General features: G+C 44.8%; 1 protein-coding gene across 3 annotated transcripts; it reads right to left on the reverse strand.

Annotated features, from left to right (window-relative positions):
• Nucleotides 1-14916: 14916 nt before the first annotated feature.
• LOC147454786 (Cystathionine beta-synthase (CBS) protein) lies at nt 14917-121164 on the reverse strand. Of its 3 annotated transcripts, none has more exons than XM_086516629.1 (6): nt 120909-121164; nt 94964-95406; nt 94569-94594; nt 94328-94487; nt 26703-26875; nt 14917-15701 (listed from the first exon to the last, which is right to left on the reverse strand). In XM_086516629.1, the coding sequence occupies exons 1-6, from the start codon at nt 121012-121014 to the stop codon at nt 15407-15409; spliced, it is 1203 nt and encodes a 400-aa protein (XP_086372755.1). In that variant the 5' UTR covers nt 121015-121164; the 3' UTR covers nt 14917-15406. The 3 variants fall into 3 exon arrangements, with proteins under 3 accessions (XP_086372755.1, XP_086372754.1, XP_086372753.1); XM_086516628.1 differs by adding an exon at nt 95746-95794 and having other exon boundaries at nt 94328-94594; nt 120909-121148; XM_086516627.1 differs by having other exon boundaries at nt 94328-94594; nt 120909-121162.
• Between the last annotated feature and the right edge of the window lie 23015 nt (nt 121165-144179).

The raw sequence follows: 144179 nt of genomic DNA on the forward strand, positions 1-144179 counted from the left end.
GGAGTTGATTGGTTTGTTGGGGATGTCTCTGCATATTCTGCCAATTGTTTTGCTGAAATGTCCTTGGTGGACCTGTATTCTGAAATTTGGTATGAAAGGCTATGGCGCCACCACATTTTCTCTTGAACCCATCTTTGCCAAAACATGTGGTGGTCTCCTCCTCCTATAAATAGGTTTATAATAATAGTTATCATGATCATGTCCATTTCTTTGACAAACCTGGCATTATCATGGTTTGGGAGCATTTACAAATGGTGAAGGTTGAATCTTCTTCAACTTTTCCAATATCATTTTATTGATGTTAGATGTATCTTTAGGATCAAGTTATTGATCCTTTCTTCCCCTTGCTTTTCAAAATTTTAAATTCCTTTTCTTCCTTCTTATTCTTTGCTTTATTTTGCTTCTTTTCAAACCATGTATCCTCCTCTTCATCACATCTATCTTTGAATCTTCATTAGTTTCAATATCTAGATCTCATCTTGTTCATCATCAGAGAATCCGATTCCTCCTTAGATGTTTTCTTCTTTCCTTTATTTTGTTTAATTTTCCCATATCTTCTTTTAGTTCTCATGGATACATCAATCAAATTTGCAAAGTCTTGAGGTTGGGCTATTGCATACCATGTAATTACACTTTTCAGTTGCCTTTGAAGCATGAGAGGGAAGAAGTAGAAAGAAGAAAAATGGAAAAAATCCACTACGATGAGGAAGATGTTCTAAGGAATATTGATGAGCAAAGAAGCACCAAAGCTACAGAAAGAGTGAGGGTAGCCACCAAAGAGTTGGATTGCAAGCAAAGAAGTAAGGGGAAGAAAGAAAGAGGGTGAAAGAAGAAGGACAAGATCGATAAGTGCACATGCCACCTCAACAATCCTCTCCACCATCAACAAAATAGGTACCTATCATTCCACTAGCTCAAACACAAGAAAAAAGGAAGGAAGAGTGAGAGGCACCACCACTTAGACTTGAGAAGAGGAAGGCAACAACTCTACATTAAGATCTGTTATAGAGGGCTACATGGCTATAACGGGAAAAGACAACATTTGATATGAAACAGACTCTCCAGGGAGACTTAGATGAGCAATGGAAGCCACACAACCCTAGTGAAGAGGAAACCAAGGTAGTGGCTAAGTATGCCAAACCTCTGCAATGTGCAAGATGAGAAAATTAAAGAAGTCAATGCAAATTTACAAAGAATAGTCCAACAATCACTAAGACAGCATGTGCAATAAAATGTATACAACACTTAGTTGAGGTGTCCTAGAGAGAGATTATAGGACCAAGATCAACTATTGAAACAGGTGAGAGAGAATCCATCATTTATGGCTATCTCTAGTAGAGATACAACGCATGTTTCCATGTAGCCACAAAACAAAGAGTTGGAAATAGAGTTGAAAGTAGAATAGAGAAAAAGGAGAGATATAGTCCTACAACAAATGCATAAGGAATATGCCATGCATAAAAAAATTGATGCTTGGAAGGTAGAACTACGAAAGGTAAAAGAATATTCAAAGGCCAAGGGTTCTACAGTCGAAGAAGATGTGAATGAAGAGCCTATGAAAGAGAAACAAGCCCTTCAGTTCTTAGAATTTGACACTCCCAGGGGTAGATGATGGTCAAAAGGACCTAGAAGTCCTTTTAACACAAGTCGAGGCTGACACATCAAAGGATACAATAACCCTCACTATAGAAGCAAGAAGGGAGGTCATAGAAGCCATTTCAAAGGAAACTGATGATATATAGAAGGAAGCCATGGAATGGGAAGAAAGGATCTTTCATGTAGTGAATGTAGGCTAGATCACTCCCAATCAAACTAATGACAATTGGCACTGGAAATTACTCCCATATCCATTGATGAAGTTCAAGATTTTGATGATGAAAGAGAGGATGATCAATATCCAAGAAGAGAAAGCAAAGTCTAAAGACCCAAGCAAGGAGATAGAGCTGAAGTGGAGAGTCAACTAGGTTAAAAACATCCCAGGTACTACATACTACTTGTAAAGGCACCACAATTTTTTTGAGAGGATCCATATTTTAGCCCAGTGCCCAAAGTTAAAAGCTGGAAATCATTTCAAAGGCTCAAAGCAAAGAGGCCAACTCAGCTAAATTACTGAAGAATTCCAAATCCAAACATTTAGTTGCCACTAAAAGACTATATGGTGAAAGCTCTCATAGGCACCTTAAAACCCTTTGGAGGAATCTCATATATTCTCCTATGCAATGCTGATAAAGATATTAGAATGATCCTAACATGTCTAGAAACCTTTCTCAAAACAGAGTTGGGTAGCCTACTAACGAGGTCCTCTATGGATTCTACGCTCAATTGTTGGTCTTCACTTCTTTCTACATGCAGACATTTGAAGAAGCATTCTACATAGGTTTCTTCACTTGGAGGACATGCATCTTTGGCCCAATGCTCAAAAATCTCAGAGCTAGATTTGTGGTCTATTCAGGTGTAGAACTACATCACAACATATCCATGGACTTCATGTCAAAGAAAAACAAAGAGCTATGGATGAAGCACTAGCTAGGCTAGTAGCACTTGTAGAAAAGAAAAGAGACCATAGCCTCAACACACTACCTCACACCGACAACCTCGTGTTAAGGGATGACATAGCCTAGGAGGGGGGCATGTTAGTCACCAAGCTAACATATGTTGCCAATTTAAGATAATGGGGAATCAATTTGTAATATCCCATTGTTATATAATGTCAACCACAAAAGTTTTTCATTTTGACTTGTAAATTTTGATTATTTTGGATGTATATATTGAGCCATTGTCATTGAGTCGGGGCTATAAGCTTCCATTTTGTAATTGCTATATCTGTTGGCACTTAATTTGCCAAATGTTGAGCTATTTTGGACCAAAGACTAGGTCCTAAAATTGGAGCCAAGTATAAAGGTCATTTTTGTGACCTAAGTTTGAGAGTTATTGTTGAAATATGCAAGTTCACATGATCTCTACTATAGGCGTGAACAAGGGCTAAGGATGAATGCATGATGGAAGCGAGATGGACTCCAGTATGACGTGATGGCATGAGGATACATGCCCATTGTCATGGATTTGACCCCAGTTACATGTTAGAAGTCTTTACAACAACCATCAGTAGATTGGTGAAAAGTACGAACAGGTAGGAGGAATTTCAAGAGGTTCAATATATAGATTTGTAGGAGTGATATCATGCACCTACATTAGTGATCTCATGGAGCAATGCAAGAGACATTTCTCTACTCAATATAAACTACAATCTTATCAAATGGTTTATCCTAATTCCACTCCCACCAGTGCCAAGTTGGCTCCCTACAGAGTTGCAGACTGCACACACGAGCCAACATACAACCTTGGGAGCTACCTATTAGGAGATACAACTAAGATCTCATCATGGAGTGTGAAGCAAAGTCTCTCCCCACATCGTGGAGGATCTAAAAATCAAAGGGATCCTTAAAATTTACTTTTGAGGATTCATCTCATCCATCAGCTATAAAAGAGTGCATGAGAGGATGTTGCAGTTGTCCCTTGGTATACACTTTGTGTCTAGGTGTACCTAGATCCTAGACCTAGTACCTAGTGCCTTGTCCCAAGTTTAGCTTGGACTAGGGGAAGGATGCCACTAAACATTATGTAGTGATCTTTGCAATGTTGTGGTTGAAAGTACCTCGGAGCACCAACATTGTATCTCAAGGTAGTTGATCTATCAATAAAGCTATTTCTTTCGTTGTTTCATTGTCTCTCTCATGTTGGTTTATTTCCTCTCCTTCTCTCTCATATATCTTTGTCTCACATGGATCCTTCGCATCCACATATTTTTAGATTTATTAATGATATAACTTTCTATTGAGTGAACGACGATGAGTTGTGTGTAGTTGTGGGATCTATTTGCTTATTTTTCACTCATACAACATGGCATTTTGATTCCAAGTATTGCTATATGTTTCTAGGTGGTCTCTTCACATTGATATAAGTCTCTTGCATTGTTTCTTGAGTTAGTTCTTCACTCCCTATGAGCTATTTGGTGATCTATCTTTTGAATTAGGCATTTGTTTGACAAACGATCAATTGCGGTAGTTAGAAATCAATATTCCTAGTCGTAGGATACCTTAAATGCCAATTTGACCTACTAATTTAAGGGTAAAATTGAGTATTGTTTTTGTTCTCTCGTCAATTGCTATTTGGTGATTCTGAGACAATAGGATTGGCATTCCCAGTCATGGTTGTCCCTCTACTATAAGTTTGGATGCATTTGGGTATCATTTGGTCGATGAAATGAGTGAGAGTATCTGGCAGTCATAGTCTAGCCTTTGATGATTTTGGGATTATTTGAGAGTCAATATCTAATTTCAACTGTGTTGATATTGTTTTCCAACAATGTGATTATTGAAACACAGCTAATTACCAATCAATTGATTAGCACGGATAGTGGCTCATTGGTATCGCCAAGAACGTACCTAAGCTTAATCAATGATATTAGTGATTAGGGAGAGTGAAGAGTTCATTAGGCCTAGGTATGAACCATCGGCTTTGATACCACTTGATGGGCTAAATGCAAAAGCGTGCTCCTTAATCATCAATGGTTAGCATTAAGTTATGGAGAGTGAAGCCTTAGCTTAACCATGGTGTTAGGGTTAGAGGTTTTCTTGAATTTTTTTTGGCTCGTTCAACATACACAAATATCATCTTTTTTTTTTCTTTTTGGAATTTAACTCTTGCTAGATTTACATCTATATTTGAACTTTTGTTTTTCTTGAGTTAATCAACTATGACCACCCAAATTCTCTTGTTATGGGTCCAAAGATTGATGTTGTTTTTAAAGAGCTTGAAAGGAACGTGCTACACGTACTCTACTTCAAGAAAAGCTTGAGAAGTTACAAAAGCGGAGTTTCCACAAGCGCAATCATGAAGATGACAACAAAGACAAGCGGCTTTCAAAGTGATCAAGCATACTCAAGCTAAGACAAAACAAAACAAGATCTCTAAAAAGACATTTACTTTTGTAAAGTATGATGGAAGAAAGGATGCATGTATGCTTCTCTCTTAGTTATCATCCTTGGTGGATGACTACTTTCAAGAAGAAAAGTTTAGCGAACGAGACAAAATCAAGTGTACAGCAAACCAAATGATGGAATGTGCTTCTCTTTGGGGTGGAATGCTAATTGAAAATGACTCAAACAAAGAATCGTGATGAAGTACTTTCTCTCTTCTCAATACAAAGAGAAAGCTAAACATGCATGGGATACTCTTCAATCTAGGACATGAAAAATTGCTACATAATACAAAGACAGATTTTGGCAAATTCTACTTGCTTTTCAAAATGTAGAAAAAGTATCTCGCTCTACTTTCAAACATAAATATATTGCTAACTTCGAGTATACTTTACGTATTGAGGTCAACAAATTTCGTCCACATATATTGGAAAGAGCTATTTCTTTACCTCATGATGCTGAAGGTGCGAAAGGTAAAGATCCAACTCCAAAAGGAAAACCAATAAAAAAGACTTATTCTTCTCTTCCACCATCACAACGTACAAGCCCTACTATATCTCAAGCAAGGACCAATGTCACCAATGGACAACGGTGGATGCAAAATTATAATCAATCTTGACCACTATCAACCAATTCCAATTAAAATGGTTTTGGACAAAGGAAGGTAAATACCAATGGTTCAAGTAATGCTTTTAAACCTTCATCTTTTTCTTTCGTGAAGTCACAAAAAAAGGCTCCACATAGTCACAATAACAACACCAATGCTAACAAAAATAATGAAAAAGTCGATATGAAGACTGCCCTTTACTACAATTGTCACAAGATGGGACATAAAGCTAACAAGTGTCTTGAAAGCAAGTCAACACCTTTCTCACACGTTATTGAAAGAATTAAAGAAAATAGTATCAAGTGTACAACATGGAGATGGATGTCAACATTGCAAACACTTTTGAAGATAGCAATCAAGAATCTCAAGGTAGCTCAAACTATCAAGATCACACAAGTACTCCTACTTCTCAGCTACATAATCTTTTATGTATGCAAGTTAAGATTGGTGATGATGCTTTTAAATGATTACTGATGATGGGAGCACATGATTTCATTTTTGTACGTGTTGCACAAAAAATGAAATGCATATGACTCCCACGAATTATAAAGTAAAAGCAGCTTTCCAAGGAACCAAAATAAATTATGTATATATGGTAAAATATTTGCAATACCAATAAGGAAACTTCGTTGAATCACGAGATTTCTTAGTAGCACCATTGCAAAACACATATTTAATTTAATTCAAATACTGACTATGATAAGCATACACTCATTGTCACACATAATGAACAATATTTCACATTACAAGCAAACCAAAAGCTAGAACTAGAACCCCTTCTTAGTCACACTCAGGCTAAAAGTTTAAGTCGAAAAGATAACAAACATTTTTTGGTTCTAATCAATGAAATTGAAACACACGAAGACCAATTGTTTCCTTCTCAAAAGAAAATTTTAATGAAATATAAAGAATTTTTTGTTGAAGATGTACCTTTAGGATTACCTACTTCTAGAGTGGAAGATTACACAATAAAAAATACCTCTTGGTTTGACAAATCCATATGCTACATTTTTGCGCATGATGAATCACATCTTTGTGAAGCATCAAGATTGTGTTGTGGTTTTCTTTGATGACATTTTGGTTTTTAATAAGAATGAAAAAGACCATTATACACATTTGGATCTGATTTTTAAATTTTTGTATGAAAACCAGCTTTATTTGAATCCCGAGAAAAACTTATCCTTCAAAATTGAGATTGAATATTCAGGCCATATTGTCTTTGGTGAAGGAATCCGGTGGATCTTAAGAAGACTCAATGCATTAAGAATGGCCTAGACCTTAACTATTAATGAGATTTGTTCTTTTCTTGGTTTGTGTAGTTATTATAGAAAATTCACTCAAAATTTTCATACAACTCACAAACCTTTTGAAAAAGGACACATCTTTCACTTGGAATGACCAACATAAAAAATCTTTTGCGACACTCAATATGCACTCACACATACCACTGTCTTAAAAATTCTTGATTTTAAAAGACCCTTGTTTTTATTTATGACTAATGCTAGTGGACGTGATATTGATGCAAGATACTCATCCCATTACATATAAAAGTAGAAAGTTAAAACCCAATGAGCTCAATTAAAGCACTTATGACAAAGAATTGCTAGCTATTGTGCATGCTTTGAAATTGTGAAAACATTACTGAATGGGATCTGAATTCAGATTCCATTACTTAATAAGATCTGAATTCTTGATTAAAACTAATCAACAAATCATTTTTCACAACACGTTTCACATAAGTCTACTTTGTCCTTACAAAGGTTCTCCACAATCACTCCCTATAACTGATGATCCACCCTTTTTAGAAGAAGATTCCGAAATCCTTGTACCTCAAACCATCATAGATCATCAAGACACTTTGACACGCAGTGGTATGTTGCATCGCAAGTATTTGCTTAATAAGTATAAGAATCATGGCCTTGAAAGTGCCAAGTGGATGCCAAAGAGATTTTTTGCTCTCATACTAGTATCTTGGAAGCATATCAAACTTCTAAAAGCTGAAATTTTTTATTCTTTACCTAGGGTTCACCCTTTGCCTGATGAATATGGTATTTCATACCTGAGGTTTGCCCTTTGACAATTCATTCATTGGTAATTTGATGTTGAGATTCGCGCTTTGACTGCTAGTTTGTGGTATTTGATATATGTTGAGGTTTGCCCTTTGACAACTATTCAGTGCATCATTTAGAGCAGTACTTGACTGAGATTTTTGCCTTTAAACAGTGTAAAAGGTGATCGCTGTTCACTTTTGTCACACTCTTCTTGTTCTTGTTAGAGGGCTTGCTAACAAAGATCTCTTTCGGTTTTGTAGATATTTGGATATGTCGATTTCACTGGTTTCCATTGTTCAAGATATTATGATGAGTTTGGATATGTGATTGCACTGGTTTCCTTTGTTTAAGATATTATGATGATCAATGTGAAGTTCCCTCTAAGTACTTTACTTGATTCGACATATATTGTGTGGAGATGCCTTGTCTCACCAAAAAAATTGAAGACTCCTAGTTTTTTAATATATTTTTTGCAACTGAGGACGATTGTTGTTGGGGTCCACCCAAGTTGGGCGACCATTTATAATGTGAACACTTGTAAAGCTTTTAAAAGGATGAAGAAAACCTAATCAAATTCCTTTTTCATTTGCTCCAGTTGTGCGTTATCCCCCCCCCCCCCCCCCCCCCCCCCCCCCCCCTCTCTCTCTCTCTCTCTCTCTCTCTCTCTCTCTCTCGCTGCTCGCTCTCCTCGCCAGGTCTATGAGAGAAGGAGTTGCCTTCCACTACGAGCTCTACAATTGGTTTCAAAGGTTCGTTGCAAAATCTTGGAGGTTTGAGCCCGTGGGAGCACAATAGAGAGAGATCAACAGCTTGAGGATTTTGGAGAGCAAAGGATTGACGCAATTGCCTAGCACAACTGAAAGGAGCATGGCTTGCCGAATCTTTCCCTTAAAGCTTAGGGGATAGTGCTCTCAAATAAGAAGCTCAAAAAAAGGATGCAAGCAGAGTGTGCAGATCAACAAGGCAGCATTCTTCTCACTCTTGAAAAGCCCAAGGCTATATCTACAAGCATGAGAAAAAGAGAGAGCGACGCCAACATCCAAAGAATACTCCAGCTTGCCATCCTATATCTGTCGAATCAATGAGTTCTTCAAGCTCACAATCGCATGCTATTGTTGAGCGCCCTTCTGCTACAACCTTGCATCGAGTAACTGCTTGCAACCGCGCCATCTACTTGCCGACACAAACTCATGGACTTCATACACATAGCCGTCAATTTTGCTGTCTGAGGAGCTTTGGAAAGGGTTATGTAATGTGGCCAGTCGGCCTGTGCTGTAGGCACGCCGTGCAATAGAGAAGCTTGAATTGTTTCACCAATCTGTGGCCTCGTATTTGCCACGTGCAATAGGGAGCCTTTTCCAACGTCACCAGAAGAAATTGATTTTCAGAATTGAAGATCATTTCCTTAAGGGCCTCTTCACACACGAGGTCATCTGGCCATTGTTATTTTTTGGCATACTCTTCTTGTGTGCTTCACATAATCCATACTTAAGTATCCATTTGTGCATACAATGCACACCCTTGTATTCAAAATGAAGGCAGTCATCACGATGCACCATGTTTTCACTTTGCACACCCAAGAAAATGAGTGCCTATGCTTTTGCATTTGTGCCCAACTTTGTGAATGGAATAGATGCTGCCTTGGCGAGTACAATGTTGACGGCAGTAAACGTTCCCAACAAAAAGCGCTATCCCTTTGCAAGCCATCTCATAAGGTTATTGAGTAAACCTAAACCCAACATTAGCTAGAGTTATCCAAAAACTCTAGGGTTTTGGAGTAAACCAAAAACTCCATTTTGGTAGCTCGTTAGAAGCGCTAGGTTATGGGTACACCTAAAACTCTTGGTTGTGAGAAAACCTAAAACTCACGATTTACGAGTAAACCAAAAACTCGTGGCTAGGAGTACACCTAAAATTCTGTGTATCATGAGAGTGGTGAGCCTAGTTCAAGGGGGCGTATGATGATGATTATGCCAAGTTTGGCTGAAGGGGGTGATTGTTGGGGTCAGCCCAACATGGTCGAACACTTATGGTGTGAACACTTGTAAAGATTTTAAAAGGCTCAAGAAAACCTTATCAAATCCCTTTTTCATTTGCTCCAGTCGCGCGTTATCCCCCCCCCCCCCCCCCCCCCCCCCCCCCCCCCCTCTCTCTCTCTCTCTCTCTCTCTCTCTTTGTTTGCTTGCTCTCCTTGCCATGTCTGTGAGAGAAGGAGTTACCTTCCACTACGAGCTCTACATTTGCTTCCCTATCGAGGAGGATTGTCATCACTATTAGTACTTTTGGATATTTATCCATTTTTTTATTCTTTATTCTCAAAAACCATCGAAGAGAATCAATGTAAATAGAAATCTCCTTTAAATACTCTTCTTAGAGTTTAAGTGAAAAGCAATCACTTCTATTTTTGGGTGCATGCATGAAGAGAGAAAGAGAATCCCAAAATCGCGTCTTCGCATGCACCGTACGTTTTCAACAGGAATCAGATTCTTGGCTTTTCACAAGGAAGATGAGCATTCCGAAAGCATCTTGACCACGGGGCCTTGGGTTTTAGCCCCCTTTTGAAGCCAATGGAGCCATCAGAATCTCCATTAGAGCAAAGCTGCAGAAGATACACTTTTGCTCTCTTTTATCTTAATTTCCTCTCTTTATCATGGCATACACTCTCTTGATTGCGTAGCTCTTGCTCTCTTATCTTTCATATATTTATACTATTGTAATTCATGCTCCATGAGATGAACAAAGATACGGAATGCAAATACTCAATCATCTTGATTGAGAAGGGATGGTTGGTACCCAGTATGGTGTTTTGTGTTTTGATTCTTGTTTATGTTGCTCTCTTTATGTGATGTGATTATTCAATCAATCATTTTTCTGAATTTAATCGATTGAAGTTGTGTTGAAAGTGTTGGAAAGATTTCAGGTTTCTAACACTATTGGACCATCTCATCATTTGTCTTTTCCTAGGTGACTATATGGCTTTCCCATATGGTGCCACAAGTTTGGCTTACCGTGAGAGAGAAGAGAGATAACAATAAAAAAAATAGCTCTTCTTAAAGCTCGCTCCAATAGCTTCAATCGCTTCATGAGCGAGGGTTTTTGGTAAAATACAACATTTATGCAATATCCAAAAAAAGCTCACTTCAAAGCTCGCTCCATTCCAATCCCTTGGTCACATTTGGCTATTCAAACTACAGGTAATATGCAACAATATGAGTGTAATGCTATTCAAACTAGAGGTAATATGCAGCAATATGAGTGTAATGCTTTGGGTGATGTGACAACCGAGATCCATCTTTCCTAGATCAAGAAACTATGAGTGTAATTTGAAGTTATCCTTGATCACATCTAGGATCATGTTTGGATACTCAAGTTAGAATGTGAAACTATAAGGATACACATTTTAAGCAGAGGAATGTAGGTGCAGTTCTTGTGTATCCAGGCTTGGGCACATTGTAACATCTATCAGATTATAGAGTTAAAAAGTTTTAGAGCTTATTTAGGAACATGTTGCTCGACTATCTAGAATCATCTCAAGGATATTACCCAATTACTTCTATCTCTTAACTAGATTCTATGTTAACTTTGGTTGAATACTTAACTAGTTACTTGAAGGATTGAATGAAACTACTACTTATTGAGAGGTGTTTCTTATAGCCTTTTTGGTTTGAGTACAATAGAGTTTTAAAATTATGGTACCATCAAGAAATAAATAAAAATTCATATAATTTGACCTAAAAGGAAGCTGCACTCAACCCTTCCTTTGGCTAAAATTGGTACTATTTTGATTGGCTATATATTTACATAAACTTTTTTGTTGGGCATAAAGTGGGATAATACAAGCATGCTCAAAATTACAAGAGACAAGTTGTATTGCCTTACAAACTGTTGAGCATTTTCTTTGCGTGTGTGTGAGTAAAAAAATAGTTTAGCTACAAAATGGCTAGGAGAGGTGGTGCAAACGTGGCAACAAAAAAGGGGAAAACATAGTCCCATTCAATTTTGTTACTTAGGTAGATTACTTGAATATTTATTGTAGATTAAGAATTTAAGTAATCTTGATTTGTTATTACTTACAATCTATTTTTTCTTGAAAAACATATCTCTGATTGTTTTGTTCTAATGTTGTCTATGAGAGACCCTCATTACCAAAAAGAAACTTGTGCTGGTTACTATTATGGTCAGTAAGAGACTAGCGATATTCATCAACTGATATCTTAATTAACAAACTTAGGGTTGTCAATGGTGGTGGATCATAATTAACAAACTCACGACTCTCAATGATGGCAGATCATAAATCACACACATATTTTTGTATAAATAAATATGGCGTTGATACAGGACCATGAGCTTTCGGTTATTTTGTGTAGTTAAATAGAATTGGTTTTACCTCTTTCCATAAGTTCTGTGGCTTAGTAAGATCCAAGTTAAGACTCTATGAGTTGAACCTCTGGTTCCTTGTATGATCCTTGTATAACTTTGTTTCTCACTTGGCAAGGTGCATAAGTTATACACAACCATATGTTTATGTGTAAAAATGTTTTTTTATGGAGGTTGTACTCACTTGGTTTGTCTTAGATCTATGTTCTTTCTGAATGCATTAGTTTTGTGATATTTCTTACCTGGGAGGGTTCTGGCTCTAGGATGCTAAATAGACTCTCTTGGTTAGACAATGGATCAAGAAAAATCTAATCTCTACTTTAACTTCATATATTTGGTTAAAAAAGCAAGTTTTTAGGGTCCATTATAGGAAATCGTTTTACTACGTGACCTTTTTTTGGATAAGGATAGAATAGGTTATATCAAGACATGTTTTGATTCAAAAGAAAATCATTGTTTTGTTTTGTAATGTAGACATAAGTGGTTGCCTTGGTATACAAAGCTTGGCTTTTGCCAATATATGTGATCAAATACGTAACTTATATGTTGGGCTGGTAATTGGTATGAGTAAAGAAGCCTTTTTTGACACAAGAAAATAGATTCTACTCTAATGGTATCAATACCTTATTTAGAACATGATGCTTGGGCTATCTCGCATTAGCTCAAGGATATTACCTCAATACTTCTAGCTTTTAACTAGGATCTATGTTAACTTCGACTGAATGCTTAGCTGGTTATTTGGAGGATTTGATGAAACTATTTCTTGTTGAGAGGTGTTTTTAACAAATTTTCTGGTTTGAGTACAACAAATATTTGAAATGAAGAATAATACCATCAAATAATAATAAAAGTTCATATAATATGACCTAAAAAGAACTTGACCTCAACCCTTCCTTTGGTTGATTTGTTGGGACTTTGAGATCCTTGTCTTTGCATGTAGTGTTCAAGTCCTCCCTCCCCTATCACTCATTAGCCTAACTAATAAGCTTTCTGTTAGTCCATCTATTTGCACCTTCAATTGAGTTGTTGATTGGGTTTATTCCAAGCCCAAATGATCAAATGGAATCTATCAATTAAACATCTCATTGATCCAATCTTACATTGTGTGCTATTTTTCCTATTTCCCCCCCTTTTCACTTAATTACTCCTTCCAAAAAGATGCAAATTGAAATTATTTATTAGTATGAAATCTCCTCGTCACTAGCTCTCATTTGAGTCCTTAATTGCTTCTTTAGGCACCAATAGGCCCCTCAACCCTCATTTATGCTTTTTTAGGGGGGGGGGGGGGGGGGGGGGGGGGGGGGGGGGGGGGGGCACTAACCCCATAAAAACACATAGCCTTTTGCCCTCACTTCCCTATCAAGGCCCACTTGGATTTGCAAGTTGACTCTATTCGGAGACTGTGGAGTCATAGGATCATTATGGATTTCCTATTTCAAGAAGGGCTACTTGGCCGGACTCCACTTGGTGCTTAAATCTGGTTGACTTGACCTAGTTAAGTTCGTAAGGGACTCTGAACACGGGCAAGCACTCTTTAGAATTTTGGTGTCCTAGCAAACTTCACTTACCCTCAAACTTGTTTTGTAAGTGTTAACAAGGCTGCAAGAGTCCTTTCCCGCATGAGCATTAAAGGCATACTTAGCAAAAGGGAGATGCACACCACTTCCTTGGGTATTGTCCTCTAGACTACAAGAAATTCTCGTAGCATAAAGCAATGCTACCTCCAACTAAGTGATTGATCCTCACTACATTGTGTAAGGTTGCCTCCAACCAAGAGATTGATTCCACAAGAAAGTAGAGACATTTTCTCCTTAAGCAACCAAGCACAATATCTAATAGATTTGTATGAAAGATTTGCAATTGTACATAGGTACAAAGTCCATACACTAGCCTTGGAAAGTCTCCAAGAGCAGAGACCATTCCATAAGCACAACGAAAGAGAAGAGGGACACACCCAAAAGACATGGAAAGATTTTGAGCCTCCTTCTTTGGAATTACTTATAGCTATGTGATAGCTTGGTCCAAGCATGATCCCCTAGTTTAAGGGAACATATCTCATTGAGTCTTTGTGACATGAGTAGTTTTCATGAATTTGATTGTTCATGTGTAATCTGTCCTGGGCCAAATTGTGAGTGAGGGTCCTTTGGGGTGTGGCCTTTTGTCCCATGGTAACTACTCTTTTGTGAGAACCCTACCTTGTATATCTTGTGAGAGTTTTCATGTGTAGCATATCCCGTCTAATCAAATCCTATGTGGAAGCTAGTAGTCACGTGATAGACATGTACTTGATGTGTTGTATATGAGATGTACATCATCCCAAATGAGCCCCCACCTTCCTAGGGTCGGCCCACCTTTGCGGGGACTGATTTTCGGGCTGTATTACCACTTTGTACTAGCCCTAGGTGCTCCTTCCAATCCTATATAGTTTGTTATTTATCTACACTAGTACGGCTGGCCGCTTCGGCAGCCTCTCTCTCTCTCTCCCCCCCCCTCTCCCTCTTTCGCGTGCGAAGGGGCTTCTTTTAGTTTTGGACTTTAGCCTTCAAGTAACAGATTGAGACATGTGTAAAAGGCTCCCCCTTCCGCCATATTATGTTAGTAGATTCATTTTGGTTTTGATTCTCACGTTGATTTAGCACTCTACTAATCCCACCATTAACCCCAACATATCTCAACTCCACATTTTGGCTTTAAGCACATTTAGTGCAACTTAAGTCTTTTTTCATAGAAGACATGATATATATGAGCACTTTAGCAAACCAATTAATGTTGCCATCAGCTAATAAATGATGCTGACAAAACAAGTTTACCGTCCCTTTGAAGAAACCATCCACCTTTCAGCCACTACTTTCATTTTAATCTTCTTTCTCATAGCAGCTTACAACCTCAAAAAAAGACTCGATTCCATGCAAGTCTTACTGACCTCAAACCAGAACAGTACTTATGAAGTTGTTTAGCTACAATCTCCTAATGACCTCAAAACCACGTCTCATCCTTTAATCATGGTGATTGTATATAGTGTTGAAGGCCGAAGCCAGTAAGGAGCATCTCTGATTTTAACAAAAGCTCAAACAAACTGGTTGGCTTACAGTAACTCTTTCTTGCCTCGAGGACAAGAAAGTCTCCCACACCAGGAATGAAATGTCACATGCTTGAAGGACTAGATTCTGTAACACATCCGCTAGAGAACTCACCGTTTTGTGCGTAAAACTATCAGTACTCTGTACTCAAAAACATAAACCATAGTTCTGGAAATGGAACATCTGAGACATTGGTTTAGATGGGTAGAATTCAGCCCAGCACATTAATTGCTCCTCCTCAATCAGGTAAAGCAGAAGAAAATGCTTGGTACTGATTAGTATCTTAGTGAGTAGTGCCTCTGTAACTTGACACTAAGATGACGTGTTGTTGATAACATTTTTGAAACTACCATCAAAATATCCTTCCCTGAAATCAGAAGGCTCCACAACAAAACAAGAGATTATGTCCCTCAATGTGATCACTCCCACCACATGATCATCATCGTCCGTGACATAGATACGATGTATGTTCCTCTCACAGAGAATGTCAATGACTTGCCCTAGACTTGCTCTCAAAGAGCATGTCACTGCAGGCATCATCTTGACAGGTCCCAATGTCGAAGATTGCGAATGCAGGATCTCCATGAACTCCAAAACTGTTAATGCCCTGCAATCCAGAAACTCTCTCTCTCTCTCTCTCTCTCTCTCAGGATAGTTTCCTACGACGTTAAAACAATCTTCTTCTTCTTCTTCTTCTCTCTCGTGCGCATGCAAACATGAGCTATGATTTCTATAACTAAAAAACCCATGGGGCTAGATGCTCTAGATTGAACTTGTCCCCAGCGCAGTACAAACAAACTGATATAACAGGACCCGAAGGCCACGAGCTTTGGAGGAACTGACAAGCTCATACAACTGAAACAAATCTAGGGGAAAAAACATCCTTAAAGAATGTCAAACCTGTGTCCTAGAAGTGTTACAAATTGAAAGAGAGAGGGGATTCTGATAGCTTCTGAAAGATTGACACCCCGGACCAGTTGAGCAGGTAACCGAGCGTAACAAATGGCAATAGAAGTACCATGTCCCATACTGAAAATACCAACCAAGGAGAGCTACTCCAAGTAACCAAAGGCAAAGATGGGTGAGAACTTGGAAGCAGCCACCAGGAACAGCCTTAAAGATGATCCAAAAACAAAACAGAGCTAGAGGATGCTTGCTGAAAGAAAACCTGTAGGTGAAACCCCAGGCAGTCATACACGCCCCGAAGCTTAAGGGTGCATGGCGCTCCCAGTTAGGTTAAAAAAAAAGAGAAAAACAAGGATCCGGAAAGCCAATCCATAGACAAACACACATTGTAAAAACATACAGCCCCAAAGACAAAACAAAATACCAAGGAAGCACTCACACCCGACTCACAAACACAAACCCCCCAACTCTAAAGGAACCTGACACACTGCCACAATGTGATGGCATAGCACGGTACACACACACACACGCTTTTTCTGTAAATCCTTTTTAGTTTAATTACAAGTGGGAAAACCCCATAAAAAAGATCAGATACAAAATCTTTTGTAAATCTTTTTTGATTAATTACAAGTGGGAAACCTCAAAGTGAGAAAACCCCATCAGAAAGATCGGATACAAAAGGAAGAACACAAAAGTATTCCGTAATGTGAAGGCTCTAGAAGCATACATAGGAGAGCTGAAGGACCCAGGGATATGTCCCCAACATCAAGAGAAAAATGTAAGGATTGCCCGAGTGAAGTCTTGAACGAAGGGAAGGGATCCGCATCATGCTGATGGAACATTACACAGAGACCATAGAGACCAAAATCTGACCCATATGAAGAAGACCGCAAATCGTTGAAGGGAAGTTGGGAGAGTGCCAAAAGCCCAGAACCGTTTGTGGAAAACTGCCGACGGAAAGCGAAGGCGCATACAGGCTGATATGCAGTCAAGGAAGGCTCTGGTGAAGCAACGATCCCAAACCAGGTGTCTGACAGTCTCATCATAGGCTGAACATCTGACACAAAGAGAAGAGCTGATGTGACATGCACTAAGGAGAGTTCCAACAGGGAGAACTCCCAGCAAGCAGCACCATAGAAACAGACGTTCCTTCAGAGGCAAATGGCTCTTGCAAATTGCAGTAAGAGCCTTTCTCCACCATTGATAAGATTTTATGCAAAGACCATAGCACATTACAATGGTCAGCCAGCCAAGACTCATGCAGGAGAGAAGCATGAATGTTGCAGGAAGAAATGGCACACACACACACACACACACACACACACACACACACACACACACACACACACACACACACACACACACACGTGTTCACAGAGCATGGTCTTTGCACAAGGAGGGACGCCTGTATGGATGAGGGCTGTTCGGACCGGATTGTAAGGGCTCATTATGTGGTGGCTGTACGAACACATGTTGACGCTGCACACCGTGTGGACACAAGTAGATAGCATGGCAACAGCCCATGCAACAGCTTCTACTGTGTGTAGGCGTCACACTTTTCAGCTCTTTCCAAGGCCGCTTCCATCGGTTGCCTTGTGTTTGTCTTCTATATATTTTGCTCTTCAGTTTGTTTCCGTTCAGCTTTCCTTTAACAGTATCAGCCTCACTTTCCATAAATTCAGATGGCACCTCTTGTCACAAACTGGTGACGTGGTTGCCCAGTACACACACACACCCACACCCACACCCTCTTGGCATGGAACAGTCCTAATGATGACGTGGCTGCCCTGTATGGATCCGGGAAGGCGGACAGCAATGATGACGTGGCTGCCCTGTAAAGATGCAGGAAAGGCGGACAGCTGCTGACGTAGCCTGCTGTACGGACGCCCGCGTTTTGCGGCGCAGCTCACAGAAATCCGTACAGTTTTTGCATGGGCAGCTTTGCGGCAGTTTTTTTTGCATTGCTTTAAATTGCTTTATTTTGTCTACGCAAGGAGAAAGAGAGAGACTTTCTTTATTTTTCCCTAAGAGGGCTTGTGAGAGAAAAATTGAAAGAGCTTTATTTTGGGACAGCTTTTGATTTTGAAGCTTTTGGGCTCTGCTTTTAGCATCCCTTGTAAATCTATAAAATAGTGGCCTGGATTCTCACTTCTTAGAGCATCTGGACGCAAAGTCTCAGAGCGAGTCCCGACCACTCGCTTGTACTTTGAGTTGCAGATTAATACAAAAAGAAATACCGAAAGGGGCGCCAGTCTTTGGGGCCAATATCTCTAGGCACGGAACTCTGCCGGGCCAGTGTCGAATCAATTGTGAAATGTGAATTGTTTTGAAGTGAATTCTTGTCGTGTCGCAGTAGATTCTCGACTTGGAGTGTATAAGTCTGTTACAGTGGTATCAGAGCACGGCCGATTTCTCTTCTACGGGAAATCCGATCCTCTTTACGCGGCACTTATGGCTTCAGACAAAGGTCAATCGACTTTCTCTGAATCCGGAGATGCGGGAAGAGATCACAACGACGATTCACGCGAGGAGTACGGCCCGCCTCGGCCTACTCAGGCGGAGCTCGAAGAGATGGAGCGTCAACGATTGATCGGCGATGCAACAAAGATGATGCTAAATTTTGCGAAGGACCCGAAAGTTGCAAAATTTATGAGCCAGACCTCCTTCGACGAGGTGCATGCACAGTGGCGGCAGACCACAAAACCAGCCCTCAAACCGGCACTGAAGAAACCTCCTACTCCAAGGATGTACACAAAGCAAGAATTAAAAGAGGTGGTGGATGCACGAATTGCTCAGCTTTTTGACGTGCAGAACAAAGCAGAAAAGCACGACAAAAAGCAGAAGAAAGGCACTGACTTCCCGGGTTATTTGGGTCGTCAGTCTACATTTGCGTCGGCAAGAAAACAGAAGAAGCGTGTTCAATTTGAAGGAGTACCCAGTCCTTCTTCTTCTGACAGTTCTTCCAGCTCGACTCAAGCGAAGAAGACAGAAAGGGCAAAAAGTGAAGCAAAAAGCAAAGCTTCGGAAAGGGCAAGAAAAAGGCAAAGAAGCCTAAATCTCGCCCAGTTGTTGATAGTTCTACAGAGGACTCGTGTCAGATAGTTCGGACTCTGACGACAGCAGCTTTTATGCAAAGAAGAAGAATTCTTATAAAGCCAACCAGTATGACTTTCTGGAAGATGAAAGCAAGAAAGTCCGAGAGTTTAAGGAAGGTGGACAATCAATTAAATTTGACACGTTTTCCGGTTATGGAGATGCTTCGAAGGCTTTGTCTTTCATACAACAGTTTGACATAGCTTTCTCTGGAGGGCTTACTCAGAGCACTCCAAGATTCGGAGAGCTGCCCCTTACTTCAAGGGAAATGCTCGAACTTGGTGGTCCACGCTTCTTTTAAACAAGACGGCGCAGTTAAATGGCTGAAATTCAAAAGGCTTTTTATTTCTTCTTGGCTGACTTGAGAGTATGAACGCGACATACAAACTGCTTGGAACCATCTTCGGATGACCAAGAAGGATACAGTGGACGCTTATTGCGAGAGATTCTGGAGCTCTTTTCTACCAGCCTCTCTCAATGAACAGATTGAGCGGTTTACCTTGGGTCTTCCTACAGAGATCCAAAATCACTGCTTAGAACAAAAGTCAGCTTCCATTCAGGAACTGACGAGTCATGTGAAACGGGGTTTTGCCATTCATTCAGGCAGTTTGACCTACCCCACAGATGAAATCATGACACAAAGGACCGAACAGACTTCAAAAAATGAAAGTAGAAAGAGGAAGAGTAACCCAGAAAAGAAAGAAAAGGATGCACGACCCAAAGTCACTCCTCAAGAGAGAGCTCTTTACATCAAAGAGGGGAAGTGCTTTGGATGCGGGGAAACTGGGCACATCTCCGCGAAGTGCCCTAGCCAGGCATCGAATGAAAAGGATGAAGAAAGGCAAGAAAGTTCCAAAGCAGCTGAGGGACGTGGTAGAAAAGGCAGCTAAGAAAAAACAGAACTGGTACCACATTGCGTGGGACCCGAACCGAATCAAATGAATGAAAGTACAAACTTTGCCGTTTTTAGAGCAAAGGGAAAGATTAGGAAGCTCTTTTGAAGGAGCCAAGGCCAACTTCTTTTGACTTGAATTGGCGGCTCGATTTGGAATTATGCCTGACAGGCGGAGGCCACAGGTGGAGGTAGTTCTAGCGGCACCCGGATGGGATGTTGCCATTACACCGATCATTGGGAGGTTGTGACGTCCTACTCGAAATCCCTTGGTACCACAAGAACAACGCCGTGGTTGACTACCGGGCCGAGAAAGCGACTTTGACAAAAGAAGGGCTCAGAGATTGTACTTGATGAACTTCAGTTTCTTTACTCACTTTTTTTTTTTGGAAAGAACTAAACGATGAATGAAGGTCGAATATGTTTTGACCTGAACAAAGAACGCCAAGATTTTTTTCTCCACACTCATGCTGATTGCTTTTCAGAAGGCCTGCCAGGCGAGTTGCCACCAATTCGTCTTGAGGATCATACCATCGATCTGATACTTGGAATCACACCACCGAACCGGCCACCTTACCATGTGAGCCGAGCCCAGAGATAGACCTGTTCGGGACACATTGTCTTAGCAGCAGGAGTGCAAATGGACCCGGCCAAGATAGAGATTATCCAAGATTGGCCTGATTTGAAGAATGTCCATGAAGTTGAAAGCTTCTTGGGCTTATGTTCTTACTATCGGCGGTTCATCAAAAAGTTTGCAGAACAGAAATTGGCACAGAAAGAAAGAAGGTAAAGCGAAATGATGGTTCTTGGTTAAATTTCAAGACCTACACCGCATTGGATGCGAAGTGAATGGAGGAGGAGGACCTAGCAGATACTCCTCAGATTTTGAAACTTTACCTTGAACTTTTGGTTTAGCATAGTCTATTCCAAATGGAACCCCAAATTCAGCTTGACTGAATATCTGGTACAGTGTGGGTATGCACAAGAGGGGAGCTACTCCGCTCCTTTGTCAACAAATGCCTCGATTTTTGATATTAGTGTCACCGATGTCTCTTTGAGCTTCAATGATATTGAGAGCTGACAGTATTCTACTGTATGACTTTATGAACTGGAATTCCCGAACATGATACTGACTTGTTCTTGACTTGTTTAAGTGCAGGAACTGATAGACGAAATGACTGCAGCATTTTGGTCTAAATGATCTCGATAGACATGGTTGCAATAGGGATTAGTCAATCGGGCATCTATGAGCTCCTGAGTGGATCTAGATGCGATTGCTAATTGCATTGCTGATAAATCATGGTCTGAGATCCGAATGAATGTTGAATGTGATTTGTCATGCGATGTCCTGTGATGCCGTGTGATGTGACTGTCGATTGGTACATGTGCTAGATGTGTGTTCCTAGTGCCTCGGTACTAACAGTCAGTGTCTGCTGAGACAGTTTATGGCTTCTGTTTGTTTTGTAGGCGTAGTCGAGGGCGATTACAATGCTTTCAGGGGGGGGGGGGGGGGGGGGGGGTATGTCACAAACTGGTGACATGGTTGCCCAGTACACACACACACCCACACCCTCTTGGCATGGAACAGTCCTAGGCGGACAACAATGATGACGTGGCTGCCCTGTATGGATTCGGGAAAGGCGGACAACAATGATGACGTGGCTGCCCTGTACGGATGCGGGAAAGGCGAACAACTGCTGACGTAGTCTGCTATACGGACGCCCGCGTTTTGCGGCGCAGCTCACAAAAACCCGTTCAGTTTTTGCGTGGGCAGCTTTGCGGCAGTTTTTTTGCATTGCTTTAAATTGCTTTATTTTGTCTGCGCAAGGAGAAAGAGAGAGACTTGCTTTATTTTCCCTAAGAGGGCTTGTGAGAGAAAAAATTGAAAGAGCTTTATTTTGGGACAACTTTTGATTTTGATGCTTTTGGGCTTTGCTTTTAGTATCCCTTGTAAATCTATAAAATAGTGGCCTGGGCTCTCACTTCTCAGAGCATCTGGACGCAGAGTCTGAGAGTGAGTCCCGACCACTCGCTTGTACTTTAAGAGTTGCAGATTAATACAAAAAGAAATATCGAAAGGGGCGCCAGTTTTGGGGCCAATATCTCTAGGCACGGAACTCCGCCAGGACAGTGTCGAATCAATTGTGAATTGTGAACTGTTTAGAAGTGAATTCTTGTGGTGTGGCGGTAGATTCTCAACTTGGAGTGTCCAAGTCTATTACACCTCTTCTTGTGTGTTTGCTGTTGATCAACCGCCTTGCTAGTGGCTTGCTGGTTATTGTGATATTGGAGCTTCAACCAATTCTTCTTCTACAAAGGATCATATCGGAATTTTGTAGCACACATCATGGATTGTGATAGAGAATCCGATCGAGAACATGAGAGCCACTCGGAAACGGAGCAGAGAGATTTTGACAAAGGGTTTGATGTAGAAGCTGGAGGGGATTAAGTTGACCAATGACCAAATGACGAAAGGCAGGCCGAGGAGGTTGAGTTGCAGGTTTAGCTTGAGGAACTTGCAGAAGATGATTGGACTCTTGGGACATATGCACTTTAAGTTGCAGATGAACTGACTTCTTAGTTTCACAAAGGATCCTCTTTATGCAAAGCACATGAGTGGCAGAAGGTAGCCAATCCAAAACTCAATTCGGCAATGAATATTGAGACAAAGCCGAAAGCTGTCAAGAATTCTCAAACTCCTATCTCAACAGAGGAGTGAGCAAGTGAGCACCACGTGAGCAAGCTTATGAAGAGTTTGGGCGTTCTAAGTGTTAAGGTTTAAACCTACTTCCATCCTATGCCTATGTCAACAATCCCTTGTGGTGCTACTCTCACACACTCTAGTGGGAAACATGCCTATACCTAGCACCTCAATTGCATGCCACTTGGAGCAGCCACTTGTCTCCTCATGCACACCCATCTAGGTGGCTGCACTAGCATTTGCTACTTCCATCATTTGCATGCACCACTCCATCTATAAATGGAGAAACATTATACGAATTTTCATCCTGTTTTAATATATCATTTTTGCATATTTATCAGAGTCAATCTCCCATATCAAGAGACGATCACCTCCTATTAATTAGAAATGCGACTGACCATTTTCCACCTTGACCAAGCCTTACAAGTGGCATCAGAGCAATTGTGAGGCTCACTATAATTAATATTATTATTATTACTCATTGTAAATATTTTTATTTTTATTTTTTCCTTTTTAAAAAAAAGGTGTTTCTATCTATGTGCATGCTAGGTGTAAGCATATTCATAGTCGAGGTGTTTCATTCAGCTTGTGATAAGTGGTGTGGAAAGCATGGGAGTATGAGCCAAGTGTCAAGAGGTTCTCAGGTTTCAGAGCTTTCCAAATCGAAGGGTTGAAGGTTTTCCATTCGAGGACATTATCACATTTATAAGCCACATTATTTTTCTTTTTCTCTTTGAGAAATCCACCACACACAAGGCCGTATCTCAAGATTGACGCTCAATTGGGATTCATGACCAATTCGGGTATGTGATTCCAAGCGTGGCCTCGTTCGACACAGAGCTCACAGCTCATCTCTGAATTCAAGCGTTCGATTGCTTCTTTTGCTTCCTTAACGCTGCGGACACCAACATTTGCTGCTTTTCATCACTGACTCACCTCAAGGCTTGGCCCACTCCATATTCTCACGACGATTTCCACTACGCTGCTCACCTTCTGCAACACTACTCGGCCCAACTCCAGCCCATCCTCTACACCCTCGTGCCCACTTTATAACGGCGGCTTGTCAACGCCAATACCTGCACATGTCGCCCTCGGCTCCCATCCCTCAACCAACGCGCTGCCAGAAGGCCACAACTCTGACGTCAACCAACTGCCCCGCGCTCAGCTCATCAGGTTTTGCTCGTCATCATCACCAGTCGGCCTTCAACTACCGCTCATCCTCGCGTTGACCACCTCCCCAAGCCCACTCATGATATCGACTAGCCTCTGCCACAACTCTTAAGGTCGCCTCCTCGTCTCCGGCTTGGCATCATGAACCTGCTTTTGTCACTGACATCACCACTACACTCCTCGCCTGCAAGCGTTGCTTGTTGCCTGCGAGCTCGACACATGTCAAAATTTCCCTGTTCATAATTTGCAAGCTTAATTGGAAAGTCTTATTTTGTAGCCGTTCCCACTACAAAGAGACATTTTCAAGGACTCTTTCCCCCGAGCTGCAAACTCGGCCCTATCAGCTCCCAATGAGCCTACAACCTCAAGCCTTGCAAGTGCTCATGGCTTTTCACTGTTGTGTTTGGGGAGCATTCCCGCTACTACATCCTACAAATCCTACATAGCGAAAGAGCCTTGAATGTCGTGAAGAATGGCTTCACTATTTAGTGAAGAGGTTCTTCACAATCAGTGTGACAGAGGATCAAAGTTCAAGGGGGAGCTATACTCAATTGCAATTAGCACATATATATGCTCAATCCACCATGTATGAACCACATGTGCATCAAGCTCACATCAAAATGTATGTTTACACATGTATGTTTAAGGATAATTTTATGAATATGCCGACATATGCGAGAGGACTAGACACTGTCATGACACATGGTAGGACCTTCTCATGAGGCATCAAATTATGTGTACACGGACACTCACAACAAACAAACTCTAGTGAGGAACATGCCTACACCTAGCACCTCAATTACATGCCACTTGGAGCAGCCACTTGTCTCCTCATGCACACCCATCTAGGTGGATGCACTAGCATCTTCCACTTTCATCATTTGCATGCACCACTCCATCTATAAATGGAGAAACATTGTACAAATTCTCATCTTGTCTTAATCTATCACTTTTGGATATTTATCAGAGTCAATCTCCCCTACCAAGAGACAGTCACCTCCTATTAATTATGAATGCGACTAACTATTTTCCGCCTTAATCGAGCCTTACACTAAGAAACGCAAGGGAAAAAAGTCGAAGTCCAACTCTTTTCCTGGCTACTTCAGCAAAAAGCCGACTTTTTTCGATCTAGCAAAGTAGGGGTCAAGAAGAAAACACCGTCTTGGAGAACTAGAAGGCGCTACGATAGTTTGGAAGAAGAGGATGATTTAGACAATAGACTCTATCTTTGAAACAAAGCAGAGCCACATACTCTGACCAAGTATGATGATTTGGAGCCTTGCAGGGGCACGAAATAATTTAAGGACGGCGATCAAAGTGTCAAGTTTTATACTTTCTCCAAATTTAAGGATACAAATAAAGCACTATCTTTCATCCAACAGTTTGACACCACTTTCTTAGAGAAAGGCTTCCAAGATCCTGAAAGCACACAAATGTGGTGGTCAATTCTTTTGCTACACGGAAAAGCACCTTGCAATTAGGTGGAGTTTAAGAGATTGTTTTCATCTCGTGGTTGACACCGTAGTACAAAGCAAAGATTTTGACTGCACGGAACAGCTTTCTCCAAATTTAATGATACGAATAAAGCACTATCTTTCATTCAATAGTTTGACACCACTTTCTTAGAAGGCACTTTTACAAAGGCTTCCAAGGTCCTGAAAGCACACAAATGTGGTGGCCAATTCTTTTGCTGCACAGAAGAAGAACCTTTGAGTTAGGTGGGGTTTAAGAGATTGTTTTCATCTCTTGGTTGACAAAGTAGTACAACGCCGAAATTTTGACTGCATGGAATCATTTGAGGACAAAGGAAGAACATACTCTTTCGGCCAACAATTAGAGATTTCAGGACACTTTTCTGCCTATAGCTTCCTCCGGAAGGTCTCTCTCAAAGAACAGATGGAGTGATATTGTTGCGGTGTACCCAAGGAACTTCAAAGATAATGTCTAAAGCAGCAGCCTTCAAGTATTCAAGAACTCATAGACCATGCTTTGGGTTGTTATTCAATGTTGACAGGATCCTTGACATTTGCGTCAGATACACATGTATCCAAATCCTTAAACAAAGAGGCTTCCAAGGGAAAGAATAAGGGTAGAAATTGATTCAGAAGAAGAAGTCCACTGTCCCTCAAATGTCTGCAGAGGAAGGCAAAATATTAAAAGCAAGGAAAGTGCTATGGATGTGGTGAAGTAGGGCACATTTTGGCAAAGTGTCCTAAGGAGGAGGAGCATCCGGAAGACAAGCCAGAAACATCAAACGCGGCAAAGGAGCGAGCGGGTAAGAAGGGCACATTCCCCTCATACTTAGGCATATCATGCGTCTCACAATTCATTGTGTTTCCTTTGGCATACCTTGGAGGATGCTTCTCCATGATTGTCCGCAACAAGCCTACTGCTACTTAAGTCAGAAAGAGCAGCCACAAGGACAATCCGCCGACAAGGACTTTTACCGTCTCATGGAGTTGCAGCGACAAGGATTGCATCCACCTCTCCGCCTAGAACCCTTATCTCCATGTCATGTCTCCTTTATACTCTCCTATGGTCCCGCATAGTATAAATCACCCATTGTTCTCTTGGTATGCTACACCAAGCATCTGATAGCATCCCTCACATCAACTATCATCCGTTACCGTCTGCTATGCAAGCATCTTTCGGTTCACTTACAAGAGGACGAGGTCAAAAAGATCTTTTTTGTTATCGATAAGATGATTAGATGCAATGTCTTTTGAGGCTGTTCAATTGGTGTGAGAGGCGTCGCATTAGGCATGGCAAAGACATTTCATCAGTCCACCGCAGTAGATACACATTGGAAGGAGCCAAAGACAACAAAAACAGAAAACATACATCACCTGTGTCTTGCAAATAAATCCGCCTTCAACAGCAAATACTGTACATCTTGTAAGCTTATATTGCCAACTATCTTTCCATTTTGACTATCTAAAACAGGAAGCCCGCCAATTCTCCTCTCCCTCGTTAGAACAAATGCTTCTAAGACAAGCTTGTTTGAATCAATGCTAACCACCTGTAAAAGAAAAATGCAGCGGTCAGATCTGTTCCACAATTTTTATGTTCAAATGCCCTCTTACACTATTATATTGTGACAACAATCCATTACAGCCATCATCAAAACAAACTCTGATCTGCATGACAATTCAGCTTCTGGATTCCATTTAAAAGAACAGGTCACTAGCTTGACAAGCATCCGAGACATTCATGTCTTAAAGGATCGTTTATTTTTATTGCAATGTTTCACTAGATAAATGACTTGGTTTGCTATCAACTAATAGACACCTTGGCTTTGCATCCGCTGAAAATAGCCTAGAGCTTCTTGGCCCTACCCAAGTTGGGTATATCTTGCAATTAGTGCACTCCAAGAGATGATATCTTGGACAGGAAGCTTGTCAAGAACTTTTTTGTGCTCTATGAAGTGCACCACATTTGACATCGACCAATGTAGTTCCAAGCACGACTCCAGCTCTAAGCCGCTGAAGCAAAAACTCCTTCCAAGGCTCCTCCTGTCACAAGGACGTGGCAAATGCTAACTTGAGTTGTTGGTTTCTTTCCGATGATTTTTGTTTAATTTTTGAGACCCTCTTTCTGAAGTTGCAAATGGTCGAACATTGCGTGGCCAGTGTGAAATGGCCAACAGCCGAGAGTTTCACCCGCAGTCGGGAAGTGCAAATCACCACGAGTTGGTTGGGCTAATCGGCTCTAAAATCCGAGGAGTAAAAGGGTGTCTAGGCTCAGTTCAAAGTCATTTAGGCCCCTCGCGACACTTATAAGTTGGTGGGTACTAGGGAATTAACTCAAAAGAGGCAAACTAAACACATGGTGGCTCCAGACTGACTTGCCAGGTATGCATGAAGACGGGGCGCCCATTTCAAGAGGGGGCTGATTTCAGCCCATAAGTGTGTGCTACAGTGTGTGTGAGTAGTGGGTGCAGGTGATCACAGCTTTAATGGAAAGCTTGCCTTCTCCCTTGCTCTATGTAGCGCGATGATTTGCTCTCGCGCATCTCTCTCTCCCCTTTGCACATATGGTAATGCCCCACTAGTTGGGCTTCTCAGATGACCATGTACAGTTCTGGGGGTTTATGCGCGTTTGCCAAGGCAAGAGCCTTCTGTACAGGAACCGGATTAGCTAATTGCTAATCCCCTTCAAGTACGCACAATTCCATCGCAAAGGAATGCGAAAACGGAGAGTTTTCTGGCGTGAAAACTCGTCCGATTACTGGGGAACTGTCCCATCGCGTGCGGGAGCACCTAAGACACGCGTAGGCGTGCTCGCTCCGCTCGAAATGGTCCAAAACAGAGAATTACAGCCTGCTGTGTTTTTTTGCAGGTTTAGGGTTTCGCACCTAAACTGCAGGGAATCGTCAGGGGAGCCCCGGAAAGGCCTTGTGATGCGATGTACAGGGCAGTAGGCACCAAACAGTAAATTACAGCACGCTGAAATTGACCTACGGCTCACTAGAAAGCTTCCATACCGCAAGGGAAAGTGTCCTTGCCGTGTACTTTTGACCTACAGGGATATTTGCGCCATTATGCTCGCGGAATTGGGTCAAAAACCTGCAATTACAGCCATGGATAGGTTTGGACAGCTCGGTGAGGGCTAGGTGCAAGAGTCCGGATCGTTTATTTGTCACGGGAGTCTCGGGAAAGCATTGGGTGCTTGTACATGCCATTTTGGAGAGATTTCCCGCAAGGAATCTCGTCTAATTCAAGGGGCAAGTGACCCTACAAGTGCGAGAGCTCGAGGGCTACCCAGAAAAGTGATCGGCAAGCGGATCGGAGCGCAAAACAGAGAATTCAGCGAGCTGCAATTTCTTGCCAGGTTTTGCAAAGAGCTCTAAAGTGCGTGGAAAGTCTATGTTTGCTTGGGATTTTGTCCGTGGAGACTTCTACTGTGGTTATGTTGCCGAAATCGGGTTGGAGTAGAGGAATTTCAACCCGATAAAAGTGGGACATCTTGTGGAAGTTTACAGGTTTTTCTCAAGTATAATAAGAATAAAGAAATACCGAAAGGGACGCCAGTCTTTGGGGCCGACAGTGTGTCGTTGTCTGCTTGGTAGCGCTCTAGCTGCCAGGCCGTGGTTTGTCTTAAAGTGTTGAATTCCAATCATCACAGGCTTATTCGTGAAGTTCCTTTGTGTCGTAAAGTTAAAGTAAAGAATTTCGCGTGAAAGTCAACGCCTATTGCCCCACCACGGGCCGGTTTCAAGGTTCCATTGCCGGGATATCAATCACTTTTTCCTCAAAGAGTGAGCCTCGGTTGTTTTAGGTAAAGACACAGAGTGCAGGAACGCGGGATTACACTATGGCCGACAAAGGGAAGGGCATTATGGAAGAGGGTTCCTCTTCACAGGGTAGACAGGAAATTCTGCATGTTCGCCCTGCAAAAAAGTGATCAAATTAGGCCTGATTTTTGCTGCGTTTTAGGGTTTGCAAGTATGAACCAAGATGAGATAGGGAAAGGTCTCACGGTGGTAGATTGGCCACTAGATCTCCTGCGGGAGTGATGTGGGTCTGCCAGGTGACACGCTGCTTGCCGATTCTCTGAGGCGATTGCTTGGATCTTTGACGCATCGGTAAATCATCTTGAAATTTGAGCTTACTTGGTCGTGGGTGGTACATCACAAGTTGTGGAATTATGCTCGTTTGCAGAGGCAAGTGTCACCAGGAGGTGTATTTTTCCTGTTGCCTTCCGTAAATAAGTACTATATATTTTTATTTATTTTTATTTTTACTTGTTTTCCCCGAAAAGGTGCAAGTGGACATTGCATGGCCAGTGTGAAACGGCTGCAGCCAAATGGGTTTCTCACATCGGGGATCTAGGCCGGTCAGACAGGGACTGCCCGGGCCAGTTAGCACTGAATTTTGATGAGTATGGAAGCTCGTGTGCGCCAAACTGGAATTTGGGCCACTAATCAAGTCACTGCAACTTTATAAGTTGAAAGGGGACAGTAAATTAACCCACATTGTAGATGTTGGTCAAATGGTAGTCTTCAATGATGGTCAGGAGACCGATAGGGACGCCATGGAAGCATCTCCTAAAATTTAGGGAACTGCTATTTTTGACCGGAAAATGTGTTCGCGTCTTTAGCTCTGGAATGACAAGGGGAACATTTTATTGCTCTGCTGCCAAGTCAACTGACGCACCAGTTGAGATATTTTTAGCAGGGAAAGCCTAAACTCGGAAACTGGGCAACGTGTCAACCTGTGAGCGATTCTGCCACTTTGGGAGGCAAAAACGAGCTGCATATCAACAAAGGGGGCGCCATTTTCAGCCTCAGGTGGATTGTAGCAGGTACAGAAGCTATGGAATGCTTACCTTGCCCTCTATGCACAGTATGGTGACGGGAGTGATGCCCCGCACGCTACATACTCCTCTCTTTCTCCCCTACGTACAGTATGTTATGCCCCACTAGTGGGCTTCTCATTTGACCTATGTACAGCTGTGAGAAAATATGCTTTCATGCCGAGGCAAGAGCCTCTTTGCACAGGAACCGGTGTAGCTAGCTGCTGCACCAAAGCAGGTCCACGAGAGGGTGATAACCTCTCGATTGCGCAGTAAATTCAGCACTGTTTGCTTGCTGTTTTTACTCTGTTTTGAGACTGTTTTGTGCTCGGGATGCTTCCAGAATCAAGGGGCACCAAGCCCAAGGTGCAGGGAACAATGTAGGGACCGTCATGTGCCCAAATTAGGTCAAAAACAGGACTGAACCAGAAATTACAGCGACCTGGAATTTACTGTTTTGTGCTCTCGATTGAGGGATAACGCCAGTGGGATAGAGTCCTGAGCTTGGAAACTGATTCGGATTAATTTCGGTACCGTTATGCTGCCCAAATTTTGCCGAATCTGGAGCGTACTAGCTGGATGCAGGTGTTATCTTCCAAGGACTCTCTCTTTTTGTAATTCCCTCTCTCTAAATTAAAGAAATACCGAAAGGGGCGCCAGTCTTTGGGACCTACAGGGTGTCGGTCTCATGTGCGCAGTGACATTCTAGTCGCTGGACGCAACTGTGTTCTCTCCCCTTCTCAGTGCTCTGTGTAAAGTTAACAGGTAATTGAAATAGTACCGCCCTCTACGTTGTATAGGCCGGTTAAATGGTTCCATCGATGGGATAGTCACTTTTTCTTCAAAAAGTGCAGCGTGGATTGTTGTGGGTGAAAGCAACACAGAGCTTGTTGTTATGGCAGAGAAGAGAGGCCAAGTACCTGAAGAGGGATCTTCCTCGCATGGCACGGAGAAAGTTCCTTCAACTCTTCAAGAAGAGGACAAGTTGTTTAGAACTCAACTGCGTTGCTACATGGACATGTTTCAGCACTTGGCTAACAACCCAAGGATGTAGGAGTTCTTACAGGCTCCGACACAGGGTTTTCAACCTCCTACACAGGGCATGACTGAGCCGTAGCAGGAAAAGGAGATTTCCAAAGCGCAGAGGACTCATGATGCTCGAGGGAAAGCCCATGTGGTTGAGCAACTAGCGGTGTCCAATGATCCAAAGCAACTTGCTTTAGCTGGACAGGAACCGTTTGTGAATGGTCAAGGGAGCAATGAACAGGCTATGCGTCAGACCCTTCCATTACCTAATACTTATCCTGGTTATTTTGGAGGTGGTTCAGTGTTTCAAGCTATGGCTGGACCTTCCACAGGTTATATGCCAGGGAATGTGTTCGGGACAATGCAAACAGGAATGGGTAACCCTATGTATGCGAACATGGGTGTCCAACCACGTTTTCAGGGTGCCTATGGCCAGTTTCGAGTGCCTGGAACACAATTTGGTATGGCGGGTTTTTCGCAGCCAGACGTACAAAATGCAAATATGACAGGTAAAACAGTTGATGCGAGTGCTGGAATGAACACTCATGGAGCACCACTATTACAGGCACCTGTTTATGATAATGTGGCTCCTTTGAGTCAGCCTAAGGATTACAAGGAAGGTGGACAGGGAGTGAAGTTTGAAACTTTCACAGGAACTGAGGACCAATTAAAGGCTTTGACCTTCATACAGCAGTTCGATGCAGCTTATGCTGGAGGCAACTTCACGGAATCTTCAAAGATACGCAAGGCTGCCACTTTCTTGAAAGGGAATGCGCTTCAATGGTGGACCGCATTGTTGAACCAAGGTCAAGCCCCAACAACGTGGGTCCAATTCAAACAACCTTTTGCGCCTGCATGGTTGACAAACACTTTTGAAGTGGATGTAATGACGGAATGGCACGAGTTGAATGCTAAACAGTGTGCGGATCTGGAAGAGTACAATAAACGGTTTTGGGCCGCACTGTTGCCAGTCACCTCTTACAGGTTTGTGCCTTTGTCAGAACAAATTGAGAAGTACTGTTGCGGATTGCCCAAGAAAATCAGGGACTACTGCACAAAGACTACTGTCATGAATATGTTTCAGTTGATAGAGAATGCAAGAGTGGCCAATAATCTGTCGAAGGGAGATTCCGATGGATTTAATAGCCACAAGAAAGGGTCCTAGGGCAAACAGTTTTCAGCCAAGGGCAATGTTGCAACAAAGCCTTCTGAGCCCCCTGCAAAGAAGCCCTCCATTGAAGAAGCTGATACGTCCAAGAAGCAGTCTAAATCTTCTTCGGTACGAGGACAAGGACAAAAAAGACATTTTTCTGGCAAAAGTTTTGAAGAAAGGAAAGCTCTTAGGAAGGCCAAGAAATGCTACATTTGTGAACAGGAAGGACACTTTGCAAATGAGTGCCCACAGAAGAAGTCACAGGATAAGGATGACAAGTCAGACCATAAAGGGAAGAAGCCAAAGCCGAGTGCACGACTTGTTCCAGATTTGGTTGGAGATCAGCCAAACACAGATGCCACGGAGCTGTGCAGAGCTTGGGGCAAAGTTAGAGACCAGACAATGCTGGTTTTCTTTGATCCAGGAGCCCGTGCAAATTTCATATCACCAGAATTGGCATCAAAGTTGGGCATTCGTGCAGAGGAGATGGGTATGACAGGCGAAGCAGGTTTGGCATGCCGAGGACATTCAGAGCCTGTTACTCCCATTCTGGGAAAGCTTCGTCTGCACATTCGGAGCTATGTGGATGTGGAAGAATTTCATATTATGCCACTTGAGGGCTGTGATGTGTTACTGGGTATCCCATGGTGTTACAGGTTGCATGCTATGGTGGATACTTACAACAAAAAGATTACCCTTGTACATAGAGGAAAGACTCATGTCCTTGATGCAAAGCGTAAAGGCGAGTCTATTCCAGTTGTTTCTGCTTCTGCTATTTCATCTGTAATAAAGAATCATCTTTCTGTGTACTTGATCTTTGCAAAAGAAGTACCTCAAGTTGTATCTAATTTGTCTACCTTAGATAAAGACAGGTCAACTTTTTTGAGTGGTTTCAGTGATTGTTTTTCGGACTCTTTGCCAGGGGAGTTGCCTCCTGATCGACCTGAGAATCATACTATAGATCTTGTGCCAGGTTCTAGTCCACCAAATAGACCACCATACAGGGTTAGTGCAGCCCAGCAGAAAGAGATTATGAGTCAGGTCAACGAGCTTTTAGACAAGGGGCTGATTCAGCCCAATTCATCCCCTTTTTGTTCACCTGTCCTCTTAGTGCAGAAGAAGGATGGTTCATGGCGCATGTGCATTGACTATCGCGCCTTGAATAAGAATACCATCAAGAACAGGTTCCCCATACCGAGGATAGATGACATTCTTGATCGGCTTGAGGGAGCGTCATTGTTTACAAGAATAGACCTAAAGAGCGGGTATCATCAGATACGCATTAGACCAGAAGATGTCCATAAGACTGCGTTCAGGACAACATTTGGTCTCTATGAGTTTCTTGTCATGCCATTTGGTCTCACAAATGCTCCTGCCACATTTAATAGAATGATGGACAAAATTTTTAGACCACATAGAAACTTCGTGGGTACCTTCTTTGATGACATGATTGTCTACTCAAAGTCTGAAGAGGAGCATAGGGATCACTTGACCGCAGTTTTCAATGAGCTACGCAAGAATAGGCTACTCATTAATGCGAAGAAAAGTGAGTTCTTTTTGCAAGAGATTCACTTCCTTGGGCACATTGTTTCAAAGGATGGGGTACGCATGGATCCCGCTAAAGTGGAAGCAATTAGGTCATGGCCAGACTTGAAGTCCGTACATGACATTCGAAGCTTTCTAGGCTTATGTTCCTATTACAGGAGGTTCATCCGAAATTTTACTGAGATTGCTTCTCCACTCCATGCACTGCAAGGAAAAGGAGTTACTTTCAAGTGGACAGCCAAGGAAATTTTAGCGTTCAAACACTTGAAAGAGAAGCTAACTTCAGATCCGGTAATTATTTTGCCAGATCTTTCTAAACCTTTTGTGGTTCAATGTGATGCGTGTGGCCATAGTCTTGGTGCAGTTCTAATGCAGAATGGCCGAGTAGTCGCATATGAGAGCAGAATTCTTTTGAAGACTGAAAGGAACTTGCAAGTCTATGAGAAAGAATTGCTGGTAGTAATTCATGCTCTCACTAGTTGAAAACACTATTTGCTAGGGGCTGATTTTGTTGTCCAAACGGATCATCAAACCTTGCGATATTTTCTTACACAGACGAAGTTGTCTGAGAAGCACATGCGATGGGCAAACATCTTGTCAATGTTCCATTTTCAGATTGTGCATGTGCAAAGGAAAAAGAACGTGGTGGCTGATGCGTTGTCACGAAAGCCCCAAATTTCAGCAGTGTCAATTCCGTACCATTGTGAACTAGACGAAATGAAGACACAATATGCTGAAGATTCAGATTTTGCAAGGATCTATGACCAGCTTGTTGATGGGCAACGTCATGAGCACTATATGCTTAAGAATGACTTTCTCATGATGCATGGAACGTTATGCGTTACTAAACAGTTACGGCCAAAGATTTTGATGGAAAGTCATGCTCCACCTTATGCTGGGCATCGTGGAATTGATGCGACAGTGAAAGGGGTTGAGGCATTCTTCTATTGGCCAGCTTTGCGTCAAGATGTTGACACATTTGTAAGATCATGCTTAGTATGCCAAAAAGTCAAATTTGACAGACAAAAACAACCGGGATTGTTGCAGCCATTGCCGATCCCTGATAGGCCACGGGAAAGTATAGCAATGGACTTTATCTTTGATCTTCCAAGGACGCAAGCTTGCCTTCTCCCTTGCTTTATGTAGCGCGATGATTTGCTCTCGCGCATCTCTCTCTCCCCTTTGCACATATGGTAATGCCCCACTAGTTCGGCTTCTCAGATGACCATGTACAGTTCTGGGGGTTTATGCACGTTTGCCAAGGCAAGAGCCTTCTGTACAGGAACCGGATTAGCTAATTGCTAATCCCCTTCAAGTACGCACAATTCCATCGCAAAGGAATGCGAAAACGGAGAGTTTTCTCGCGTGAAAAGTCGTTCGATTTACTGGGGAACTGTCCCATTGTGTGCGAGAGCACCTGAGACACGCGAAGGCGTGCTCGCTCCGCTCGAAACGGTCCAAAACAGAGAATTACAGCCTGCTGTGTTTTTCTGCAGGTTTAGGGTTTCACACCTAAACTGTAGGGAATCGTCAGGGGAGCCCCGGAAAGGCCTTGTGATGCGTGTACAGGGCAGTAGGCACCAAACAGTGCCAAAACAGTAAATTACAGCACGCTGAAATTGACCTACGGCTCACTAAAAAGCTTCCATACCGCAAGGGAAAGTGTCCTTGACGTGTACTTTTGACCTACAGGGATATTTGCGCCATTATGCTCGAGAAAATTGGGTCAAAAACCTGCAATTACAGCCATGGACAGGTTTGGACAGCTCGGTGAGGGCTAGGTGCAAGAGTCCGGATCGTTTATTTGTCACGGGAGTCTCGGGAAAGCATTGGGTGCTTGTACATACCATTTTGGAGAGATTTCCCGCAAGGAATCTCGTCTAATTCAAGGGGCAAGTGACCCTACAAGTGCGAGAGCTCGAGGGCTACCCAGAAAAGTGATCGGCACGCGGATCGGAGCGCAAAACAGAGAATTCAGCGAGCTGCAATTTCTCGCCAGGTTTTGCAAAGAGCTCTAAAGTGCGTGGAAAGTCTATGTTTGCTTGGGATTTTGTCCGTGGAGACTTCTACTGTGGTTATGTTGCCAAAATCGGGTTGGAGTAGAGGAATTTCAACCCGATAAAAGTGGGACATCTTGTGGAAGTTTACAGGTTTTTCTCAAGTATAATAACAATAAAGAAATACCGAAAGGGGCGCCAGTCTTTGGGGCCGACAGTGTGTCGTTGTCTGCTTGGTAGCGCTCTAGCTGCCAGGCCGTGGTTTGTCTTGAAGTGTTGAATTCCAGTCATCACAGGCTTATTCGTGAAGTTCCTTTGTGTCGTAAAGTTAAAGTAAATAATTTCGCTTGAAAGTCAACGCCTACTGCCCCACGACGGGCCGGTTTCAAGGTTCCATTGCGGGGATATCAATCACTTTTTCCTCAAAGAGTGAGCCTCGGTTGTTTTAGGTAAAGACACAGAGTGCAGGAACGCGGGATTACACTATGGCCGACAAAGGGAAGGGCAATATGGAAGAGGGTTCCTCTTCACAGGGTAGACAGGAAATTCTGCATGTTCGCCCTGCCAAAAAGTGGTCAAATTAGGGCTGATTTTTTGCTGCGTTTTAGGGTTTGCAAGTATGAACCAAGATGAGATAGGGAGAGGTCACACGGTGGTAGATTGGCCACTAGATCTCCTGCGGAAGTGATGTGGGTCTGCCAGGTGACACGCTGCTTGCCGATTCTCTCAGGCGATTACTTGAACTCTTTGACGCATCGGTAAATCATCTTGAAATTTAAGCGTACTTGGTCGTGGGTGGTACGTCACAGGTTGTGGAATTATGCTCGTTTGCAGAGGCAAGAGCCTTTTGCACACGTAAAAGTTAAGGGACAGGTTGCAAAGATGCTACTTGGTGAAGTTCAAGAACTATCCACCTATGAATGCAAAGTGGATGGACAAGCATGAACTGTCAGAGTCACCAAATATATTGCAGCTTTACCTTGAGGCCTTTGGGTTACAACTTATGTATGCCCCAACCCAATGTCTGCAAAGGAGGGGTAATGATAGAGCTAGCACATCAAATGTACTCATGGATTCAGTGCAATAGCAATGTACAGTTTGACAAAAGTATGAAGGTCTCATTAAGTCATTTGTACACATGTTTTGACAGTCTTTCTTGCGGATACATGTGATGATAAAAGAGTGCTAACAACACAAGATCATCAGTGGCATGTATATATGGCACGCAATCGAGGACGTTTGCGATTTTAAGAGGGTGGTATGTCACGAGGACGTGGCAAATGCTAGCTTGAGTTGTGGGTTTCTTTCCGATGATTTTTGTTTAATTTTTGAGACCCTCTTTCTGAAGTTGCAAATGGTCGGACATTGCGTGGCTAGTGTGAAATAGCCAACAGCCGAGAGTTTCACCCGTAGTCGGGAAGGGCAGGTCACCACGAGTTGGTCGGGCTAATCGGCACTAGAATCCGAGGAGTAAAAGGGTGTCTAGGCTCAGTTCAAAGTCATTTAGGCCCCTTGCGACACTTATAAGTTGGTGGGTACTAGGGAATTAACTCAAAAGAGGCAAACTGGACACATGGCGGCTCCAGGCTGACGTGCCAAGTCTGCATGAAGAGGGGGCGCCCATTTCAAGAGAGGGGGCTGATTTCAGCCCATAAGTGTGTGCTACAGTGTGTGAGTAGTGGGTCCAGGTGATCACAGCTTTAATGGAAAGCTTACCTTCTCCGTTGCTCTATGTAGCGCGATGATTTGCTCTCGCGCATCTCTCTCCCCCCTTTGCACATATGGTAATGCCCCACTAGTTGGGCTTCTCAGATGACCATGTACAGTTCTGGGGGTTTATGCACGTTTGCCACGGCAAGAGCCTTTTGTACAGGAACCGGATTAGCTAATTGCTAATCCCCTTCAAGTACGCACAGTTCCATCGCGAAGGAATGCGAAAACGGAGAGTTTTCTCGCGTGAAAACTTGTCCGATTTATTGGGGAACTGTCCCATTGTGTGTGCGGGAGCACCTAAGACACGCGAAGGCGTGCTCGCTCCGCTCGAAACGGTCCAAAACAGAGATTTACAGCCTGCTGTGTTTTTCTGCAGTTTTAGGGTTTCGCCCCTAAACTGTAGGGAATCGTCAGGGGAGCCCCGGAAAGGCCTTGTGATGCGTGTACTGGGCAGTAGGCACCAAACAGTAAATCACAGCACGCTGAAATTGACCTACGGCTCACTAGAAAGCTTCCATACCGCAAGGGAAAGTGTCCTTGACGTGTACTTTTGACCTACAGGGATATTTGCGCCCTTATGCTCACGAAATTGGGTCAAAAACCTGCAATTACAGCCATGGACAGGTTTGGACAGCTCGGTGAGGGCTAGGTGCAAGAGTCCGGATTGTTTATTTGTCACGGGAGTCTCGGGAAAGCATTGGGTGCTTGTACATGCCATTTTGGAGAGATTTCCCGCAAGGAATCTCGTCTAATTCAAGGGGCAAGTGACCCTACAAGTGCGAGAGCTCGAGGGCTACCCAGAAAAGTGATCGGCACGTGGATCGGAGCGCAAAACAGAGAATTCAGCGAGCTGCAATTTCTCGCCAGGTTTTGCAAAGAGCTCTAAAGTGCGTGGAAAGTCTATGTTTGCTTGGGATTTTGTCCGTGGAGACTTCTACTGTGGTTATGTTGCCGAAATCGGGTTGGAGTAGAGGAATTTCAACCCGATAAAAGTGGGACATCTTGTGGAAGTTTACAGGTTTTTCTCAAGTATAATAACAATAAAGAAATACCGAAAGGGGCGCCAGTCTTTGGGGCCGACAGTGTGTCGTTGTCTGCTTGGTAGCGCTCTAGCTACCAGGCCGTGGTTTGTCTTGAAGTGTTGAATTCCAGTCATCACAGGCTTATTCGTGAAGTTCCTTTGTGTCGTACAGTTAAAGTAAATAATTTCGCTTGAAAGTCAACGCCTACTGCCCCACGACGGGCCGGTTTCAAGGTTCCATTGCGGGGATATCAATCACTTTTTCCTCAAAGTGTGAGCCTCGGTTGTTTTAGGTAAAGACACAGAGTGCAGGAACGCGGGATTACACTATGGCCGACAAAGGGAAGGGCAATATGGAAGAGGGTTCCTCTTCACAGGGTAGACAGGAAATTCTGCATGTTCGCCCTGCCAAAAAGTGGTCAAATTAGGGCTGATTTTTTGCTGCGTTTTAGGGTTTGCAAGTATGAACCAAGATAAGATAGGGAGAGGTCTCACGGTGGTAGATTGGCCACTAGATCTCCTGCGGAAGTGATGTGGGTCTGCCAGGTGACACGCTGCTTGCCGATTCTCTCAGGCGATTACTTGAACTCTTTGACGCATCGGTAAATCATCTTGAAATTTAAGCGTACTTGGTCGTGGGTGGTACGTCACAGGTTGTGGAATTATGCTCGTTTGCAAAGGCAAGAGCCTTTTGCACACGTAAAAGTTAAGGGACAGGTTGCAAAGAAGCTACTTGGTGAAGTTCAAGAACTATCCACCTATGAAGGCAAAGTGGATGGACAAGCATGAACTGTCAGAGTCACCAAATATATTGCAGCTTTACCTTGAGGCCTTTGGGTTACAACTTATGTATGCCCCAACCCAATGTCTGCAAAGGAGGGGTAATGATAGAGCTAGCACATCAAATGTACTCATGGATTCAGTGCAATAGCAATGTACAGTTTGACAAAAGTATGAAGGTCTCATTAAGTCATTTGTACACATGTTTTGACAGTCTTTCTTGCGGATACATGTGATGATAAAAGAGTGCTAACAACACAAGATCATCAGTGGCATGTATATATGGCACGCAATCGAGGACGTTTGCGATTTTAAGAGGGTGGTATGTCACGAGGACGTGGCAAATGCTAGCTTGAGTTGTGGGTTTCTTTCCGATGATTTTTGTTTAATTTTTGAGACCCTCTTTCTGAAGTTGCAAATGGTCGGACATTGCGTGGCTAGTGTGAAATAGCCAACAGCCGAGAGTTTCACCCGTAGTCGGGAAGGGCAGGTCACCACGAGTTGGTCGGGCTAATCGGCACTGGAATCCGAGGAGTAAAAGGGTGTCTAGGCTCAGTTCAAAGTCATTTAGGCCCCTTGCGACACTTATAAGTTGGTGGGTACTAGGGAATTAACTCAAAAGAGGCAAACTGGACACATGGCGGCTCCAGGCTGACGTGCCAAGTCTGCATGAAGAGGGGGCGCCCATTTCAAGAGAGGGGGCTGATTTCAGCCCATAAGTGTGTGCTACAGTGTGTGAGTAGTGGGTCCAGGTGATCACAGCTTTAATGGAAAGCTTACCTTCTCCGTTGCTCTATGTAGCGCGATGATTTGCTCTCGCGCATCTCTCTCTCCCCTTTGCACATATGGTAATGCCCCACTAGTTGGGCTTCTCAGATGACCATGTACAGTTCTGGGGGTTTATGCACGTTTGCCACGGCAAGAGCCTTTTGTACAAGAACCGGATTAGCTAATTGCTAATCCCCTTCAAGTACGCAGAGTTCCATCGCGAAGGAATGCGAAAACGGAGAGTTTTCTCGCGTGAAAACTTGTCCGCTTTACTGGGGAACTGTCCTATTGCGTGCGGGAGCACTTGAGACATGCGTAGGCGTGCTCACTCCGCTCGAAACGGTCCAACACAGAGAATTACAGCGTGCTGTATTTTTCTGCAGTTTTAGGGTTTCGCACCTAAACTGCAGGGAATCGCCAGGGGAGCGCCGGAAAGGCCTTGTGATGCGTGTACAAGGCAGTAGGCACCAAACAGTAAATTACAGCACGCTGAAATTGACCTACGGCTCACTAGAAAGCTTCCATACCGCAAGGGAAAGTGTCCTTGACGTGTACTTTTGACCTACAGGGATATTTGCGCCATTATGCTCGCGAAATTGGGTCAAAAACCTGCAATTACAGCCATGGATAGCTCGGTGAGGGCTAGGTGCTCCTCTTGTCACAAGGACGTGGCAAATGCTAACTTGAGTTGTGGGTTTCTTTTCGATGATTTTTGTTTAATTTTTGAGACCCTCTTTCTGAAGTTGCAAATGGTCGGACATTGCGTAGCCAGTGTGAAACAGCCAACAACCGAGAGTTTCACCCGTACTCGGGAAGGACTGGTCAGCACGAGTTGGTCGGGCTAATTGGCACTGGAATCCGAGGAGTAAAAGGGTGTCTAGGCTCAGTTCAAAGTCATTTAGGCCCCTCGCGACACTTATAAGTTGGTGGGTACTAGGGAATTAACTCAAAAGAGGCAAACTGGACACATGGCGTCTCTAGGCTGACTTGCCAAGTCTGCATGAAGAGGGGGCGCCCATTTCAAGAGAGGGGGCTGATTTCAGCCCATAAGTGTGTGCTACAGTGTGTAGTGGGTCCAGGTGATCACAGCTTTAATGGAAAGCTTGCCTTCTCCCTTGCTCTATGTAGCGCGATGATTTGCTCTCGCGCATCTCTCTCTCCCCTTTGCACATATGGTAATGCCCCACTAGTTGGGCTTCTCAGATGACCATGTACAGTTCTGGAGGTTTATTCGCGTTTGCCAAGGCAAGAGCCTTCTGTACAGGAACCGGATTAGCTAATTGCTAATCCCCTTCAAGTACGCACAGTTCCATCACGAAGGAATGCGAAAACGGAGAGTTTTCTTGTGTGAGAACTCGTCGGATTTACAGGGTTACTGTCCGATTGCGTGCGGGAGCATCTGAGACACGCGTAGGAGTGCTCGCTTAGCTCGAAACGGTCCAAAACAGAGAAGTATAGCGTGCTGTGTTTTTCTGCAGGTTTAGGGTTTCGCACCTAAATTGCAGGGAATCGCCAGGGGAGCCCCGGAAAGGCCTTGTGATGTGTGTATTGGAGGCACCAAACAGTGGCAAAACAGTAAATTACAGCACGCTGAAATTGACCTACGGCTCACTAGAAAGCTTCCATACCGCAAGGGAAAGTGTCCTTGACATGTACTTTTGACCTACAGGGATATTTGTGCCGTTATGCTGGCAAAATTGGGTCAAAAACCTGCAATTACAGCCATGGACAGGTTTGGACAGCTCGGTGAGGGCTAGGTGCAAGAGTTCGGATCGTTTATTTGTAATGGGAGTCTCGGGAAAGCATTGGGTGCTTGTACAGGCCATTTTGGAGAGATTTCCCGCAAGGAATCTCGTCTAATTCAAGGGGCAAGTGACCCTACAAGTGCGAGATCTCGAGGGCTACCCAGAAAAGTGATCGGCACGTGGATCGGAGCGCAAAACAAAGAATTCAGCGAGCTGCAATTTCTTGCCAGGTTTTGCAAAGAGCTCTAAAGTGTGTGGAAAGTCTATGTTTGCTTGAGATTTTGTCTGTGGAGACTTCTACTGTGGTTATGTTGCCGAAATCGGGTTGGAGTAGAGGAATTTCAACCCGATAAAAGTGGGACATCTTGTGGAAGTTTACAGGTTTTTCTCAAGTATAATAAGAATAAAGAAATACCGAAAGGGGCGCCAATCTTTGGGGCCGACAGGGTGTCGTTGTCTGCTTGGTAGCGCTCTAGCTGCAAGGCTGTGGTTTGTCTTGAAGTGTTGAATTCCAGCCACAGGCTTATTCGTGAAGTTCCTTTGTGTCGTAAAGTTAAAGTAAAGAATTTCGGGTGAAAGCCAACGCCTACCGCCCCACCACGGGCCGGTTTCACCTCCCCTGGTCTTGTTTGATTTAGTCTCTTTCTTTTATCCTTGTATCAGATTCACCATGTAACTCTTCGGTTTGATAGGTCATTTTGGCCTCTAGAAGACGTTAATATTTCATTTCATTTCTCTCTCTCTCTCTCTCTCTCTCTCTCTCTCTCTCTCTCTCTCTCTCTCTCTCTCTCATTTTTCCCCCAAAGAAAGAGGTTGATTTCTATTATGTGAAAATCCCTTAGGACGCCCAAAAATGGTGTTGATTCTGAGGCAAGTAACAAAGCAGGCTCGAAGGAACTGTAAAGATTGGATACAACGAGCCACATGGAAAACTGTAGAAAACTGAAAGCCATGGTAAAAATGTGCCTTGACCAGAGCTGGGGAGGAAACTCCAACAAGATAGTGAAGCACTATCTCATGACAACCTCCTTTGGAAACCTATGTAGAAACCTGGTACAGTGAGTCAAGAGTAGAGCAGCAGCACAACAACAACAAATCCAAACAATCTAGTGTGAAGGATCGCACAAGAAATCGAAGAAGACAAGGAACACAATGAAAGAAAACTGAAAAGTAAAGCAACTGTAACAGACTTGGACACTCCAAGTCAAGAATCAACCGCGACAGCACCAAATAACCACTTCAAAACAATTCACAGATCACAATAGATTTGCACTGGCCCGGCGGAGTTCCGGGCCTAGAGATATTGGCCCCAAAGACTGGCGCCCCTTTCGGTATTTCTTTTTATATTAATCAGATCAAAGTACAAGAGTGGCTAGGGTTTCACTCTCAGACTCTGCGTCCAGATGCTCTCAGAAGTGAGGCCCTCACCACTAATTTAAAGGTTACAAGGGATGCCCAAAAGCAGAGCCCCAAAAGCTTTTAAAATCAAAAGCATCAGTTCTCTCTCTCTCTTAGAGAGTCTTTTCTCTTTTTTTATAAAAAAAAAGCAAAAGCAAAATTCGCGTCGTTCATCATTTTCCACAAAAAAAAATATATTAATAATCCGCCTCCGCGATTTCCGGAATTTAGGGTTTTTGGCAAAAATTAGGGTTTGCAGGAATTTTAGGGTTTCTGGCAGAAATTAGGGTTTCTGCTGTCCGCCACGTCATCACTTTGTGACATACCCTCCTCTTGAAAGCATTGTAATCGACCGCGATTACGCCTGCAAAACCGACAAAAGCCATAAACCGTCTTAGCAGACACTGACTGTTAGTACCTACGTACTAGGAACACACATCTAGCACATGTACAAATTCGACAGTCACATCACACGACATCACAGGACATCACCAGACATCACAGGACATCACATGACATTCAATATTCATTCGGATCTTAGAGCATGATTTACCGGCAATGTAGCTAGCAATCACATCTAGGTCCAATTGGGACCTCATCGATGTCCGATTGACTAACCCCTATTGCAACCATGTCTATTAGAGATCAATCAGACCAAAATGCTGCAGTCATTTCGGCTATCAGTTCCTGCACTCACAAGAAGTCAAGAACAAATCAGTATCATAATCAGGAATTCCATTTCATAAAGTCATCCAGCAGAATACTGTCAGCTCTCAGTATCCCTGAAGCTCATAGAGACATCAATGACTTTAGTATCAAAATCGAGGCATCTGTTGACAAGGGAGCGGAGTAACTCCCCTCTTGTGCATCCCACTGCACCAGATCTTCGGCCAAGCTGAGTTCTGGGTTCCGTTTGGAGTAGACTATGCTAAACCAAAACATCGAGGTAAAGTTTCACAATCCGAGGAGTATCTGCTAGGTCCTCCTCCATCCACTTCGCATCAAATGCAGGAAAGTTCTTGAACTTAACCAAGGACCGCCTTCGGACTTTACCTTTCTTCGTATCATTATGTGCCAAAATCTGTTCAGGAACAAGGATCTCCTCGTTTTCTTCCACTTTGGGTTGCTCATCAGGCTCCCCATCATCAGGCACATCACCTTAACAGGTTTCAAGAGACTCACATGCAATGCATTGTGAATACTCCAAGTATCTGGCAGTTTCAATCGGAAGGAGACATCATTTATCTTGTCAGTAATCTGGAAAGGTCCGTAGTATCACATACTAAGCTTTGGAAAAAGCCTCTCCTTTCCCTTTTTCTTTTGTAGGCGTGCCTTCTCAAAAGGAAGAGCACCCAATCATCCTCCTTCAGTTTCAAGTCGCGACGATGGCAATCCGCTGCCTTTTTCTGTCGTTCTTGAGACTCCTGCAAAGTCTCGCGAACCTTGGCAAAAGCCGTATCCAAATCTCGCGAATATTCATCCGCTTCAAATTTCTAATCTTTCGTGCTCAAGAAGGATGGAACCTTCGCAGCACTTTCAACAATCTCACATGGCGTCTTCCCCGTCGAAGAGTGTATCGTGTTATTGTAGGCAAATTCCACCAAAGGTAAGATCTTTTCCCATTGAGTCTTCTGATGCGAGATACAAGACTTCAATAAATCTAAAATCACTGAATTGGCAATCTCAGATTGCCCATCAGTCTGCAAGTGGAACGATGACGAGAACTGCAACCGCGTGCCAATGTTCTCCCAAATTGCCTTCCAAAACAAACTCATAAATCTGGGGTCTCTGTCGGAGACAATCGTCTCAGGCGTGCCATGTAATCGGAAAATCATCGTGATCATTCTGTATTCTCGGGAGATCAAAAAAAATGAAATCCATTTCAATATTTTCCCAGGGGCGGGTGGGTATCGGTAAAGGCTGTAACAATCCCTGAGCCTTATGCCTGTCAAACTTGACCTTCTGGCATACCAAGCAACTGCGCACAAACTCTTCCACATCCTTCTTCAGTCTCTGCCAAAAGAAATCTCTCTCTACCCCTTTCATGATGGTAGCAATGCCGCGGTGACCCGTAAAAGGTGGACAGTGGTAATCAGTCATAACCTTTTCCCTCAACGGCTGTGTAACGCACAACATAGTCTTTTTCATCAAGTAGCCTTCCCGAAGGGAGTATCCAGCTACTGTCTCCCCATCCCGTATCCGTGTGAAAATATCTGCAAAATCTGTATCTGTGGCACATTGATCGACCATATCCTCGAAGCTCCTATGATGTATCGCGGAAATAGCCAGAACCAACGGTTTCCGAGACAAAGCATCTGCCACCACATTCTTCTGTCCCTGCACATGGACAATCTGGAAGTGGAACTGTGACATAATGTTCACCCACCGCATCTGCTTTTCCGAAAGCTGCTTCTGTGACAAGAAGTAGCGCAAACTCTGATGGTTTGTAAAGACAGTAAAATCCGCTCCGAGTAGGTAATGCCGCCACTGAGTAAGAGCATGGATAACTGCCAAAAGCTCTTTCCCATAGATCTGTGCTGTCATCTCCGGCCTAGAGAACAAACGGCTCTCGTAAGCTATGACATGGCCTTCTTGCAGCAAGACCGCACCCAGACTACGACCACAAGCATCACAATATACTTCAAATGACTTCTGCAATTCCGGCAAAGTTAAAATAGGTCTCGTAGTCAATTTCTCTTTCAATGTCCGAAAGGCAGTCACCTCTGTGGGTCCCCACGAAAAAGGTACTCCTTTCTGTGTCAAGGTATGCAAAGGGGAAGCAACCTCTGCAAACTTTCGTATGAACCGCCTGCAGTACAAACACAGTCCCAAGAAGCTTCTAACTTCATGGACATTCCTCAAATCGGGCCAATCACGGATAGTCTCTATCTTGGCCGGGTTCATTTGCACTCCTGCTGTTGACACAATGTGTCCCAAAAAATGTATCTCTAGTAGGAAAAATTCACTTTTCTTTGCATTAATCACTAACGTGTGATCTCGTAATGCCTGAAAGACTTGAAGCAGATGATCTCTGTGTTCTGTCTCATTCATGGAGAAAACAATGATGTCGTCAAAGAAAGTGCCAACAAATAGTCTGTACTCTCGAAAAATCCTGTCCATCATCCGGTTAAATGTCGCAGGAGCATTGGTTAAGCCAAAAGGCATCACCAAAAACTCAAATAACCCAAAAGTCGTCCGAAAAGCTGTCTTGTAGACATCTCCTGGCGCTATCCTGATCTGATGATATCCACTCTTCAAGTCAATCCTGCTAAAGCACGAGGATCCCTTTAACCTGTCGAGTATATCATCGATCCTAGGAATCGGAAATCTGTTCTTGATGGTGATTTCGTGCTATAATCGATGCACATTCTCCAAGATCTGTCTTTCTTCAAAACCAACAACACTGGAGAGAAATACGGTGAAGTACTAAGCTGGACAAGACTCTTTTCCAAGAGGTCTTTCACTGAGTTCATAATCTTTTCATTCTGTACTCGGCTCACACGATAAGGTGGCCGATTCGGTGGCGTGCTTCCAGATATCAGATCAATGGTATGATCTTCAGGCCCTCTCAAAAGCAATCGACATGAGCGTGGAGAAAAAAAATCTTGGCGTTCTTTTCTTCAGGTCAAAACATATTCAACCTTTATCCATCGTTCAGTTCTCCCAAAAGAATGAGTAAGAAAACTGAAGTTCATCAAGTACAATCTCTAAGCCCTTCATTTATCAAAGTCGCTTTCTCGGCCCGGTAGTCAACCACGGCGTAGTTCTTGTGGTACCAAGGGATCCCGAGTAGAACGTCACTCACGTGCCTTGAACACCCCTGTCATTGCAAACGAAGTTTGCCAATGCTCGGTGTAATGGCAACATCCCATCCGGGTGCCAGTCGAACTACCTCCGCCTGTGGCGTCAGTCTGTCGGGCGTAGTTCCAAATCGAGCCGCCAATTCCAAGTGAAAAGAAGTTGTCCTTGGCTCCTTCAAAAGAGCTTCCTGATCCTTCGCTTTGCCCCGAAAGCGGCAAAGTTTGTACTTTCATTCATTAGATTCGGTGCAGGTCCCACGCCATGTGGTACCAATTTTGCTTTTCTATCTGCCTTTTCTGCCACATTCCACAGCTGCTCTCGAACTCTCAGACCTGTCGTCGTCTTTATCATTCTGTTCTTTCTGTGCCTTATCAGGGCACTTTGCGGAAATATGTCCATGTTCCCCGCATCCAAAGCACTTCCCCTCTCTGATGAAGCGAGCTCTCTCCTCAGGAGTAAGCTTGGGTTGTGCATCCTTTTTCTCTGGCTTGCTCTTTTTCATTCTACTTTCATTCCCAGAAGTCTGTTCGGCTCGTTGTGTCATGGCCTCATCTGTGGGGTAGGTCAGACTGCCAGAGTGAATGGCAAAGCCCCGCTTCGCATGACTCATCAACTCCTGAATAGAAGCTGACTTTTGTTCCAAGCAGTGATCTCGGATCTCTGTAGGTAGACCCAAGGTAAACCGTCAATCTGTTCTCTGAACGTGATCTTCTTGAATAAAGAGGCGGGTAGAAAAGAGCTCCAGAATCTTTCACAATAAGCATTGATTGTATCTTTCTTGGTCATCTGAAGATGGTTCCAAGCAGCTCGTACATCTCGTTCATATTCTTGCGTCAACCAAGAAGAAATAAAAAGCTTCTTAAATTTCAGTCATTTAATTGGCGCACTCTTGTTAAAAGAAGCGTGGACCACCAAGTACGAGCATTCCCCTTAAGGTAAGAGGTAGCTCTCTGAATCTCTGATAGCGTCCTCCCGCGAAAGCGATGTCAAACTGCTGTATAAAAGACAAAGCCTTCGAAGCATCTGAGTATCCTGAAAAGTATCAAACTTGATCGAGTGGCCACCTTCCTTAAACTCTCGGACTTTCTTGCTTTTATCTTCGAGAAAGTCATACTAGCTGGCTTTGTAAAAATTCTTCTTGTTCGCATAAAACTTTCCGTCATCGGAACCTGAGCTGTCTGTAGACGAGTCCTCAGTAGAACTGTGAGTCTCTGGGCGAGATTTAGCCTTCTTTGCCTTTCTCTTGCCCTTTCCAAAGCGTTGCTTCTTGCTTCGCTTTTTACCTTTTCTGTCTTCTTCGCTCGAATCCGAGGAGCTAGAAGAACTGTCAGAAGAAGAAGAAGAAGAACTGGGTAGGTCTTCAAACTTGACGCGCTTCTTCAATTTCTTTGCCTTGTCAAATGTCGACCGACGACCTAAATATCCCGGGAAGTCAGTGCCTTTCTTCTGCTTTTTGCCGTGCTTTTTGGCTTTCTTTTGCGTGTCAAAAAGCTGAGCAATCCGTGCATCAACCACGTTCTCCAGTTCCTTCTCCGTATATTTCTTGGAGGCAGAAGGTTTCTTGAGAGCGGGTTTCGGGAGTGGTGTTGTGGTTCTCTGCCACTCCATCTGTACCTCTTCCAAAGAGGTCTGGTTCATATATTTTGCCATCTTCGGGTCCTTGGCAAAATTGAGCATCATCATTGTTGCATCGCTGATCAACTGGCGACGCTCTATCTCTCGCCGCTCCGCCTAAGTAGGCCAAGGCGGGCCATACTCTCTGCCTGAATCTTCTTTGTGATCCCACCCGCATCTCCAGATGCAGAGGGAGTCGACTGATCATTGCCTGAAGCCATAGGTGCCGCGGAAAAAAAATTCGGAGATCGGATTTCCCGTAGAAGAGAAATCGGCCGTGCTTTGATACCACTGTAACAAACTTGGACACTGCAAGTCAAGAATCAACCGCGACAACACCAAATAACCACTTCAAAACAATTCACAGATCACAATAGATTTGCACTGGCCCGGCGGAGTTCCGTGCCTAGAGATATTGGCCCCAAAGATTGGCGCCCCTTTCGGTATTTCTTTTTATATTAATCAATCATCAAAGTACAAGAGAGCGGTTAGGGTTTCACTCTCAGACTCTGCGTCCAGATGCTCTGAGAAGTGAGGCCCTCACCACTAATTTAAAGGTTACAAGGGATGCCCAAAAGCAGAGCCCCAAAAGCTTTTAAAATCAAAAGCATCAGTTCTCTCTCTCTCTTAGAGAGTCTTTTCTCTTTTTTTTATAAAAAAAAAAAGCAAAAGCAAAATTCGCGTCGCTCATCATTTTCCAAAAAAAAAAAAGATTTTTTATTTTTTTTTAATAATCCGCTCATCACTGTCAGTCTCTGGGCGAGATTTAGCCTTCTTTGCCTTTCTCTTGCCCTTTCCAAAGCGTTGCTTCTTGCTTCGCTTTTTACCTTTTCTATCTTCTTCGCTCGAATCCGAGGAGCTAGAAGAACTGTCAGAAGAAGAAGAAGAAGAACTGGGTAGGTCTTCAAACTTGACGCGCTTCTTCAATTTCTTTGCCTTGTCAAATGTCGACCGACGACCTAAATATCCCGGGAAGTCAGTGCCTTTCTTCTGCTTTTTGCCGTGCTTTTTGGCTTTCTTTTGCGTGTCAAAAAGCTGAGCAATCCGTGCATCAACCACGTTCTCCAGTTCCTTCTCCGTATATTTCTTGGAGGCAGAAGGTTTCTTGAGAGCGGGTTTCGGGAGTGGTGTTGTGGTTCTCTGCCACTCCATCTGTACCTCTTCCAAAGAGGTCTGGTTCATATATTTTGCCATCTTCGGGTCCTTGGCAAAATTGAGCATCATCATTGTTGCATCGCTGATCAACTGGCGACGCTCTATCTCTCGCCGCTCCGCCTAAGTAGGCCAAGGCGGGCCATACTCTCTGCCTGAATCTTCGTTGTGATCCCACCCGCATCTCCAGATGCAGAGGGAGTCGACTGATCATTGCCTGAAGCCATAGGTGCCGCGGAAAAAAAATTCGGAGATCGGATTTCCCGTAGAAGAGAAATCGGCCGTGCTTTGATACCACTGTAACAAACTTGGACACTGCAAGTCAAGAATCAACCGCGACAGCACCAAATAACCACTTCAAAACAATTCACAGATCACAATAGATTTGCACTGGCCCGGCGGAGTTCCGTGCCTAGAGATATTGGCCCCAAAGATTGGCGCCCCTTTCGGTACTTCTTTTTATATTAATCAATCATCAAAGTACAAGAGAGCGGTTAGGGTTTCACTCTCAGACTCTGCGTCCAGATGCTCTGAGAAGTGAGGCCCTCACCACTAATTTAAAGGTTACAAGGGATGCCCAAAAGCAGAGCCCCAAAAGCTTTTAAAATCAAAAGCATCAGTTCTCTCTCTCTCTTAGAGAGTCTTTTCTCTTTTTTTTATAAAAAAAAAAAGCAAAAGCAAAATTCGCGTCGCTCATCATTTTCCAAAAAAAAAAAAGATTTTTTATTTTTTTTAATAATCCGCCTCCGCGATTTCCGGAATTTAGGGTTTTTGGCAAAAATTAGGGTTTGCAGGAATTTTAGGGTTTCTGACAGAAATAAGGGTTTCTGCTGTCCGCCACGTCATCACTTTGTGACACCTATGCTATATGGAGTGCAGATATGGGGACCCTTAGTAGATCATCATAATAAGGGCTCAGTGTTCCTCATGCGATCATCCAAGCAGAGCTAGCTGCCCCTCCTTTGGTGGTTGAGGCTCTCACAAGATCCGTGGCATTCATAAATAGCCTATGGGAGCTCCCATGAGATCATTATGCTCGCTGGCCCTAGAGTGCTCCGGCACTTGACAGCATAGGGAGATACATCATGTTGGTATGCACAGATGGCAACATGGTTTGAGCTACATGGTTTCTCTATGGAAAGGCTCCCCCCCTTTTAGTATTCTCTAGATGCACCCTCTCTCTCTCTGACACGGAGGGAGGTGACTAGACTCATACAACATGATCTGTTTAGTTGGATACGTAGAGGACATGGATACAACCTATACAGGAGCTAGGCACAAAGATGACTACATATAGAGAACATTTTCTCCAGTTCACAGAGGATGGGCTCTTATCTAGGCCTGCCTACATGGACACTCGATTGGTCCCACGGATTACGATATGCTACTGTACAGATTTGGACATCATCACATTATTTGGAGATTGAGACTGCGTATATCAAGGCATTTTGGTTGAGGCCATGTTGTGCCAGTTGTGTTAGAGAGAGCCAGAGACACAACTTCACTATATATGCCATTGAACAACGTACTATGAGATACGTGGCGCTTTCATTGCCTCTTTAAAGAGGTTTTTGGGCCTCTATCTCGAGTTATGAGATACTAGGATCAGAGATGTCTTGGACTCTATCTATTGGAGATACAACGATATCGAGTAGGGTTACTGAGAAAGAGAGGCTCACACATCGAGAGACACACCCAGAGAAAGATCACAATGTTCTTCCATTCACAGATTGAGCAGAGATGAGACCAGCCAGAGAGAAGGGATACGGGGCACATCACTAGTAGAGGTATCTGAGTGCTTGTGCAAGGCCCAGGATGAGGGGATGCTCCCATCGACGGAGAAGGTTGTAATAGAGGATCGGATCTATATTGGCGAGACATGGGAGACGCCCTATGTACACTCTCACCATGGAGGACATCGACATGATAATGCAACGACTGATGTGAGCCATCTCTGAACTCTGATACACATATCCACCATGCTGTATCTGTTCTTTGAGATACACTCCCACTTTTTGTATATGTAACTCTCACGCTCTTGATACCCACCAGCTCTACTAGTCTTTCTATTTAGTTAGCTTCTTTCTTTCTTTTTAACCAGACCTTGTATGAGATTCACCATGATGTAACTCTTTGGTCTTATAGGTCAATATGGTCTTCATAAGACGTTAATATAAAATTTCATTTCATTTACACTCTCTCTCTCTCTCTCTCTCTCTCTCTCTCTCTCTCTCTCTCTCTCTCTCTCTCTCTCTCTCTCTCTCTCTCTCTCTCTCTCTCTCTCTCTCTCTCTCTCTCTCTCTCTTTGAAAGAGATATTCAACATCCGCACAAAGGCGATCACATACATACATTGGCGGGGAGCAAGAGGGTACCTGCTCAAGGGCAAGCCTCATTAAGGCCACTGGCTTCTCCTTGTCTTCAACTTCACTCATGTTCCTGTGATAGTGTAAACACTCTCTCTCTCTCTCTCTCTCTCTCTCTCTCTCACAGCAGCGCGCATGTATCCAGAAGCAATGTCCACAGCAGTGCGTGGCCATACACAGCAGAGCAGGGCTCCTTCCGCCTGCGGGTAGTTAGGGCAATGCCTAGCGCTGTGCAGCAGGGACCTGCTCACAGTAGAGAGAGAGAGAGAGAGAGAGAGAGAGAGAGAGAGAGAGAGAGAGAGAGAGAGAGAGAGAGAGAGAGGACTGCTGCCCTGCGCGTCGTCCACAGCTAGAGGAGCTACTTGTTGCCCTGCGCGTCGTCCACAACCAGAGAGAGAGAGAACCTCGATTGCAACCCACTTCGCACACAAGCCCTCTCCCTCTACACGTAGAAGGACTTTCTACGCGTAGCACGTCCCCGGCACCCTTCCTTCATCTACGCTGAAAGACAAAGATCTCCTACGTTAATGTTTAAAGGTTTTTAAGCTTTGAAATAAACTTTTAAAGTTTAAAGGTTTTTAATCTTTAAAATAAAGCTTTAAGTTTGCCTTACTTTCACCCTAGCACCCTACCCCACGTTTGTGGCTCGGGTCCGATGGATCCGCCTACCGAAGGGGAAGGGCCGGGTGTAGATAGCTACACCATCCCAAAAGAAACGACGGCTCTTTCCCAGTTTGAAGGATTTCTTGTGCGATCCTTCAAACTTCGATTTCTTTGGGTTGCTCTTTTTCATTCTACTTTCATTCCCAGAAGTCTGTTCGGCTCGTTGTGTCATGGCCTTATCTGTGGGGTAGGTCAGACTTCCAGAGTGAATGGCAAAGCCCCGCTTCGCATGACTCATCAACTCCTGAATAGAAGCTGACTTCTGTTCCAAGCAGTGATCTCGGATCTCTGTAGGTAGACCCAAGGTAAACCGCTCAATCTGTTCTCTGAACCAGATCTTCTTGAATGAAGAGCTCCAGAATCTTTCACAATAAGAATTCACTGTATCGCTCTTGGTCATCCGGAGATGGTTCCAAGCAGCTCGTATATCTCGCTCAAACTCTTGAGTCAACCAAGAAGAAATAAAAAGCCTCTTGAATAAAAAGCACGGCTCTTTCCCAGTTTGAAGGATCGCACAAGAAATCGAAGAAGACAAGGAACACAATGAAAGAAAACTGAAAAGTAAAGCAACTGTAACAGACTTGGACACTCCAAGTCAAGAATCAACCGCGACAGCACCAAATAACCACTTCAAAACAATTCACAGATCACAATGGATTTGCACTGGCCCGGCGGAGTTCCGGGCCTAGAGATATTGGCCCCAAAGACTGGCGCCCCTTTCGGTATTTCTTTTTATATTAATCAGATCAAAGTACAAGAGTGGCTAGGGTTTCACTCTCAGACTCTGCGTCCAGATGCTCTGAGAAGTGAGGCCCTCACCACTAATTTAAAGGTTACAAGGGATGCCCAAAAGCAGAGCCCCAAAAGCTTTTAAAATCAAAAGCATCAGTTCTCTCTCTCTCTTAGAGAGTCTTTTCTCTTTTTTTATAAAAAAAAAGCAAAAGCAAAATTCGCGTCGCTCATCATTTTCCACAAAAAAAAAAATAAAAAAATCCGCCTCCGCGATTTCCGGAATTTAGGGTTTTTGGCAAAAATTAGGGTTTGCAGGAATTTTAGGGTTTCTGGCAGAAATTAGGGTTTCTGCTGTCCGCCACGTCATCACTTTGTGACAGCAACCCATGAAATCAAACAAAAAGCATGCTCTACAAGCATGCCAGCTTCAACAAGTCAAACAGCTTGTGCATGTTGTGGTGATCAGAAGTAGGACACCACCAACGTGGGGTAGGAGGTAAGGCAACGAGGGCGGAAATGAAGGGGCTAGGGTTAGGGTTCACAATATGAGGGTACGGTTTGTAGCTAGTGGCCAGTGCTAGGGTCCCAAGGTCACATCGTGTCATCGCTTCATGCCTCTTTCTCTCTCTCTCTCTCTCTCTCTCTCTCTCTCTCTCTCTCCCCCCCATGGGTTTGGACTCTCTCACTGTTTTTAAGGTTTCGTCACTTCTTTTTTACTGTTTTTATGGTTTCGTCATTGTTTTTTTACTATTTCTTAGTGTTTTGTCATTGTTCCTCGCTGTTTTTAGCGTTTCAAAACTGTTTTTTGCCGTTTTTAAGGATTTTCCCACTGTTTTTTAGGGTTTCAAATATGTGTTTTGCTGTTTTTTAAAGTTTTGAAGCTGATTTTCTCTGTTTTTAAGGGTTTCACAAGCGTTTCTTGCTATTTCTTAGAGTTTCTTGTATTTTTTTGGTTGTTTTAGTCTCTCTCTCTCTCTCTCTCTCTCTCTCTCTCTCTCTCTCTCTCTCTCTCATGGTCTCCCTCCATTGGGCTACCCATTGACCCCCTTTCACATGGCCTCTCCAGTGGGCCTGTTTAATCCAAAAAGGGCGGTAGAACTTAGACTTAAACCTTATTTGCTTCCACCCATTTAATTTGTTGCCCACTTTACCTGTACTTCCAAGACACAACAAAAGGGGAAAGAGATACAAGTTGCTAGACTGCACCTGTATGAGAAGACCGACACCAGATTGGCCCCTAAATAGGCGCCCCTTTCGGTATTCTTTATTCTTTAAAAGAGGGAATAAAAGCTGCAGTTCCCTACAAGCTGCCCCGCACAATCTGGGCTGAATACCATCTGTTCCCTCCCGATTTCGGCAGCATAACTGTACTAGGACCCTTCACAGTCAGTATCCCCACGCATTGGATGACTTTCCCGACGCATATGGACACTTTGCAAAACCTGGCGAGAATCTGCAGCACGCTGAATTGTCTGTTTTCTGCCCCGAAAATGCGCCAGATCACCTGTACAACGGTCCCCTCACGTCCCCGAATCTCCTGGGGTATTAGGGTCTGTTTAGGGCCAAAACCCTAAACCTGCAAAAATACACAGCAGGCTGTAATTCACTGTTTCGGGCTCCGTTTCGCGTGCCGGTCGCATCCGTAGCAAGTCCTCGAGCTCCCGCACCTGTAGGGCTACTTGCCCTTTGAATCGGACAAGATTTCGCACGTGAAACCTCTCCGAATTCACCTGTACCTGCGGGGGATTAGCCGCTAGCTAATCCAGTACCTGTGCAAGAGACTCTTGCCTCGGCAATCGCGCATGAACCCACATAACTGTACATTGGTCAAATGAAAAACCCACTAGAGGGGCATAACATACTGCCATAAGGGAGAGAGAGAGCGTGCAGGGCATCACTCCTGGCACTGCACTGTACATAAGAGGGAAAGGAAGCACTCCATAGCTCTTAACCTGTGACAGAGAGCTCCAACATGAGCCTCCCAGCTATAAATTCAGCGCTACCTTCTCTTGCATGAGGAAAGTGCACAGAAATGTGCAACTTGGCACACTTACAAGCCATTTCCCGTTTCGGGGTTGCCGCCTAAAAATCTCCCGACTGGTTGCCCAGTTGGCTTCGCGGCAGAGTAATAAAATGTTCCCCTTGTCATTCCGGAGGTAATGACATGAACACATTTTCAGGTCCAAAATAGCAACTCCCTAAATTTTAGGAGATGCTGCCATTGTATCTTTCTAGGTCATCTGACCCCCTTTGTACACTGCAGCCACACCCAGAACTGAAATGTAGCCTCTGTAGCAAAGGATTCCACTTTGGCTAGTCAATGACCCCACTTTGGCTAACCATAGTCCTTGTCCAACCTTAGTGCTCTCTTGCCCTCAGGCCTGGACTCCCTCTGAACAGTTCCACACTAGCTATGCAATGGAGGGCAGTTAGATTTCCAGAGGGGTGTTTCCAAAAAGTGAAAATGAATAAATAATAAGAAAGAAATCAACAAAAAGGATAGATAGTAGTCACATGCTGGTGACAGCTATAGCCCACCTCCCTCTCAACATGAAGTTCTCGACTACCAACAAGAGGATATCAACACTTGAAGTTGAAGTGAAGGAGTGGAAGAAATGGAGGCAACCTTTCTTTAAAAGATGGAGGAATGGAAAGAGGAGAAGAAGAATCTATGTGAAAGGAATTCTCGCATCGAAGAGCAAGCGGCTTCACAAGAAGCCACAATCCGAACTCTCCAAGGTGAACTTCTTGTAGCAAAAAGTGGGCGGCTCGAAGAAGGCGAAATTCAGCCATCCATGATGGAAGAATTGAATACCATGAGAGAAGAAATACGGGTTATCAAGGAAGATGAGGAGAAGAAGTCACGGGCCGCGGTCATCTCCGCAACACAAAAGAAAGTAGAAGAGGCCGAAAAATGGATTGAGGTCACCAAGAAAGGGAAAGGTAAGGAAGCTCCTTGTACCCACCCACTCTTATTAACATGACCCTCGAAGAGGAACAAAGGAGGAGGATGCGGGCTCTACATGTGAGGGTAACCGGCCTCAAGGACATAAACAATGTGGAAAAAGAGGTCACAATCCTCACATCCATGATGGGGGTGGAAAAGCCTTCACACACAAAGGCATGGAGAGTGGGCAAGAAGAGTGGTGGCCCGGGAGAATCTTCAAAAGAGAGAGCTCTCATACTACGCTTCCCCTCCTTGGAAGAGGAGAAGAAATTCCTGAAAAAAAGGCCTACTCTCAAGAAGACAGGTATTTTCCTTGGTGATGATCTCACTCTCTCACAGCTTGCGCATATGAGAGAGGTAATGCTAGAGATTACGGCGGCAAGGGAGAAGGGAAAGACGGCCTTTAACAGAGATGGTCGGGTGGTGATTGTAGAGCGTCACTCTACATGACGGTGTGAGACCTATGGGACCACACTGAAGATGGCTACTTGGAATTGCAATGGATCTATGAGGTTGGACGTTGGTGCCTTTGAGGACAGTTTCAGAGAGAGGGACATTGTTTTCTTCTTAGACACTCATAAAGCCCCTGGACAGCTTATGCCATATGTGGTGGCATACAAATGGGAGACGGCTCACAGGACAGTCGCGAGATCTGAGCATGAGAGTAGAGGCTCAAGAGGAGTAGCAGTGCTATTTAGGGAGGAGTTACAACCACTACTACATATTGTACGGAGAGATGATCATGCTAGATACATGTGGGTGAGGCTGAGAGCTGACACAAGCCGATTTCTATACATTGCCATACATTACTCCCCCCCCCCCTAGTACGTCAGTATATGCTATACCCAGAGGACAGTCGCCTTTCTCTATACTAGATGATGATATATAAGAGTTTTCTAGGGATGGTGACATCATCCTCCTAGGGGACTTCAATGCCTGAACGGGTAACTCTCACACAGTCTTCTACGACACTTCAGATGAGATGCTTAGAGAGCTGGATGTGGGTGACTTGGGGCTTGACAGATGCTCACATGACAAAGAGCAGACAGCGTATGGGAGATACCTCACGGAGATGACAACCACACATGGGTTAGCCATACTTAATGGCTTACAACGATTTCCTGGAGAAGCCGGTTTCACATGCTTTCGACATAGACACAGGGCCAATACAGTGGACTATGTTATGGCACATCTGAGCTTTATTCCTTATAATCAGGATTTCATAGTGGGAGCCAAACCAGTGGGTGTAGTAGTGGATCATGCTCTTTTGACATTGTCCGTTTCATTTCAGTATAGTACAGCCCAGACATCAGGAGACAGCCCAGACATACATTTACACCAGAGACTGACTCGGTTTATACAGAGAAGATCTATAGCCGTCTATGCACAGCTAGTCTTGGTCTCTCAGTGGAGGAGTGCACCACTTTACTGACTGAGACATTGCATGGTGGAGCATTAGAGGCATACCCACACACTCAGCCGGGTCGGAGGCGACATTCTGGGAGCATGCCTAAGAATAGTTGATATGATGAGGAGTGAAGAGAGATGAGAGCCCAGCTCCTAAGAGATCTTCTTTTAGGAGCCATCACTTACAATCTCGGATTGCTTCCCGACGCCTTGTGCGACGGAAGAAACGAGCTTATTTGGCCCAGATGGAGCGAGACTTGTATTAGCTGTTCTTGAGTAGACTCAGGAGAGGCATGGCGATTCTTTCATGAGCACTCCCCTCCCCCAGTGATTACTTCTCTTGATATGTTGGGCCAGTATGCAACATCGTTATATACAGTTCCTGGACAAGACCCCCTTCTAGATCCTACAGAGCCATGCCCACCTACCAACACGTTCTTTACAACTAAGATGGTAAAGAGAGCCATTGACAGGGTGAGGACCAACAGGGCATATGATCATGATGGTCTAGTAGCAGAGCACTTTATAAATGCTAGAGTTATGCTGGTAGAGGTTCTTGTAGTGTTGTTCAATCGTGCCATGTGTGAGGGGTTACCTGAGACTTGGAGGTTGTCTACTATTGTGCCTATCTTCAAGGCAGGTGATCCTACAGAGCCTGGGAATTACCGCACTATTATGGTTGGGCACACATTGGCATGGTTGTATGCATCCATTCTTGAGCAGCCGTTGAGTAATTGGGCACAGGGTGAGGGTGTACGAGCAAAGGGCCAGGCCGGTTTTAGGAGGGGTTTGTCCACTCTTGATCATATTTTGACATTGAGAGCTATCATTGAGGAGGGCAGGTTACAGAGCATTTGACATGGTACCGAGCGCTCGATGGATGTGCAGACTGCAGGAGATGGGGGTGCCCATAGTGTTCAATTGGGGGATTTTGTGTCACGTGACACATCCAACCCTATGTGTCCGTGGACAAGCTACAGCATGATCAGAGTTCAGTCAGTCCAGTCAGTCTAGATTAGAAGTGATCTGGCACTTTTGTGAGTCTATTCGTAGACCGTGCATGCCCAGTCACTTAGTGTAGATGCATATCCTCTGGTTGCACACAGCATGATCATAAGCATTCCCATTAAAATCCATCAGAATCAGTCAGGGGAATTTTCCAGTGCATTTAGCCTATTTTACCTATTTTTGACATTTTTCACTTATTATTTTTAAGTGACTTTTGTTGGAAAGTAGATAGGGCAAATTGAGTAAGTTTGTATATAAGCAAACTAGAGCTAGCACTATTTGGCAGAAGAGGCAACAGGAGCCAAGCTCAACAGGCAACTTCTCAACAAGACCAAGCCTTGGTGGATTCCCTCCAAGCAAAGATCCCCATCATTGGCGTTTCCATCTCCAAGCTTCACCGCGGGAACCCAACAGCCTAGCGTTTTCCTTCAACCAAGGATCGCCAAAAGACCCTAGCAGATAGCATTTTTGCATTAGCATCCTAAGCAGCAAAAGATCTTCTCTAGCGTTTTTGGTCCCAATTTCAGCCTTGCAGATTTAGCATGCAGCGTTTTTCATCATTGAAGTACCTGCAAGATCAGCCCTAAAAAGGTAGCAGATTCAGCCAGTAAGAGCCTCAGTTTTCAGCCTTAGTGAACCTTACTTTTCAGCCCTAAACCTGCAGATTTTCAGCGACAAAGAACCACAGAAACAGCCCCCAAAATCAGCGTTTTTGGACCTGCAGCAGATTTCAGCCCATAGCGTTTTTGGACAGCAGTAGAAAGATTGCAGATTTCAGCCCTTAGGTCAACTTCGTCATCCTCGTCGTCATCGTCGACATAGCCTAGACTTGCATCAGTCTCATGCATACCATTTGTACCAGATTGTGCAATCATAAGTAGACCACTCTAGCCGACGGGAGTGGGGCTTTCGGAGGAGGGTTTTACAACTTCTCTGGTGTCGTATCTCTCTTCTCTCTCAATCTCTCAGTCTCATACACTTGCACGCACAGTGTCCATTCACTTTGTTTGTGATCATAGCATTCTCTCATTAAGAATGGAAGGCTCTCCCTTCCATAAGAACAAAAGGAACCTTGAGCACAGTTCGGAGCACTCATCTTGAGCAAAGCTCAAACAATCATTCCGCTGCACCTAACATTTTGGCTCTATATAGATCGGTGATGGGACATGTACGCACCCCGAAGGGGATATCTAATTTAGTTCACTCCACCGTTGGGGTGAAACAGGGTTGCCCATTCTCTCCTACTCTATTGGGTTTGTATGTTGATGAGTGGTGTGATTACATTGACAGAGGGTGATAGAGGTGCCCAGCTGGCAGGGACGTGGATCCCATTGTTGTTATATGCTGATGATATTGTGTTGATCTCTGACTCACCAGAGGGTATGCAGCGACAGTTAGATGCTACACAATTTTGCAGAGGATAGTGGATTGTCTGTAAACCTTGGTAAAACCAAGGCTATGGTGTTTAACACCACACCACAGTGGATCACGAGATCAACACCAACTTTCACATATGGTCAAAAGATTGTAGAGTATACAGATGCATACAATTACCTTGGGGTTGTCTTCATTGGGTTTCTTTGGGGAGAGCAGCAGAGACTAGACTGACTAGAGCTTATGCGGCCTTGGGAGGCTTGGAGAGGATGAGTTCGCAAGTTCAATTCCAGGAACCTCGGACAAAGTTATGGCTCTTTGATACTTTAGTAGCCTCAGCTATGTTGTATGCGGTGCATATATGGGGACCTTCTGTAGGTAAAGATGGTTGGAGACGTATGGAGAGGCCCTTGGTATCTATGATCTCTCGACTCATTAGAGCCAAGGCCTCCGTACCCCACGCTATCATTCGAGCAGAGCTAGCTGCCCCTCCTATGGAGATTGAGGCGCTTACCAGAACGGTCTCCTTTGTGCACAGCTTGTGGGATACTACTAGAGACAAATATGCTAGACTGGCCTTTGAGTCTTCCAGACAATTAGCTCTTCAGGGGGGACACTTCATGCTGGTATGCACAGATGACATCATGGTTTCAAATGCATGGCTTCACCATGGACAGGCTGCCCCCTTTCCAGTACTATCTCTTTTTTTTTTCCCGAGAAAAAGATCCTTCTATTAGTTAATGAAAACTGCCCATAGGGCTACATCCACCTCTGCGAGAGAGAGCTACAACAAGTATGATGGGGAGACTCTCCCAATGAAAAAACAACATATATACAATGAGGCTAAATCAAGAGATGGGAGGAGGGAAGAGCCACACAGGTGGACAGTAGTGCCATCTGAGCACCCCCTGGACTATGGTGTAGAAAGGCCCAGGGCGCCAGAGTCGAAGAAAGCCTCGTGGCGCTCCCGCATGCGGTCGGAGCTGCCCTGTAGTCCCTCAAGCTGTCCTCTGAGAGTATGGATCAGCTCTAGCCAAAAGTCACGAACAGTCTCTGCTGGTGGCACAGGACGAGCCTCAAAGATGCGGAAACAGCGGGCCCGCCAGATGAACCAGAGAGCTAGGCCGCTGATGAGCTCCCAAAACTCCTCTCTCTCACTGCACCACTCCTGTGGAGTAATCTCTGTAGCAGGCTGGAGTGTAGGTCGCCCCCCCTGTATCACTATCATCCTGCTGGTGGAAGATAGCTCAAACTGAAGTGCTGGGCCCGTGAGGGTGGACCAAGCCGCTGCCCCCCAAGTGTATTGTCGAGCCGTGGAGAGGGCAGGCATCAGCCGAAGAACACGTAGCCACACCTGCTGGGCCGAGGGACAATCCCAAAGACAGTGACGCTGACTCTCCACCAACTGGTCACAGGCTACACATGCGGCCGAGAGACCACTATGCACCAGCCAGCTCCCTACTGCTGTGGCTCTGTGTGCAACCAGCCACTGGAACAAGGTGACTCGCCTCGGCTGTCTGGAGTCCCACAGCCTCTGCCAAAAAGCTGCCAAGAACTCGTCTGTGAGGCCCTCCTCCTGCCAATGACGTGCTGCAGCGGGCCGGGCCTCTCTCTGTGATACAAGTATATGATGTCCAAGCTGAACAGTGTACTGAAAGAAGGGGACTCCTGGGCGGTCGGCAGAAGAGAAGGGGTCCCTCCATAGCCACTCACCAGGATCCCACTGTACTCGTGCCAGTGGACAACACTCCCAAGCCCATAGCCTCCAGTGTCCAGTCTCAAGAGCTATTGGGTCAGGGTCTATGACGCAAGTCCTCCCACAGATGCCCACAACTCGGATCCTCTGGAAACAGCACTCTGCTACCTGCGGGGCCTCTACTGCAACTCGTTGTAATCGTCCCCCACCCTGAAGCTCGAAGAACAGGGCTGGGACAGTCTCTGAGCAAGCCCTGACTGAAATGAGAATCTCCAGTCGTGTGAAGGCTCCCATCCACCGGGGTGCTACTGGCTCGAGAGGCGTGAGCCACTCAGCTGGAACTGACTCTGAGATGTCCTGACACATGCTCTGCACCCCTCTCATGCCCTGCAACTGGACAGCCTGCACCTCCTCTGACAAACCTGTGAACTCTAGCCAGTCACCTAGAGAACTCGCTGGACCTGCCGCCATGGGACCCCAAGAAACATGAGGCCGACTCCCAACCAAGTGGCCTCTTTGAGTGCTAACCATGGGGTTCCAGACGAGGGGCTGCCGTAGGCCCTCCTCCGTGCACGTCGGCTGTCTCTGCTCTAGGCCACGCCGTAAGAGCTCCCAAGATCGAAGCTTTCTCCTGATGGAAAGAAGAAGAGGAGCAATCTGCTGCTCGGGGGACAAGTCCAGACCAACCTGACAACCCAAGTACCGAACTGCAGTCCCTGGAGGAATCCACCTGAAACCCTCTCCTGGCATCCAATCTGGCACAGGAGCACTGCCAACCGAGAAAGCCACTGTCTTTCTCCAGTTGATCAATGCGCCCGATGCACATCAAAGGCCTCCAAAGCCTGCTCACATCTGTGTAGATTGGCCTCCTGGCCCTCTAAGTACAAGGCTGAGTCGTCGGCAAACTCAGCGTCCAGAAGCTCATCTCCCCGTATAGGTAGTGCTAAGCCTCTCAAACCAACCTGCTGTGACACCAAAAATCTGCTCATCGCCTCCGCATAGAACAGAAAGAGAAAAGGGGCAAGAGGACAGCCCTGTCTGACCGAACGTGTGAGCATGAAGCGCTCACCTCTACCTCCTGCCAACAGCACCTGACTGTGAGCCTGTTTGTACAAAGCTGACACCCCTCTGAACCAAGCATCTGAGAAGCCCATCCTACGTAGCGTGCCCTCTAGAAAGTCCCAGTCAACTCTGTTGTATGCCTTCTCAAAATCGAGAAGAAGAATCACAAGGTCCTCCCCACGGAGCCGTGCAAGGGCAGAAGCCTCCCAAAAAGTGAAGATGTTGTCAAGGATACTGCGTTCCTTGACAAAACCTGTCTGAGTCCCATGTATAAGGCTCTCCAAAAGTGGCTGAATCCTCAAACTCAGAGCCTTGGCAAGAATTTTGTAGGCTGAGTTGAGAATGGTGATGGGGCGCCACTGTCGAATCTCATCCAAGGAGCCACCCTCCTTTTGAATGAGGTAAATCAGGCCCTCACTCATGCTATCCGGCATCACTCCTGTGTCTAGAATGTACTGAAAGGCACTACAAAGATCTGGGCCAAGCAGGTCCCAGTACTCCAAGAAGAAGCTGGGAGTCAGCCCATCCTCACCTGGACAGCTACCACGAGGAAGGGCCCTAAGAGCCGTGTGCAGCTCCTCAAGCTGAAGAGGTATCTCTAGCCTCTGGCGCATCTCCTCAGTCACAAGACAAGGCATCTGTGCCCAAACCTACTCCCTGCATGCATCATGTCTCTCTGACTAGGGCTCAGCCGACAGTAGCTCACGGTAAAAGTCAGTAGCAACTGCACGCATATCCTCTGGCTCACAAACAACGGACCCATCGGGTCTCCTCAACTGATTGACCTTGGCATGCGAGTGCCGAGGTCCCACTGTCTCAAAAAAAGCACCTGTCACTCTGTCACCCACCTGAGTCCACTGAGATGCCTGTCGATGAAAGGCAAACTCATGGCGCCTCTCCTCTGTGCAAGCGAGCTCCTATCGAGCCTGCTGTAACTGCTCCTCCAACCATGGACTGTCTGGATGCTGCTCCTGCATCCTCTGTAGTGAAGCAATGCCTCGTCAGAGACGCTGCTCCTCCTCTCTCGCTGCAGCCCGTCGAGCCAGAGACTCCTGGAGAAAGAAGTGGCTAAGCTGAGCTAGGCCTGAGGCCACTCTGTCTGCAGGTGGAGCCTGGCTGTCCATGCCCTCTGTCCATAGAGCCTCGACCTTCTCTCTAAGTGCTGAGTCCAACAAGACCCGCTCTGGGATGCGAAGCATCGTGCTCCCACTCCTCTGCCTGTCTGCCACTGTGAGGATCACTGGTGCATGGTCCGAGAAGGATGTCCCTGCCAGGATGCCCACTGATCCCCCCAAGTCACTGAAGTGGTCACTAGTGTAGAAGCGATCTATGCGCGATAGATTCACTCCTCCCACTCTGCGGTCCGATCTAGAGAAGGCAAGACTCTCTGGAGGCCTCACAAAGCCAGAATGCTGCCATGTATCCGAGACCCTCAAAGTCATACACAACCTCTCCCAAGCTGCTAACTCGACTCCATGCACAGTAGCATGGCTACCTCCGATCCTGTCAGAAGGGTCCTCCAATATGTTGAAGTCCCCTCCTACACACCACTGGTCAACCTGTGGCAAAGACTCAACAATCTGTGACCAAAGCTCTGCACGAGCACTCGCTACATTGGGCGCATAGATGTTCACGAAACCCACAAGGCCACCCTGAACCTGCATAGTAATCCACTGAGCCCTGCCTGGCACAATAATCCCTCTGCCCACAATGGCCTGCTGCAATGAGTCCGCAATAGTCATACATACCCCTCCCTGGATGCCTCCAGGTCCAAAAGCAGCTAACCAAAAGGTATCATAGCGTCCACGCAAAAATCTGACCACATCGCCGAATGCGGCTCTCAGACAAATGGTGCTCCTGAAGCATAAGGAGATCAATCTCTCCTCCCACAAGGCAACGCTGAAGCTCCTGACGCAATCGGATCTGACGCAATCGGCCCTGCTGTCGTTGAAACTGGGGCCCACCTAGTCCCTGCACGTTCCACGAGACGGTCCTCATGGGGAGCGAGAGAGAACAGATACTGCCGCAACAGCAAGACGAGCTATCTTCGAGGCTGGCTTGGATGGGAAGTAATCCGCATCCGAGCGTCCTCTAGATAGGCGAGACTGCAGTGAGTGCCTGGTCTAAGCCCAAGCAGAGCGAGCCGTGCGTAAAGCAACCTCCTCTGTCCAGGAGTCCTCATGAATGTATACATAGCAAGGCAAACACTGCGTATCAGCAAAAAAGTACACCACAATGTGTCTACATCCTGCTGAGTTTGGGGGTGTCACCGCAAACTTGGCCAGTGGCCACAAAGTCTGCAGCAAATCTGTAACGCCAAGTTCTCCCATGTGGTGAGAGAACTCGAGAACCTGTGTATGCAACCATCCCACCACTGAGTCGAGAGACCACTCTGTCTCAGTCCTACCACAGAGGGGGAAGGAGAAACCAACTGCTGAGTCCAAGGCCTCTGTTCCCCTAGCGACGAGGAACAAAGCGTGGACTCTAAAGCAGGCTGCCTCGTGCTCTGCTGCGGAATCGCCGAGAAAGCGAGTGAACCCGTAATCGAAGAAATCCCAGCGGCGTCGGAGGTCAATGCTCGTCAGACCACGAGGGATAGCTGCAAGAGAAGATGTCTGAATCTGCAGAGGGGGCCGCATGAAGGGCTGACCCTCTCTCGCTAGGCGACTCGTGGCAAAGGCGCTGCCAAGATATCTCCTAGCCGCCAGCGAGGGACCAGTCTTCTGAGCCGACTGTGGTACTGAAGCAGGAGGAGGGGGAGAAGGGGCTGGGGGAGGGGGGGGGGGGGGGGAGAAGAGAAGCGGTGTGGGGCGACAGAGACATGGGGGGGGGCGAGGTGGGGAGTGGGCGGGAGCAGAGAGCGGGGGGGGGGGGGGGGGGGGATGAGGAGGAGGAGGGGAGATCGGAAGGCGGAGCGGCTGGCGAGGGTGAAGCGGAGGTGGAGGCTGGCGTAGGGGGGCTCCTCCTGCTCAAGAGGACCAAAGCGGTTCCCCGTGGGAACCCACTGCTGCTGAGTAGGCACCTGAGGGCCACTCTGAGTGCCAGGCTGTCGCTGTGGCCCCTGGCGTCGACGGCCACGGGCCTGCTGCCACCCCTCCTCCGCTGGAGCCCCAGGCTCGAAGGGTGGCGCTGAATCTGCGCGCTGTCGCTGGCTGTGGCTGCGGCCCAGCCTTGGCAGGCTGGGGCTGAGGCTTAGGTGCGGGTCGTGGTCTCCTCCGTGGACAGGCCTTCGCTAGGTGGCCCATCTGTCTGCAAATGAAGCACTGGTTCGGGAGACCCGAGTACTTGACACTCTGTCTAAACCAACCCCCACTCACCCGAGGCAGAAGGATGACCTTCGGGAGCGTGTGGATATCTCTGACCAAAACTCGAACTGAAGGGATACCAACCGCCTTGGCAGCTACTGATGCTACCGTACGAGGTGTCTCTAGGACAGTCCCGATGGCGGAGCCAATCCTGGCGAGAAGTGGAAGGTACTCCCTCCGTAAACCCGGAAAGCAAACTGAGATGGGGATGTCCGCCTCCTCTACTAGCACATCCGAAGTCGGGTCAAAACCATGTCGCCACTGTCGAAAGTGGGCGCGTGATGCTCGGATGGCCAATGGACTCATAGCTATGACCTTGGAGGCCATCTCGGAAGTCTCGAACTCAATCTGGTAGTACCTCCGTCCAAGAATCTGGACATCCAAGATCTTGCCCACCTCTGCGAGGAGGTGGGCCTGGAGCAGGTCTCGCAGCTCTCCTCTGCTAGGACAAGTGCTGAGAACCTTGCAGATGACAGAAGTCGCCTGCAAGCGTTCTACCTCTGCGGCAAGGCTCGCGTGCTCTGTCCGCGAGAGAGCAAGTCGAATGGTGGGCTCAGCGGGGTCGGGCGAGGGGGCTTCAGGCGAGTCCCTCTGTGGTGAAGCTGGAGCCTCCATCTGTGTCTACTGCTAAGTCGAAGAAGCGGGCGGTGAAGAAAAAACCTACAAACAAGTCAGCCAGGCACTTTTCCGACGAGAAAGTGCTGCCGAGCCAGGTGCAGTGTCACGAGGACGTGGCAGTTATTAACCATGTCACAGAGATGTGGCAACTGCTAACCTTGGTTGTTGGTTTCTTTCCAATGGGGTTTATTTTATTTGTTTTGAGACCCTCTTTTTGAAGTAGCAAACGGTCGGACATTGTATGGCCAATGTGAACGGTAGATTCACCCGCAGACGGGAAGTGGTTGGCACTGGAATTCGTATGGTAAGAGGATGTCTAGGCTCATAGCAAGATCATATAGGTTCCCCCCCTCGCACTTAGCAAGTTGGTAGATACTAGGAAGTGAACTCAATTAAGGCGTAAAGTCAAGGTGGGACTACCAACAAAAAGTATCCGACAGTTGGGCCACATTGCACTTTTGGATGCGGTCCCAATGAGGATAGATGGTCAGAAGACCAGTGGGAGCCCAACGGAAGCATCTCCTAAAATTTAGGGAACTGCTATTTTGGGCCGTGAAATGTGTTCGCGTCATTACCTCCGGTATGACTAGGGGAACATTTTATATCTCTGCCGCGAAGTCAACTGACGCGTCGGTTGGGATATTTTTAAGCGGCGAACCCGAAACGGGAAAATGCTTGAAAATGCGCCAAGTGTCCCATTTTCGTAAACTTTCCTCTTGCAGAAAAATCGGCGCTGATTTTTATGCTGGGAGAGGCCTCATTTCAGCTTTTGTCACAGGTTAAGAGCTATGGAGTGCTTCCTTTCCCTCTCATGTACAGTGTGGTGCTAGGAGTGATGCCCTGCACACTACACACTGCTCTCTCTCTCTCTCCCCTACGTGCAGTTATGTGATGCCCCACAAGAGGGCTACTCATTTGACTGATGTACAGTTGTGTGGGTTCATGCTTTTGTGCTGAGGCAAGAGCCTCCTTGAGCAGGAACAGGGGTAGCTAACTGCTGCTCCACGGCAGGCACTGGTGAGGGTCATAACCTCACCGTACAGGTGCAAAATCAGCGCTGTATATGCGCTGTAAATTCACTGTTTTTCAGCCATACGGACGCTAGGACCATTGGGAATCGTGCCCCACTGGCAGAGGACACTTAGGGGACTGTTTGGGGCTGAAAACAGGGCAAAAACCAGTAAATACAGCGTGCTGAATTTACTGTTTTTGGACAGGAATCAGAGGGTATACGACAGTGCAAACGAGTTCCAGCAGGAGAATTGGTTTCGCGCAAGTTTTGGGGTTGTTATGCTGCCGAAATTTGGCCAAATCAAATGGTATCTAGGTGGATACACGTGAAGGATTCCTAGGATCTTACCTTGTAATTTACCCTCCTAAAGAATAAAGAAATACCGAAAGGGGTGCCAATTTTGGGGCCTACAGGTTGTCGGTGTCTGCTCGGAGCATTCTAGCTTCCGAGTCGTGTGTGTGATTAAGTGTTAATTCCCGTTGCAGGTTCTCTTTGCAAAGTGCTCTGTGTGTGTGTATAAAGTAAAGAATTTTGAATGAAAGCCAACGCCTACCGCCCTACGGGCCGGTTTCATGGTTCCGTTGCCGGGACATCAATCACTTTTTCCTCAAAGAGTGAGACTGCATTGTTCAGGGTAAAGACACAGTGCAAGAACACGGGGATTACACTATGGCCGACAAGGGGAAGGGAATTATGGAAGAGGGTTCCTCTCCAAAGGACAGGCAGGAGATTCCTATGGTTTTTGAGATTGGCGAGAGCTCACGGCCACGTCAGTCTGTACCTCTTGTCAACGTGAATGTCCCTCCAGTAGTACAGGGCTTTATGACAGGGCAACTTGAGGATGATGCGTTTAAGACTCAGTTAGTTGCCGCGGTGAATGTCTTTTCGCAGCTGGTGCAGAATCCGAGGTTTATGGAATTCTTGCAAGCGCCACCAGTGCAACATCAAAATAGGCAACCTACGCCGCGTACGGAGCTTGTTGAAGCTCAAGCCCAGGTACTTCATGAGGCGCAGGAGGAAAGGGAACACTCGCATGTTGCGGAGTCGGGGGCTCCAAAGCAGGTTCCTCCCGTGCTTGAACAGGTGGCTAGAACGCCTATTCCACAGGTTATGCCAGTTCAGCCCGCCACCTTTCAGAGCCAGCATGCTGTCTTGAATGGACAGGGAGCTGGATACCCGGCTATGCACTCAGTTTTTCCACCACCCACGGTACATCCTGGGTATTTCGAGGGTGGATCAGTGTTCCAAAGTATGGCTGGTTATGCGTTTGGAAGTCAGCCGTACATGCCAGGAACAGTGTTCGGGGGTATGCAAGGCATCATGCCAAACCCCATGTATGGTACTTTCGGCATGCAGCAAGGTTTGCACGGCAACCAGGGCCAGTTTGGGGTGCCACAGGCTCATTTTGGCATGGCTGGTTTTTCTGGACAGCAGTCAGATATCGCACCTCTGACGCAAAATGTGAATGGCCAAGGCGTGCCGATCATGCCTAGTACAGTGCCCATGTTGCAGACCATCCCGTATGACAACTTGGGGGCACTAGAGAAGCCGAAGGCTTACAAAGAGGGTGGTGCAGCAGTAAAGTTCAGTACCTTCAGTGGTTTCGAGGACAAGACAAAGGCACTCAGTTTCCTCCAGCAGTTTGATACAGCTTATGCGGGAGGGAATTTTACAGAGGCCTCGAAGGTTAGGAAAGCTGCCACTTTCTTAAAGGACAATTCGCTTACATGGTGGACGACATTGTTAATGCAAGGACAGGCACCCGCCACTTGGGTTTACTTCAAGCAAATGTTTGCATCTGCTTGGCTATCAAATGAATTTGAAGCCGATATCCTGACAGATTGGCACCAGCTTACGGCAGCTTCGTGCAAGAGCTTGCTGGAGTACAATAGGAGGTTTTGTAAAGCATTACTCTCAGTGACCTCCTACAGATTTGTGCCATTGACAGAGCAGATAGAGAAGTATTGTTGTGGGCTGCCTAAAGGGCTTCGCGATTACTATACAAAGAACAGAGTGGCTACTCTTACTCAGCTTATGGAAGTTGGGAACACTGGTCTTGCCTTGTTGAAAGGAGAGGACAGTGGATTTCCGAGCAGTGACAAAGGAGGGCAGCAAAAGAAAAATTCAGCGAAGAAGCCCTTTGTGAAGACGGCTCCTGATGCGTCACACGGGTCAGAACAGGCCACCAAGGACAAGGATTCAACTGGGACTTCTGGAGCGCAGGCAAAGAAACAGAAAAGGAAGCCTTTTGTGCGCAAGTCGCTCGAGGAAAAGAAGGTCCTAATGGCTGAGAACAAATGCTTTATATGCGAGCAGCCTGGTCACTTTTCTATCAATTGTCCACAAAGGAAAAGGCCAGCTGACTCAGAGGATAAAGAAGATCAAAAAGGCAAGAAGCCAAAACCCACGGCAGGTTTAGTGCCAGACATGGTGGGTGACAGGCCCAACACAGATGCCAGTGAGTTATGTAGGACATGGGGTAAAGTTAGGGATCAGACGGCACTCATCTTCTTTGATCCAGGTGCCAAAGCCAACTTTATCTCACCAGAGTTAGCTATGAAGCTGGGCATCAGAGCTGAAGAGATGGGGTACACAGCAGAGGCAGGGTTGGCATGTTCTGGCCACTCAGAGTGTGTTACTCCCATCATTGGAAAACTGCGTCTGCATATTCAGTCGTATGTGGACACTGAAGAGTTTTACATCATGCCGCTGGAAGGTTGTGACGCCTTGTTGGGGATCCCGTGGATGTTCCGAGTGCATGGAGTCTTGGATGCCTACAACAAAAAGATCACTGTACAGCATAGGGGCAAAACTCACATCTTGGATGTAAAGCTTAAAGGAGAGTCAGTCCCTATTGTATCTGCTTCTGCTATCACTTCTGTAATAGAGAATCATCTTTCTGTGTACTTGATTTTTGCACGTGATGTCTCAGATAGTGATCAGTCAAATTTATCTGTGTTAGATAAAGAAAGGTCAGCATTTTTGCAAAAGTTTAGTGACTGTTTTTCTGATTCATTACCGTCGCAATTGCCGCCAGAGAGACCTGAGGACCATCGGATAGATTTGGTGCCATGGTGTAGCCCACCAAATAGACCTCCCTACAGGGTTAGTGCGGCGCAGCAGAAAGAGATTATGGGCCAGGTTGAAGAGTTATTAGAGAAGGGGCTGATTCAGCCTAGTTCTTCACCCTTTTGCTCCCCAGTGCTGCTAGTGCAGAAGAAGGATGGCTCATGGCGCATGTGTATTGATTACCGTGCGTTGAATAAGAATACCATCAAGAATAGGTTTCCTATTCCTCGCATTGATGATATTCTCGATCGTTTAGAGGGTGCTGCAATTTTCAGCAGGATAGACCTTAAGAGTGGGTACCATCAGATTCGTATAAGCCCAGAGGATGTGCACAAGACTGCGTTTAGAACGACATTTGGTCTTTATGAGTTTCTAGTGATGCCGTTTGGGCTAACAAATGCTCCTGCCACGTTCAACAGAATGATGGACCGGATTTTCCGCTCGCATTAACAGTTTGTTGGAACGTTCTTCGATGACATGATAGTGTATTCGAAGAATGAAGAAAAGCATAGGCGTCACTTGACCATTGTGTTCGAAGAGCTGCGCAGTCACAGGTTACTTGTCAATCCTAAGAAAAGTGAATTCTTCCTTGAAGAGATCCACTTTCTGGGCCACATAGTCTCAAAGGATGGTGTTAGAATGGATCCCGCAAAGGTCGAAGCTATCAAGACATGGCCAGACTTGAAGACTGTGCATGATGTCAGAAGCTTCTTGGGATTGTGTTCCTACTATAGAAGGTTTATCAGAAATTTTGCAGAGATAGCATCGCCTCTTCACGCATTGCAAAAGAAAGAGGTCACTTTCAGATGGACCCAAAAAGAGATTTCAGCTTTTAGTCTCTTAAAGGAAAAGTTGACTTCAGATCCAGTTATTGTTTTGCCAGATCTCAGGAAGTCATTTGTGGTCCAGTGTGATGCGTGTGGCAGTAGCATCGGAGCAGTGCTAATGCAAGATGGACGGGTAGTAGCCGATGAAAGACGAATTTTGCAAGGGCCAGAGAGGACTATGCAAGTCTATGAGAAAGAGCTCTTGGCCATGATTCATGCGCTTTCTAGTTGGAAGCACTACCTCTTAGGTGCTGATTTTGTTGTCCAAACAGATCATCAGACCTTGCGATACTTCTTGACACAGTCAAAGTTATCCGAAAAGCATATGCGATGGGCAAACATTCTTTCCATGTTCCACTTCCAGATTATGCATGTGGAAGGCAAGAAGAATGTTGTGGCTGATGCGTTATCAAGAAAGCCACAAATTTCAGTTGTGTCAATTCCTTATCATCATGAGTTAGATGACATGAAGGAACAGTATACTGCTGATGAAGATTTTGCAAGGATCTTTGAACAGTTACAAGAGGGGCAACATCACGAGCACTACCTCCTCAGAGATGGTTTTATGATAATGCATGGCAGACTTTGTGTCACTATGCCACTGCGACATAAGGTCATGGAAGAGAGTCATGTCCCACCGTATGCAGGGCATCGTGGCATTGATGCAACAGTTAAAGCGGTAGAGACATTCTTCTATTGGCCTACCTTGAGGAGAGATGTGGATGCCTTTATGAGAGCATGCATAGTTTGCCAAAAGGTCAAGTTTGACAGGCAAAAGGCACCAGGGTTGTTACAACAACTCCCGATTCCGGATAAGCCATGGGAAAGCATTGCTATGGGCTTTATCTTTGATCTTCCAAGGACGCCAACAGGGAATGATGGTATATGGACCATTATCTGCAGGTTCAGCAAGCAGGCCCATTTTATCCCTGTCAGGAAGAAGATAAAATCTGATCAGATGGCACGCTTGTTCATGTACAATGTGTTTAAGTACCATGGTATGCCACAATCGATTATCAGTGATCGTGATCCTCGCATGACCAATTTGTTCTGGAGAGGATTGTTTGAGAACATGGGTACGACGCTCAAGTTCTCGTCTTCGTTTCATTCACAAACTGATGGACAGTCAAAAGAGGCCAATTCTACTGTCTTAGATCTGCTGAAATGCTATGTGTCAGATAATAAGGGCAAGTGGGAACAGTATTTGCCTATGCTTGAGTATGCGTACAATAATACGGTGCATTCGTCTACTGGCAAAGCACCTTTTGAAATTGTTGAAGGCGGCAAAAAGGTTCCTCCCATTTTGCATACAAAGGACAAGATCTTTGAGGCAGATCAATATGTTGAGAACATGGATGAGATGTATAAGAAAATTAAAGTTGCCTTGGAGAAGACTCAGGCAAAACAGAAAAAGGCTGCTGATCGTCACCATCGTGAATTGTTGTTATCACCTGGTGATTGGGTTCTCTTAAGGTTCGAAAAGGCAAGGTTAAAGAAGATGAAGGGCAAGGAACGGCTGTTTCCTAAGCTCAGCATGCGTTACTATGGGCCTTTTCAAGTGCTTGACAAGATCAGCGATGTGGCTTATAGGCTGAAATTGCCTGATGCGTGGAAGATTCATAATGCGTTTCACGTGAGTCTTCTAAGACCCTTCGTGGGTGATGTGCCAGAAGATATGTCAGTTGAGGATCAGCCAGAAGTTGAGGAACTTGATGAGATCCTGGTACCTGAGCAAGTTTTGGCACATAAGGACAGAAAAGTTAAAGGACAAGTTGCAAGACGCTATTTGGTGAAGTTCAAGAACTATCCGCCTATGGATGCAAAGTGGATGGAAGAGCATGAACTATCAGAGTCACCAAATGTATTGCAGCTTTACCTTGAAGCCTTTGGGTTACAGCCTACTTATGCCCCAACCCAACGTGTGCAAAGGAGGGGTAATGATAGAGCTAGTACATCAAATGTACATATGAATTCAGTGCCATAGATGGAAATGGCAAAAGTATGAAGGCCTCATTAAGTCATTTGTATATGTGTATGTTACGACCTTTCTTGCGGATACATGCGATGATAAAAGAGTGTTGATAGCACAAGATCATCAGTGGCGTGTATTTATGGTATGCATTCGAGGACGTTTGCGATTTCAAGAGGGGGGTATGTCACGAGGACGTGGCAGTTATTAACCATGTCACAGAGATGTGGCAACTGCTAACCTTGGTTGTTGGTTTCTTTCCAATGGGGTTTATTTTATTTGTTTTGAGACCCTCTTTTTGAAGTAGCAAACGGTCGGACATTGTATGGCCAATGTGAACGGTAGATTCACCCGCAGACGGGAAGTGGTCGGCACTGGAATTCGTATGGTAAGAGGATGTCTAGGCTCATAGCAAGATCATATAGGTTCCCCCCCTCGCACTTAGCAAGTTGGTAGATACTAGGAAGTGAACTCAATTAAGGCGTAAAGTCAAGGTGGGACTACCAACAAAAAGTATCCGACAGTTGGGCCACATTGCACTTTTGGATGCGGTCCCAATGAGGATAGATGGTCAGAAGACCAGTGGGAGCCCAACGGAAGCATCTCCTAAAATTTAGGGAACTGCTATTTTGGGCCGTGAAATGTGTTCGCGTCATTACCTCCGGTATGACTAGGGGAACATTTTATATCTCTGCCGCGAAGTCAACTGACGCGTCGGTTGGGATATTTTTAAGCGGCGAACCCGAAACGGGAAAATGCTTGAAAATGCGCCAAGTGTCCCATTTTCGTAAACTTTCCTCTTGCAGAAAAATCGGCGCTGATTTTTATGCTGGGAGAGGCCTCATTTCAGCTTTTGTCACAGGTTAAGAGCTATGGAGTGCTTCCTTTCCCTCTCATGTACAGTGTGGTGCTAGGAGTGATGCCCTGCACACTACACACTGCTCTCTCTCTCCCCTACGTGCAGTTATGTGATGCCCCACAAGAGGGCTACTCATTTGACTGATGTACAGTTGTGTGGGTTCATGCTTTTGTGCTGAGGCAAGAGCCTCCTTGAGCAGGAACAGGGGTAGCTAACTCCTGCTCCAAAGCAGGCACTGGTGAGGGTCATAACCTCACCGTACAGGTGCAAAATCAGCGCTGTGTATGCGCTGTAAATTCACTGTTTTTCAGCCATACGGACGCTAGGACCATTGGGAATCGTGCCCCACTGGCAGAGGACACTTAGGGGACTGTTTGGGGCTGAAAACAGGGCAAAAACCAGTAAATACAGCGTGCTGAATTTACTGTTTTTGGACAGGAATCAGAGGGTATACGACAGTGCAAGCGAGTTCCAGCAGGGGAATTGGTTTCGCGCAAGTTTTAGGGCTGTTATGCTGCCGAAATTTGGCCAAATCAAATGGTATCTAGGTGGATACACGTGAAGGATTCCCAGGATCTTACCTTGTAATTTACCCTCCTAAAGAATAAAGAAATACCGAAAGGGGCGCCAATTTTGGGACCTACAGGTTGTTGGTGTCTGCTCGGAGCATTCTAGCTTCCGAGTCGTGTGTGTGATTAAGTGTTAATTCCCGTTGCAGGTTCTCTTTGCAAAGTGCTCTGTGTGTGTGTATAAAGTAAAGAATTTCGGGTGAAAGCCAACGCCTACCGCCCTACGGGCCGGTTTCATGGTTCCGTTGCCGGGACATCAATCACTTTTTCCTCACAGAGTGAGACTGCATTGTTCAGGGTAAAGACACACAGTGCAAGAACACGGGGATTACACTATGGCCGACAAGGGGAAGGGAATTATGGAAGAGGGTTCCTCTCCAAAGGACAAGCAGGAGATTCCTATGGTTTTTGAGATTGGCGAGAGCTCATGGCCACGTCAGTCTGTACCTCCTGTCAACATGAATGTCCCTCCAGTAGTACAGGGCTTTATGACAAGGCAACTTGAGGATGATGCGTTTAAGACTTAGTTAGTTGCCGCGGTGAATGTCTTTTCGCAGCTGGTGCAGAATCCGAGGTTTATGGAATTCTTGCAAGCGCCACCAGTGCAACATCAAAATAGGCAACCTACGCCGCGTATGGAGCTTGTTGAAGCTCAAGCCCAGGTACTTCATGAGGCGCAGGAGGAAAGGGAACACTCGCATGTTGCGGAGTCGGGGGCTCCAAAGCAGGTTCCTCCCGTGCTTGAACAGGTGGCTAGAACGCCTATTCCACAGGTTATGCCAGTTCAGCCCGCCACCTTTCAGAGCCAGCATGCTGTCTTGAATGGACAGGGAGCTAGATACCAGGCTATGCACTCAGTTTTTCCACCACCCACGGTACATCCTGGGTATTTCCGGGGTGGATCAGTGTTCCAAAGTATGGCTGGTTATGCGTTTGGAAGTCAGCCGTACATGCCAGGAACAGTGTTCGGGGGTATGCAAGGCATCATGCCAAACCCCATGTATGGTACTATCGGCATGCAGCAAGGTTTCCACGGCAACCAGGGCCAGTTTGGGGTGCCACAGGCTCATTTTGGCATGGCTGGTTTTTCTGGACAGCAGCCAGATATCGCACCTCTGACGCAAAATGTGAATGGCCAAGGCGTGCCGATCATTCCTAGTACACTGCCCATGTTGCAGACCATCCCGTATGACAACTTGGGGGCACTAGAGAAGCCGAAGGCTTACAAAGAGGGTGGTGCAGCAGTAAAGTTCAGTACCTTCAGTGGTTTCGAGGACAAGACAAAGGCACTCACTTTCCTCCAGTAGTTTGATACAGCTTATGCGGGAGGGAATTTTACAGAGGCCTCAAAGGTTAGGAAAGCTGTCACTTTCTTAAAGGACAATGCGCTTACATGGTGGACGACATTGTTAATGCAAGGATAGGCACCCACCACTTGGGTTTACTTCAAGCAAATGTTTGCATCTGCTTGGCTATCAAATGAATTTGAAGCCGATGTCCTGATAGATTGGCACCAGCTTACGGCAGCTTCGTGCAAGAGCTTGCTGGAGTACAATAGGAGGTTTTGTAAAGCATTACTCTCAGTGACCTCCTACAGATTTGTGCCATTGACAGAGCAGATAGAGAAGTATTGTTGTGGGCTGCCTAAAGGGCTTCGCGATTACTATACAAAGAACAGAGTGGCTACTCTTACTCAGCTTATGGAAGTTGCGAACACTGGTCTTGCCTTGTTGAAAGGAGAGGACAGTGGATTTCCGAGCAGTGACAAAGGAGGGCAGCAAAAGAAAAATTCAGCGAAGAAGCCCTTTGTGAAGACGGCTCCTGATGCGTCACACGGGTCAGAACAGGCCACCAAGGACAAGGATTCAACTGGGACTTCTGGAGCGCAGGCAAAGAAACAGAAAAGGAAGCCTTTTGTGCGCAAGTCGCTCGAGGAAAAGAAGGTCCTAATGGCTGAGAACAAATGCTTTATATGCGAGCAGCCTGGTCACTTTTCTATCAATTGTCCACAAAGGAAAAGGCCAGCTGACTCAGAGGATAAAGAAGATCAAAAAGGCAAGAAGCCAAAACCCACGGCAGGTTTAGTGCCAGACATGGTGGGTGACAGGCCCAACACAGATGCCAGTGAGTTATGTAGGACATGGGGTAAAGTTAGGGATCAGACGGCACTCATCTTCTTTGATCCAGGTGCCAAAGCCAACTTTATCTCACCAGAGTTAGCTATGAAGCTGGGCATCAGAGCTGAAGAGATGGGGTACACAGCAGAGGCAGGGTTGGCATGTTCTGGCCACTCAGAGTGTGTTACTCCCATCATTGGAAAACTGCGTCTGCATATTCAGTCGTATGTGGACACTGAAGAGTTTTACATCATGCCGCTGGAAGGTTGTGACGCCTTGTTGGGGATCCCGTGGATGTTCCGAGTGCATGGAGTCTTGGATGCCTACAACAAAAAGATCACTGTACAGCATAGGGGCAAAACTCACATCTTGGATGTAAAGCTTAAAGGAGAGTCAGTCCCTATTGTATATGCTTCTTCTATCACTTCTGTAATAAAGAATCATCTTTCTGTGTACTTGATTTTTGCACGTGATGTCTCTGATAGTGATCAGTCAAATTTATCTGTGTTAGATAAAGAAAGGTCAGCATTTTTGCAAAAGTTTAGTGACTGTTTTTCTGATTCATTACCGTCGCAATTGCCACCAGAGAGACCTGAGGACCATCGGATAGATTTGGTGCCATGGTGTAGCCCACCAAATAGACCTCCCTACAGGGTTAGTGCGGCGCAGCAGAAAGAAATTATGGGCCAGGTTGAGGAGTTATTACTCCCCAGTGCTGCTAGTGCAGAAGAAGGATGGCTCATGGCGCATGTGTATTGATTACCGTGCGCCATCAAGAATAGGTTTCCTATTCCTCGCATTGATGATATTCTCGATCGTTTAGAGGATGCTGCAATTTTCAGCACGATAGACCTTAAGAGTGGGTACCATCAGATTCGTATAAGCCCAGAGGATGTGCACAAGACTGCGTTTAGAACGACATTTGGTCTTTATGAGTTTCTAGTGATGCCGTTTGGGCTAACAAATGCTCCTGCCACGTTCAACAGAATGATGGACCGGATTTTCTGCTCGCATCAACAGTTTGTTGGAACGTTCTTCGATGACATGATAGTGTATTCGAAGAATGAAGAAAAGCATAGGCGTCACTTGACCATTGTGTTCGAAGAGCTGCGCAGTCACAGGTTACTTGTCAATCCTAAGAAAAGTGAATTCTTCCTTGAAGAGATCCACTTTCTGGGCCACATAGTCTCAAAGGATGGTGTTAGAATGGATCCCGCAAAGGTCGAAGCTATCAAGACATGGCCAGACTTGAAGACTGTGCATGATGTCAGAAGCTTCTTGGGATTGTGTTCCTACTATAGAAGGTTTATCAGAAATTTTGCAGAGATAGCATCGCCTCTTCACGCATTGCAAAAGAAAGAGGTCACTTTCAGATGGACCCAAAAAGAGATTTCAGCTTTTAGTCTCTTAAAGGAAAAGTTGACTTCAGATCCAGTTATTGTTTTGCCAGATCTCAGGAAGTCATTTGTGGTCCAGTGTGATGCGTGTGGCAGTAGCATCGGAGCAGTGCTAATGCAAGATGGACGGGTAGTAGCCGATGAAAGACGAATTTTGCAAGGGCCAGAGAGGACTATGCAAGTCTATGAGAAAGAGCTCTTGGCCGTGATTCATGCGCTTTCTAGCTGGAAGCACTACCTCTTAGGTGCTGATTTTGTTGTCCAAACAGATCATCAGACCTTGCGATACTTCTTGACACAGTCAAAGTTATCCGAAAAGCATATGCGATGGGCAAACATTCTTTCCATGTTCCACTTCCAGATTATGCATGTGGAAGGCAAGAAGAATGTTGTGGCTGATGCGTTATCAAGAAAGCCACAAATTTCAGCTGTGTCAATTCCTTATCATCATGAGTTAGATGACATGAAGGAACAGTATACTGCTGATGAAGATTTTGCAAGGATCTTTGAACATTTACAAGAGGGGCAACATCACGAGCACTACCTCCTGAGAGATGGTTTTATGATGATGCATGGCAGACTTTGTGTCACTAGGCCACTGCGACATAAGGTCATGGAAGAGAGTCATGTCCCACCGTATGCAGGGCATCGTGGCATTGATGCAACAGTTAAAGCGGTAGAGACGTTCTTCTATTGGCCTACCTTGAGGAGAGATGTGGATGCCTTTGTGCGAGCATGCATAGGTTGCCAAAAGGTCAAGTTTGACAGGCAAAAGGCACCAGGGTTGTTACAACCACTCCCGATTCCGGATAAGCCATGGGAAAGCATTGCTATGGACTTTATCCAATTCTACTGTCTTAGATCTGCTGAAATGCTATGTGTCAGATAATAAGGGCAAGTGGGAACAGTATTTGCCTATGCTTGAGTATGCGTACAATAATACGGTGCATTCGTCTACTGGCAAAGCACCTTTTGAAATTGTTGAAGGCGGCAAAAAGGTTCCTCCCATTTTGCATACAAAGGATAAGATCTTTGAGGCAGATCGATATGTTGAGAACATGGATGAGACCGACATCCAGAGCGCAGATGAGGATGGATTCTAGTAGTAGTAGAATTTTTGTTCTAGTCTTTTTGTACCCAGACAAGGTATCAGATTCACAATTTTGTAACAGTTTGGTCTCATAGGTCATTTTGGCCTTTTGGAAGACGTTAATATAACACTTCATTTCTCTCATATCAGTGGTCACACATACCCCACACAGTTCCAGCTAGTAGCACTTCTAGATTTATTTTCTTATCTCTTTTTTTGTACCCAAACATGGTACTAGATTCACTAGTTTGTAACGGATTGGTCTCATAGGTCATTTTCGCCTTTTGAAGACGAACATATATCATTTCATCTCTCTCTCTCTCTCTCTCTCTCTCTCTCTCTCTCTCTCTCTCTCTCTCTCTCTCTCTCTCTCTCTCTCTCTCTCTCTCTCTCTCTCTCTCTCTCTCTCTCTCCCGCGCCTCACCTATTGTAACAGACTTGGACACTCCAAGTCAAGAATCAACCGCGACAGCACCAAATAACCACTTCAGAACAATTCACAGATCACAATAGATTTGCACTGGCCTGGCGGAGTTCCGTGCCTAGAGATATTGGCCCCAAAGACTGGCGCCCCTTTCGGTATTTCTTTTTATATTAATCAATCATCAAAGTACAAGAGAGCGGTTAGGGTTTCACTCTCAGACTCTGCGTCCAGATGCTCTGAGAAGTGAGGCCCTCACCACTAATTTAAAGGTTACAAGGGATGCCCAAAAGCAGAGCCCCAAAAGCTTTTAAAATCAAAAGCATCAGTTCTCTCTCTCTCTTAGAGAGTCTTTTCTCTTTTTTTTATAAAAAAAAAAGCAAAAGCAAAATTCGCGTCGCTCATCATTTTCCAATATATATATATATATATATATATATATATATATATATATATATATATATATATATATATATATATATATATATTTTAATAATCCGCCTCCGCGATTTCCGGAATTTAGGGTTTTTGGCAAAAATTAGGGTTTGCAGGAATTTTAGGGTTTCTGGCAGAAATTAGGGTTTCTGCTGTCCGCCACGTCATCACTTTGTGACATACCCCCCTCTTGAAAGCATTGTAATCGACCGCGATTACGCCTGCAAAACCGACAAAAGCCATAAACCGTCTTAGCAGACACTGACTGTTAGTACCTATGTACTAGGAACGCACATCTAGCACATGTACAAAATCGACAGTCACATCACACGACATCACAGGACATCACCAGACATCACAGGACATCACATGACATTCAACATTCATTCGGATCTTAGACCATGATTTATCGGCAATGTAGCTAGCAATCACATCTAGGTCCAATCGGGACCTCATCGATGTCCGATTGACTAACCCCTATTGCAACCATGTCTATTCGAGATCAAGTAGACCAAAATGCTGCAGTCATTTCGTCTACCGGTTCCTGCACTCACAAGAAGTCAAGAACAAATCAATATCATAATCAGGAATTCCATTTCATAAAGTCATCCAGCAGAATACTGTCAGCTCTCAGTATCCCTGAAGCTCAAAGAGACATCAATGACTTTAGTATCAAAATCGAGGCATCTGTTGACAAGGGAGCGGAGTAACTCCCCTCTTGTGCATCCCACTGCACCAGATCTTCGGCCAAGCTGAGTTCTGGGTTCCGTTTGGAGTAGACTATGCTAAACCAAAACATCGAGGTAAAGTTTCACAATCCGAGGAGTATCTGCTAGGTCCTCCTCCTCCATCCACTTCGCATCAAATGCAGGAAAGTTCTTGAACTTAACCAAGAACTGCCTTCGGACTTTACCTTTCTTCGCATCAGTATGTGCCAAAATCTGTTCAGGACAAGGATCTCCTCGTTTTCTTCCACTTCGGATTGCTCATCAGGCTCCCCATCATCAGGCACATCACCCTTAACAGGGTTCAAGAGACTCACATGCAATGCACTATGAATCCTCCAAGTATCTGGCAGTTCCAATCGGAAGGAGACATCATTTATCTTGTCAATAATCTGGAAAGGTCCGTAGTATCACATACTAAGCTTTGGAAAAAGCCTCTCCTTTCCCTTGTTCTTTCTTAGGCGTGCCTTCTCAAAAGTAAGAGCACCCAATCATCCTCCTTCAGTTTCCAATCGCGACGATGGCAATCCGCTGCCTTTTTCTGTCGTTCTTGAGACTTCTGTAAAGTCTCACGAACCTTGCCAAAGGACGTATCCAAATCTCGCGAATATTCATCCGCTTCAAATTTCTAATCTTTCGTGCTCAGGAAGGATGGAACCTTCGCAGCAGTTTCAACAATCTCTCATGGCGTCTTCCCCGTCGAAGAGTGTATCGTGTTATTGTAGGCAAATTCCACCAAAGGTAAGTTCTTTTCCCATTGAGTCTTCTGATGCGAGATACAAGACTTCAATAAATCTAAAATCACTGAATTGGCAATCTCAAATTGCCTGTCAGTCTGCAAGTGGAACGATGACGAGAACTGCAACTACGTGCCAATGTTCTCCCAAATTGCCTTCCAAAACCAACTCATAAATCTGGGGTCTATGTCGGAGAGAATCGTCTCAGTCGTGCCATGTACTCGGAAAATCATCGTGATCATTCTGTATTCTCGGGAGATAAAAAAAATGAAATCCATTTCAATATTTTACCAGGGGCGGGTGGGTATGGGTAAAGGCTGTAACAATCCCTTTGCCTTATGCCTGTCAAACTTGACCTTCTGGCATACCAAGCAACTGCGCACAAACTCTTCCACATCCTTCTTCAGTCTCCGCCAAAAGAAATCTCTCTCTACCCCTTTCATGGTGGTAGCAATGCCGCGGTGACCCGTAAAAGGTGGACAGTGGCAATCAGTCATAATCTTTTCCCTCAACGGCTGTGTAACGCACAACATAGTCTTTTTCATCAAGTAGCCTTCCCGAAGGGAGTATCCAGCTACTGTCTCCCCATACCGTATCCGTGTAAAAATATCTGCAAAATCTATATCTGTGGCACACTGATCGACCATATCCTCGAAGCTCCTATAATGTATCGCGGAAATAGCCAGAACCAACGGTTTCCGAGACAAAGCATCTGCCACCACATTCTTCTGACCCTGCACATGGACAATCTGGAAGTGGAACTGTGACAAGATGTTCACCCACCGCATTTGCTTTTCCGAAAGCTTCTTCTGTGACAAGAAGTAGCGCAAACTCTGATGGTCTGTAAAGACAGTAAAATCCGCTCCGAGTAGGTAATGCCGCCACTGAGTAAGAGCATGGATAACCGCCAAAAGCTCTTTGTCATAAATCTGTGCTGTCATCTCCGGCCTAGAGAACAAACGACTGTCGTAAGCTATGACATGGCCTTCTTGCATCAAGACCGCACCCAGACTACGACCACAAGCATCACAAAATACTTCAAATGACTTCTGCAAGTCCGGCAAAGTCAAATCTGGTCCTGTAGTGAATTTCTCTTTCAATGTCTGAAAGGCAGTCACCTCTGTGGGTCCCCACGAAAAAGGTACTCCTTTCTGTGTCAAGGTATGCAAAGGGGAAGCAACCTCTGCAAACTTTCGTATGAACCGCCTGTAGTACGAACACAGTCCCAAGAAGCTTCTAACTTCATGGACATTCCTCAAATCGGGCCAATCACGGATAGTCTCTATTTTGGCCGGGTCCATTTGCACTCCTGCTGCTGACACAATGTGTCCCAAAAAGTGTATCCATGGTAGGAAAAATTCACTTTTCTTTGCATTAATCACTAGCGTGTGATCTCGTAATGCCTAAAAGACTTGAAGCAGATGATCTCTGTGTTCTGCGTCATTCTTGGAGAAAACAATGATGTCGTCAAAGAAAGTGCCAAAAAAAAAAATTAAAAAAATAGCCTGTACTCTCGAAAAATCCTGTCCATCATCCGGTTAAATGTCGCAGGAGCATTGGTTAAGCCAAAAGGCATCACCAAAAACTCAAATAACCCAAAAGTCGTCCGAAAAGCTGTCTTGTAGACATCTCCTGGCGCTATCCTGATCTGATGATATCCACTCTTCAAGTCAATCCTGCTAAAGCACGAGGATCCCTGTAACCTGTCGAGTATATCATCGATCCTAGGAATCGGAAATCTGTTCTTGATGGTGATTTCGTTGAGAGTGCTATAATCGATGCACATTCTCCAAGATCCGTCTTTCTTCAAAACCAACAACACTGGAGAGCAATACGGTGAAGTACTAGGCTGGACAAGACCCTTTTCCAAGAGGTCTTTCACTGAGTTCATAATCTTTTCATTCTGTACTCGGCTCATACGATAAGGCGGCCGATTCGGTGGCGTGCTTCCAGATATCAGATCAATGGTATGATCTTCAAGCCCTCTCAAAACCAATCGGCATGAGCGTGGAGAAAAAAATAAATCTTGGCGTTCTTTTCTTCAGGTCAAAACACATTCAACCTTTATCCATCGTTCAGTTCTCCCAAAAGAATGAGTAAGAAAACTGAAGTTCATCAAGTACAATCTCTAAGCCCTTCATTTATCAAAGTCGCTTTCTCGGCCCGGTAGTCAACCACGGCGTAGTTCTTGTGGTACCAAGGGATCCCGAGTAGAACGTCACTCACGTGCCTTGAACACCCCTGTCATTGCAAACGAAGTTTGCCAATGCTCGGTGTAATGGCAACATCCCATCCGGGTGCCAGTCGAACTACCTCCGCCTGTGGCGTCAGTCTGTCGGGCGTAGTTCCAAATCGAGCCGCCAATTCCAAGTGAAAAGTAGTTGGCCTTGGCTCCTTCAAAAGAGCTTCCTGATCCTTCGCTTTGCCCCGAAAGCGGCAAAGTTTGTACTTTCATTCATTAGATTCGGTGCAGGTCCCGCGCCATGTGGTACCAGTTCTGCTTTTCTATCTACCTTTTCTGCCACATTCCTCAGCTGCTCTCGAACTCTCAGACCTGTCGTCGTCTTTATCATTCTGTTCTTTCTGTGCCTTATCAGGGCACTTTGCGGAAATATGTCCATGTTCCCCGCATCCAAAGCACTTCCCCTCTCTGATGAAGCGAGCTCTCTCCTCAGGAGTAAGCTTGGGTCGTGCATCCTTTTTTTTCTTTGGGTTGCTCTTTTTCATTCTACTTTCATTCCCAGAAGTCTGTTCGGCTCGTTGTGTCATGGCCTTATCTGTGGGGTAGGTCAGACTTCCAGAGTGAATGGCAAAGCCCCGCTTCGCATGACTCATCAACTCCTGAATAGAAGCTGACTTCTGTTCCAAGCAGTGATCTCGGATCTCTGTAGGTAGACCCAAGGTAAACCGCTCAATCTGTTCTCTGAACCAGATCTTCTTGAATGAAGAGCTCCAGAATCTTTCACAATAAGAATTCACTGTATCGCTCTTGGTCATCCGGAGATGGTTCCAAGCAGCTCGTATATCTCGCTCAAACTCTTGAGTCAACCAAGAAGAAATAAAAAGCCTCTTGAATTTCAGCCATGTAACTGGCACAGTCTTGCTTAATAGAAGCGTGGACCACCAAGTACGAGCATTCCCCTTAAAGTAAGAGGCAGCTCTCTGAATCTTGGAATGCTCTGAATAGCGTCCTTCCGCGAAAGCGATGTCAAACTGCTGAATAAAAGACAAAGCCTTCGAAGCATCTAGGTATCCTGAAAAGTATCAAACTTGATCGAGTGGCCACCTTCCTTAAACTCTCGGACTTTCTTGCTTTTATCTTCGAGAAAGTCATACTGGTTGGCTTTGTAAAAATTCTTCTTGTTCGCATAAAACTTTCCGTCATCGGAACCTGAGCTGTCTGTAGACGAGTCCTCAGTAGAACTGTGAGTCTCTGGGCGAGATTTAGCCTTCTTTGCCTTTCTCTTGCCCTTTCCAAAGCGTTGCTTCTTGCTTCGCTTTTTACCTTTTCTGTCTTCTTCGCTCGAATCCGAGGAGCTAGAAGAACTGTCAGAAGAAGAAGAAGAAGAACTGGGTAGGTCTTCAAACTTGACGCGCTTCTTCAATTTCTTTGCCTTGTCAAATGTCGACCGACGACCTAAATATCCCGGGAAGTCAGTGCCTTTCTTCTGCTTTTTGCCGTGCTTTTTGGCTTTCTTTTGCGTGTCAAAAAGCTGAGCAATCCGTGCATCAACCACGTTCTCCAGTTCCTTCTCCGTATATTTCTTGGAGGCAGAAGGTTTCTTGAGAGCGGGTTTCAGAGTGGTGTTGTGGTTCTCTGCCACTCCATCTGTACCTCTTCCAAAGAGGTCTGGTTCATATATTTTGCCATCTTCGGGTCCTTGGCAAAATTGAGCATCATCATTGTTGCATCGCTGATCAACTGGCGACGCTCTATCTCTCGCCGCTCCGCCTAAGTAGGCCAAGGCGGGCCATACTCTCTGCCTGAATCTTCGTTGTGATCCCACCCGCATCTCCAGATGCAGAGGGAGTCGACTGATCATTGCCTGAAGCCATAGGTGCCGCGGAAAAAAAATTCGGAGATCGGATTTCCCGTAGAAGAGAAATCGGCCGTGCTTTGATACCACTGTAACAAACTTGGACACTGCAAGTCAAGAATCAACCGCGACAGCACCAAATAACCACTTCAAAACAATTCACAGATCACAATAGATTTGCACTGGCCCGGCGGAGTTCCGTGCCTAGAGATATTGGCCCCAAAGATTGGCGCCCCTTTCGGTACTTCTTTTTATATTAATCAATCATCAAAGTACAAGAGAGCGGTTAGGGTTTCACTCTCAGACTCTGCGTCCAGATGCTCTGAGAAGTGAGGCCCTCACCACTAATTTAAAGGTTACAAGGGATGCCCAAAAGCAGAGCCCCAAAAGCTTTTAAAATCAAAAGCATCAGTTCTCTCTCTCTCTTAGAGAGTCTTTTCTCTTTTTTTTATAAAAAAAAAAAGCAAAAGCAAAATTCGCGTCGCTCATCATTTTCCAAAAAAAAAAAAGATTTTTTATTTTTTTTAATAATCCGCCTCCGCGATTTCCGGAATTTAGGGTTTTTGGCAAAAATTAGGGTTTGCAGGAATTTTAGGGTTTCTGACAGAAATAAGGGTTTCTGCTGTCCGCCACGTCATCACTTTGTGACACCTATGCTATATGGAGTGCAGATATGGGGACCCTTAGTAGATCATCATAATAAGGGCTCAGTGTTCCTCATGCGATCATCCAAGCAGAGCTAGCTGCCCCTCCTTTGGTGGTTGAGGCTCTCACAAGATCCGTGGCATTCATAAATAGCCTATGGGAGCTCCCATGAGATCATTATGCTCGCTGGCCCTAGAGTGCTCCGGCACTTGACAGCATAGGGAGATACATCATGTTGGTATGCACAGATGGCAACATGGTTTGAGCTACATGGTTTCTCTATGGAAAGGCTCCCCCCCTTTTAGTATTCTCTAGATGCACCCTCTCTCTCTCTGACACGGAGGGAGGTGACTAGACTCATACAACATGATCTGTTTAGTTGGATACGTAGAGGACATGGATACAACCTATACAGGAGCTAGGCACAAAGATGACTACATATAGAGAACATTTTCTCCAGTTCACAGAGGATGGGCTCTTATCTAGGCCTGCCTACATGGACACTCGATTGGTCCCACGGATTACGATATGCTACTGTACAGATTTGGACATCATCACATTATTTGGAGATTGAGACTGCGTATATCAAGGCATTTTGGTTGAGGCCATGTTGTGCCAGTTGTGTTAGAGAGAGCCAGAGACACAACTTCACTATATATGCCATTGAACAACGTACTATGAGATACGTGGCGCTTTCATTGCCTCTTTAAAGAGGTTTTTGGGCCTCTATCTCGAGTTATGAGATACTAGGATCAGAGATGTCTTGGACTCTATCTATTGGAGATACAACGATATCGAGTAGGGTTACTGAGAAAGAGAGGCTCACACATCGAGAGACACACCCAGAGAAAGATCACAATGTTCTTCCATTCACAGATTGAGCAGAGATGAGACCAGCCAGAGAGAAGGGATACGGGGCACATCACTAGTAGAGGTATCTGAGTGCTTGTGCAAGGCCCAGGATGAGGGGATGCTCCCATCGACGGAGAAGGTTGTAATAGAGGATCGGATCTATATTGGCGAGACATGGGAGACGCCCTATGTACACTCTCACCATGGAGGACATCGACATGATAATGCAACGACTGATGTGAGCCATCTCTGAACTCTGATACACATATCCACCATGCTGTATCTGTTCTTTGAGATACACTCCCACTTTTTGTATATGTAACTCTCACGCTCTTGATACCCACCAGCTCTACTAGTCTTTCTATTTAGTTAGCTTCTTTCTTTCTTTTTAACCAGACCTTGTATGAGATTCACCATGATGTAACTCTTTGGTCTTATAGGTCAATATGGTCTTCATAAGACGTTAATATAAAATTTCATTTCATTTACACTCTCTCTCTCTCTCTCTCTCTCTCTCTCTCTCTCTCTCTCTCTCTCTCTCTCTCTCTCTCTCTCTCTCTCTCTCTCTCTCTCTCTCTCTCTCTCTCTTTGAAAGAGATATTCAACATCCGCACAAAGGCGATCACATACATACATTGGCGGGGAGCAAGAGGGTACCTGCTCAAGGGCAAGCCTCATTAAGGCCACTGGCTTCTCCTTGTCTTCAACTTCACTCATGTTCCTGTGATAGTGTAAACACTCTCTCTCTCTCTCTCTCTCTCTCACAGCAGCGCGCATGTATCCAGAAGCAATGTCCACAGCAGTGCGTGGCCATACACAGCAGAGCAGGGCTCCTTCCGCCTGCGGGTAGTTAGGGCAATGCCTAGCGCTGTGCAGCAGGGACCTGCTCACAGTAGAGAGAGAGAGAGAGAGAGAGAGAGAGAGAGAGAGAGAGAGAGAGAGAGAGGACTGCTGCCCTGCGCGTCGTCCACAGTTAGAGGAGCTACTTGTTGCCCTGCGCGTCGTCCACAACCAGAGAGAGAGAGAACCTCGATTGCAACCCACTTCGCACACAAGCCCTCTCCCTCTACACGTAGAAGGACTTTCTACGCGTAGCACGTCCCCGGCACCCTTCCTTCATCTACGCTGAAAGACAAAGATCTCCTACGTTAATGTTTAAAGGTTTTTAAGCTTTGAAATAAACTTTTAAAGTTTAAAGGTTTTTAATCTTTAAAATAAAGCTTTAAGTTTGCCTTACTTTCACCCTAGCACCCTACCCCACGTTTGTGGCTCGGGTCCGATGGATCCGCCTACCGAAGGGGAAGGGCCGGGTGTAGATAGCTACACCATCCCAAAAGAAACGACGGCTACTTTCAAACGGAGAAACAGAGATACTGTACTATCGCCAGGATCCTTACGAGTTGGGAAAACCTCCAGGATACATGATGAGCTACTGATGGAGAAGGTCCAGGTGATGCTCAAATCAGAGCTAAACTATATGAGGGATGACATCAGGAAGGAAATGCACGCGAACGGTGAGAGCTACAGGAACTCCATGTATGGAGACATGATGAGAGAACTAAGGAGAGAGATCCGGGGGATACAGAATGAGGAAATTCAGATCGTGAAAACGGAATTACGAAACTTAATCAAGGCCGAAGTAAATGTAACCGAATGCGTTATGCAAAAGAAACTCGATGAGGCAGTAGCAAGTTTTGAAGCATGGAGAACAAATATGGAAAAGCACATGGAGGAAAAAGATGCAATAATCGAGGAGCTAAAAGGAGAACTTGCGGCTTGCAAATCTGCAACTAAGGAGAAGGGAGACAATCAACCTTCGGTGCTGAAGGAGCTCAAGGACATGAAGGATCAGATGAAAGCTCTACGGGAAGGAGATGAACAGAAATCGAAAACAACATCTTCATGGGCAGAACGTCTTGTTAAGACACAAGAAAAGGTTGATGAAGCAGAGAAATGGATTGAGGATGCGAAGAAAGGAAAGGCCCAGATGCCTGAGACCACACCTACCTCCACCATTATTAATATGACCATTGAGGAAGAGCAGAAAAGGAAGAATCGGGCTCTGCATGTGGGGGTCACAGGAGTCAAAGACAAAGAGAATGTAGATGAAGAAGTGAGGGAACTGCTACAACGCATGGGCATCACAGAGCCTACTCACACAAGTGCATGGAGAGTAGGCAAGAAAGGAATCGAAGAGAAGGGAAACGTAAAGGATAGGGCACTTATTCTCCGCTTCACGAATATAGAAATAAGGAAAGAATTTCTAAAGAAGAGGCCAACTCTTAAGAAAACCGGTATTTTCCTGGGAGATGACCTTACATTGGCACAAGTGGCACACATGCAAGAGTTGATGCCAGAGATCAGGGCAGCAAGAGAAAAGGGAAAAATCGCCTTTTATAGAGGAGGGAAAGTAGTGGTTCTGGAAAAGCGCTCATCATGACGGTACGAGACCTATGGGGCGACCCTCCGGATAGCGGCGTGGAATTGTAATGGATCATATAGGCTAGATGTAGGTGCCTTTGAAGACAGTTTTAGGGACAGAGACATAGTTTTCTACTTAGAGACACACCAGATACCGCGACAGCTTATGCCACATGTGAAGGGGTATTTATGGGAAACAGCTGGTCGACCAGACAAGATCTTTGCGAGGTAGCAAGGGTTCAGGAGGAGTAGCAGTCTTATTTAAAGAGGAGCTGAAACCACTATTACAGATTATCAGGAAAGATGAACAAGCAAGGTATATGTGGGTGAGAATGAGATCCGAGACACGTAGATTTCTATATATCGCTATATGCTACTTCCCTCCATGTACATCAGTCTACTCCTCACCTAAAGGACAGTCCCCTTTCTCCATATTGAATAATGACATATGGGAGTTCTCTAGAGATGGAGACATCGTTCTCTTAGGAGACTTTAATGCCAGAACGGCCAACTCTCAAGCAGTATTCTATGATACTTCTGAGGAAATGCTCAGAGAAGTGGATTTATCACAGGAGGGGCTTACTAGAAACTCGCAGGATAAAGAACACACTGAATATGGGAGACATCTCATGGAAATGGCAACTACACATGGTTTGGCCATACTTAATGGTCTAGAGAATTTCCTTTTATCTGGGGGATTCACATGCTTCCCGCACAGGCATGGGGCCACTACAGTGGATTATGTCATGACTTCACCAAGCTTTATTTCTAGTATCGAGGACTTTAAGGTGGGACCCAAACCGGTTGGGATTGCAGTGGATCATGCTCTCTTGACCTTATCAATCTCCTTCCAATACAATGCCTCTCAAGTACAAAGGAAGAAGACACACACAAGATATACTTTCATGCCAGAGACTGATTCAGTCTATGTGGAAAAGATCTATAATAGGATGTGGGCAGCCGAGCCAGTATATACTATAGAGGAGATTACTTCTCAGCTAACAAAGATACTACATGGAGCAGCACAAGAGGCATACCCACATACTCAGCCTGATCAGAAGAGAGGATCTGGGAACATGCCTCAAAACAGTTGGTACGACGAGGAATGCAGAGAGACGAGAACCCAGGTCCAGAAAGAGCTTACACTTGGGATCATCACATATAAGCAGTCTCAGATTGCTCTTCGGCGTATAGTACGTCGCAAGAAAAGGGCATTTTTAGCCAAACTGGAGAAGGATTTATATCAGCTCTTCTTGAGTCAGGACTCACATGAGGCCTGGCGTTTATTTCACGAGCACTCATCGCCTCCGACAATTACCTCTCCTGAGATTTGGGGTCAATATGTAACATCATTATATACGGTATCTGGACAGCCTCCATTACCAGATCCGCTAGAGCCATGCCCTACTACTAGTACTTTCTTTACTACGGAAATCGTGGAAAAAGCCATTGATAAGATGAAGACAAGAAGAGCATATGATCATGAGGGTTTAGTAGCAGAACATCTGATCCATGCAAGGGATCTACTTTCAGAAGTCCTTGCTCGTCTGTTTATTCGGGTCATGTGTGAAGGATTACCTGAATCTTGGAAATTATCTACTATCGTACCTATTTTCAAGTCAGGGGATCCTATGATACCCGGGAACTACCGTACCATTATGGTGGGTCACACATTGACTCGACTGTACGCATCCATTCTGGAACAAAAATTGAGTAGATAGGCAGAGAATGAGGGCATAAGGGCAACAGGACAAGCTGGATTCAGGAGGGGTTATTCCACACTTAGATCATATTCTTATGCTCAGAGCCATTATTGAGGAAGGAAGAGCAAGCGGGAGAAGGATGTATTGTTGCTTTGTGGATTTTCGGAAAGCTTTTGATATAGTACCAAGGGCCAGATTGATGCGCAGAATGCAAGAGTTAGGGGTCCCCAAAGAGATTATCTAGGGGATCATGGCCTTATACGGGTCAGTAACTGGTTATGTACATACTCCAGAAGGGGATTCCGACATTGTTCATTCCACCGTTGGAGTAAAGCAGGGATGCCCATTGTCCCCTACTTTATTTGGTATGTATATAGATGAGGTATCAGATTACATTGATAGAGAGGGTGACAGAGGTGCTCAACTTGCAGGGTCATGGATCCCTTTGTTGTTATATGCAGATGATATTGTATTGATAGCAGAATCACCAGATGGAATGCAGAGGCAGTTAGATGCATTACATAAATTCGCGGAGGACAGCGGACTGTCGGTAAATTTGGGTAAAACCAAAGTTATGGTGTTTAACACAACACCGCAGTGGGTTAGGAGATCGGCACCTACATTTGCATATGGCCAGGATACAGTAGAGTACACAGATGCATACACATACCTTGGTGTGGTATTTACAGGACCGAAGTTTACTCTTAAGAAAGCAGCGGATGCTAGATTGTCCAGAGCCTCTGCGGCCTTGGGAGGGTTGGAGAGGATGTGTTCACAAGTGCAGTTTCAGGAACCACGAACAAAACTCTGGCTCTTTGATACTGTGGTGGCTTCGGCTATGCTTTATGGGGTCCAGATTTGGGGACCATCTGTGGATCGGGATAATTGGAAGTCAATGGAGAGACCTTTGGTATCTATGATTTCCCGAATGATTAGAGCCAAGGCCTCCATACCACACGCGATTACCCGAGCGAAACTAGCTGCCCCTCCGATAGAAATTGAAGCTCTTACCAGGTCAGTGTCCTTTATACATGGTTTATGGGATACAAATAATTGCCGATATACTAGATTGGCCCTCGAATCCTCTCGACAATTAGCAATGAAAGGAGATACATCATGCTGGTATGCGCAACTGTCCTCGTGGTTTCAGAGACACGGGTTCAGTATGGAAAGCTTACCCCCCTTCCAATACTCTCTTGAGGCTCCATCACTGGCAATCACACAAACGGAGATTAATAAAATCATCTGCTAGGATCTTATACAGTTAGAAACTAAGAGAACATACACAAGAATTGGGCACGAAGATGGCCGACTACAAAGAAAACTTCCTACAGCTATCTGAAGATGGTTTTGTGATTGGCCCGAGCTACATGGATACCCACCTGTCTCATGGTTTGAGAAGTGCTATTGGTCAGATTCGTACATCCTCACACCAGCTGGAAATTGAATTTGGCAGATTTAGGGGAATCCCACCTGAGAGCAGAATTTGCAAGTTATGCGGAATGGAGCCGGAGACAGAATTACACTACATATGCCATTGCACCGTATACTATGAGATACGTGGGCGTTTCCATTGCCTATTCAAAGAAGGCTTTGGACCTCTAGATAGAGTCATGCAATACCAAGATCAAAGGTGCTTAGGCCTGTACCTACTGGAACTACATCGGCACAGGGATAATCTCATGAGAAGACAAAGAGCACTACAGCCTCAGAGGCAGATCACAGATTTCTTCGGATCGAGAGAAGCAGGAATGGAAGGAGAAGCAAGAGGCCAGCAGCGAGCACAAAGGAGTACCCACATTCATACCAAAGGCACCCTCATTGACAGGGCGATTGAGCTTAGGAAATCGAGATGACCACGACCGAGATGCAGAAGCACACTTCACCGGAGGAGACTACAACAAAGGATTAGAAGCATTCTAGCCAGACACCCAGAATGCTCCTAAGAAGTCTATCTAATACTTTGTATTTAGTTTTTCGCATTTATTTTCACACTCACACTTTTCAGACATTGTAACAGATTCACCACTTTTGTATCAGTTTGGTCTCATAGGTCACTCTGGCCTTTTTGAAGACGTTAATATAACATTTCATTTCATTCTCTCTCTCTCTCTCTCTCTCTCTCTCTCTCTCTCTCTCTCTCTCTCTCTCTCTCTCTCTCTCTCTCGTGTACACCACCCCCCCCCCCCCCCACACACACACACATGTACATGCATACACATACATGTATGTATATATATGTGTGTGTGTGTGTGTGTGTGTGTGTGTGTGTGTGTGTGTGTGTGTGTGTGTGTGTGTGTGTGTGTGTGTGTGTGTGTGTGTGTGTGTGTGTGTGTGTGTGTTCACGCATGTGCAACTTGCTTAGATATTCCTAATACTGAAAACCAAAAGCAGAGCGATACCTCTTCAGGGCCCATGACCGGCAGTGCAACTTCATGTAGTGTCTTTCCTGCCACCTCATCAAACCAGTCTCGTCCTTTGCAATGAGATAGGCCCTTAACAACTGCTGCTTGTGTAATAAAACTTTTGATGTCTGGTTTGTCCATCTCTACAACAGGCACACTGCGTAAACGATACATGGATAAAAGCAGTAGTAATGTTAACATGGAGTCATCAGGCCTTATTGGAAGAAAGGGAGTCCACCTATATGCCTTCGTTATATCTGAAACCTGCATAGCATTTGAGGGTGTATATCAGAGTAGATATCAAACAATCTCCTTAAGGGGTGAAGATCTGATTAATCTTAGCAAACTCAACAGGCCTATGCTGTTGACAGGGACTTCATGAAGCAATAGCAGGGAGGCCATCAGAATATAATCTCCAATGTTGCTAACCTTGCTAAGGCATGGAAGGGTAATATCTGACTATGCACAACCTACCATCTCCTTTTAAGTCTTCTCAAATGTTGTAAATACACTCTATAGTCTTAGCTTCTCCATGCTGCTTAATACAAAAGTTTGCTTGGCAGTGCCACATATATAAGGGCGGAGGTAGAATGTCAAATTTGTGCTAATTAAAACATATGAGGTTCAGCATACCTTGATTGATTTGAAAGGCTCCTCACGTAGGATGATTTTGTAGAAATCTTCTCCAAGAGCGTCAACAGCTGTTGGGGCATCTTTGCTAACTCCTTTTTCAACAGCAAGTCCGCCTGCAATAGCAGCACCTACTCCTGCAAGGGTGAGGCCAGCAATGGCAGCAGGGCCAGTTGCACCAAGTGCAAGGGCCCCCAAAGCTCCTACTGCACCAGTGCCTACTCCAGCTGCTGTTGCTGAGCCGACAGCTAATGCAACTGCAGACAGGTCTGCCTGCTCCAAGACCCATAGTATTATAGCACCATAATCCACTATACCCATGTACTTCTCTGACCAGATTGCATCATCCTTCACATTTGCATTCTTTACTGGTGCTGAAAAAATGTTGAGCCTTGCAAGTAACTCTACAGTTTCTGCTATTGATGAGTCTGCGGAGACCTCTACTACTGCAAAAAGACATCATGATGCATTTGCTATAAAAAAATCCTTACACACAACAAAATAACAAAAATCTTGCTTGAAATATAAAGCGATGTAGGGTAACCAGCATGTGCGTGCGTCTGCACACACACACACAGATCTCTGCTACTGCAAAAAGAGATCATGATGCATTTGCTATAAAAAAATCCTTTCACACAACAAAATAACAAAAATCTTGCTTGAAATATAAAGCAATGTAGGGTAACCAGCATGTGCGCGCACGTGCACACACACACACACACACACACACACACACACACACACACACACACGTGCACAAGCCTTATGTAAGAACTGCAACTCACACTTAGCAGTCCTGATTCGTCTTGCACTCCATGTATAAGGTAATGCATCCTGAATAAGATATCAACCATCTATGATCATGCAATCCTCCCTCAAACCAACCCCCCCCCCCCCCCTTCCCTTCTTCCCCCTGTCTCCCTCTCAAGTCCTATGTAGTCATGCTGTCGTATCATGTTGTGGTTTGTGGCTGGTGTGTCTATATGGAGGTTGCAATGTGTTGGATATAGTAGCAGGTGAGATCTTTTGCAACTACGGCGTAGAGACTTGAGAGTTGTAACCGTAGAGGGCACCACGTTCCAATTGAAAGAACAAAATTAGAGGATCAACTTTGACTTTTGCTGCACATCCAAATTTAAGTCGTTGAAAAGATTTTCAAAGATCTCTAAAACACGGAAACGCGTCAAGAAGCATGTTTTTAGAGCATTTTATGGTAAAAAGAAACTATTGTTTCTTCGTCTCCTCTACTTGTTGTCGTTTCTTATTTTTTGAACTCCAATTGAAAGAACAAAATTAGAGGATCAACTTTGACTTTTGCTGCATATCCAAATTTAAGTCGTTGAAAAGATTTTCAAAGATCTCTAAAACACGGAAACGCGTCAAGAAGCATGTTTTTAGAGCATTTTATGGTAAAAAGGAACTATTGTTTCTTTGTCTCCTCTACTCGTTGTCGTTTCTTATTTTTTGAACTCCATAGCTTTCAATTCTAGGTTGATGTAGGACTAGTTTGTTTGTCAGATCAACAAACGACTCGACGCTCTGATACAACTGTAACCGTAGAGGGAATCATGTTCTTAGAGCATTTTATGGTAAAAACTAACTCTTGTTTCTTTGTCTCCTCTTTTTGTTTTCGTTTTTCTTTTTCCAACTCCATAGCTTTCAATTCTAGGTTGATGTAGGACCAATTTGTTTGTCAGATCAACAAACGATTGGACGCTTTGATACAACTGTAACCGTAGAGGGCATCATGTACCAATTGAAAGAACCAAACTAGAACAAACTTTTAACACAACTTGAATGTAGAGAAAGATTCCACATAGTAGACTCGGAGTGGCGGAGTTCCACTTTCAAATGCAATGGCCCCAAAACCCTAGCACCCCTTCTATTTCCTGGGACTGACCGACAAATCCGAATGACAACAGATCACTTCCATATGAAAATGTAAAAAATAAAAAACCCCGATCCTCAGTTGGATTGATTTTTGACTTGCTAGGTGTTCCCACCGTTGACACATCCAATGAACCATGCAAAGCTATGGAAAAAGTTAAAGATCAAGATGCCCTTATCCTCTTTGATTCGGTTCCACGCAAAATTTTATCTCCCCACAGTTAGATGCAAGATTAGGCATTGATGAATATACCAAGGGGACGCAGATTGAAGCGCAAATGGATGGGACTTACACATCATCGACACCATTGATCGGATCACTTTGACTTCAAGTTTAGACATTTGCACATCCAGCTGAGTTGACTTCTACAACGGATTTGGGAGGATGTGATGTGTATCATGCCCGGTTTGACACAAGAGAACGAACGGTCCAACTGAAGTACAAGAACAAGGAGTTATTGTTGGACGTCAATATTCTAGCTAATCAAGGAGCGACGGCAAGCTAGAAATAGAAAATTGAAGAGAAGAACCATGAATTTTGAAATTTATATGAATTTATGATGAATAATGATTATGATTATGAATTTGAAATTTGTATGAGTGTATGATGAATAATGGTTATGATTATGATTAAGATTATGATCTTGGGTGTGTGATCGACATCCAAGTAAGATCCAATGACCTTTTATAGGCATTGGCTAAGATACTGGCCATAAGACAAATTTTCAGACGCACCCAAGGTGTTTGCAGCTAGCTTCTCTTTTATGTACACAACCATCATTGCAAAAGAATGCATGACTCAATGATCAATTGTGAAATTTTAAGTTGCATGAATATTGGAAGTGTGGACATTTTCTTGTATCTTGCAATCGATAGTGATACATGACGGGTTTTAGGTTTAGAGTTTCTGCGTCGAGGTCATAGACGCATCGAATCAATGCGTTCAATTTGCCCATCATAGATTCACTTCCCTAGAAAGGTGGTCCATGCCAATCTCTTCATCAAAGCCACAATCCCTTGTGCCATGATCAATTCTCTCTATGTGGTATTTGCATTTGAAGTCATCTACATGGCGCTAGGAACATCAGTGTGACCTTCCGGTCTTGGAGTAACTTGACTGAGTTCTGCAGGTAAACCTTGGAGAGAGGAGCAGATGTAGAAGGCTCGGTAGGAACTGATCACCATCAAGGAGCGGCGCCAAGAGTTTGCCTTGCATCGTCAGGCATCTCAGTGGACTCAGGCGGGCCACAGAGTTATTGGTAAGTTCTTTGAGATTGTGGGTCCTCGCCATGCGCACACCAGTGTTGGCCAACTGAAGAGGCCCGATGGGTCTATTGCTATAGAGCCTGAGGATATGTGCGCAATCACTACTGACTTTTACCGAGTTGCTTTTAGCCAACGAGCCACAGTCGCGTCGAGATGCATGTAGAGAGCAAGTGTGGGCACAAATGCCTTGTTTAGTCACTTAGAAGATGCGCCAGAGGCTTGAGAGCCCTCTAGAGCTAGAGGAGCTATAGGAGGCCCTCAAGGCACTTCCCAAGAGACGATGGTTTGACTCCCAGCTTCTTCTTGGAGTATTGGGAGGTGCTTGGTCGAGACCTTTGTTATAACCGGCTTGTACAACGTAAGAGGGCGGTACTATTTCAATTACCTGTTAACTTTACACAGAGCACCGAGAAGGGAAGAGAACACAGTTGCGTCCAGCGACTAGAATGTCATTGCGCACACGAGACCGACACCCTGTAGTCCAGCGACTAGAATGTCATTGCGCACACGAGACCGACACCCTGTAGGCCCCAAAGACTGGCGCCCCTTTCGGTATTCTTTATTCAAATTAAGGCAGACGATCCGACCACTTAGCACAAGCTTTCACAGAGCTGTCCAAACCTGGCGAGGGCTGAAAACGCAGGTTTTCGACCTGATTTTGGCAACATAACGACGCAAAAACCCCTGCAGGTCAAAAGCACCTGTCTAGGACGGATTCCCTCGCTATCTGAAAGCTTTCTGGTGAGCTGTCACAGAAATTCAGCGGGCTGTGATTCCCTGTTTTTCACTGCCGGGTGCCCAAAAGTCTGTACACGCATCCCAAGGCTCTCACGAGGCTCCCCCGGGGTTCCCTTGCAGTTTAGGTGTGAAACCCTAAACCTGCAGAAAAACACAGCAGGCTGTAATTCGCTGTTTCGGATTGTTTTTAGCGGAGCGAACACGCCTACGCGTGTCCCAAGGGCTCCCGCACGCAATGGGACAGTTCCCCTGTGAATTGGACGAGTTTTCACGCGAGAAAACCCTCCGAACTCGCAATCTTTCGCGATGGAACTGTGCGTACCTGTGGGGGATTAGCGATTAGCTAATCCGGTTCCTGTTCAAAAGGCTCTTGCCTTGGCAAACGCGGATAAACCCCCAGGACTGTACATGTTCATTTGAGTAGTCCATCTAGTGGGGCATTACCATATGTGCCAAAGGGGAGAGAGAGATGCACGAGAGAAAATCATCGCGCTACATGAGACAGAGGAGAAGGCAAGCTTTCCATTAAAGCTGTAAACCTGCACCCACTACTCACACACACACTGTAGCTTACTTATGATCAAAAATCAACCTCCTCTCTCAAATTGGGCGCCCCCTCTTCAGCTAGAAGTAGCAAACTCCTCAGAAGCCGCCATGTGTCCAGTTTGCCCCTTTTGAGTTAATTTTCTAGTTCCCACTGACTTATAAAGTCATAAGTGACTTTCCGAGTGGCCCAGACTTCATTTGGCGCACACACGCTTCCATACTCATCAGAATTCAGTGCTAACTGGCCCGACCAGTCCCAGACTGACCGACCCAGACTCCCGCTGTGAGAAACCTATTCGGCCGCAGCCGTTTCACACTGGCCATGCAATGTCCACTTGCACCTTTTCAAGGGTTCCGGGGAAAACAAGTAAAAATAAAAATAAATAAAAATATCTAGTACTTATTTACGGAAGGCAACAGGAAAAATACACCTCCTGGTGACACACCCCACCCTTGAAATACTGCAAGCGACCTCGCTTGCATGCCAATAATATATGCGGTATCTGTTGATATCACACATATTCTATGATGGGAATCCAAGATATACATGCTTCCGGAAATGTAGCGTTGGACGATTAAACAATCCCACCAACCTGGCTACGACACATATATCAAGCATAGAAGTCTTCTAGTGTACTCTCAAGCACAAACTTCTCTAGCTAAATTCTGTATGGAAAGAGTAGATACAATTGCTTAACTGCTCTCTTGAGCATCATGAACCATGCTCTTGCCTTGCTCCAGAAAGGCTACATCAAGTCACTGTGGGTTCCATCTGAAAGGCTTCAAGATACAATTGCAATAGCTGAGGTGAATCAAGCAATTCAGACTCTTCCATCCATTTGGCATCCAACGATGGATAGTTCTTGAACTTCACCAAATAGCGTCTTGCAACCTTTCCTCTAACCTTTCTTTATTTATGTGCCAATATTTGTTCACGAACAAGGATTTCATCCAATTCTTCCACTTCGGGTTGTTCCTCATCAAGTATATTCTCTAGCACATTACCAACAAAGGGTCTTAGAAGGTTGACATGAAAAGCATTATGTATTTTCCAGCCTTCTGGTAGCTTTAACCTGTAAGCTACATCGCTGATCTTTTCTGAAATCTGAAAAGGACCATAATATCGCATACTGAGCTTAGGAAACAAGCGTTCCTTGCCTTTCCTTTTCCTTAACCTAGCCTTTTCAAAGCGCAAAAGCACCCAATCACCAAGTGAAAATACAAGTTCACGACGGTGATGATCAGCAGCTTTCTTTTGCTTAGCCCGAGTCTTCTCAAGAGCAATCTTTATCTTCCTGTATGTTTCATCCATATCTTGCACATACTTGTCTGCCTCAAAAATCTTGTCCTTAGTCTGCAAAATGGGCGGGACTTTCGTCCCTCCTTCCACTATCTCAAATGGTGCCTTACCTATTGACGTATGCATAGTGTTATTGTAAGCATATTCAACCAATGGAAGATGGTGTTCCCAAGTTGCCTTGTGCTCTGACACATAACATTTGAGCAGGTCCAGAACAGTAGAATTTGCTTCTTCTGAATGTCCATCAGTTTGCGGATGAAACGAAGAAGAGAACTTTAGCGTAGTGCCCATGTTCTCAAACAATGCCTTCCAGAAAAGACTCGTCATACGTGGATCCCTGTCACTGACAATTGACTGAGGCATCCCGTGATATTTAAAGATATTGCTCATGAATATCTTGACCATGTGTTTTGGCTTTATCTTCTTCCTCACAGGAAGCTTGCTTACTGAACCTACAAATGATAGTCCACATCCCATCATTGCCTGTTTGCGTCCTTGGAAGATCAAAGATAAAGTCCATTGCTATGCTTTCCAATGGCCTATCTGGGATCGGCAATGGCTGCAACAATCCCGGTTGCTTTTGTCTGTCAAATTTGACTTTTTGGCATACTAAGCATGATCTTACAAATGTGTCCACATCTTGACGCAAAGCTGGCCAATAGAAGAATGCCTCAACCCCTTCCACGATGCCCAGCATAAGGTGGAGCATGACTTTCCATCAAAATATTTGGCCGTAGCTGTTTGGTAACGCATAACTTTCCATGCATCATGAGAAAGTCATTCTTAAGCATATAGTGCTCATGATGTTGCCCATCAACAAGCTGGTCATAGATCCTTGCAAAATCTGAATCTTCAGCATATTGTGTCTTCATTTCGTCTAGTTCACAATGGTAGGGAATTGACACTGCTGAAATTTGGGGCTTTCGTGACAACACATCAGCCACCACGTTTTTTTTCCCTTGCACATGCACAATCTGAAAATGGAACATTGACAAGATGTTTGCCCATCACATGTGCTTCTCAGACAACTTCGTCTGTGTGAGAAAATATCGCAAGGTTTGATGATCCGTTTGGACAACAAAATCAGCCCCTAGCAGATAGTGTTTCCACCTAGTGAGAGCATGAGTTACTGCCAGCAATTCTTTCTCATAGACTTGCAAGTTTCTTTCAGTCTTCAAAAGAATTTTGCTCTCATATGCGACTACTCGGCCATTCTGCATTAGAACTGCACCAAGACTATGGGCACACGCATCACACTGAACCACAAAAGGTTTTGAAAGATCTGGCAAAATGATTACCGGATCTGAAGTTAGCTTCTCTTTCAAGTGTTTGAACGCTAAAATTTCCTTGGCTGTCCACTTGAAAGTAACTCCTTTTCCTTGTAGTGCATGGAGTGGAGAAGCAATCTCAGCAAAATTTCGGATGAACCTCCTGTAGTAGGAACATAAGCCTAGAAAGCTTCGGATGTTATGTACGGACTTCAAGTCTCGCCATGACCTAATTGCTTCCACTTTAGCAAGATCCATGCGTACCCCATCCTTTGAAACAATGTGCCCAAGGAAGTGAATTTCTTGCAAAAAGAATTCACTCTTCTTCGCATTAATGAGTAGCCTGTTCTTACGTAACTCATTGAAAACTGCAGTCAACTGATCCCTATGCTCCTCTTCAGACTTCGAATAGACAATCATATCATCAAAGAAGGTACCCACGAAGTTTATATGTGGTCTAAAAATTATGTCCATCATTCTATTAAACGTGGCAGGAGCATTTGTGAGACCAAATGGCATAACAAGAAACTCATAGAGACCAAATGTTGTCCTGAACGCAGTTTTATGGACATCTTCTTGCCTAATGCGTATCTGATGATAGCCACTCTTTAGGTCTATTCTTGTAAACAATGACGCTCCCTCAAGCCGATCAAGGATGTCATCTATCCTCGGTATGGGGAATCTGTTCTTGATGGTATTCTTATACAAGGTGCGATAGTCAATGCACATGCGCCATGAACCATCCTTCTTCTGCACTAAGAGTACACGCGAACAAAAAGGGGATGAACAGGGCTGAATCAGCCCCTTCTCTAAAAGCTCGTTGACCTGACTCATAATCTCTTTCTGCTGGGCTGCACTAACCCTGTATGGTGGTCTATTCGGTGGACTAGAACCTGGCACAAGATCTATAGTATGATCCTCAGGTCTGCAAAGAGTCCGAAAAACAATCACTGAAACCACTCAAAAAAGTTGACCTGTCTTTATCTAAGGTAGACAAATTAGATACAACTTGAGGTACTTCTTTTGCAAAGATCAAGTACGCAGAAAGATGATTCTTTATTACAGATGAAATAGCAGAAGCAGAAACAACTGGAACAGACTCGCCTTTAAGCTTTACATCAAGGACATGAGTCTTTCCTCTCATGTACAAGCGTAATCTTTTTGTTGTAAGTATCCACCATAGCATGCAACCTGTAACACCATGGGATACCTAGTAACACATCACAGTCCTCAAGTGGCATAATATGAAACTCTTCCGCATCCACAACTCTGAATGTGCAGACGAAGCTTCCCCAAAATGGGAGTAACGGGCTCTGAATGACCTGGGCATGCCAAACCTGCTTCCCCTGTCATACCCATCTCCTCTGCACGAATGCCCAACTTTGATGCCAATTCTGGTGATATGAAATTTGCACGGGCTCCTGGATCAAAGAAAACCAGCACTGTCTGGTCTCTAACTTTGCCCCAAGCTCTGCACAGCTCTGTGGTATCTGTGTTTGGCTGGTCTCCAACCAAATCTGGAACAAGTCCTGCACTTGGCTTTGGCTTCTTCCCTTTATGGTCTGACTTGTCATCCTTATCCTGTGACTTCTTTTGTGGGCATTCTTTTGCAAAATGTCCTTCCTGTTCACAAATGTAGCATTTCTTGGCCTCCCTAAGAGCTTTCCTTTCTTCAAAAGTTTTGCCTGAAAAATGCCTTTTTTGTCCTTGTCCTCGTCCGAAGAAGACTTAGATTGCTTCTTGGACGTATCACCTTCTTCAGTGGAGGGATTCTTTGTGGAAGGCTCAGAAGGCTTTGCTGCAACATTGTCCTTGGCTGAAAACTGTTTGCCCTGGGACCCTTTCTTGTGGCTATTAAATCCATCGGAATCTCCCTTCCACAGATTGCTGGCCACTCTTGCATTCTCTATCAACTGAAACATATTCATGACAATAGTCTTCATGTAGTAGTCCCTGATTTTCTTGGGCAATCCGCAACAGTACTTCTCAATTTGTTCTGACAATGGCACAAACCTGTAAGAGGTGACTGGCAACAGTGCGGCCCGAAACTGTTTATTGTACTCTTCCAGATTCGCACACTGTTTAGCATTCAACTCGTGCCATTCTGTCATCACATCCACTTCAAAAGTGTTTGTCAACCATGTAGGCGGAAAAAGTTGTTTGAATTGGACCCACGTTGTTGGGGCTTGACCCTGGTTCAACAATGCAGTCCACCATTGAAGCGCATTCCCTTTCAAGAAAGTGGCAGCATCGAACTGCTGTATGAAGGTCAAAGCCTTCAATTGATCCTCAGTTTCTCTGAAAGTTTCAAACTTCACTCCCTGCCCACCTTCCTTGTAATCCTTAAGCTGACTCAAAGGAGCCACATTATCATAAACAGGTGCCTGTAACAATGGTGCTCCATGAGTGTTCATTCCAGCACTCGCATCAACTGTTTTCCCTGTCATGTCTGCATTTTGTACCTATGGCTGCGAAAAACCAGCCATACCAAATTGTGTTCCAGGCACTCGAAACTGGCCATGGGCACCCTGAAAACCTGGTTGGACACCCATGTTCACATACATAGGGTTACCCATGCCTGTTTGCATTGTCCCGAACACATTCCCTGGAATATAGCCTGTGGAAGGTCCAGCCATAGCTTGAAACACTGATCCACCTCCAAAATAACCAGGATAAGTATTAGGTAATGGAAGGGTCTGACGCATAGCGTGTTCATTACTCCCTTGACCATTCACAAACGGTTCTTGTCCAGCTAAAGCAAGTTGCTTTGGATCATTGGACACCGCTAGTTGCTCAACCACATGGTCTTTCCCTCGAGCATCATGAGTCCTCTGCGCTTTGGAAATCTCCTTTTCCTGCAACGGCTCAGTCGTGCCCTGTGTAGGAGGCTGAAAACCTTGTGTCGGAGCCTGCAAGAACTCCTGCATCCTTGGGTTGTTAGCCAACTGCTGAAACATGTCCATGCAGCAACGCAGTTGAGTTCTAAACAACCTGTCCTCTTCTTGAAGAGTTGAAGGAACTTTCTCCGTGCCATGTGAGGAAGATCCCTCTTCAGGTACTTGGTCTCTCTTCTCTGCCATAACGACAAGCTCTGTGTTGCTTTCACCCACAACAATCCACGCTGCACTTTTTGAAGAAAAAGTGACTATCCCGTCGATGGAACCATATAACCGGCCTATACAACGTAAAGGGCGGTACTATTTCAATTACCTGTTAACTTTACACAGAGCACTGAGAAGGGAAGAGAACACAGTTGCGTCCAGCGATTAGAATGTCACTGCGCACACGAGACCGACACCCTGTAGGCCCCAAAGACTGGTGCCCCTTTCGGTATTTCTTTATTCAAATTAAGGAAGACGATCTGACCACTTTGCACAAGCTTTCACAAAGCTGTCCAAACGTGGGGAGGGCTGAAAACGCAGGTTTTCGACCTGATTTTGGCAGTATAACGGCGCAAAAACCCCTGTAGGTCAAAAGCACCTGTCTAGGACGGATTCCCTCGCTATCTGGAAGCTTTCTAGTGAGCTGCCACAGAAATTCAGCAGGCTGTAATTCCCTGTTTTTCACTACCAGGTGCCCAAAAGCCTGTACACGCATCCCAAGGCTCTCACGAATCTCCCCCGGGGTTCCCTTGCACTTTAGGTGCGAAACCCTAAACCTGCAGAAAAACACAGCAGGCTGTAATTCGCTGTTTGGGATCGTTTTTAGCGGAGCGAACACGCCTACGCGTGTCCCAAGGGCTCCCGCACGCAATGGGACAGTTCCCCTGTGAATTGGACGGGTTTTCACGCGAGAAAACTCTCCGAACTCGCAATCTTTCGCGATGGAACTGTGCGTACGTGTGGGGGATTAGCAATTAGCTAATCCGGTTCCTGTTCAGAAGGCTCTTGCCTTGGCAAACGTGCATAAACCCCCAGAACTGTACATGTTCATCTGAGTAGCCCATCTAGTGGGGCATTACCATATGTGCCAAAGGGGAGAGAGAGATGCACGAGAGAAAATCATCGCGCTACATGAGACAGAGGAGAAGGCAAGCTTTCCATTAAAGCTGTAAACCTGCACCCACTACTCACACACACACTGTAGCTTACTTATGATCAAAAATCAACCTCCTCTCTCAAATTGGGCGCCCCCTCTTCAGCTGGAAGTAGCAAACTCCTCAGAAGCCGCCATGTGTCCAGTTTGCCCCTTTTGAGTTAATTTTCTAGTTCCCACTGACTTATAAAGTTATAAGTGACTTTCCTAGTGGCCCAGACTTCATTTGGCGCACACAGGCTTCCATACTCATCAGAATTCAGTGCTAACTGGCCCGACCAGTCCCAGACTGACCGACCCAGACTCCCGCTGTGAGAAACCTATTCGGCCGCAGCCGTTTCACACTGGCCATGCAATGTCCACTTGCACCTTTTCAAGGGTTCCGAGGAAAACAAGTAAAAATAAAAATAAATAAAAATATCTAGTACTTATTTACGGAAGGCAACAGGAAAAATACACCTCCTGGTGACATTTGTAGTGCTTAACAACACATCGTCCACAATGGAGAGATGCCAAATAACATGCGTGAGGGATTGATTTAGCTTCTCCCAATGGAGGGAGAAGCTCCTTGGACAAGATTCGGCAGTGGCAACGCATCACCATTCTCAACTTAGCCTACAAAACCTTGTCAAAGGCTCTGAGTTTGAGAATTCAACCGCTACTTGAGAGCATTATACATGAGACATAGACGGGCTTTGTCAAGGAGCGCAACATCCTTGACAACGTTTTCGCCTTTTGGGAGGCGACTGCCCTTGCACGTCTCCGAGAAGAGGATCGTGTGGTACTCCTCAATTTTGAGAAGGCATATGACAGAGTTGATTGGGGCTTTCCTCGAGGGGGCTATGCATTGGATGGGGTTCAGATGCATGGATTAGGGGAGTGTCAACTCTCTACAGGTGTGCGCACAGTCATGTATTGTTGGCAAGGGGAAGAGGGGAGCGTTTCATGCTCACACGATCGGTTTGACACCGCTGCCCTCTTGCCCCCTTCCTGTTCCTCTTCTATGCTGAGGCGATGAGCAGGGTTTTCACCTCGTAGGAGGTTGGTTTGCGTGGACTGCAGCCGCCTATTCAGGGGGAGAGGCTTTTGGACACTGATTTTGTTGGTGACTCGGGCATGTTTTGGAGGGTCGGGAGGCCAACTTGCATAGGTGTGAACAGTCTCTTGAGGTGTTCTATTGTGCATCAGGAGTACTGATCAACTGGCAAGACATTGGTAGTGCTCGCATGCCTAATTGGTCGCCTAGAGAGGGCTTTAGGTGGATCCCTTTAAGGACACCAATACACTACTTGGACTGTTGAGTTGGTTTGGCTCCGTCACCAAAGCAGCAGATTGCTCCTCTCCTCCTTTCCATGAGGAGGAAACTACTCCAGTGAAGCTCAACATGACTTTCTCTTGCTGGCACGGTTGTGGCGCCCAACCAACTGATATAAGCTACTATGTGGTATGTCATGTCTTGTTGGATTTTCTCGAGTTCTTGCATCAACCAGCTAGAGAGGTTGATCAAGAACTTCTTGTGGTCAGGGCGAGACGCAGTTGGCTCGGTCTCCTCATAGGTCATCACTTTACCTTGCTCTTAGGGAGGGCTGGGGGTCGTCGACCCAGCGCGACAGAGTAGAGCCCTCCTTGGGAATCTTGTGGTCAGAGGACTTCTTCCAAGGGAGGAGCCCTGAAAGGAGCTATTGTTACACTGGATTCGGGCCTCGGTCCCACAGACAGACAGCCCATGGAGCCCTTCCACCAGTTGGATTTTGATAAAGATGCGTAGAGTAGGCCTGAGCAGGAGATGGGAGGACCGCTTTGTTGCAAGCCTGCTTCGGTATTGGGAGCGGAGCAACGTGCGGGGTGGTCTTGAGCAACACCATCCCACATGCATTGACGAGCGTTTGAGGCAGCCACTAGTTTGGAACCCTATGGTCAGCACACGACAACGTCACATGGTGGGTAGTAGACCTCATGTCTCTTAGGGTCCCATGACAGAGGGTCCAACCCGCTCTTTTGAGGACTTGTTGCAGTTAACACTACTTTCTCAGGAGATTCACGACATTCAGCTGCGAGACATGAAGGGGTGCAGAGCATGTGTCAGGATATTGTAGAAGCAATTTCTACAGTGTGGCACACACCCCTATGGAGTTGGCAGCTGTGTGTTAAATGGAGTCTTTCATGCGACTGGAGGTCCTCATTTCAGTTAGGGCTTGCTCAAACACAGGTTCCTACATGTTCTTTGAGGTTCAGAGGGGGGGCACCCTCCACAGAGTCACTCTCGAGGGACCAAAGGTGGCCAAGGTGCTGCTTTCAGCGGATTAGAGTTGTGGGCATCAGTGGAAGGGCTCGTGTCATAGACCCCGACCCGTCAGATCTGGCGTCTCTGAGCTTGGGAAAGCCGCCCTTTGGTTGGTGCGAGTGCAGTAGGACCGGAGGGAGTGGTTTTGGCGGGATCTCTTGACTCCAGCCAATCACCCGGGGACCCCTTCTTCCAATACACACCTCGACAATACACACCTCGACTGAGTCTAAACATACTGACAGTGTAGAGAGAGGCTCGTCCTACTGCACTGGTTCATTGAGTGATTCATTGGCAAGAAAAGGGTCTCTCTTCGAGTTCTTGGTAGGATTTTGCTCCATCCAAATAGGTTTCTCACATCGGGAGTTTAGGTCGGTCAATTGTTGACTGGTCAAGCCGGTTAGTACTAAATTCTGATGACTATGGAAGCATGTGTGCACCTCAATAGAATTTGGGCCACTTGGCAAGTCACTCACAACTTTATAAGTTAGGAACTTGAACCATAAAGGGCATAGTGGACACATGTCAGTAGGAGATCAACCTACTGGTCAACACACACTCTAGAAGCTGATTTCCAGCTGTGGGGAACCCAAAAGAGAGAGAAGGCTGCAATTTTCAGTTTTGTGAGTGGATTTTCAGGTTCATAACTTTAATGGAATGCTTGCCTTCTCCCTTGTCTCATGTAGCGCAATGATTCTGCTCTCGTGCATCTCTCTCCCCCTTACACATATGGTAATGCCCCACTAGTTGGGCTCCTCACATCACTATATACAGTCTTGTGGATTTTATGTGTGTTTGCCAAAGTAAGAGCCTTTCGAACAAGAACCGGATTGCTAATTGCTAGTTCCCCACAGGTACACACAGTTCCATCACAACAGATTACGAAATAGGATAGTTTTCTCACGTAAAAACTCATCCAAATCAAAGGGGAACTGTCGCATTGCGTGTAGGAGCTCTTGAAACACTCGTAGAGGTGTTTGCTCCACTCAGAAGAATACAGCTTGCTGCATTTATTTACAGGTTTAGGGTTTCACACCTAAACTGCAAGATAACACCAAGGAAGCCTCAAGGAAGCTGTGGGGTGGTTATATAGGAGTTTGGGCACTTGTCAATTACCTAAACAGAAAGAAATTTACTTATAGCTCACCGGTAAGCTTCTAAAATGCAAAGCTTTTGACCTACAGAGATTTTGGCGCCGTTATGCTGCCAAAATTAGGTCAAAAATCTGCAATTACATCCCTTGAGAGGTTTGGACAGCTTGGTGGGAGTTTGTTCTAAGTGTTCGGATCACAATTGTTTTCAGTTGAGCAAAGAAATACTGAAAGGGGTGCCAGTCTTTGGGGCCTACAGGTGTCAGTCTTCTTGTACACAGTGACATTCTAGTTGCTAGACGCATCTGTGTTCTCTCTTCTTCTCATGAAATTAACATGTAATTGAATTAGTACTGCCCTCTAGTGTGTATTGGCCGGTTATACCACTATACTTTGGGTGCTGCAGCTTGGTCCACACTTATGGCCCAGCACTTTGTTTTGAGTTGGCTTCAGTCAGCAGGATGATTGTGATACAAGAGGGCCGGCCTACACTCTAACTAGCCACAGAGTTAGTCCCGCAGGAGTGGAACAAAGATAGAGAGTTGGTGTAGGGAGCTCATTTGCAGCCTGGTACTATGATTCATATGGTGAGCCCGCTATTTCTGCACCTTCGAGGGTCGACCCATCGTCGCACAGGTGGAGACTCTCCGTGACATTTGGTTGGAGCTGATCCACACACTTAGGGGCCAGTTTGAGAGACTCCAAGGCAGCTCCGACCACATGTGGGAACACCGCGATCCCTTCTTGCCACTTTGACGCCCAACCATGGTTCATGGCGCGCCTAGTGGCAATGTTGTCCACGAGTGTGGTTGTTTCCTCCTCCCATCTCCTGATCTAGCCATCATTGTACATATCTTCACTTTTTTTTTGCGCTGACAGTGTTGATGCGACAACTGTATGGAATCCCGTAAAACGTGCTGACAGTGCTCACGTGGCAGCTCTCCGCAAAACGCACTGGTTTCTTTTGGGCCAAATGCTTTTAAGTTTGAAGCTTTTCATGTAAATTGCTTTTCATGGGCCAAGGGCCTTTAAATATGTGCAGAGGGAACAGTCTCTTGCACTCTTCCGGGTGAAGGTGTAGAGCGCGAGCACCGGCATTGTATTGAGTTCAAGCAATATAAAGAAATACCGAAAGGGGCGCCAAGGTTTGGCCAATGCTCTCTTGGAGTGGAACTCCGCCATTCCCCGTCTCGTGTGTGGTGCATCTCTTTCAGTTCAATGTTATTTGCAGTGCAATAATTTTTTCAGTCCGTTCTCTCCCTTTGGCACGTAGTGCTTGTACCCCTTACAGTGGTATCAGAGCTTCAGGCGTTTTTTGAAAGCCTTAAGGTCCTACCAAAGAGGAGACAGAGTAAGATGGCGCTTCCAAGCTTTACATGTAATCTTATTAAAGAATCATCGTGGCCCAACCCCGGACTTATTAGCCGATCCTGGGCGTGCTCCCGTCTTCATCTCTCTGTCTTACAGCGCATAAGCCATAAAGATCATTTGCACGAGAAGGATCAAGGATTTTTTTTTTTTAAGCCGCTGTTTTTCTCAAACGCAGTGTCATGTAGTGGTGGATGTTTATAGCTACCAAGCCGCACACTCCAAGGACTTGGCAAGCTTTCAAGATTTTTTTTTGCCCGAAGTTATATGCTTTCAGACATCTTTCTTCGGAGTGTGGTTGCTAGTAAAGTGGAGTATCCTAAAATGCTTGCCACGGAAACCCTAGCAGATTACAACTTGAAATTTCTCGACATCTCTTATCAAGTGTCTCTTCCCAAGCTGATAACCTTGGAGGCCCAGTGTGATTGCTATATCTTGGGGCTACCATCACCGCCATAGGAACATTGCTCGGCGAGGCTTGTTTCGACTGTTCAAGAGTTTATTGACCATGCTGCCGTTGGCTACAACCTTATGGAAGAAATCTAACCCTAATTTTGGTGCAGGTTTCAGAATGGAAAGCAACTCGACTTTCGAGTTCGACTGATGTCGAGAATGCCTTTTCAGTTTGAATTAGTAGTTTTCTGATTTTTTTGAGAACTTGTTTGGTGATCTTGTTTGGAATTTGTTTGAAATGGATGGTATTTTTTTTTAGCATGTCTTGGTGCCGATTTGAACTGTTTGACTCTGGTTTTAACACTCGTTTCAATGATTGGTGATTTTACTCCCAAGTGCAGTAGTGAGAAATGATGTTTGAGAATGCTTGCTCATACTCATGGCCCGGACCCTTGTGGTTATTTACGGGGCCCACGGAGGGAGTATTAAGAAGTCTGAGCAGTGGTTACTCTCAACACCTCCAAACAACGCAGGCTGTGGTGTGGGGGGCGTTTGGTTGTAAAAGGCCTCTATATCTCAAGGCCCGGACCTTTTTAGGTTATTTGCGGGAGGAGTGATGAGGGAGTCGTTGAACGGCTCATGGCCCGGACCTGGATGGTCATTTGCGGGGGGAGTGTTCATTGGCGACTTTTTTTTTTTCCGAGGAAAAGATCCTTCTATTAGTTACTGAAACTTCCCATAGAGCTACAACCACCTCTTCAAGAGAGGGCTACAGCAACCATGGTGGGGAGACTCTCCCAATGAAAAAACCAGCATATGTACAATGGGGCTAAATCAAGAAATGGGGGGAGGGAAAAGCCACACAGGTGGTCGGTAGTGCCATCGGAGTACACCATGGACCATGGTGTAGAAAGGCCCAGGACGCCAGAGTCGAAGGAAAGCCTCTCTCCGCTCCCGCATGCGGTCAGAGCTGCCGTGTAGTCTCTCGAGCTGTCCTCTGAGAGTGGATCAGCTCTAGCCAAAAATCGCGAACAGTCTCTGCTGGTGGCACACGGCGAGCCTCAAAGATGCGGAAGCAGCGGGCCCGCCAGATGAACCAGTGTCAGGCCACTAATGAGCTCCCAACACTCCTCTCTCTCACTGCACCACTCCTGTGGAGTAAGCTTTGTGGCAGGCTGAAGTGTAGGTCGCCCCTCCTGCATCACTATCATCCTGCCGGTGGAAGATAGCTCAAACTGAAATGTCGGGCCCGTGAGGGTGGACCAAGCCGCTGCTCCTGGAAAGAGCAGGCATCAGCCGAAGAACTCGAAGCCACACCTACTGTGCCGAAGGACAGCCCCAAAGACAGTTACGCTGACTCTCCACAAGATGGTCACAAGCTGCACATGCGACCGAGAGACCACTATGCACTAGCCAGCTCCCAACTGCTGTAGCTCTGTGTGCGACCAACCACTGAAACAAGGTGACTCGCCTTGGCTGTCTGGAGTCCCACCACCTCTCCCAGAAGGCTGCCAAGAACTCAGCTGTGAGACCCTCCTCCTGCCAATGAGGTGTTGCAGGTGGGGTGGGCCTCTCTCTGTGCTGCTAGTATATGACGTCCCAGTCGAACAGTGTACTGAAAGAACGGGACACCTGGGTGGTCTACAGAAGAGAAAGGGTCCCTCCAGAGCCACTCACCAAGATCCCACTGTACTCGAGACCACAACCTCTAGTGTCCAGTCTCAAGAGCTGTTGGGTCACGATCGATGACACAAGTCCTCCCACAGATGCCCACTACTCGGATCCTCTGAAAACAACACTCTGCCACCTGCGGGGCCTCTATTGCAACTCGTTGTAATCGTCCCTCACCCTGTAGCTCGAAGAAAAGGGATGGAATAGTCTCTGAGCAGGCCTTGACTGAGATGAGAACCTCCATTCGTGTGAAGGCTGGCTCGAGAGGCGTGAGCCACTCAGCTGGAACTGCCTCTGAGATGTCTTGGCACATGCTTTGCACCCCTCTCATGCCCTGTAGAGTTGGAAACCCTGCACCTCCTCTGACAAGCCTGAAAACACCAGTCACCTAAAGAGCGCTGGACCCGCTGCCATGGGACCCCAGGAAACATGAGGCCGACTACCAACCAAGTGGCCTCTCTGAGTGCTAACCATGGGGTTCCAGACAAGGGGCTGCCGTAGGGGCTCCTCCGTGCAAGTAGGCTGTCTCTACTCCAAGGCTTGCCGCAAGAGCTCCCAAGATCGAAGCAAACTCACAGCGAAGCGATCCTCCAGTCTCCTGCTCAAACCAACTCTGCTCATCTCTGTGAAGATCCATCTGGTCGAAGGTCGCCAGGGGCCTCCAGCCTGAGGCACCCTAGCACGAAGCCGCTGTAGCAAGAACTCCTTCCAGGGCTCCTCACCTGGAAGAAGTCCTCTGACTATGAACTTCCAAGAAGGGCTCTGCTCTGCTGTGCTGGGTCAATGATCCCAAGCCCTCCCTGTGAACAAGGAAGAGTGATGACCAGCCAAGCCACTTTGGCTCGGGCTATCTGAGTGTCACGTCCTGAACAAAGGAAGTTCCTGATCAACCTCTCTACCTGGCTGATACAAGAACTTGAGAAGATCCAGCAAGAAGTGATGTACCACATAGTCGCCAACAACACCTGGTTGGCCACTACTACTCTGCCAGCCAAAGAAAGTCGTGCTGAGCTCCAATGTAACAACTTCCTCCTGATAGACAGGAGGAAGGGAGCAATCTGCTGCTTGGGAGACAAGTCCAAACCAACCTGACAGCCCAAGTACCGAACTGCAGTCCCTGAGGGAATCCACCTAAAACCCTCTCCTGGCATCCAATCGGGCACAGAAGCACTACCAACCGAGAAAGCCACTGTCTTTCTCCAGTTGATCAGTGCGCCTGATGCACAACAGAAGGTCTCCAGAGCCTGCTCACACCTGTGAAGGTTGGCCTCCTGGCCATCTAAGTACAAGGTTGAGTCGTCAGCAAACTCAGTGTCCAGTAGCTCGTCTCCCCGAATAGGGAGTGCTAAGCCCCGTAGACCAACCTGCTGCGACACCAAAAACCCTGCTCATCACCTCCGCATAGAACAGAAAGAGGACGGGGGCAAGAGGACAACCCTGTCTGACCGAACTTGTGAGCATGAAGCGATCACCTCTACCTCCTGCCAAAAGTAACTGACTGTGAGCCTGTCTGTACAAAGCTGACACCCCTCTGATCCAAGCATCTAAGAAGCCCATCCTGCGTAGAGTGCCCTCTAGAAAGTCCCAGCCAACTCTGTCGTATGCCTTCTCAAAATCGAGAAGAAGAATCACTAGGTCCTCACCACGGAGCCGTGCTAGGGTAGAAACCTCCCAAAAAGTAAAGATGTTGTCAAGGATACTGCGTTCCTTGACAAAACCTGTCTGAGTCCCATATATAAGGCTCTCTAGAAGTGGCTGAATCCTCAAACTCAGAGCCTTGGCAAGATATTTTGTAGGCTGAGTTGAGGATGGTGATGGGGCCGAATCTCATCCAAGGAGCCACCCTCCTTGGGAATGAGGTAGATCAAGCCCTCACTCATGCTGTCAGGCATCACTCCTGTGTGCAAAATGTACTGAAAAGCACTACAGAGATCTGGGCCAAGCAGGTCCCAGTACTCCAAGAAAAAACTGGGAGTCAACCCATCCTCACCTGGACAGCTACCACGGGGGAGGGCCCTAAGAGCCGTGTGCAGCTCCTCAAGCTGAAGTGGCAGCTCAAGTCTCTGACGCATCTCCCAGTCACAAGACAAGGCATCTGTGCCCAAACCTCCTCCCTGCATGCATCCTGACGCTCTGACTGAGGCTCTGCAGACAGTAACTCACAGTAAAAGTCAGTAGCAACTGTACGCATATCCTCGGGCTCGGAAGCAACTGACCCGTCGGGCCTCCGCAACTGACTGACCTTGGCATGCGAATGCCGAGGTCCCACTGCCTCAAAGAAAGCACCAGTCACTCTGTCGCCCACCTTTGTCCACTGAGATGCCTGTCGGTGGAAAGCAAACTCATGTCGCCGCTCCTCTGTTCTAACAAGCTCCTGACGAGCCTGCTGTAGCTGCTCCTCCAACCAAGGACTGTCTGGATGCTGCTCTTGCATCCTCTGTAAGAAGCAATGCCCTGTCTGAGACGCTGCTCCTCTCTCTCTGCAGCCCGACGAGCCAAAGACTCTTGGAGAAAGAAATGACTAATATGAGCTAGTCCTGACGCCACTCTGTCAGCAAGAGAATTTTGCCTGTCTAAGCTCTTTGTCCAGAGAGCCTCTACTCGCTCTCTGAGTGCAGAGTCCAGCAAGACCCTCTCTGGGATGAGAAGCATTGTGCTCCCTCTCCTCTGCCTGTCTACCACTGTGAGGATCACTGGTGCATGGTCCGAGAAGGAAGTCCCTGCCAGAATGCCAACTGTCCCTACCAAGTCACTGAAATGGTCACTAGTGTAGAAGCGATCTACCTGTGATAGATTCACTCCTCCCACTCTGCAGTCCGAACGAGAGAAGGCAAGGCTGACTGGGGGCCTCACAAACCTAGAGTACTGCCAAACATTCGAGACCCTCAAGAGTCATACAAAACCTCTCCCAAGCTGCCAGCTCAACTCCATGCACAGTAGCATGGCTACCACCAATCCTGTCAGAAGGGTCCTCCAACATGTTGAAGTCCCCCCCTATGCACCAGTGTTCCGCACAGACTCAACTATCTGTGACCAAAACTCTGCTCGAGCACTCGCCACATTGGACGCATAGATGTTCAGGAAGCCCACAAGGCAACCCTGAACCTGCATAGTAATCCACTGAGCCTTGCCTGGCATAATAATCCCTCTGCCCACAATGGCCTGCTGCAAAGAGTCCTCAATAGTCATACATACCCCACCCTGGATGTCTCCAGGTCCAAAAGCAGCTACCAAAAAGTATCATATCGTCCACGCAAGACCTGACCACAACGTCTAATGCGGCTCTCACACAGATGGTGCTCCTGAAGCATAAGGAGATCAATCTCTCCTCCCACAAGCAGTCGGCCCCGCTACCGCTGAAACTGGGGCCCACCAAGTCCCTGCACGTTCCATGAGACGATCCTCATGGGGAGCGAGAGAGAACAGATGCTGCCGCAGCAGCTAAACGGGCTATCTTCGAGGCTAGCTTGGATGGGGAGTAATCCGCATCCGAGAGTCCTCTAGATAGGCGTGACTACAACGAGTGCCTGGCCCAAGCCCAAGCAAAGTGAGCTGTACGTAAAGCAGCCTCCTCTGTCCAGGGAGTCCTCATGAATGTGTACATAGCATGGCAAGCACTGTGTATCGGCAAAGAAGTAAACCACAATGTGTCTACATCCTGCTGTATCTGGAGATGTCACCGCAAACTTGGCCAATGGCCACAAAATCTGAATCATGTCTGTAACTCCTAGTTCTCCCATGTGGTGAGAGAACTTTAGGACCTATGTGTGCAACCATCCCAACACTGAGTCGAGAGTCCACTCAGTCTGGTCCCTGCCGCAAAGGGGAAAGGAGAAGCCAATTGCTGAGTCCAAGGCCTCTGTCCCCCTAGCTGCAAGGAACAAAACATGGACCCTGAAGCAGGCTGCCTCATGGTCTGCTGAGGGGTCGCCAAGAAAACGAGTAAAGTCGTAGTCGAAGAAGTCCCATCGGCGCCGGATGTCGATGCTTGTCAGACCACGAGAGATAGCTGCAAGGGGAGACGTCTGTACATGTAGAGGGGGTCGCAAGAAAGGTTGTCCCTCTCTCGCCGAGCGACTCGTGGCAAAGGCGCTGCCAAGAGATCTCCTAGCAACCAGAGATTTGGCCCTGCCCCTTGGGTCGACTGTGAAAGTGGAGCAGGAGGGGGAGAGGAGTAGGAGCAGGGGGAAGAGGTGGAGAAGAGGGGCGGGGGAAGAGGCGGCGGGAGCAAGAGGAGGGGGGGAACTCTGGGGGCTTGAGTACAGATGGAATGATCACTCGCACACGACACTGTTGGAGTGCAGAAATCTATGGACATGATCGCAGAGTTGAGAGTAGAGGACCCTGTTGTACTTTGCTCAAGCATTAATATAAAAGAAACACCGAAAGGGGCGCCAGTCTGACAAATCTCTTTGGGCACGGAACTACGCCGGGCTGTGTCGACCAAACTGAATTGTGAATTTAAAGTTGAGAATTATTTTAAGTGATCTCTCGTGTGTTGTGCCGGATTCTCGACTTGGGGTGCCCAAGTCTGTGACAGTGCACGTGACATCCCCCTTTTTATGGTGAGGTACTAGTACCAAGCTGCATGCCTTCCTTATAGTCTGTCAACAACTCAAGATAATCTGTGAAGAAATCTTCGTCGATCCACACTGCCTCGTGGGTTGCGTGATCCTTGAACTTCAAAAAGTTGTTTTCTTTTGAGCCATGGCAAAAGCGATGCAGCAAAAATTGCTTCGGCTCCATGTCTTCAACTTGCCTATGATCTCAGGTTTGTCCTCTACAAGAATCTCCTTTGGAGAACCTCCCCGAAAGTCAACTAGAAAACACAAAAAATGGTGCACATTGACGATGAGTTAGGCAAGCACAAATTCATACAAATGTTTTGTTTTTCTAATGATTGGAAAAGGACTATGCTTCCTTGAAATGACTGTGGATGGAGTGCAGATGAAAAATATGACAGAGTGTCAAACCTTTCATAGAGTGATTGCCAAAATTGTGACCTTTCTACCTAAAATTATCAACTTTGGCAAACCACGAAGGGAACACCAATGCTTAATGAACAATCGTGCTCATGCTTGTATTGTGACTATGTCTTGCCACACTCAAATGAGCATACAAAACTTATTGAACATCTACAATGGTGAAACATTGTGTATTTCTTGAATGCAATCTTTCTACCTTTTCTAAAGCGATCTTCATGCTTCTGTGCGCACCTGTAAGTGAATCGTGTGCATCGTGCAATATGGATTTCCTATGAGAAGGTAACACATAAAGACGGTGATGAAAATACAAGAGACTGTGACAAATGAGAGACTCAAAAAATGCATATTGACTTTTCATGCTATCAAGCGATACTTCTTGAATGGGTACTGTGGACCTCGACTCAAGAGCCAAGATCTGTCGTGCGTGATTGCATGCATCTGCAATGGGGCTAGCTTTAATAGGAACATAATCAATCAAACCACCGGATTGCGCAATAGACTTGGACCAACTAACTTGACGGTCGCTCACTAGGCATGGGCTAGAGCCACTTGAGGGCTTGATCTCTACCATACACAAAGTGCTTCTCATGATTTAGAGAATAAATGACAGAGAGGTTTCTTATCAGGTAATGACTGATTCGTTTCTAAACTATCTGATTGTGTACCGAGAGATGCTACTGGAGTGTGTGTTTCATCCCCTTTCAAAACATGAGTTTGAGAGATTAATGACAAAGAAGGAATACTCTGCTCACAGCGAGCAATACATTCAGCAGGGAAAGTCCTATGTAATCATGTTGTGGTTTGTGGTGTGTTCAATAAATTAGATCTTTGCGACTACGGAGTAGGGCCTCAAGAGTAGTGTATGAGGCAACTCAAGCGGAGTTGGAAGGTATTTTTTGTTAGTATGCATGCCACATGTAACTTGTGATCTCATCTTCTAGAATGGTCTAATTGTAGGATATGCTAAAAGAGAGCCAACAAGCTTTTGACTGTTTCTCACCACAGAAGCGGCTCAGGATCAAGTGCAAGTGAAAACACACCATGTATGGAGAAGAAATTATACTTGCATCTTGGAGAAAATTGAAGGAACTCGGGCTTGGAAGGTTTGTGCTATTTTCAAAGAAGAGAGACTCAAGCACATTCAGGAGGGCTTCTGTGTGAGTATGTGAGAACGTGCCCCGAGAGTCCTATGTAGTCATGCTATAGTATCATATTGTGGTTTGTGGCTCAAGGCTAGTGTACCGGGCAAGTTAAGCGGAGTTGGGAGGCCGACTCATGCCCCATCGTGTGATCTTTGACTAGTCTAGGGAAGCGGTGCTCACTGCGTCCATGCTAACATACATGGGAAAGAAGAGAGCAAGTGGGGTTTTGCTTGCATGGAAGGTATGGCTAGGACTATAAGAAGAAGCTAGTCATGGCACATGAAGTAGCTTGGATGGTGGAGAATCAATGTTTCCAAAATGCAAAGTACAAGACCAATGAGCTTGAACATTGCACAAAAACACTAGATGTGTTTTGGAATAGAGTTACCAGACTTGGGAACACATCTAATGTGGTTTGGAATAAGAATATTTTGCTTATTGTTACTAAATAATTTCATGAGAAAATTCTGCCTAGAGTTGAGTAGAAAGTAAAGTCCAGAAAGGATGTTGTTTTTGGGCAGACTAAGTACGACAAGGACTAGTGGCATCCACTTGGTTTGATCTACAATAGAGTGGAACATCGAATGGAAGGTTTAAGCTCAAGTCCCTTTGAAATTTGTTCTTTGAGAGGGGATATCATGCTATTGAGGAGATAGCTTATCTGAGCTCCAATCACATGGCTTCTGCCAAACAGCTATTGAAAAATCCCTTCTGATTCCTTGAAAATCGGATCCTTGGTGCTGCTGCCAATGGAGACTAATCATGGAAAGGGATCTATTATAGCTTGTTGTGTAGTGAGTTCAAACATGCACCATTATGGATAGGGAAGTGATCTTCTGAACCTTCAACAACTGCCAAGTATGCCTTATCTTGGAGGATGGGGCACTCAATGGATCTAGATAACTTGAAGATAACAAGTTCCTCCCCATGCAATGCAGATCCAAAACGCAAGTGACCCTCAACATTTGAGAAGAATCAAAACATCGACTTTCCAACACTGGAGGAGAAGCATATCATGACCATCCACATAAAACTGGAGGAGAAAGCAAAGTGTAAGGGGGAAGGGCACATTGCCCTACGGTTTATAACACTTGGGTGAGGACGGTGACACCTTCCCACCATATTTATGTAAGGGTTTTAACCTTTTTTATGGGCACAACATGTGAGCACATATTGCATTTACCATGGTCTTTTGAAAACTATGTTTCTAAACAATTTATTACTGTCAACATATTGCTAACTCGCAATTTCTCTAATCTTGTGAGGTTTGGACAATTGATGAACTTGGCGCACGACAAAATTCAGGTACTATCACTTTTTCATTTAAACTTTCAATGACAATTTACACTATGGAAGATCACGAGATATACATAGAAAGGGTGAGGTCACTTGGATCTAGATTGTTCTAAACATATGTAACATGAGGGCATTTCTCCAAATGAGCCTAATCTATGACTATACATTGCAAGCTTGTATTGCAATGGGTGTTCCTGCCAACGATAAGCACACTCACGATGATGTTTTGGTGTTTCCCAAGTACAAGTTGTCCTAAAGACGTTTCCATCTCACAATGTTGTTTCTTGGAGTAGAATCAAAATTGCACCATGACAGAGAGAGCCACGTGTCAACCTCCCTCTTTTCCCCTCACCGCCATCCGCCAGCCAACTGCGACCACCATTCGGCTTTCCTTTAGACTTTTTAGGAGCATCTAGTTTGCATTCCACTTAATCGGTCTTTTTCCGAAATTGTCCAGACATACTTGCACTCAATAAATATTTGAGCAATGAATTGAAAGATTTCCTAAGTAATCATGGAACACTAGTTAGCATTTTTTAACCATGGTCTGCTGAAATGGACATCGAAACAAACGTCTCTGATCTCATAGGTCTTTAAGGACTTTTCATTTCATCATCTCTCTCTCTCTCTCTCTCTCTCTCTCTCTCTCTCTCTCTCTCTCTCTCTCTGGTAACATACCTTTGTTGTCAGCAGTATCATTGAAGGAAGATACGGGGATCTTGGCAAGGGCAGAGCTTACAACCTGTTTGAAGCTGGTGGGCAGGCTTGACTTCTTCGTGCTCATTCCGCCGAGAGGCGTTTAACCTGCAGCCCGTTTTTTCCTTGAACAAAACAAATGCGTGTGTGAGGCGTGCGCGCGCGCGCGCGAGAGAGAGAGAGAGAGAGAGAGAGAGAGAGGAAATATTTCGTAACACGGAAGCACAGAAGAAGAACTCGTCAGTTGATCATTCGCTGCAATGTGACACTTGTCATGTCCTCAGGTGCTTACGTCCTTCTGATATCATGACACTTTCACACGCAGCGCTTGCCAACGGAACTAGTCTTGCCAGATTTTTTTTATAAAAAAAATCAACACATCAGAGGGCCCACAGGGTGAGGTGTTTATCCCTTCCAAATATTACCATGAAACATGGTCAGGCAAGAGCCACCCATAGGCATCACCGTCACCTAATTGATGCACCACGTGCTAGGAACGTCGGAGAGAACTCGTAGCAACCAGCTAGGAACCTCCTCCTCAGTATGCATAGAGTCCTGCGCCACGAAGTCCCTGAGTGAGATGTCGTTCTATTGTCTTTGGCATGGGATCTTCCCAAGGACGATTTTAATCCTTTGGGATGGAATTAAGCATGGTCCTTTGCTACTGCTCTCACAAGTCTCTCCTTTGTTTGGCTAAAGTGGATTGTGTCATTGCCACTCTTTAAAGTGAACCATCTTGATCTCTTACGATTTTCACAGGTGACATCAATGGAGTACTTTGTTTGCCCTCTTAAGAAGGTTGGTTCATCCTTATTGAGCTCAATTTCAAGCTCCTCTTTGGTGCCTTCATGTGGATCAATACAAGTGTCCATATCCAACAGCATGATAATTGGGATAATGTCTCACATCCAAGACTCTTGTCGCAATCAGCTACGTAGCTTTCCATCTCTCATGTGAATTCATTCGCTTTAGTGGTTTCCTAGAAGAACCATTTTCACCCCCCTTTATGACAAAAATTCTAGAAAGTCCTTTGCAACATGTTTAGGGATGATACATACTAGAGGGATTAGATTCCTCATCCAAAGATAATTTTTTCGTTGTGGTAGAAGATCCACGCTTTGTTTTTGTTCACATCCCTTATGGAAAGTCTGACTGTATTCCCACCTGTTAATGTCTCTTCACAACATCTTTTGCATCAACAATCATAACAGACACACAATCCCTTCCTTATAATCATGAAAGACTGCAGTTGCACAAAGCAATCATGATCCATGACTTGTGAAACCCTTCCTTGGTAAACATTGAGCAGCTCAAGTTCCTATGGTTGATGCCCTTTTCAAGAGCTAGAGTTTCTATAATCTCAATCCCTTATACTCCGGTCTTTGCATTCATCATCATCCTCTCTGTGAATCCTTCGATCACCTTGCCTATGGCTACAATCCCTTCTATATTTCTCCTCTTTGTCATGGTCCCTTTGGCAGTCTTACCTCAAAATCATGTCTGCTAATCAATCATACATGTAGAAATTTGTGACACATGCACAATCTCTTCCTTTCAATCACGAAAGCCAGCAAGCTACACAAGCAGTCATGATCCATGTCATGTAAAACCCTACTTGGTAAACATTGAGCAACTCAAGTTCCTATGGTTGATGCCCCTTTAAAGAGCTAGGGTTTCTACCCGGGGAGGTCACCTAATAAAAATGTAACCTATCACGTGAGTTCAACAGAAGGATATTTAAAGTTCTTGAAACTTACAAATATATATATACAAAAGGGCTTTTTTTTTCAAATTTGAAAAAAACTTATAGATTTAAAAAGAAAAATGTATATTATATTCCTTATAAAATTCACAGATAAGGGGTTTTACAAACATGTCTTGAACGCATGTGATATGGTAGTTTTACACATAGTGAACCCCCTGAGGGTTTCTATCATCTCGATCCTTCCTGCTATAATCCATGCATCCATCATCATCATTACTACCAACATATACATTGTACCCATTGTCGTTACTACCAACATATCCATTGTATCTATATTCTCAATCATCATGCTCTCTGTGAGTCCTTCGATCACCACATCCTTGTGGCTATGATCCCTTCTATATTCATCCTCTTTGCCATGGTCTTTCCGTCTTTCATATCAATCATGTCTACCCGGACCTCCATCATTGTGTCTATTGAAATCTCAATCATCATCTCTTTTGCAACTTCTACCCTCATGTCAGTTGTTGGGGTCACTTTTGCTTTCATGTCTACCGTCATAGGATTTTTGTAGGTTGAAATAGAGGCTAGGAAGGGAGGATATGTACATTCTCTCTCTACCCAAAAGAATGGTGGCCCTTATGACAATAACTACCCTCCCCCCTTTCTTTTGCCCGGCACATCATCAAGGGCGTCCATAACCCTAGCTTTAAAAATCACCTTTTAAAAAAAAATTCAAATAGACCTCATTTTTACTCAAAACTTATTCCCAACCTATATGTATACCCAAAGACGAAAATTTTCCCTCAAAATCTCACTACTATACTTGCAAAATGTCAAGCTTCCCTCCTTTTTTTATTTCCCTCCAAAATCGCTCCTCTCTCTCTCACTCCTCGCTGCATACTGGAAGCGATTGTCCGTTATTGGAGCTGATAGCACACAATGGTCTTTGCATCAATGCCAACTTCTTTCCCATACTACTAGTGGATTGCGCAAAAAGAAACGTTCATGCAGAGGAGGAAGTGGAAACTCTTAAGCTAAGGGCTACATTGAGTTATATGGTCTCCTTAAGGATGCATTAATGAACTACTGAAAATGTTTTTTTTATACCACTTAAGGTCAATCTTGTTAAGAAGGCTTCGAACGAGGATGCGTACTTTCAAATAGGAGGCTATTTGCACATAGAGGAGACAACGCCTTCATCCATCTTTACCCAGTCGTCAAAAGGAGTAAGGAAACGTACCAATGCAATCGTAGGTGCAGACAGAGTGGACAACGGATTTCCTTACTCAATGTCAAAAAATATTTTTATTGATTTGAGAAAGCTTCACAAATGGCAATGGTATATTTTTACGGTCTACCACCTAATGGTGAGGCTACAATAATGCATAGTCTCATTTTTCCAAATTATGGTTTTTCATATGTTATTTTGGTCATTTTGCAGTGCTGGGATCAAAGTTGGTATTTGTGCTCAAGCTACACAAGTGTCAAATTGTGAAAAAACGAAGACTATAAAGGATGAGTATTACTCTCATGAACAAGGCATTATTTCACGCAAAATGTACAACTATGAAGGAGGATTGTGTATCATTTTCAATGTCCAATCAGAGAAAGAAATTTGGTGGCTTGGTGCTATTGAGGTTCCCAAGGATACCCATGAAGTGCATGCTTTTATGCGCATCTTTGATCGTTTATTGAAGCTTCATAATGATTATGCCTTTACAATGAAGCCGACGGAGAGGTTGATTGATGCTATTTCAAAAGTGGAAGGGCTCTTAAATTCAATAGGTTGTCATGGGAGCAACACCTCCATTGTTGCACAGTAGAACAATGCAAGTGTTCAGGAAGTGGCCCAACCAATGTCCATGAGTGAACTAAAAGAACTAAAGGCAAGGAAGAGGGTTCCGTCCAAGGAAAGTAGTGTACATGCAAGATCATCAACATTTGAAGGTGGATGGGAGTTGTGGAAGGATATTTGCAAGTATACAACAGCCAATGATAACAATGCAAGTGTTGTGCTTAGCTGACATCAAATTTGGGTGATATTCGACAAGATGATGAAGATACTACGGCTTGCAAGCACAACCAAGGAGCAATGATAACAATTCTAAATTTTGATTGTGGAGTTCACAAGTGTCTTTATGGGAAGCATATTCTTTATGGTGCATACTTTATGAAAATGTATGGTTCATTGAATATTTGGAGCACACAAGGTATGATGAAGTCACACCATCATGCCAGGGGTGTCTACTTCAAGAATACAAGACATGGAGGGGGTTCAGTGTGCTCATGCTATCTTCAGGAAATGTTCAACTGATTTTATCGTACCACTTTTGGACGCAAAGTGTCGATTGAATGTGCAAGGTCATCGCACTTGGCAAAAGAAGCCCGTCGACTAGCCCATGCTCGTTCCTCAAAGTGCTGGATATCCTCACAAGATCCAGCACGACATGCAATGTGGTGAGCATTAATGACTAGGGTGGGAAAAGTTTGGGCCAGGACGTAGTAGATGTACTTGGAATCTCATGATAATGGAAAAGCCATTGGCAAAACGCACTTGGATGCATTGTAATCCCCGTAATTTGAGTATTAGAGCATATATTTTTGTGTCACAAGCCTCTTGTTTTTTGGATCAAGTGTTTTCATTGTTTGATTGTTTACGCAATTGTTCAAGTAGACATCTAGCTCTGTGTGTTTGAGTACTTCTCTACTTTGCTGTGGTTTTGTACTTTAAAAGACTATTTTTTCGTCCTTTTAGCGGCTCTTTTCCATCGTGTGAACCTACCCTTATATGGGTTGTTACGAGACTGGGCACCCTCTTGTTGCATGTGGGTAACTGCAATTGGGATAGCTGGCTTAATGGTTAAATATGTGTTGTCTATTTGAATTTTACTAACAGTGAGTGCATGGTGGTTTGTAGATTGAAATTATGGGAGTTGACGAGGAGACGCCAGCAAATAATAATTCTCTCAGTCATTTTATTAAGCCACTATGACTGCTTTGTAAATAAGATAGTGAGAACTCACCCTAAGAGGGTCATGCAATAAGTAGTGTGTTCCATGCATAACTAAAGTGGGACTAAAGTGTAAAAGAGGGGCCTCTAATTTTTGGCACCAAGAATAATATCAAATATCAAATACCAAACTCCACAAGAGGTGCCGTGGAGTTTGGGGCTGCAATCTTTAGGCCTTTCTTGTGTAGATTCTCTTAATTTTCCCTTCCCTCTCTCATGCTATCTTGTGTTGTTCTATGTACTCCATGATTATGTCTCCATCTCTTACACCCTTCTTACACTCTCTTACACCCTTCCCTTGTCAATTTATTCTTTGTGTGTTGTCATAGTCTAGGTGTGTGTGAGTACTTGCTAATTGGAAGGGATGGTAAAAGGTTGACAAGCAAAGGTGCAAAGCAAAATTGGGAATTGGAAGCAAGCAACTGTTCTCCCCTTCCAATAGAGATTTGCTTTGAGTTATCGGCACATAATTTTCAATTTTGAGAGAATTCTCAAATTGGCAGATTAATCGGCAAATTCTTCCACAAATTTTACTGATCGACAACATAATCGGGTATGTGTAAAACTTAATTCGAAAAAAGGAAAAAAAAAAGAGAAAAGGAAAAGAAAAGAAAAGAAAAAAGCACGCAATCATGGCACACCTTCCACATGCACCCACAATTGCTGAGCAGCTTGCCAATCTGCAACAATCTCTCACGTATGAACGTATGCGAAGGTAAGATCTTGAAGATAAATTATTGCATTTTGCACGCATAGAATCTGCACCGACACCCAAGCAAAACAAAGTTAGCAGAAAAGCCTTCACTTTCAAGGATTTTGACGACACTAAAGATGCTAGCACAATTCTAGCATGGGTTAGTCAATTAGATGACTATTTTCATGATGAAGACGTTCCCGAATGTGAAATGGTAAAGTGTGCATCAAATCATATCACCAATAGCGTTGCATTGTGGTGGAACGCCACCAAACAACATGGTAAAAGACCACGTACCTGTTATGTATTCAAAAAGTGTTTTTTACCTCAATTTTTGCCCACACAGTATAAAGCTAAAGCACGATGCCAGTGGGATTTAATTCAAGAGGGTCAAAATGAAGATGTACAGGACTATACTAATCATTTTTGGAACTGTTTAATTCAATTGCAAGCTATTGAACATGTCAGTCACAATTGGTGCTGAGGTAGACATGTTTGAACTGGATTCACTGTCAAAGGCTATTAATTTGTCCCTTAATGTGGAGAAGAAGAACGGTGGATAATCTTCCCACACCAAACAAACTACTAACACTAATCGTAAACAAGAGAGCTTCTTTCTCTCCTCACTTTGATAGAAACAAACATCAAAGCTGTACCTTTTCAAGAGATGCAGATTTGATTTTTTTGCCACAACTTCTCTACCTTATGGCAACAACAACAACAACAACACGCAGCAACGAAGCAACCAAAATTCTTCCAACCAATGTCCTGCTCAAAATTCTAATGGTAATAAACAGGTAAAGTGTTTCAAACGTTTTTAGTATGGTCACTATATAGATAAGTGCCCAAAAGGTCCTGCTAAGAGCAATGGCCCATCTAATGGAGTCACCCGAAATCCAAACCAAAGACCCTTCAACAACAACCACCCCAATGGTGCTATTGTTAACCTCATCGAAGATGCTAATCCCGATGACAATGCAGTGGAAGCTAATTACAGTGAGGGATATGATCCTGAGTATGATCACGATGACAACCCATCTTCAGGTACTCTTATATCTCCTCACACTTTGTTTAAAGTGCAAGGCACAGTCAAGGGTGAAAGTGTCACCATTCTTTGGATGATGGTAGTAGCCATGATTTCATTTCTGCATGATTAGCACAACAAGTCTCTCTCTCTCTCTCTCTCTGAAATTTCTTCACCTCACAAAGCTAAAACTATTTTAATAATTAACGTTTTAATTGCAAAACCCAAGTCACAATTGAAGTTTGCATTGGTGAATTTACAAAAGCACGTACATTTCTGGTAGCACCATTGCATGGTCTTGATATGATTTTGGAAATGCCATTTTGTCATAAATTTGATCCGTTGATTAATTATAAACACGTACCATGTCTGTCACTCATAATAATAAAAAATTCTCCATCCAAGCAACACTAGACATAAAAAATTTCCACTTCTCTCTCACACTCAAGCCAAAAGAGCAATTCAACAACAAGGGAAAACATATATGGTGCTGGTAAATCAAATTTCCATCGAAATCGAAACCTCACATAACTATTACATTATGATTTTCTCTCACAATTTTAAGAATTGTTTCATGCATGATCTACCACCTAGAATTCCACCTTCACGCCCAAAAGATCACAAAATAGATATTGTACTAGGTAGTGAACATTTTTGTAGAGCACCTTATCGTGTAGATCCAAATGCACACAGGGAGATACAAACTCAAATCACTGACTTGCTTGATCGAGGACTTATAAGACCTACTAGTTCACCATACGGATCTCCAGTACTTCTTGTTAAGAAGAAAAATGGAATTTTTCGTATGTGTATTGACTACAGGGCTTTAAACAAGATCATGATCACCATCAAGAATAGGTTCCCTATTCCTAGAGTGGATGATCTATTAGACAAACTGAAAAGGGCAAACATCTTTAGCAAAATTGACCTCAAATTAGGGTATCACGAAGTCAAAATGTTTGATCAACATGTCTACAAAACTGCTTTTAGAACACAAACGGGACATTATGAATTTCTTGTCATGCCATTTGGTCTAACGAATGCACCAGCTACTTTCACACGCATGATGAAAATAATTTTTATTGATCATCAAGATGTTGTGATTGTATTTTTTGATGACATTCTTGTATTCAGTAAATCAAAACAAGAACATAAAGAGCATTTAACACATGTCTTTGAACTACTTACACACAACCACTTGTATCTGAATCTTGAAAAGAGTTCATTTTTTCGATTTGAAATTGAATATTTGGGACACATTGTATTGGGCAAGGGAATACATGTAGACCCTAAGAAAATTGACGCCATTCAATCATGGCCTAGACTCAAAAATTTGCATGAACTTTGTTCTTTTATTGGTCTATGCAGTTATTACAGGAAGTTTTTATGTAACTTTGCTTACAAATCTCATTACCTCACTCTCCTGTTAAAGAAAAATTCTCCTTATGTATTGTCTGATTTGCAAGAAATTTCCTTTAATGCACTCAAGAATGATAAATGCACCAATACTATAATTACTTGATTTTGATAGACCATTCTTTGTCATAGTCACTTGATGCTAGTGGAAAAGTATCGATGCAGTCCTTATGCAAGATAACCATCCACTTGCATTTGAAAGTTGTAAGTTTAAACTGTCTGAAGCAAAATTTAGTACATATGACAAAGAGTTGATTGTTGTTGTACATGCTTTGAAAATTTGGAAACACTATTTAATGGATCAACAAAGTATCAAGTATTTGTTGTCTCAACCCTTGATAGACGATAGACATATTAAGTGGGCTGCCTTCATTCAAGGTTTTCAACCCAACATTCAATACCAACCTAGTAAGGAGAATGTTGTAGCTGATGCTTTGAGCTAAAGACCCTCTCTTAATAGTCGATCAACCATTACGGGTACTTCATTTGATTCAATGTCTGACACTTATGCACAAGATATGATTTCAACACCACATGGTTGCATATGATTGAGAACTCTGTGCACACATTTTTGGAATACACTATTCAAGAAAACTTTCTTTATTTCAAACATACCCATTTTCTTACCTGTTTGCTACTTTGACCTTTTGACAAATCAAACAAGTTGAAACATACTGTTTAACATCAATTTTCATAGTAGGCCAATAGAAATCACGACAAGTTTTGAAAAGTAGCATGCTAACAAGAACTGCAAGACACACCACTTCAAAGAAGGTGATTATGTTATGCTTCACATTGAAAAACTAAGGATCAAAAGTGTTGATACTAATGTTTTTGCTAAACCTGCTCCGCGTTTTTAGGGACCTTTCAAAATTTCTGCTATGGTCAATGATGTTTCCTTTCATTTATACTTACCTTCACATTGACACATTCACAGCATTAGTATTTTAAGACCTTTTAGAGGATCCCTACCTACACATCACATTTATGAGGATCCACCTTCACTTGTGGACCAAGAAGAACAACTCATTCCTGCACAAATACGGTTGATCACGAGACCACCACCACGTGCACTGGCATGGTTTATAACCGCTATCTTTTGACCTTTAAAGGCCACCCTCAAGAGGATGCCAAGTGGATGCCTGATTTTTTTTTTCGCAACTTCCCAGACCTTCTCCACACTTTTTGTCACTCACGGTCCAATTGATTCTTTAGTGAGCAACTAAGGACAATTTCCATCCTTGGTCGGAGGGATGTTACAAGACTGGTCACCCTCTTGTTGCATGTGGTTAACTGCAATTGGGATAGCTGGCTTAATGGTGAATTATGTGTTGTTTATTTGAATTATACTAACAGTGAGTGCATGATGGTTTGTAGATTGGAATTCTGGGAGTTGACGAAGAGGCACCGGAAAATAATAATTCTCTCAGTCATTCTATTACAGCATAGTATTTTAGATCTTTTATAATAAGCCACTATGGCTGCTTTGTAAATAGGACAGTGATAACTCACCCTAAGAGGGTCATGCAATAAGTAGTGTGTTCCACTCATAACTAAAGTGGGACTAAAGTGTAAAAGAGGGGCCTCCAATTTTTGGCACCAAGAATAATCAAATACCAAACTCCACAAGAGGTGCCGTGGAGCTTGGTGCTGCAATCTTTAGGCCTTTCTTGTGTAGATTCTCTTAATTTTCCCTTCCCGCTCTCTTATGCTATGTTGTGTTATTATGTGTACTCCATGATTATGTCTACATCTCTTACACCCTTCTTACACTCTCTTACACCCTTCCCTTGTCAATTTATTCTCGTGTGTGTCTGTGTGTGTGTGTTGTCATAGTCTAGGTGTGTGTGAGTACTTGGTAATTAGAAGGGATGGTGAAAGGTTGATAAGCAGAGGTGCAAGCAAAATTGGGAATTGGAATCAAGCAACTGTTCTCCCCTTCCAACATGGCCACCCTATATAAAGAGGGAAAAAACCCCCATCACAAACACAAAACACTCCCTCCCTCACCAAAAACCACAAGCTCTACGGACATACCCAAACACACTTTCTAGATGGCAAGGACCAAACAAGATGCAAAGAAGAATCCAAAGACCTATGAGGTGCACAAGAGGTAGAAGGTGCGTGCTAATCGGAAACCAAAAGAGTTACCCGACCCTGAACACAGAGAGACGGACATGTCCGAAATCCACCGAGGAAAGGAGGTCCCAATGCATCATAGGGTGGGTGAGAAGACGCTGCCAGGAGGGATGGGCACTAAGCCATCCGGCCTAGGTCACCAGAAGGTGGCCGGAAAGTCACTTACCAGGGGGATGGGTGCCATGCCTTTTGATCCATCCATCAATGATGAGCACAACAACGATGATGAAGATGCCCCGGAGCCACCCCCAAGCGCCGCTGCAAGTCAAAATTCTACAAGAAGCCACAACGACCATGCCCACAAGGAGCTTGGAGGTTGCCACATGGACGACCTCAAAGAGCACGACGCTAATGTATAGAGTTTGTTGAAATTTGACACTACCAAAAGACCGCGGATCTGCTTATCAGGAAGGCACCATTTGCACGGACATATAGAGAGGTGCTCCAAAGCTACAGCACAGAGCTTCGGATGTCCGTTGTTGCCCTAGAATCAATTCAGGAGGCTGTAGAGGCTTATTTTGTCTAAGGCGACATGCTATCCATGCTAAGCATGTAACAATCATGGCCAAGGACATGCAACTAGCACATTGCCTTAGGCATGAGTGATATTTTTTGACATCACACCTTTTTGTAACTAGCCGTTGTATTGGAATCAAGTTTGATGTGGAACTCTATGTATTTACACTTTAGAATAAATATAATCACGTCTCTTATTGTCTCTCTATGTGATCTTTAAACAAGAATTTTTGTTTGTCTAATTTAGCTCATTTTATTGGCATGTAGAGGGCACACCTCTCAATGAAGTAAAGTGGTTGTTTCTCTACATTTATTTTTGTTAAATGGTTGAAGGCGAGATGCTAATTAGTTGTCCAATAGGTATTCCAGGTGGCTTGCACATGCTAGATCATGGAAAATTAGGCTTAAAAATCTCTGTCCACAATGGCCCAAGAAAGTGCCAGACACAAGTCATGCATGACACTTTCTTGCGCCCTTGTGGATAGGTCTTTTTAAGCCTAATTTGCCATGATCTAGCATGTGCAAGCCACCTAGAAAAATTAACATTCAAACAGTTAATACAGATCACCAAAGATGAAGTTTTTACAAATTGTATCTAGTGACATGGCCATTAAACATGATCAAAGTAACCTGAAGTTGCAATAAATCACGGACAAGAAGAAGTTGACATGATTTTCATATAAAAAGGTTGAACAAACAAGATTAACTATCTTTTGACAGGAGGCGCTTTGCGATCTCTCTACGACGTCTTCAACATTGGGTACGATGGTTGTAGGTACATAGGCAGCTATGGATCCCCAAGGCTTGACTAAGTGCTATGCGTGCCATGACCTTGTTGCAAAAACAATTGCCAAAAGTGGCAATTGCAAGGGATTTTTAAACCAGGATAATTACATGGGTTGTTTGAGGGATGGTGGCTAATCATAGGAGTTTGCTAGCTTACCCACAAAAACAAAATGGCTGTTGGGGGAGAAATCCTTGTGTATGATGCACACATCCTGCATTGGTAGTTTGCTGATGTAGTGTGCAAGGACTGCCTGAGGCCCAACATCATGCGCTCCCCCCTTTCGGCTAGCCCACAGGTCCATGTCCAAAACATCCTGCAAAAATGGATTAAATAAATGCAAAGAAGAAAGGTAGAATTCTCAACGTACACGATTCTTAGAATTACTTCTTGTTGCTTATCCTCATCATCCATATTTTGTGTGGCTTCAAGGTTGATAGAGGATTTATTTTCATCAAGTTTGTGGGTGTTGTGCAAACCATGTGAGTCATGGCGGATAAGAGTTTGTTTGGAAACAACCCTTTCCTTTGTTGCAATAAACTCCTCATCCGTGAGATGACTCTACTTTGCATTGAGAATTTCCGCTATCATCAGCGTAATTGTGTCAGCAATAGTGTCCCCCAATGGAAGCAGCTTGTCATATGTAGGTTCTGGTGTAGGATCAAGAGGGAAATTCATCTTGGTGCATATGAGGCTTATGCACTCATCTAGTTGGATTCCAAAAGCCTTTTCCAGATCATGCAAGAATAAATACTCTTCATCTTCAATAATTATGCTGTTGAGGTGGCTAATCTCCACCTTGGGTATTGCTATAGGATCATAGTTGTCAGGGTTGGGCACCTCAGAGGTGCTGGCAATCTGCTCTCTCACTACAATTGCCCTTTCAAGCCGTGGGGATATTCAACAGCTTGTAGTCTTTGCTCACTCTGGACATCTATAGGGACGGGCTTGGGATCTTTACGATCCGGCAACACCCCACCCACTGCCAGATGTGGGATCTCCATCTCGTCCAAGAAGGGCTCCTCATTGACAAGGAAGTAGAGAGTGGCAATGTTGGATAAGAAAGATTGCTTGATTTTGTGCATCTTGAAGGAGTCTACTGTTGGGGTTAAGGCCTATGTGCCTTGACCGATCGCCTAGGTCATGGGCGTCTGCCCACTGTTACCCTATACTTATAGTGAGTATACTGTATAGGGGGAGCTGCCACTTCATAGTCTCCCCACCCACATTGTGTGTGTATCTCCTTCTCTCTCTCTCACTCTCCGTCTGTGGTGCTCCCCGATCCCCTTCAATTGGTATCAGAGCTATGGTGACCGCGGAGAGCACGACGGCTTTGAGAGCTTCGAGGCGATAGCTCGCTCTCTCTCGACGGTAGAGAGATTAAGAAAGCAGAAGACTTTGTGAGAATGCAATGGGAGTTTGTGAGCTCAGTTGAGAGTGATGTATGCTCTTGTGGAAGCTCAGAAAGGAGTGTGGAAGATTGTGTGTAAGTGAAGGTGCTGCCCTAAAACTGTGTGCGCAGCAGCACAGTTTTCAGATTCGTTTTTCTCCTTGTAGAATGCAGATCTGAGAATTCTGTCCAACAGAGCCCATCCGTTTCGACGTGGTCTACAACTTTGCAGAAGAAACTTTTTGCAAATTCCTCACCGTTTTGCTGATATTCAGCTCAGGCTGACTGTATACAGAAATTCCATATTTTCTGTTGTCGCATTGTGTGCGAGTTTGATGCACTTTTGGAAGCACGGGAGATGCTTGAAGTTGAGTGCATAAATTCTGAGCTGAAGATGCAATTGCAGCTTGTGTTAAGCTTGTGGTTTGAGGGTTTTTTGGTAGACTTGGGCAACGAAGTACGGAGGCGTTTACACACCACCGAAGCGGTCTCTTGAGAGACGCAGTTTTTTGGAGCACACAGGTGGAGCTTCTTTCACTGGTTTTCACAGGATACTTTGGCAGAGATTTTGTGCTTGGATTCATGGTCTTTGCGGATGGTTTGCATATGGTTATGGCGCATGGTTGATGCCCATTATACATGCATTTTGACGAGCACTTTCAAGTGCCGGTGAGCTCTCTTGAGAGCATTGTTTTCGCATTGAATAAGTTTCCGGATTGCAAATCTTTTGGCGGTTGCTTATGCGTGGTCACTCCGTTGATGTACGTTGAGTGTGGATTGCCATTGTATGTGAAAATGTGGAGCCATTTTAGCATTTCTACTCATTGGCATTGAGTAGTGTTATGGTTTATGGTAGAGATTGTACTTGAGTTTTTTGCTCAGTTTTCAGGGGAAATTCTGTCGAATTTTTCCCAGATTCTCGCCATAGTTTGTGATCGAGTGTTTACTCTCACTTTGACAGGTTTTGTCAGTTTGGACACAGTTTTGTGTTTTTGTATCCACTCTCGCAAGAGTGAGGAGTTGTGTATCTTTCTTTGCTTGAGACAGTGGTTTGCTCTCGGGTGGGAGAGTCTTGTGATCTCGAGCATTGTTTGCCATAGTTTTGCAGAGCTTATGCATGTATATTGAGTGTAGTTTGATGCGCATTGATTGCTCATTGTATTGAGCTTGCAGGACAATGGTTATTTTGTGTTGATAGCCATTGTGCATCGAAACTCTGGCGAAATTTTCCCAGGAGTTTTATGCGTATCATTTATGCGATCTAGGTAGAGATTGCAGGTTGCACTCAGCATTTGCGTGCGGTGTTCTCTGCAGGTGGGAGATTTGTGCGTGTGTATGCATCGATACCGCACAGTGTGGGCTTGGTGATTAGCTCACAAATTGCAGTGTGATACTAGAGCATGCGAGGCTTGTATTGACATTGCGGGAGCTCTATTTTGGAGTGTGTCTCACAGGTTTTACATTGTGTTTCTGGCCATATTGGTAGACAGTTTCCAGGTGTTGTTGGTGAGGTGGTTTTGCTATCTAGCTTACTACTTGTGCTCATGGCAGAGACAGGTGATCGATCAGATTGTGACCTCTCACAGATGCGCGTGTTTGATGGGTCAGACTTTGCGGCATGGAGAGAGTGTATGCTTGATGCATTGACACAGCGAGGGTTGCATCGACCATTGAGTGGTGATGCAAGTAGACCTTCAAACATGTATGACGATCAGTGGCAGGAGCTAGAGGAGATGGCACTATCTACACTCTCTTTGCACCTTGCGGAATCTGTATATGCTCTTGTTATGTATGAGACTACTTCGAGAGCACTTTGGTGCAGATTACATGATATGTATGATAGATCTGAGTCATCAAGGACTCGTGTGAGACATGTACATTCACGAGTACGCCGACAGGTGATATGTTGGTATTGTGGTCATTCTGGACACGTTAGACGGCGTTGTTTTTGTCGTATGCGACATCGTAGGAGACATGGCAGTCTCAGAGATGTATGTAGTGATGCCATGGACTCAGTTGCTTTGACAGTTGAGGCACATGTAGTGTCGGAGTATACTAGTGACGGGGATGTCACTTTTACCTCGAGCTATGCACGAGATGCTATACATGTGGATAGTGCACTCCCTTCGCAGTGGTTGCTAGACGCAGATGCTATGTTTCATGTCACGTCGCATCGTGAATGGTTTTGTAGCTATTCTAGCGGGATGCTTGGCACTGTACGTTTGACCGATGGATCGGTGCATGCGATAGCAGGTGCAGGAGATGTGAGACTGTCATTACCGAGTGGTGCATCTTACTTGTTACGATATGTGCGCTATGTACCAGATTTGACAGTGAGTTTGATCTCGATTGGTCAGCTTAGAGATTGTGGATGTCAGATTTCGCTACGAGAGCGAGATTTTGTGATGCATTTGGGTTTGCTAGTGATTGCGAGAGGTGCCAGGAGTGGTAAAGGTTACCCATTGCATGTGGATCACGAGAGAGACGGTGTTGTCTCTGTGATCATGCAGCCAGGTAGAGAGCGAGAGAGCAGGCGAGTCTCTTTTGCTTGTGGGTTGCAGGACGCTTTGCATGGAGTGCAGAGCAATGACCTTGTTGTGCAGGTTGCGTCTACGGATGCACAGGTAGAGCGGGATAGCTCTAGTGAGTCACAGCAAGATGAGTCATCAGAGGTGATGACAGAGATGACTCACATGGATGCTGAGATGTCAGATATTGTGGAGTCATTTCTTGATATGCTTATGCCAGAGCTTGATGTAGATTCAGGACAGATGGATACTCTTGGTACACATGTGATATGTGGTGGGCACGAGGAGTCACTCCAGAGCTCGGAGTCAGAGTGCCATGGTCTCTATGATAGGGGACAGGATTGCCATGAGTTGAGTTCTGAGTTGGAGGTGGCAGAGGTTGCCAGGGTTGCATCAACGTTCGATGTCCTCATGTACGAGATGCTGATCTCGAGGCCCGACATAGCAGCTGTAGTGGGAGCATTTGCAGTAGGGTTGATTAGTTGTTCGATGACTGATCTCGGCATAGAGCATAGGGGAGGTTTGCAGGTATTAGACGGATACTTGCAGGAGTGCATGAGCTCTTGTAGACTCTTTGCAGAGCTTTGGAGCTAGCTCTGTGTGGCTTCCGCAGCGGGATGTTTGTCTATCAATAGAGCCGGATGCACTAGCTCATCGAGAGTCAGTGGGCATAGGTTGAGAGAATATCTCACCTTCTATTAGTTGTACACTAGTAAATCTTGCTTAAAGGCACATTGGCCTTTAAGTGGGAGGTTGTTGGGGTTAAAGCCTATGTGCCTTGACCGGTCGCCTAGGTCATGGGCGCCCGCCCACTGTTACCCTATACTTATAGTGAGTATACTGTATAGGGGGAGCTGCCACTTCACAGTCTCCCCACCCATATTGTGTGTGTATCTCCTTCTCTGTCTCTCACTCTCCGTCTATGGTGCTCCCCGATCCCCTTCATCTACAACTACCTTTGTCACTTGGCGGAAGTGGTGTGACTCTTTTACAATCGCCTCAAAAGCGGGCTAGTCTCTTTGAAAATGCAATGTCCCCCTTGTGGATGTAGCAAAGTAGGTCACATGGCAACCACAGCATGGTGTTGTCTTCAAATTTCACTGCATACTTGAGTATATGCACATGCATATACTCTATGATGTCTTGAAAAGTGTCATTGTGAAGTTGCATGGTTTTCTCTAAATCCACTGTGCGAGGAAGAAGCCGTGAAGATCATTGCATCCAACATATTTGATGTCCTCTAGGAAAATAAGGAACCGTGAAAGGGGTGTGTGTGGCTCTTCCAATGCTACTGCTGATGCACTAGCATGTGCTGCCATGGCGATTTCTCTCTCTCTCTCTCTCTCTCTCTCTCTAGTTTTGATATTGAAGATGGAAAAAATATAAAGCTCCCTCCCCTTTATATACTCTCCCGCCCGCTACACAAAAAAAGACCAACCCAAAGCTCTTTGAGATACACACAAACACACATGGGTGCACACACAAACACCCAAACAAAAATTAAACAACTCAATCAATGATAGTGATATTATAATGATATTTTTTTTTGTATTTTCATTAAACAAAATGCTTTACAACGTGGCATTAGAGCCGATTACATTGATCTATGAGATCAACTTAAAGACAGCGCGCTGCCAACCCTCCACTCCTCTTGCACTTCCATGGTTGCCTCCATCCGCCTGCCAATCTGAAACAACAAAAAATCTTTTAGCAAGACTAACATTGGGACACATGTAGACACCACATAAATTTAATTGACCTTGTGCCGATTGAGACGAAAATAGGCACCTTTGATATCTTTGTAGCCCAAGATAATCAAGTGTTCTCGTATGTTGGAGAGAGTCCAGGGGCCATTGACTTGTCTTGGCCCTCTCACTGGCATCCTCTATATATTGTTCATCATGTCATTGAAGTGCCCGAGCATATTCTCTATGGCATTCATTGGAGCTACCACAATAGGTCCTACCTGTGCTAGCACAATAGATGTGGTTCGCTCACTTTGTGTATCCTTAGCAATGCTCTCTTCACTAAGATTTCATAGTTATCTTTCAAATCTATAGCATCCAAGATGCATGTTTTGAGGGTGGTATGTTTCTTGCTATACAATATAGCATGCAGCTCTTTGTTGAGTAATCCTTCTAGGAACAATGAGACAAGCCTCTCCTCTGTTGGAATTCCCAACTCTAGATATCATTAATGTACTATCTCATTCTGTTTACATAGTCCCTCACAAACTCCCCTTGTTTTGTTTGAAGCTATATATTCATGATCTTGTGTTTATGTGCTTGATACCCATCTTCGAACAAGCAACAACAAATCTTTTTGCCAATGTCAACAGATCTGTAATAGATTCAAGAGGTACGATCTAAAACCATGTCAAAAACTTACCTTCTAGGGTCATTTCAAATCCGTGGAGATGAGTATGAAAAACCGATATCCTTTCTACTCTCAATAGTTGCATTTGTGTGCTTCATCATAGTAAATGATATTTAGGTAAGAATCATCTTTGTCGTATTCTTCTTCCTCTTTTAAACTTTTTTTGGCTTGGTCACTAAGGGTCTAGTCTTGCATACCCTCTTTGTAAGAAGTCTACTTATATGAGAAAATGGGGTCACTTGGAAAAAGATTCAAAAGAATGTGTTGCGTTCCGGACTTGTTGGGTACATCAAAGTATGGGTTTTTTTTTTGCACCGTGATCAAGTTACATGCCTCATTTTTGGAGCAAAAAATTGGAGTTTTCCATGGGAGGCCATGTTCCGGGGGTAGATTATGGCCAAATCATGCATCTTTTGCACCAAAGAACCGCGCTTTTTTGGGACCCGAGGGGTCTGTACCAAGCTCGGTGCACCATGGTGTACAAAATCCATGTTTGAACTGCAAATTATGGCCAAATCAAGCATCTTTTGCACAAAAGAACGGCGCCTAGGGGTTTTTCGAGACCGAAGGTGTCCGGACCAAGCTCTGTGCACCACGACGCGCAAATGGCGTACTCAAACATGGATTTTGAGCGCCGTGGTGCACCGAGCTTGGTACAGACCCCCTGGGTCCTGAAACACCCCTTGACGTGGTTCTTTGATGCAAAAGATGTCTGATTTGGCCATAATTTGCCCCCGAAACATGGCCTCACATGGAAAACTCCAATTTTTCGACCACAATCTGGCCAATATATTTTGGCAAAAGAGAATATTCCGGCGAACCTCCTCAAGACCGGGGATTGATTTTTGGTTTTTCGATGAGTGATTTTAGTTTTTCGCGAGTGATTTTTCTCATGTACAATGGATTCTACTCATTATGGGGTCTTAAAAATGTGTTTTCCTAAAATAATATTTACATGGGTAAATCAAGCTCTATACTTAACGCATTTCCATGTCCATCTTTAACAAAATAATTTGTCAAATCGCAAGAATTTTCACTATCATTAATGTATGTTAGATACTTCTTAAGTTGGCTCAAACTTTTTGAAAATTCCATTTTAGGTATGTAGTATAGTTGTGAAGCTTTTACGATATCTCAATAAAGATTGATGGAATTCAATCCTCATTTAGGCTCAGAAATAAATTCCAACTTATTGCATAAAATCAATTTTTTTGAAAATCCATTTTTTGGGTCATTTGAAATCAAATAAAAGTCTTATTATGTTTTTATCGTATTAAAACTATACTTCCATGGACATTTTATATTGTATATGGAAGTTATGGTCAGATTATCAAAATCTACCATGACCTGAGTGGTCTAAGACACTAACTTGATCCAAGGAACTTTTGTGCATAAATCCTAAGTCCACCACTTACCCCACCTTTCTAGCATTTGGTCAAAGATTCATTAAGTTTTAAGTACTTAAACTTCCAAATAAGAGGCCCTCATATATCCCATTCTCTTCTAGTTTCTATAAAGGCTAATTGTATTATTATCAACTATATGTTTCATGCTCACATTTCAGATTTAGATGTCCTTTATTTAGAAATACAATTAATGAGCTTTCCTTTGTTTTATGGTGCCTTTTGACCATCCTTTCACTAGCCACTATTGATATCCAATTATATACAAGAATGTGTCAGCTACAAACATTCTTGGCTAACCTGGTTCTAAAAACCAATTTTTGTGGGGCCTAGAAAATGAGGGAAACAATAGTATTTCAAGAAAAGTGCACACAATTAACCTGAATGACAACATAAAGTAACTTCAAAACAATGACAAAGTTCAGTACAAGTAAAGAGATGACAAAATAAGATGGTAAAGGTTGTATTGAATTAATCAATTACATGAGCCCACTGGCTTAGCATATGCGTTTTGTAGTTAAGTGTTTTGTACATGAGAACAAAGCTAGGCTCTCTCTCTCTCTCTCTCTCTCTCTCTCTCTCTCTCACTACCACTCTATTGCTCCGCCTTTTGGCCCCTTCGTCTTGCCTGCCATTTGCAGCACCTTTCTTTGTACTTGTAAGTTTAACAGACACTTTCAACCAATTCTTGGTTGTTGAGATTTGGTTCCGCACTTGAATGTCCATCTTGGATTGGTTGGTTCTTGGTCTGCAATTGAGCCACAAAGTGATTGATTATATCTCCCTAGGGCTTAACTATTCAAATATTGCAGGCATGAAATTCCACGTCATTAACTTTTGTGATACACCTTCTGTAGATAAAACATGAACACATAGATATACAATATCAAAAGCTAAATACAATAGGAGTTTCTTAAATCCATAGCTGAATTCGATTACAATATAAACATTCAAAACTTCACCTCTTCCAAGAGCAAGTATTTGAACATTGTTGAATTTAGACCAACCCAGATTGTGTCCTACATTGCTGAAATGCAATGGAGTCAAGTTTTCCAACCATTGATAGAAGCTTTCAAATAAATCTTTTGGAGGCACTAGTACCAGTTTTCAATGTTGTTGAATATAGGAGAATCTGCTAAAACAAGAGATGATTAATAAAGAATCCTTTTAATTTGAAAGTAAAAAGAGCTCCAATAAGTCATTCATGGAAAAAATACACTAACAACACATGCTTTGCCGGAATTGACACTTACCTTAGGATCCTTTGCCAACATTGAAAATGTGTGACTCTTCATAAGCCTTACATACACCCCTTGCATTTTGCTACATTGGCACCATGTATAGTAGATCTCTATTGCATTGTAATCCTTTGTCGGGTAGCTATGAGCAAGTACACTCTTGCTAGAAATTACTTGCAAAGTGCATAGTTCACACACACACATACACACAGTAAAGAAGGAGATTTTGTAGCAATTGTGAAAAGGATTTTGAAAAGACATAGGGAGCTAGAGTAGGAAAGTTGATGTTGCATATCAAGAAAGAGGTTATGGAACTCGAAAGAGAGATGCAAGCTTGGGAAGAGAGCAAAAGTGGACTGGGAACCTAGAAGTTGGAGCTATGGAGATAGAAGTTGCAGATCTAAAATGAGATGTTGGAGCTATGGAGATAGAAGTTGCAGATCTAAAATGAGATGTTGGAGCTATGGAGAAAGAGGTTGCAGATCTAGAAGAGAAGCTGTTGGAGCTATGGAGAAAGAGGTTGCAGATTTGGAAGGAAATGTTGGAGCTATGGAGAAAGAGGTTGCAGATCTAAAGGGAGATGTTGTAGCTATGGAGAAAGAGGTTGCATGTTAAAAAGGAGATATTGTAGCTATGGAGGAAGAGGTTTCAAGTTTAGAAGGAGATGTTGTAGCTATGGAGGAAGAGGTTGCAAATCTAAAAGGAGATGTTACAGAGGTAGAATGATGTGTGGTAGGCTACTTTACAAAAAGATGCCCTATCATGAGAAGAGGAGGAGAGAGAGATGTCAAGGCATTTTAGAGAGAGAGTGGGGATAAATATTGCAGATCTGCACTTTTCAGCCAGCTGGGGTAGAGAAAGAGAGCTTGGGAACCTTTTGGAGGGGGAGAAACAAGAAGAGAGAGAAGATAAAGAGGGGACAAGAGAGGGAAACTTTTAATATTTGAAAATTGAAAAGGTACTTTTGGGGGGAGAGTAACTACAACCAGAACTTGTAAAATTTGCATATATTCCCCAAGAAACTTAGCAAAGTTATATTTATAAAGGCATTCTAGGCTATCTACCCCATTATTCTAGCCCTTGGTCAAAGCTTGATTAAGTTTTAAATATTTCCTTAAACTGCCAAATAAAGAGGCCCTTCTATATCCCATTCCCTTCCTAATGTTGAACTAGATGCAATGTGGCCTCTATGGTTTGACCCTTAGTGGTTGCTAATTCAGGAGCACTCGATTGCTCGACTAGCATGGATGTTGACATAGGGGCCTTCGCCTTTAGCTCTCTCCGTTGCTCTGCCTTGCGTATGCTTTCAATTTCCTTTTCCCTAGCTGCAAGGATATATCACTCAACCTCTTGCACTTTGGCAAGGCTTCTACCATCAGGTAATATAACCTCGGAGGAGAATAGGTCTGAAGAGTCAGGGAGTGTAGTGAATGGAGTATTCATAGGCACACTCTCCAGGAGCATGGGGTCTACATTGGTCATGAATTGTGAATTTACTTCCCCACCCCCTTCATTTACATCGCTAGCTCCATGTTCGGAGTGAGTGGCTCTACTGAAAGTCTCTTTCAAGCGGCTAAGCATGCTTGGCCCGGACCATGGGTCCATGGCATGCATGTCTTGGCTTGAACTATTGGGATTGGGCTTCGGGTAACCTTCCATGATGTTATAGTCAGAGGAAGAGTCACTAGATGCAATATGTGGGTCCTGAGTGGTACTACCTTGGGTTCTCGTTGAGGGCCTAGAGCCTAATGTGGAGAAATAATGAATGCCCGCGTAAACGGAGACGATCTCTATATGATCGTCCTTTAGCACACAACCAAAGTATAGGTGATGTTGGGAGAAGAGGGGGAGATTGACCGCTTAAAATATTCAACACAAGATTCCAAGCAATCACCATCAACCTGTCCACCTCTTCTTCCAATTTCCAAGCACACACACTCACCTATACTATGACACACACACACACACACACAGTAAATATAGAATTGACATAGACAAGCTTGTAAGAGAGTGTAAGAGATGTGTAAGAGATGGAGACTACATTAGAGAGTACACAGCAAATAACCATAGCATAAGTGAGTAGAGAAGAGAATCTGCAAGAGAAAGGCCTAAATCTAGCCCCAAACTCCACGGCGCCTCTCTTGTGGAGTTGGTATTTAATATATTATTTTTGAGTTTAAGGTGCCAAAAATTGAGGCCCCTCTTTTTACAACCACTTCACTTTTGTAAATGAGTGAAGCTCATTAGTTCTTGCATGACCCATAAGGGGAGTTCCCACTACAACTATTTACAGAGCCATAATGGCTTATTGAAATGATATTCTAAGATACTGTGCAAATATAAAATGGCCAAGAGTAATTGCCGTCGCCTCTTCATCAACTCCCCACATTCCACTCTACAAAATCATCATCAACTCAATTAGTAAAATAAATAGACAGCACATAATTAACCATTACGCCCAGCTTCCCAATTGCAGCTAACCACTACAACAGGAGGGTGCCCAGTCTCGTAACATCCCTCCCACCAGGGATAGCAACTGTCCTCAGTTGCTCAATAGAGAAATCAACTGGACCGTGAGTGATGGAAAGTGTGGAGAAGGTCGGGAAAGTTGCAAAAAAACTTTTCAGGCATCCATTTGGCATCCTCTCTAGGGTGGCCCTTGAAAGTCAAAAGGTAACGGTGATAAACCATTCCAGTGCGTGTAGTGGTGGTCTCATGGTCAACTATTTTATCAGGGATGAGTTGCTCTTCTTGGTCTACAAGTGAAGGTGGGTCTTCATAAATGTGGTGTGTAGGTAGGGGTCCTTGGAATGGGCGTAAAAGACTAATGTGAAAGGCATTGTGAATGTGTCATTGTGCAGGTAGTTCTAAACGAAAAGAAACATCATTAATGACAACTAAAATTTTGAAAGGTCCATAAAAACGAGGAGCAAGCTTAACAAAGACATTATTATGAACACTTTTGATCCTTCGTTTTTCGATGCGAAGTAAAACATGATCACCTTCTTTGAATTGGTGTGCCTTGCG

This window comes from Adiantum capillus-veneris, chromosome 7 (assembly GCF_014529385.1).
Source record: "Adiantum capillus-veneris isolate H3 chromosome 7, ASM1452938v2, whole genome shotgun sequence".
Lineage (NCBI taxonomy): Eukaryota > Viridiplantae > Streptophyta > Polypodiopsida > Polypodiales > Pteridaceae > Adiantum > Adiantum capillus-veneris.

Coding starts and splice junctions, on each gene's coding strand:
- LOC147454786 (XM_086516627.1), bottom strand. CDS start 121,014: ATGAGCACGAAGAAGTCAAGCCTGCCCACCAGCTTCAAACAGGTTGTA. Junction 95,407..120,908: donor TGATACTGCTGACAACAAAG/GTATGTTACCAG, acceptor GTCTTTTTGCAG/TAGTAGAGGTCTCCGCAGAC. Junction 26,876..94,327: donor CGGTCATGGGCCCTGAAGAG/GTATCGCTCTGC, acceptor TTTCTTTTACAG/GTGGTTAGCATTGATTCAAA.